Source organism: Phyllobates terribilis, unplaced genomic scaffold, assembly GCF_046119375.1.
Source record: "Phyllobates terribilis strain yellow unplaced genomic scaffold, ASM4611937v1 Scaffold_6__1_contigs__length_29720123, whole genome shotgun sequence".
Classification (NCBI taxonomy): Eukaryota; Metazoa; Chordata; class Amphibia; order Anura; family Dendrobatidae; genus Phyllobates; species Phyllobates terribilis.
In genome coordinates, this window is record NW_027362766.1 from 23,984,385 (window position 1) to 24,128,563 (window position 144,179).

The 144,179-nt window shown below is 46.3% G+C and overlaps 1 protein-coding gene across 1 annotated transcript; it reads left to right on the forward strand.

Moving 5' to 3' along the window:
- The first annotated feature begins 39,051 nt into the window (after positions 1-39,051).
- LOC141152596 (olfactory receptor 6N1-like) lies at positions 39,052-90,750 on the forward strand. Its single transcript, XM_073637150.1, has 3 exons — positions 39,052-39,169; positions 39,259-39,320; positions 89,761-90,750. Exons 1-3 carry the CDS (start codon positions 39,052-39,054, stop codon positions 90,748-90,750), a joined length of 1,170 nt encoding a protein of 389 aa, XP_073493251.1.
- The last annotated feature ends 53,429 nt before the right edge of the window (positions 90,751-144,179 follow it).

Genomic DNA, 144,179 nt, shown 5'->3' on the forward strand with positions numbered 1-144,179 from the left:
CTCAGATCAGGGACCTATGCACCCTTCTGCACAGTTTTGAAATGGCGACGAAGATGTTTAGTGCTGACGATGCCATTATCAGCATGACTATTCCGGTGATTTACATGCTGGAGCACATGTTAAACAGAATTTGGAGTCAGGTGGTGGCACAAGAGGAGGTGGAGGAAGTAGAGGAGGAGGAGTTGTATGCGGAAGGGCTAACATCTGCAAGGTCCAGACGGTCGGCAGCACCAAGGCGGCAGGCATGTGAGGGTGGGGGAGATGATTTTACCAGGGAGCATGGTAGCAGCCAAACTAGTGAGGAAGGTGCAGGAGCCCAGGAAGAAGTGGAGGACGAACTGATGGAAGACTCATCAGATGAGGGAGACCTTGATCACATTTCTGTTGTGCGAGGTTGGGGGGAGAGGACAGAGGAAGGAAGCATGATTGCTACCTCGCCACCAACACAACAGGGACTTGGTGCTCCTGGATGCGCAACACACATGAGTGCCTTCTTGCTGCACTACCTGCAACATGACCCTCGAATTGTGAGAATTAGAAATAATCCTGACTACTGGGTTGCCACACTGTTAGATCCCCGGTACAAAAGTAAATTTGCAGAAATTATTCCTGCCATAGAAAGGGATGCACGCATGCAGGAGTATCAGCAGAGACTGTTGCAGAATCTTACATGTGCTTTTCCACAAAATACCAGTGGTACACGTAGTGAATCTCACAGTTCCAACTTGCCAACCGTGGGACCGTCAAGTGTTCAGCACTCAAACCGTAACAGAACCACAGTATCTGCTGGTAACATCAATTTTGCGGAATCATTTCACCACTTTTTTAGCCCATCCTTTGCAAGGCCACAGGAGACAAGAAGTCTGACACATAGTCAACGCCTAGAGACGATGGTACAGGAGTATCTCCAAGTAAACATTGAAGCCACGACTGTGTCACTGGACCCTTGCTCTTTTTGGGCTTCCAATCTGGATAAATGGCCGGAGCTAGCCACTTACGCCTTGGAGATCTTGTCATGCCCCGCAGCCAGCGTTCTGTCTGAACGTGTGTTCAGCGCTGCTGGTGGTGTGCTGACAGATAAGCGCACGCGGCTCTCCACTGATAATGTAGACAGACTCACGTTCATAAAGATGAACAAATCATGGATCCGAAACGACTTTTCTACCCCTGTGTCATCCTGGGGAGAGTAAAAGCTTGATGATTGGTTAAAATCACCCTACCAACCGTTTTAAGCTTTCAAATTACTAATCATGTTTATCTGTATCTTGACTGGAAAATAATTTGGGCTTTGTAGCAGTGTGCAGCACTGATCCTATTAGGCCATCTATAATAAGCTTCACCAGATTTAAAATTAAAAATAATTTTTAGCTGCATCTAGCCCGGAAAATAATTTTGGGGCTCCGAGATGCGCAAGACACATAAGTGCCTTCTTGCTGCACTACCTGCAGCATGACCCTCATATTGTCAGAATTCGAAGTAATCATGACTACTGGGTTGCCACACTGTTAGATCCCCCAAACTTTTCGATCAACCTTTTCATTTTAATAAAGACCAAAAAAATGGTCATTTTTGAAATTATAAGCATTAGCAGGTTGTTAGAAACTGAAATCAAACAGTTTTCAACTCAAAACTTTATTCTAGGTGATGTTACATTTTCACATAGGACCCCTTGTTCGAAAGGAGCTTCTGAACTCTCTCGTCCATTGAATTTGTCAGGTTTTGGATGGTTTCTTCTTCAATTGTTTTGCATGAGGACAGAATACCCTCCCAGAGCTGTTGCTTAGATGTGAACTGCCTCCCGCCATCATAGACACTCCTTTTAATGATGCTCCAAAGGTTCTGAATGGGGTAGAGGTCAGGGGAGCATGGGGGTCACACCATAAGTTTGTCCCCTTTTATGCCCATATCAGCCAGAGATGCAGATGTTTTATGTGCAGCATGAGATGGTGCATTATCATGCAGAAAAATGATCTTGCTGTGAAATACACGGTTCTTCTTCTTGAACCATGGCAGGAAGTGCTGTTTGAGAAAATCCACATACATTATGGAGTTCATCTTTAGCGCCTTCAGGGATCCTAAAGGGGCCGACAATCTCTCTCCCCATGATTCCAGCCCAAAACATTACTCCACCTCCTCCTTGTTGGCGCTGTAGCCGCGTTTGCGTGGGGTGTCCATCAACCAGCCATCCTCCACTCCATTCATCTGGACCATCGAGCGCTGCACGGCACTCATCCGTGAACAAAACAGTTTTGAAATCAGTCTTCATGTAATGTTTGGCCCACTGGAGCCGTTTCTGCTTGTGTGAAGTGGATAGAGGAGGTCGACAGGATGGCATATGCACAGCTGCAAACCTCTGAAGGACCCTGCATCTTGTTGTTCGGGGGACGTTGGAGGCACAAGCAGCTTCAAAAACTTGTCTGCTGCTATGACAAGGCTTTTTTGCCGCTGCTGTTTCAACCTGAAGTAATTGCCTGTAGGAAAGAGTCCTCAATTTGCCCTTATCAGCACGCACACGTGTGTACTGTGAATCAGCTACATACTTCTTGATTGCCAAGACACTTCATCCTGATCATCGCACAATGTTGATTGTAGTCATGCCTTGACCTAAACACTCCACAATTTGTTGCTTCTCAGCAGCCGACACATCCTTTTTCTTTCCCATTTTGGCAGAAAATGTAGGCTGCTTAATAATGTGAGAGAGCCTTCTTAAGTAGTCTTGCCTTTCATTGGACACACCTGCCAAACTAATTAGCACAGGTGTCTGCAATTGCTTACAGTGATATAAAGAGCCCTGACACACATCACCATCAATGAGTTTAACTGACAAACAAACAAATTCTTCCCTTATCACTCCTAAACACTTTTTGCATAATAATTTGGAACGCGGTGTACATGTGCTTTTCCACAAAACACCAGTGGTTCACGTAGTGAATCTTACAGTTCTAACTTGCCAACCGTGGTCTGTATGGAATTGTTCAATAAAGGGCCCAAAATTAAGATAACATAGATGGGAGAGGTCTCTATGAATAGGAATTCCTAAGTATTTGATACCCTGTGAGGGCCAGGCAAAGGGAAAGTTGGACTGGATGGAATCCTATATGGATTTAGGGAGGGAGACATCGAGGGCCTCAGACTTCGCTGCATTGATTTTAAAATTTTACCATGTAACAAAGTGATCTATTTCAGCCATAACAGCAGGGATGGATATATGTGATTGAGTGATATATACTAGGACATCATCAGCAAATAGAGAGCACTTGTACTCGGTGCCTCCCACTTCAATCCACCTAATATTGGGGTTATGGCGAATTGATGAGAGCAGGTGCTCCGTCACTAGGATGTATAAGAGAGGGGACAGAGGACATCCCTGCCTTGTCCCATTGGTGATTGTGAAAGGTGATGAAAATGTTCTGACGCACCCCCTGGGCCTTGGGACACCCGGAGCCGGACCCTTTTTGGTGGATGCTGGTGGTTGTAGTCTTCGTGGCGGCGATCCGGTTCCGTGGCTCAGGGCGGTCAAACCAGTGGCGGAACTATTTATGTGGTTTTGATGTTTAAATGTCCGACTACGCCACCCGTGGATTGCGGTCAGAGTGAACCGCCGCTACAGGGCAGACCGCTAAGGCTGGTGTTGTGGGTGCAGCAGAGCGTAGCATAACTCCCCACGGGAGGAGTATAGCCTCAGGGCAGTGTATGCGGAGGATGGGGGTGATGGTGCAGGGCAGCAGCAGTAACGACACGGAGTCAGTGATGCAGTTCAGGGCCTTTACTCACAGTTCTTATTATCCAGACCACGTCTGCAGGTAACGGCTGTCCACGTCGTACTGTGCTCACCAGGTGAGGGGCTCAGACAACTCCCAGATAACTTTGGAGCGCTTCACAGGACCCCCTTTGTGTGTCCTTTGTCTGGCCTTTCTTACCAACACTTCTGTCCGGCTGCCTCGGGCCTCCTCTTGGTAAACTTGGCGCCAGTTTCCCTGACCCTATGTGGTGCCTTCCTAGCGGGTGGAGCAAGGGGCTGCGCCACATAAAATGTCAGAGCCTCCGGTTTCTAGCTGAGGGTCGTTTCCTGCCTCCACTAGTTCGGGGACCGGTCTCCCCCTTTGGCCTGACCCCTCCACGCAGGTGGATTCGGGCGTGCGGTGGCGACTCGCCCGTCCGCACCCCTGGGATCCCTTCATTCCTCGTTCCTGGAGCCTTCTCCGCTCCTCTTCCTTCCTTCTCCCTCTTGCAGGCCTGGGCCTCTGTTACTAGGCCCGCCTCCGGAGCAGAGCTCATGCAGAGCCCCTGCTCCCTGCCACTTCTGCTCAGACTTCTCTGCACTGAACTAAGATGGTGCCCACCTTTTATACTCCCTTCTCAATGCACCCAGGAACTGCTTCCTCCCTGCTCCTGCACTGCAGGGTTCCCCTTCTTCAGTGTTCCCTCCCCCCACTCCAGCCAGGGACAGGGACTGTCGTGCCCATCTCAGGGGCATATTGGTCGCCCTGCCCCACGGCAATGTGGTGTAATGCATGCAGGTGTCGGGTCCTGATCCACACTCCATCCTTATCTGAGAGTGAGATATCACACCTCTGGGTGAGGTGCAATACGTCTGTAGCAACCGAGCCCTCGGTGCTACAGTTCCATTTATCTTCAGCCTAGGTGACGTATTGTGATACAGGGCCGTGATTTTGGCTATAAAAGGGTCCCCTAGACCCCTACCCCAAGCTTTTTAAGAGAATCATATATGGCGTGCCAGGAGACTCTATGGAATGCTTTCTCAGCATCCAACGAGAGTATCTACTTACAAATTTTTAACTGCATCTAGCCCAGGAAATACTTTGTGCCGAGTAGCAGTGTCTGCTAGTCAGCGGATTATCCCGGCTGTTAAGCAAGCTACACCACCTGTAGTTTGGACACTTAATTTTTTCAAAGGAAATGCTTCGGGACCACGGGATACTTAGTGAAGAGCATCAGGAGGCACCCCAAGGCATAGGGGCTGGGACTGGCACTAGGATGCCTTGCGGTGGACAGCCGAGCTCGATCCTTATAAAAGCTTTTTAACTGCAGCAGCTTTAGTGGACGCTACTGGAGCTGGAATTACGCGGCTGCTGGCATGAGACTTGCCCTCCAATAGATCCTTGTAAATGGATTTAAAGTGTATTCATTCAAATTAGAGGCACAATTTAAATTAAAAAGCTTAGAGCTGCCTCCACCACAGGGGGGCTCTCTCGACCCACCAGCGGACAGGCACCAGTATTGGGAGAGGGGGGCTGGCCATCAGGGTTCACCGCGGCTCTGGCACAAACCCGGCGACACGGAGGTGGCACGGGCAGGAGCGGACTGGCCGTCTCGGCTTCTCACTTTTTGGATTTTAGAAGGGCATGACATGCCTATATCTGTGTCTCCCCCTCCTTTTACTCCTCCACCTCTTTTCTTTTCGCATGACTATATGTACTTGTCACTTTTCCATGTGTTAGTTGTGTCTTCTGAGCAGTTTGTCAGCTTTTGGACACCTTTGAAGGTGTTTTCTATGTGTTTCTATGTGTTTTTGTTTGCCTGCCATTGGTTTTAACGGTGTTCGAAGGTGTTCGACGAACAGTTCGACGAACAGTTCGGCGAACACACGGGTGTTCGACGAACCGAACCGAACTCGAACACTACGGGGGTGGCTCAACACTAATTATAATGCGGCCCCTTTTTTTTCCCTCTCTCCTATGTAATAACATCCGAGCCTGGTAGCTCCGAGGAGTAAGGGGAAGGATTCATGGACCAAGGAGATGAGCGCAGAGCCAAGAGTAAAGAGCAAAGAGCACGAGCAGGAGCAAGTATTTGGATGGACTTATCCCGTATGGACTCTATGGACTCTCTGGGTTTCTTTGGACTCTTTTAAGCTCTTATGGACTCGCATAGACTCATGTTTTCTCCTGGACCTGGACCCCTAGTACGTATCTCTTATTCTGCATGGGAAAGTGAAATGAACTACTCCTGGTAGGATCCCTTATTATTTTGGTTATGTTCCCCGCAAGATTCGCGGGGGGGGTGGGGGTTCTCTTTGTGTTGTTTGATGTATATGTTTTGGTAATTTATTAGGATGAATGGTTGGACTTTATGGGAATTGTTATGTATTGTTATGCATTGGTGTGGATTTTTTTTTACTTTAATAAAAAAAGAGTTCCAGCTCCAGTAGCATCCACTAAAGCTGCTGCAGTTAAAAAGCTTTTATAAGGATCGAGCTTGGCGGTCCACCGCAAGGCGTCATACCGCCAGTCCCAGCCCCTATGCCTTGGGGTGCCTCCTGATGCTCTTCACTAAGTATCCCGTGGTCCCGAAGCATTTCCTTTGAAAAAATTAAGTGTCCAAACTACAGGTGGTGTAGCTTGCTTAACAGCCGGGATAATCCGCTGACTAGCAGACACTGCTACTAGGCACAAAGTATTTCCTGGGCTAGATGCAGTTAAAAATTTGTAAGTAGATACTCTCGTTGGATGCTGAGAAAGCATTCCATAGAGTCTCCTGGCACGCCATATATGATTCTCTTAAAAAGCTTGGGGTAGGGGTCTAGGGGACCCTTTTATAGCCAAAATCACGGCCCTGTATCACAATACGTCACCTAGGCTGAAGATAAATGGAACTGTAGCACCGAGGGCTCGGTTGCTACAGACGTATTGCACCTCACCCAGAGGTGTGATATCTCACTCTCAGATAAGGATGGAGTGTGGATCAGGACCCGACACCTGCATGCATTACACCACATTGCCGTGGGGCAGGGCGACCAATATGCCCCTGAGATGGGCACGACAGTCCCTGTCCCTGGCTGGAGTGGGGGGAGGGAACACTGAGGAAGGGGAACCCTGCAGTGCACTCCCATTAGCAGAGGATATAGAATCAAAATCCCATGAAAGAGAGGGGGGGGGAGAAAATAGCTGAATGGATGATAAATCTCTGTACAGAGAAGCAAATAATCATGTAGATGGAAATGAGTCATACATATATAGGTAGGCATGAAAGAAGCCATTAAGCAAAAAATATATATGACAATATGCAAAACATATCATTTACATTTGAAATGTCTTGTATGGAAATAGGGTAACTTTTAAGATAGTAATATAATTATTATATAAGTTCCAAAATATACTCCTATAATGAAAAGTAGCCAATCAAGACAAAAAGATGTATAGGAAAATATATTAAAGATATCAAAGGCCTAAGGAGTAGATTTGGCTGCTAAATATTAGATATGAGAATAACAGTATGTCTATTCTATATATTCTTCCATATTGGTTCCTGTCATCCAAGGGTTATAAACATGATTATTGTATTAATTGATTGAAGAGATAGTCCATTCAGAAGTAATTGGTTATTTTTCAAAATTCTTCAAAGTATTCAATAGATTACATCTTCCGCTGGTCTGGTGCATAAATGAAATTCATTCGGATAATTCACACCTCCCTATGATCATGGCGTAGTGATCTAGGTCAGATGAATAAAGGGAGATGTAAAATAAGGACATAAGAAAGGTACAAAAAGGCAATAACCCGAGAGAGTGAGGGGAAGAAAACAGAAGGTGTCAGGATAAAAATAGCGCAGCACTTAAATTTACAGAAAAGACTTGAAACTGACCATATCATTCAGCCCCTTTGGGGAAACAGTGTCCAATAGCACGATCCACCGTGTCTCTTTTTGAAGCAGCCTCTTTTTAATGTTTCCTCCTCTGATCCCCATATATATATGATCAATACCCCGAACTGTTAACCCACGTGGGTTGCCTTTATGGTTTTCTAAAAAGTGCTTTGGTATTGTTTTGAGGGAGTTAGGATCAGTACAGGAGGAGGCGTTATTGATATCTCTAATATGTTCTTGTATGCGTACTTTTAAGGCTCTGGTGGTCATGCCTATATAAATTAGTCCGCAGGGACAAGTGAGATGATAGACAACTGCTTCAGTGTTACAGGTGACATGGTGGACAATGCGAAAGGACCTATCTCCATTGGAGTTGCAGAAATGTGATGCTTTTGGTAAGAATCTGCATATCGAACATCTGCCACATGATGAACTGCCCCAGGGCGGACCTTTGCTCCTAGCTAAGAACGAATTTTTGGGAGGAATATAGTGGCTATTAGTTATTAAATCACTCAGTGTGTTGGATTTCCGCCAGGCAACAGCTGGTCGGTTAGGGAGCTGACTTTTTAAATCTTTGTCAGTCAGTAATACTGACCAGTGTCTCATCAAGATTTTTCTGATATCAGACCAGTTGTTATTGAACGTCGTTATGAATCTGGGGTATGAGTTTTCTGTGAGTTCTCCAATTTTGGGTTTAGATTTTGGGACAAGAAGACTTTGTCTATCTGAGTTTTTAGCTCTAAAGTAAGCTTTATTTACATCTCGGATGTTATAACCTCTGTTCAAAAATCTTTCAGAAAGGTCTTGGGCTTGATGAACAAATTTGTCATCGCTAGAGCATATCCGACGGGCTCTAAGATATTGGCCGATGGGGATTGAACTTTTTAATTTTGGAGGATGTGAGGAGGTAAAATGTAATAAAGAGTTGGTGGAGGTCTCTTTTCGAAAAATATCTGTGCCAATCCTCCCGTCATCCATTCTAGTAATAAGTAAATCCAAGAAATCTATACGGAACTGGCTATATTTATAAGTCAGTTTGATATATAATTGGTTATTGTTAAGATGATAGAGGAAATTGTCAAGTTGTGACTTGGAGCCCTGCCATATAAATAGCACATCATCTATATAGCGAGACCAAGAGATGACTGATTCGTGGCCAGGTGTTTCAAGGACCGTGTCCCTTTCCCACAGCCCCAGGAATAGATTAGCATATGAAGGCGCACAAGACGCCCCCATTGCTGTCCCCCGGAGCTGTAGGTAGGGTCGGTCCTTGAACACGAAAAAATTATGTGTCAAAATGAACTCAAGGAGTTCCAAAATAAAATCAATAAGTGCCGGCTCAGAATTAGTCATCTCCAGGAAAAACCTGGCGGCTGTAATTCCGTCGCTATGTTGTATTGATGTGTACAGGGACTCCACGTCACATGTAACAAACCACATATCTGCTTCTAAGGTAATCCCGTCAAGTTTCCTCAAGACGTCAGTTGTATCTCTCACATATGATGGGATAGTTTCTACACACTGTTTCAAAAAGAAATCCACAAATTGGCATATGGGTTCACAAAGACCCCCCATGCCCGAGACAATGGGTCTTCCTGGTGGGCAGAGGGGGTCTTTGTGAACCTTGGGAAGTAAATAAAAAGTTGGAATCACCGGGAATTCAGGTAAAAGAGCCTCTCTCATCTTAACAGGGATGGCAGATGATTCAACTCCGTCATCTAGTAAATTGATCAATTCTCTTTTGAATGTCAAAAGGGGAATGCTATCCAATCTCTTATAGCACGTATTGTTATTGAGCTGTTTAAACGCCTCCTTTTCATAATCTTGTGAAGGCCAGATCACTACATTACCCCCCTTGTCTGCTCTTTTAATGACCACGTCTTTCATCTGCCGTAGTTCACGTATTGCTCGTCTTTGGGAGTGAGAAAGATTATCTCGTGATATTTTCTCCTCATGGCGAGAAAGGTCATTCCTCACTAGACGCACAAATATGTCGACCTGTGGGCATGCGGACAAGGGGGGGGAGGCTGTCGATCGTGGATATAAATGTTTCGGCATTAAGGCTGGTTGAGTGATTTCACTCTCCCGCGCTAGTTCTTCCAAATCTTGCAAGGCCTGCTTTTCAATGGCTGTGGAGGGCTGCATGTCTGAAGATTTGAAATATTTTTTGAATATTAATTTACGGGCAAATAACTCTAAATCTTTAATGGTGGTAAAATAATCATATTTATCTACTGGATAGAAGGAAAGCCCTTTAGAGAGTACTTCCCTTTGGGATTTAGACAGGATGTGATGAGATAGATTAATTACCTTTAGATTTTCTTTAGTTTGGCTGTTTTCGTCCTGAAGTTGTAGGGATAATGTTTTCTTTTTGTTGCTGGGGTTTGTAGATGCTGGAATGGACCAGTTAGTGTACCTTCTTCGACCCCCAAAGGTCGTTTGCCTAAAAAAGGGCCGTCACATTCTTCTTCCGAGACGGTAGAGAAGCTAGAGACGGACTGTGAGCGGGGTCTATTTCTGTTGGTCTTAAAATTCCAGCGATATACTCTATTGTTTTGGTAATCGCTTAGATCCCTCAGGTGTTTCTTTGTTTTTATTGTCTGTATATCACTTTCCCACTTTGTTAGGTCTTGTTCCAAAGATGAATCAAATACCTTGTATTCATCCACTGTGAGGGTATTTTGTATTTTCTCACGTGTTAGGTCTATCTCTTTCTCTACTGTCTCTAGATTTCTTTTATCAGTCCCTATAAGTAATTCCAATAAAGTGCGGGAGCATTTGGTGAGAGTTTCCTCCCACTTTGTGGTAAATGTCTGCTCATCAGATTCTAACGTCGGGAATAGCTGGATACGAAGTCCCCTAGGTATAATTTCTTTCTGTAAATAATTTTCTAAGGCGGCTTTATTCCACCATATTTTTATTCTTTTTTTGATTAATTCTTTAATGTTCAGTTTCAAGTCTTTAATATTACTAGTCTCTTTGTCGGTAGTTGGCCTCTCACCAAACACCGTCCCCAGTCGTGTGACAGGAGTTTTGTCACTCTTCCTAAAGTCCATGTATCCTATTAAGGAGTCTGTAATCAATAATACAGTTAAGGCATGAAATCCTATCAACCGACCAAATAATATATGGTCTGTAACCCCTACAATACTAACAACACCAACAAAAAGTTCAGTTAGGGAAAAGAAAATGAAACGGACAGGGAGAAAATCCCTGTACTATAAGTAGTTACTTCTATTATTCTATAGATATCCCGGACTGACACAAAAGGGGTTTGAATCAAAAAGTATATAAATTTTATTGCACAATATTACATTTAATTACACAATAACGATAAAAAGGTGTAAAAGTGGATGGGGAGGAGAGAGGACAGCTAAAGGAAGCAGGGTAAAGCAGAAATACCCCGTTCAGAGACTAACATCCCCAAAAGAGCAGCTTACAATGTATACCAGATTAGAATATAGGCTGTCTACTAGATAGTGTGATTATATAAAGTCCTGGCAAAAAGTCATGCCAGGTAATGTCAAATCTACCAAATGGAAGTGCAACATGGAACATATATACATAACTATAGTGGGTTATAAGTTAAGAGATGACTTTTTGATAAAGTCCATGTTATCAGATCAATGAGATTATATGGTTTCCCTTACCTTGAGTCATTGTTGGTAGATACTAGGACAGCGTGGAGTAAGGTTCTGGGGATGCCTGGCAGCCTCGACGCGCGTTTCACCCGGAAATGGCTTCGTCAGGAGGCGTGGCTAGCGTGCAGGAAAGGGACACCTTATGTATGTGATTATGCCAATCAGAGGCATTCGTATGGCGAGGCCCCACCCCCGGCGATGACGCGGGCGCGGCACGCCACACGAGGCAAACAAGGGGATAGACCATCCCCCCCGTTGCTCTTTTGGGGATGTTAGTCTCTGAACGGGGTATTTCTGCTTTACCCTGCTTCCTTTAGCTGTCCTCTCTCCTCCCCATCCACTTTTACACCTTTTTATCGTTATTGTGTAATTAAATGTAATATTGTGCAATAAAATTTATATACTTTTTGATTCAAACCCCTTTTGTGTCAGTCCGGGATTATCTATAGAATAATAGAAGTAACTACTTATAGTACAGGGATTTTCTCCCTGTCCGTTTCATTTTCTTTTCCCTAACTGAACTTTTTGTTGGTGTTGTAAGTTTTTGAAGCTGCTGGTGCCTCCAATGTCCCCCGATCAACAAGATGCAGGGTCCTTCAGAGGTTTGCAGCTGTGCATATGCCATCCTGTCGACCTCCTCTATCCACTTCACACAAGCAGAAACGGTTCAGTGGGCCAAACAATACATGAAGACTGATTTCAAAACTGTTTTGTTCACCGATGAGTGCCGTGCAACGCTCGATGGTCCAGATGGATGGAGTGGAGGATGGCTGGTTGATGGACACCCCATGCAAACACGGCTACGGCGCCAACAAGGAGGAGGTGGAGTAATGTTTTGGGCTGGAATCATGGGGAGAGAGATTGTCGGCCCCTTTAGGATCCCTGAAGGGGTAAAGATGAACTCCATAATGTATGTGGAGTTTCTCAAACAGCACTTCCTGCCATGGTTCAAGAAGAAGAACTGTGTATTCCGCAGCAAGATCATTTTCATGCATGATAATGCACGGTCTCATGCTAGACATAACACATCTGCATCTCTGACTGATATGGGCATAAAAGGGGACAAACTTATGGTGTGACCCCCATGCTCCCCTGACCTCAACCCCATTGAGAACCTCTGGAGCATCATCAAAAGGAGTGTCTATGATGGCGGGAGGCAGTTCACATCTAAGCAACAGCTCTGGGAGGGTATTCTGTCCTCATGCAAAACAATTGAAGCAGAAACCATCCAAAACCTGACAAATTCAATGGACGAGAGAGTTCAGAAGTTCCTTTCGAACAAGGGGTCCTATGTGCAAATGTAACATCACCTAGAATAAAGTTTTGAGTTGAATACTGTTTGATTTCAGTTTCTAATAACCTGCTAATGCTTATAATTTCAAAAAAGACAATTTTTTTGTTCTTTATTAAAATGAAAAGGTTGATCGAAGAGTGTGGGGGATCTAAGAGTGTGGCAACCCAGTAGTCAGGATTATTTCGAATTCTGACAATCTGAGGGTCATGTTGCAGGTAGTGCAGCAAGAAGGCACTCATGAGTCTTGCGCATCTAAGAGCCCCAAAATTATTTTCCGGGCTAGATGCAGCTAAAAATTATTATTAATTTGAAAGCTGGTGGAGCTTAGTATAGATGGCCTAATAGAATCAGTACTGCAAACTGCTACAAGGCCCAAATTATTTTCCAGCCAAGATACAGATAAACATGATTAGTAATTTTAAATCTGGTGGAGTTTAGTATAGATGGCCTAATAGAATCAGTACTGCACACTGCTACAAGGCCCAAATTATTTTCCAGCCAAGATACAGAAAACATGATTAGAAATTTTAAATCTGGTGGAGTTTAGTATAGATGGCCTAATAGAATCAGTACTGCACACTGCTACAAGGCCAAAATTATTTTCCTGCCAAGATACAGATAAACATGATTAGTAATTTGAAAGCTTAAAACGGTTGGTGAGGTGATTTTAACAAATCATCAAGCTTTTACTCTCCCCAGGATGTCACAGGGGTAGAAAAGTCCTTTCGGATCCATGATTTGTTCATCTTTATGAACGTGAGTCTGTCAACATTATCAGTGGAGAGCCACGTGCGCTTATCTGTCAGCACACCACCAGCAGCGCTGAACACACATTCAGACAGAACGCTGGCTGCGGGGCATGACAAGATCTCCAAGGCGTAAGTGGCGAGCTCCGGCCATTTATCCAGATTGGATGCCCAAAAAGAGCAAGGGTCCAGTGACACAGTCATGGCTTCAATGTTTACTTGGAGATACTCCTGTACCGTCGTCTCTAGGCGTTGACTATGTGTCAGACTTCTTGTCTCCTGTGGCCTTGCAAAGGATGGGCTAAAAAAGTGGTGAAATGATTCCGCAAAATTGATGTTACCAGCAGATACTTTCTTTCTGTTACGTTTTGAGTGCTGAACACTCGACGGTCCCACGGTTAGCAAGTTGGAACTGTGAGATTCACTACGTGCACCACTGGTGTTTTGTGGAAAAGGACATGTAAGATTCGGCAACAGTCTCTGCTGATACTCCTGCATGCGTGCATCCCTTTCTATGGCAGGAATAATTTCTGCAAATTTACTTTTGTACCGGGGAACTAAGAGTGTGGCAACCCAGTAGTCAGGATTATTTCTAATTCTCACAATTCGAGGGTCATGTTGCAGGTAGTGCAGCAAGAAGGCACTCATGTGTCTTGCGCATCCAGGAGCACCAAGTCCCTGTTGTGTTGGTGACGAGGTAACAATCATGCTTCCTTCCTCTGCCCTCTCCCCCCAACCTCGCACAACAGAAATGTGATCAAGGTCTCCCTCATCTGATGAGTCTTCCATCAGTTCGTCCTCCACTTCTTCCTGGGCTCCTGCACCTTCCTCACTAGTTTGACTGCTACCATGCGCCCTGGTAAAACCATCTCCCCCACCCTCACATGCCTGCCACCTTGGTGCTGCCGACCGTCTGGACCTTGCAGATGTTAGCCCTTCCGCATACAACTCCTCCTCCTCTACTTCCTCCACCTCCTCTTGTGCCACCACCTGACTCCGAATTCTGTTTAACATGTGCTCCAGCATGTAAATCACCGGAATAGTCATGCTGATAATGACATCGTCAGCACTAAACATCTTCGTCACCATTTCAAAACTGTGCAGAAGGGTGCATAGGTCCCTGATCTGAGACCACTCCTCCAGCGTGATTTGCCCCACCTCTGGATCTCGTTGGCCCAGGCTATACATCAGAACATATTGCACCAGGGCTTGTCGGTGCTGCCACAGTCGCTGCAACATGTGCAGAGTTGAATTCCACCGGGTAGGCACATCGCATTTTAGCCGGTGAAGTGGCAGGCCCAACGACTTCTGTAGAGATGTAAGTCTCTGAGCTGCGGGATGCGAATGGCAGAAGTGAGCACACAGCGACCGTGCCCTCTGCAGAAGGCCATCTAGTCCGGGATAGTGGGCTAAAAATTGCTGGACAACCAGGTTCAACACGTGAGCCATACAAGGCACGTGTTTGACATTGCCCCGGCGAAGGGCCGCACCCAGGTTTGCAGCATTGTTGCACACGGCCTTCCCTGGTTTCAGGTCCAGTGGAGACAACCATTCATGAAACTGGTTCTCCAGAGCTGACCACAACTTCTCAGCTGTGTGACTCACATTTCCCAGACATTTCAAAGTAAAAACCGCCTGATGACATTGAGCCCTGCTGCCTGCAAAGTAAGGAGGTGTGCAGGATCCCTTCTGCACAGTTAGAAAGCTTGTGGCATGACCAGACAGGCTTTGGGTGCAGGTGGAGGACCGAGAGGAGGTTGAGGAGGCAGAAGCAGTGGAGGAACTTCGAGATAAAGAGGATTGACGCACAACTCGTGGGGACGGCAAGACTTGGACAGCAGCCCCTTGTCCTGCTGTCACCATAGTTACCCAGTGCCCTGTCAGCAACATGTAACGCCCCTGTCCATGCCTACTCATCCAAGTGTCTGTGGTGAAATGCACCCTGTCACACTCAAAGTTTTTCAAAGAAGCGGTGATGTTGTGTGCAACATGCTGGTGGAGCGCAGGCACACCTTTCTTTGAGAAGTAGTGCCGACTGGGCATCTGGTACTGGGGCACTGCGACGGACATAAGGTCTCGAAAATCCTCTGTGTCCACGAGGCGGAAAGGCAGCATTTCTGTAGCCAAGAGCTTGCAGATGGTGAAATTCAAACTCTTAGCTTTCTCATGGCTAGGAGGAAATGGTCTTTTACTTGTCCACATCTGAGGGACCGAGGGCTGGCTGTTGTGCTTAGACGGGGTTGAGAAGGGTGTCCCTGGCAAACTGCCGGTCTGTAAGGTAGATGCAGGCGGACATGTTAGGTTGCCTTGATCCAAAGGTGGTGCTATCGATGTCGGACAACGCTGAACACCAGCTGGTGTTTCCACCTCCAAAGAAAATGATGACCTGCCAATCACGCTGGCTGTTGCGAGTAAAGAGGTGGCAGGTCTGCGTCCCAAAACAGGTGTGCCTGCTGTCCCCCCAGTCACAGAGGATGAAATGGCTGCGGATGCACAAGATGTGGCAGACGGTGGTTGGCCCGGCCGGCTAGGCCGCATTGTAGCACAGTGAGCTTCCCACTGCAACTTATGCTTCATTTCCATGTACCGGTTCATGTATGTAGTACTCAAACTATGTATTTTTTGGCCTCTACTTAGCCTTTGCTGACAAATGTTACAGATAACATGAGTTGGGTCATCCTTATTGATCTGAAAAAATGCCCAGGTTATGCAAGGCTTAGCACCCATGCGACCTGAAGAGCCACCACGACTTGTGGTCAGAGGCAGAGTTGTGTTTGAGGATGCAGTTGTTGACGTGCTTCCAGTACTACGTCTCTGTCCAGGAAGGCGCAACCTGACCTCGTCGTCACTAGCATCCTCCTCCACCTCCTCTGCTGACCTCATCGACTGGCTGACTGTGGGTTGACAGTAAGTGGGATCTCCAACCTCGTCATCATCACCCTGTGGGTTATCACACCTGTCGTCCTCAGAGCCAACCTCTTCCTGCCCTGATAAAAAACTCAAGTTGTCGCTCCAATCAGGTATTTGAGTCTCATCATCGTCTTCCTCATTGTCTCCACCAACAGGAGTTACAGTTTGGGAACGAGGGTCTACATTATGCTCAGAACCTTCTGCGTCTCGTCCTGGATCCGACTCATAAAGATTCTGGGCATCAGTGCAGATCATTTCCTCGTCTGGATTCACAGAAGCTCTGGAGCCGACCTCTGATTCCCAGGCTATAGTATGAGTAAACAGCTCTGCAGACTCAACCATCTGTTCTACCCCATACTCAGACGGGCAGCAGGAGACTTGGGAGCTGTGAGGAAGCAAGTGCGATTGGAGTGACACCTCTGAGGACTGGAGTATTTGTGATGTTGAAGTTGAGGTGGAGGAGAGCACACTTAAAGGAGCACTTGATATCCGTTGAAGCACGTGCTGTTTTTGTGCCTCATCTGGAATTTGTAGCGATTGGCGTGGCCGTAAGAAAGGGATCTTATCACATTGTCCGCTAAAAGAAGTAGACATCTTAGTTTGGCTGGAAGATGGTCTTTCTTCTGCAGATGTTACTGTTGCTTTAACACCTACCCCTCGGACTCAACATTTTTTTCCCTTCCCAACACGCCTATTCCCCTTTCCACAAGCAGCAGGCCCTTTTCCACTCATTTTGGTGGTTAACTAATTGACAACTCTGGAGTTCTTTGCACAAAAAACAATGGATGGGAACCGAGCAGAGCTGAGTGGCCAAATTGTGGTATTAGCCCAAAAGTATTGGCTGGGTTAGATGCAGTAAAACAATTTTATTACATAAACAGGTGGTGGAGGTTAGTATAGATGGACTAATAGAACAAGTCCCACACACTGCTACAAGCCCAAATATTTTTTCAGAGCTAGATGCAGATAAAAATTAATTTGAATTTGCAACCTGGTGGAGGTTAGTATAGATGGACTAATAGAACAAGTCCCACACACTGCTACAAGCCGAAATATTTTTTCAGAGCTAGATGCAGATAAAAATTATTTTTAATTTGCAACCTGGTGGAGGTTAGTATAGATGGACTAATAGAACAAGTCTCACACACTGCTACAAGCCCAAATATTTTTTCAGAGCTAGATGCAGATAAAAATTAATTTTAATTTGCAACCTGATGGAGGTTAGTAATAATAATAATAATAATAATAATAGTTTATTTTTTTTATAGCGCCAACATATTCCGCAGCACTTTACAATTTTAAGGGGGACATATACAGACAATACAGAATAAGCATATCTCATATCGAACGGAGTGAGGGCCCTGCTCGCGAGCTTACAGTCTATGAGGAAGTGGGGGAGACACAAAAGGTAAAAAGTACATATATTGTATAATGCAGCCTTGATATACTGAATAGGATAAATAATAATACATGGACTGGTCGCCAGCCAGTATGTGTGCAGTCCTGACAGAGGCTTTTATGTGCATGGTTGGTTTGAACCCGAAGTTGAAGAAGATTTTAATATGGGGGAAAGCTGGGATGGACAGAGTGTGTTTAGGTGATACGCCAGTCTAAAGAAATGTGTTTTTAGGGTTCGCTTGAAACTGTGGGTATTGGGAATTAATCGAACTGTCCTGGGTAGTGCATTCCAGAGAATTGGCGCAGCACGCGAGAAATCTTGGAGACGGGAGTGGGAAGTTCGGATTATGGAGGATTTTAGTTTCAAGTCATTTGCAGAACGGAGGGCACGTGTAGGGTGGTAGACTGAGACAAGGGAGGAGATGTAGGGGGGTACTGAAGCATGGAGCGCTTTGTGGGTAAGCGTGATAAGTTTAAAACGAACTCTATATTGGATGGGCAACCAATGCAATGACTGGCACAGGGAAGAGGCATCTGAGTAGCGGTTGGCGAGGAATATGATCCTGGCTGCTGCGTTCAGGACGGATTGGAGAGGGGAGAGTTTAGTAAGAGGGAGACCGATTAGTAGAGCGTTGCAATAGTCAAGACGAGAATGAATAAGAGCGACAGTAAGAGTTTTTGCCGAGTCAAAGGTGAGAAAAGTCCTGATTCTTGAGATGTTTTTGAGGTGTAGATGACATGAACGAGCGAGTGATTTGATGTGAGGAGTGAAAGAAAGATCTGAATCAAAAATGACCCCAAGACAGCGGGCTTGTAGCTGGGGAGTAATGGTTGAGCCACAAACGGAGATGGCAATATCGGGCACAGGTAGATTAATGGAGGGAGGAAAGACGAGGAGTTCAGTTTTTGACAGATTCAGTTTTAGGTAGAGGGAGGACATAATGTTAGACACAGCAGAAAGACAATCACTGGTCTTTTGTAGTAATGCAGGGGTGATGTCCGGAGCAGAGGTGTATAATTGGGTGTCATCAGCATAGAGATGGTACTGAAAACCGAATCTACTGATTGTTTGTCCAATAGGAGCGGTGTATAAGGAGAAAAGAAGGGGGCCTAGGACTGATCCTTGAGGAACCCCGACAGTAAGAGGAAGTAGGGAGGAGGAGGAGCCGGCAAAAGACACAGAGAAGGAGCGGTCAGAGAGATAAGAGGAGAACCAGGAGAGAACCGTGTCCTTGAGGCCAATAGTGCGGAGCATAGTGAGGAGGAGCTGATGATCCACAGTGTCGAATGCTGCAGAGAGATCCAGGAGAATCAGCAGGGAGTAGTGACCATTAGATTTAGCTGTTAGTAGATCATTAGAGACTTTAGTGAGGGCAGTTTCAGTAGAATGTAAAGAGCGGAAACCAGATTGTAAAGGGTCAAGAAGAGAGTTGTCTGAGAGATAGCGGATTAGAAAGGAGTGGACCAGGCGTTCCAGGAGTTTAGAGATAAAGGGAAGATTGGAAACAGGTCTGTAGTTGGCCGTGCAGTTCTGGTCGAGGGATGGTTTTTTAAGTAATGGTTGTATGCTGGCGTGTTTAAAAGAAGAGGGAAAGATACCAGATGAGAGGGAAAGGTTGAAAATTTTAGTTAGGTGAGAGGTGACAGCTGGAGCAAGGGACTGAAGGAGATGTGAGGGAATAGGGTCGCTGGTGCAGGTGGTAGGGCAAGAAGATGCAAGGAGCCTGATCACTTCATCTTCCGTGACTGTATAGATCGACTAATAGAACAAGTCCCACACACTGCTACAAGCCCAAATATTTTTTCAGAGCTAGATGCAGATAAAAATTATTTTGAATTTGCAACCTGGTGGAGGTTAGTATAGATGGACTAATAGAACAAGTCCCACACACTGCTACAAGCCCAAATATTTTTTCAGAGCTAGATGCAGATAAAAATTATTTTTAATTTGCAACCCGGTGGAGGTTAGTATAGATGGACAAATAGAATGATGCTATGCCCAAAAGGTTTTACTTGGCTAGGTGCAGTAAAAAAATTAGTATTCTATACACAGGTGGTGTAGCTTGCAACACAGATAGGCTACTCCACTGACTAACACACACTGCAAGAGGCCAAAAAGGATTTGCTTAGCTAGATTTAGCCAAATGCTGTGAAAAATAACTTGCACAGCACTGGCACAGACCTGCCTGGCAAAAAGTGATAGGAACTGATGTAATCTAGTCCTGAAAAGGACTCCAATTACAATTAGTCTTTACTCCCACAACCTATCTATTTAAGAGCACAGACCTCCCTGATAAAAGTCGTAGGAAATGCTGTAACCTAGTCCTTAAAAGGACTGCAATCACAACTATTCCCTACTCCCAAGCTATCTGTATATTTCATAGAAAATTGGCTTGAAATGAGCAAAGTATAGCGCACACAGCAACAGCGGTGCCGTCTAACACGCAGCTGCAGCAGTGAGAAAATGGTGGCTACGTGTTAAATGGCTGGGTCTTATAGGGCAAGGACATGTGACATACACAGCCAATGACACATGCCCTTACTTGTGTGAAAAAAAGCAGTTCGCTCCGTGTGTGCGCTGCTGATAGGCTGACAGATTGCACCTAACCACTGTAAATGCGGGAAAGAGAAAAAAAAATGGAGATCTTCATTATTTATGCAGAGATCCATCCCCTGCCCCTCCCCCCGCCCCGCTGTACACTCAAACTGCGTATTAACATTAATTTTCAGCATTACTGTGAAAAAATCCAGTTATGATTTTGGTGCACGAACAGTTATCGAACATAACCTCGAACAGCCGGATTTTTTTCAAATCGTTCGTGTTCGCCGAACGGCTCGAACACCGCCCAAAACAGCTCGAATTTGAGATTGGCGAACAGTTCGAGTCGAACACCGCTCATCTCCAATCTTCAGCACCAAAAAATAAATCCCCAGGCCCAGATGGGTTCTCATCTTTCTACTATAATACTTTTAGTTGAGTCCTCCGCCCTTATTTAGTGAGACTTTTCAATGATGGTCTAAACGGAATACTCCTTCATACTCAAATGCTCTCAGACAAAATTACCATAATTCCAAAAGAGGGAAGAGACAATGCCCTTTGCGGCAGTTATAGACCAATATCGTTGCTAATCACAGACCTTAAATTATTTGCAAAAATCCTTGCCATCCGACTAAAACCACTACTCTCAGATATGATAAATACAGACCAAGTCGGATTTGTCAACGTCAGGGACGGAAAAGATAATATTCAATGGGTTATTCAAATTATCCACTATGCTCAGACGTCATCGGTGCGTCTAGTACTATTGGGAACAGATGCAGAAAAAGCGTTTGATCACGTTGACTGGATGTATATGAGAGAAGCCTTAGCATCGTTAAATATCCCAGAACAATTCATTGGAGCATTCTTCTCAATGTACAGTGGTCCTACCGTGAAAGTTTTAGACAATGATCATCTGTCCTCCTCTATTGATATCCTCAACGGCACCAGACAGGGATGCCCACTCTCTCCGCTCTTCATAATAACCCTGGAAACCTTTTTGCAAAAAATGAGGGAGGATGAGAGAATTGCGGGTATCAGATGTGAAGGTACAGAGCATAAAGTGGCAGCTTAGGCAGATGATCTACTGGTCATGATCTCCAATCCAAAGTTCGCTTTCCCGGCGGTGCTAGAGCTATTGGACAAGTTTGGGTCACTATCTAACTTTAAAGTGAATATAAACAAATCACAAGTCCTAAATATTAATATTCTGATCTTTTTAAAGACCCAACTGGAAACTAACTCTCCGTTCGACTGGTCAATCCCTTCCATCCGATTTCTTGGGATCGAGATCTCAGCCAAACTTCAAAACCTCTTTAAATTAAATCCCCTCCTTGTTCAAAATATTTCTAATCTCACCCACACATGGAATATCCCATATATATCTTGGATGAGAAGGAAAAATCTACTCAGAAGCCTTATATGGCCTAAAATCACCTACCTAATACAAGCCATCCTTATCCATCTTCCTAAATCTCTTTTCACAGACATACAAAGATTATTCAGCTGCTTTCTTGGGCACAATCAGAAGCCCAGAATTGCTCTTCAAATTCTATTCTGCCCTCATCATAGAGGAGGCATCGACTTGCCAGACCCTCGAGTGTTCCAACATGCCGTTCACCCTCAAAGAGTCTTAGACTTGATTAGACACCCACAAGATAAATCCTGGATCGAAATAGAGGAAGAAAACCTAAAATTCCCCTTTAGACAGCTCATATTCCCTGCACCCAACAGCAGAAAACTTACTCTAACTAAAATCCCTTCACAACTACAACTTATAAAATATGGTCTCGTCCTCATATTGGACAACTCTGCTCTCCCTACCCATCTTCCCTTCTGCAAATAAGAGACCTACTCCTATCCCCCTCAGCAGCACAATTCGCTACAATCCACAACTCTGTACTCAACTCAACAACACCATTGCAAGTTATATTAGACAGGGGGTTCACCCCCTCAAGAGAAAAACCAGGCCAGCTCATGTGTACTAATTTGATCAACCCACTTCTCTTTCACACTTTCTCCTTTAAACTTAAATCAATCTTCAAAGACCCTAACCTCAACAGAGAAGTAACAGAATTTGAAACTCTTATCGCCCTAACAAACCCTCCAAAGAAGATCTTAGCGAAATTATACAAACAGTTAACCTCCTCAGACTCCCAGGAAAAGCTTTCTTTTCTATCTAAATCGGAAACAGATATAAACAGGTCTTTCTCCGCCTCCGAAATTAAAAGAATATTGTTAGCTCTAAGAATCACATCCAGATGTATTTGATTACAGGAAAATGGATATAAAGTTCTTGCTAGATGGCACATGACTCTCATAAAACTGCACAAACTTAACGGAGAGCTCAGCCCTGTCTGTTGGAGGTGCTCTAAAGAGGTGGGCATGCTTCTTCATATGTGGTGGAACTGTCAAAAAATTAGGCCCTTTTGGTCGGAGATACTCCAAGTTGTAAACAAGATTCTTAAATTACAATTGCCTGTGTCTCCAGAGGTTTGTCTATTACATCTGTTCCCAGAAGATATTCCTGAACTCTCCTGAGACAGCTTCTGGCCTCAGCTAGAATTCTGGTACCTACTATTTGAAAATTATATATTGCTCAAACTACACAACTTTGGAAAGCAAAAGTTGAACAGATATATAGACTGGAGGAAATAGCAAGTTGGGAGATGAAGAAACATAAACAGTTCTCAGAGATTTTGCTACCTTGGCGTGACCCTAAAACATAAAATATATACTTCATCATCTCAGACAAAATACTTCTAACCCGCCCACCTCATTCCCTACCCTCATTTTCCCAGTCCCATAGAACCCACCTCTCCACCACTGCGTGGTTTTCTTTTCTTTAATTCGTAATCTCTTTTAGATTACACTTTGTTGGCTCGATATTATAACACAATCTCATCTACTGAGTCTACTGTTGCCAGATCAACGTCTCTTAAGAAGTAATATATCTGGTCCTTCCACCTGTCTCGTTTTAGCTTCTATGCTTACTTCTAGATGCTGTTTGGTAGTTGGGACTTTGCCTTGTTTTTGGCAACAAACACTTGTCGTAATATCTGAAGTGTTATATTCTATTATATTCCTTTCTGTATTGTTACTTATACCAAAATGTTCAATAAAAAGATGTTTTTTTAAAAAAAAAAAAAAAAAGAAGAGGGCAGGACAGTAATATGGGCACCCATGGCACATGCACTATGGCTTCCAACTATAAGAAGGAAGAAAGGAATTTTTCCAAATCTGGCCTGGTAACTTGACACAATGTAACTTCAATCAGCAACAAACAGCTTTATCTCTCCAGGTTCAAAAGTAGTCTAATGGTATGATGTATCACAAAACACTGGGTCATGACACAGTCCAGCATCAAACTTTTAGGTGTCGTGCCACATACCCTGGTCTAAGACTAACATTTGGGCACATAAGCATAACCTACATTACATTTTAATCACACAGATATTAACTATTTGGCCCATGGCTTACTTAAGGCCAATTGTGGTGGGCCACTCTGGAGGTGACAGATGTTGCAGAAGGGCCAGCTGGGGTATGTAGTCTCACTGGCAGCAGATAATGATGTCACAGTAGCTGAAGTGGGTCGCTGGACCCCTCATCACTTCCCGCGTGTCCACAACAATTGTCATAAGTGAAAGGTGGCACTTATGGATGGTATGGGACCCCCGGGAGCACTCCAGTGGTGGTATCTGGGTGAAGGTTTTGGAGTGCCCATGATGTTTGTGCAATCTCAAGCAGCCAGACACGCAGGTGAACTTGTTAACATAACAGTTTTACTGGAGGAGGTAACGGGGTACAGTCTCTCTTAAAGGCAAAGATCACAGTATATTGTGTATATGAAAGTTATGGTTCTCTCCTCATGAGACAAGCGCGGTTATGGCCTCTCAGGGCGGCTGGAGCAGAGTCCTCTTCAGTTGCTAGTAGAGGAAATGCTATGCACAGTCCTGGAAATATTACACTGATGGAGGGACCTTCAGAGATTGGTTCTCCGTGGAAACACACTAAAGTGTGGATGTACAGTATTCACAGTTTTTAGCCCATCGTTCCTTTTCACAGGGGGTAGGTTTAAACAAAGTCGGTGGCGTGGCAGCCATGTGGATCTGGTCCTGGCTAGAAGCAAATAGAACAACCAGCGTGCAGGAGAGTCCATGTACAGCGTTATCTCTCCTGACTGGAAGAGGCTTCACTCTTTTTATGAATTAGATTATGTGAGGAAAAATGTCCCCCAGCGTAGACTGGCATTGAAAACTCTTCTGTGAGAAATAGTGTCTGTCTCCTATATCTTCCTTAGGCAGCTTGAACTGCCCACAACTGGTTTGTACCAGTGCTCAGTAAGTGTGCGAGCTCTGAGCTGGGAGGCTCCTCAAAGCTGCTTCTATGGCAGCTTGTTGTGTGGAGAATAATCACTTAACTTTCATATGCACACATTGGCCAGTAGATGGCAGGAAAGTACAATTTACAATGCATTGTATTATATCCCCTAACTCAGAACCCACAATGGAACAAATCTACTGCCACACGACAACTGTCTCATTTAGCAGCAGTAGAACGGGTACCGAGATGCCACAAACTCTCCCTCTTAAGAAAAGCCATCCTTGGTGTACAGTTACATATCTTTTTTTTTAAGGTTGAAGGAAGAAAAATGGGGAAAAAAATTCCTTCTTAACTCCACATACGGCAATCAGACTAGTTCCCTGGATCAATGCCCTATCAAGGAATCTAGTATATATAACCTGTAATATTATACTTTTCAAGAAAGGCATCCATGCCCTTCTTAAATTTTAATAGTGAATCACTCATTACAACATCATGCGGCAGAGAGCTGCATAGTCTCACTGCTCTTACAGTAAAGAATACCCGTCTGTGATTATGATTAAACCTTCTTTCCTCCAGACGTAGAAGATGCCCCCTTTTCCCCGTCTCAGGCCTCAGAGTAAAAAGATCAGTAGAAAGGTCTTTGTACTGTCCCCTCATATACTTGTACAAAGTAATAAGATCACCCCCTAAGCCTTTGTTTTTCCAAACTAAATAACCCCAAGTGTAATAACCTGTCTTGGTATTGCAGACCCCCCAGTCCTCTAATAACCTTGGTTGCTCTTCTCTGCACCCGCTCTAGTTCACCTATGTCTTTCTCATACATGAGCATCTATGCCTCTTTTAATGCATCCCATTATTTTATTTGCCTTTGCAGCAGCTGCCTGACACTGGTCACCAAACGTGAGCTTGTCATCCACCAATACACCCAGGTCTTTTTCAGTAACAGTTTTGCCCAGTGTTTTACAATTAAGCATATAATTATACATTTTATTTCCTCTGCCCAAGTGCATTACCTTACATTTATCCCCATTAAAGCTCATTTGCCATTTATCAGCCCAAGCTTCTAGTTTACATAGATCCTCCTGTAATATAAAATTGTCCTCCTCTGTATTGATTACCCTGCAGAGTTTAGTGTCATCTGCAAATATTGAAATACTACTCTGTATGCCCCCTACAAGGTCAATAATAAATATGTTAAAAAGAAGTTGGCCCAATACTGACCCCTGTGGTACCCCACTGTTAACTATGACCCAGTCTGAGTGTGTTCCATTAATAACCACCCTTTGTTTCCTATCATTGAGCCAGTTCTTAACCCACGTACATATATTTTCCCCTATCCCCATTGTTCTCATTTTATGCATCAACCTTTTGTGTGGAACCGTATCAAAAGCTTTTGAAAAGTCCATATACACAACATCCACTGCATTTCCTTGTTCCAGTCCGGAACTTGTCTCCTCATAAAAGCTGATCAGATTAGTTTAACAGGAACGGTCCCTCGTAAACCCATGTTGATATTGGGTCATGAGGTTCTTCTTCTTCAGATACTCTAGTATAGCATCTCTTAGTAAACCCTCCAGGATTTTACCCACAGTAGAGGTTAAGTTTACTGGCCTATAATTTCCAAGTTTGGCTTTTGCCCCCTTTTTGAATATTGGCACCACATTTGCAATATGCCAGTCCTGTGGTACAGACCCTGTTATTATGGAATCTTTAAAGATTAAAAATAATGGTTTATCTATGACGTTACTTAATTCCTGCAGTACTCGCGCATGTATGCCATCCAGGCCAGGGGATTTGTCAACTTTAGTGATTTTTAGACGCCGCCATACTTCCTGCTGGGTTAAGCAAGTGACATTTAATGGAGAATTTTTGTTATCACTGATCGTGTTTTCTGTCATGTGATTTTCTTGTGTAAATACTGTTGAAAAAAAATCATTTAGCATATTGGCTTTTCCCTCATCCTCATCCACCATTTCACCCAGACTATTTTTAAGGGGGCCAACACTATCATTTTTTCGTTTTTTACTATTTATGTAGTTAAAGAATATTTTGGGATTATTTTTACTTTCTCTGGCAATGAGTCTCTCTGTCTCAATTTTTGCTGCCGTGATTTGGTTTTTACAGAATTTATTTAATTTTCTATATTTATTTAATGCCTCATCACTACCTACTTGTTTTAGTTCTCTAAATGCTTTCTTATTTTCACTTATTGCGCCCCTTACAGCTCTATTTAGCCATAGTGGTTTCCTCCTATTTCTAGCATGTTTATTCCCATAGGGTATATATTGTGCACAGGTCCTATTCAGGATGTTAATAAATGTCTCCCATTTGCTTTGGGTAGCTTTATGTCTCAGGGTATCATCCCAGTTTATTGCACTAAGATCATCTCTCAACCATTAGAAATTTGCCTTCCTGAAGTTTAGTGTCCTTGTAACCCCTCTACTACACATCTTAGTAAAGGTTACATGAAAACGTATTATTTTGTGATCACTATTACCCAAGTGACCCCCAACTCATATATTTGATATGCGGACTGGCCTGTTGGTTAATATTAGGTCTAGCAGTGCCCCTCTTGTTGTTGGGTCCTGAACCAGTTGTGAAAGGTAATTGTCTCTCATAGTTGTCAAAAACCTATTTCCTTTGCTTGAACTACAGGTTTCTATTGCCCAATGTATTTCAGGGTAGTTGAAGTCCCCTATAATAATGACTTCTCCTTGAGTCGCTGCTTCATCTATTTGCTTTACGAGGATATTCTCCGCTACTTCCATTATTTTTGGAGACTTATAACAAATCCCTATCAGTAATTTATTATTTCCCCCCCTCCCCTTATCTCCACCCACAGGGACTCTACATTTTCATTAGATTCACATATATTCTCACGCAAGATGGGATTTAAGGATGATTTTACATATAAACACAACCCCCCTCTCGCTTGTTTGTATTGTCATTTCTGAACAGACTATAGCCCTGTAAATTAATTGCCCAGTCATGGCTCTCGTCCAGCCACGTCTCAAATATCCCTACCATGTCATAATTATTTTCCAACAAAATTAATTCTAATTCCTCCATTTTGTTGGTGAGGCTTCTGGCATTAGTGTGCATGCATTTTATGTATCTCTCTGTACCTCTATTCCTTCTTACTTTATTGACTGTTCTAACCCCACCCCCATTTTCTTTATTTGTGCCCAGGTCACTATCTGCACTATCTTCCCCACCGATAAAATGAATACCCTCCCTCCCAATCCCTAGTTTAAACACTCCTCCAACCTTCTAGCCATTTTCTCCCCCAGCACAGTTGGAGGGAGAAGCCTTATACAAATGACAAAGTTAGAAATACAGAGTTAAAAGTGCTAAACACAAGTGGATGGCAAAATGGAAAAATTACTAGTAAAACAAACGTAGAATGTGAGCATGAGAAATATTCAGAAACATTGTTGGAAATAGAGTCTCTAGGCATTTGATGTAAAGGTCCATACCTAAGAAAAATGCAATAGTAGATAACATGAGCATAAACAACATTCTTAGTAATAACTATAATATTGTTACATAGAAATGTGGTTAAAGAAGTCTAAGATTTCTTTGCTTTGCGACACAGGCACAGTCATTGACTTGTTATATTAGCTAGAAAAAGAACACATTATTCTGGTAAATCTGAATATGTAAATGCCAAGATGGCATATCATTCAAGAATGATATATGGTGAAGTACCTAGTCCCTGTACCGAGCAGGTAGGATACCTTTTGTAGTCCACTCAGAGCGCCTCAAAGGTACTGTCCATTGGCTGGAGATCAGTTCAGGTTCTGTGGTTTCTTCAGGTGGAAGAAAAGTATTCTCTGTTGAGGTAAGAATGAACTGAAGATAGCCAGGAAATGCAAATTATGGAGCAAAGATAAGTTCAGCGAGGCTTGGCAGTCTTTCTGATGAATCTGGAGGATTCTGTGTTCCAATCAAAGTTGACTTGGGTAGCGGTGACTCTCTCAGGAGTTCTTCCTTAAGACACAGTTTTAGGCTGTTTCTGTGTACCGTCTGGGGTTTCCAACCAATTTTGGATATCTCGTACACATCGGATGATGGAAAGGGTAGAGCCGTTATTGTGTACAGTTCAACTTCCCAAAGTGGATTCAATTTTCCAGTCCGATGGTTGTTTCAGAGCCAGTCTTGGTCGCCAATTTGTAGGAGTTTGGCATGGGAAGGTTGATTATAGTCTTCTTGCTGTCTTCTTCATGCTTTTTCCATGAGAGAATCAACAATTTCCTTGGCTTCTGCCATGCGTCTATGGTGTTCAATCACCAAGTATATTTGTAGAAAAGGATTAATGGTGTCATGTACTTGTACACCTAGAGCCAAGTCTGAAGACAACTGGCTTTGTCGGCAGATCATCAGATAAAATGAAGTATGACAAGTTGAGCAATGGGTGTTGTTATTGTAGATGTGAACAATATCTTTCAGAATCTCAAGTAACTCAGTTCCCTTGGTGTCAGAAGCAGGGCGCAGCATACCGATGATGACTTGGTTCACTCTTTCACATAGTCCATTACCTTGTGAATGAAAAGCTGTGGTACGCAGTTTCTTGCAATCTCTGTACTTGCACAGCTCGTGGAAAAGTTGAAATTCAAAGGCAGATCCACAATCAGTGAGGATGTGGTCTGGATATCCATAATGTTGGACGAACTCGGTATAGAAGTCTTCAGCTGCAGTTTTGGCTGTAAGATCTTTGACAGGAGCAATAGCGGCATGCTTTGTTTAATCGTCCACCATTGTGAGGGCATTTATACAGCCAAAGTGAGTTGGGCCCAATTTCACATGATCAAAAGCAACAATTTCTCCTGGTTTTTGTGACTTGATAGGGTGTAGGGGCGCTTTTTAATCTCGGCATTCATCTTTTGTGATATTACATGCGGGACATTCTCGGCACCAACTTTCAATGTCTCCTCTCATACCTTCTCAGTAGAACTTTCAGCGGATGGTAGCTTAAGTTTTCTGGACAACGAAATGGCCAGAACGATCATGATAGGCTTCAAGGATGACCTGTGCATCTTTCCGGGGAATGCTCTCACACAAGATCGGTCCTAGAGTGGCACCTGGTCCCCCTGCACGGCCCTTCACTGGTTCACGGAGTCGATTGAGCCGCCGTGTGACCTTGGTCAGGCCGAGTAGGTACTTAGTCACTCCTCTCTGGTCCTTCCTTGCACCGAAGCACAGAGGTTCCATCACCCGGACCCGTAACAGTTTGCACAGGCCATGGAACTCGGTGGCCCCCAGTCTCCTTCGCTCTCTGACCTGTACCAGGAGGTTTCACGTCAGAGATCACAACAGGAAACTATCCTGTCCTACCTGCGGTCTGTCAACTCTCGCCTGGACACGCTGTCCACCCCGTCTGTGTCCGTCTCTAGCCGAGCAGCACCCGCTCCGGTGGCACCTCAACCTATTGGCGCTATGGCATCTGGCTCTGGTCCTCGACTCTCTGCTCCTCCACGTTTTGGTGGTGACCCCGTCTTATGTCGGGGTTTTCTAAATCAGTGCACGCTGCACTTTGAATTCCTGGCACATCAGTTCCCCTCCGACCGGGGGAGGCATTGGCATGGCTAAACCCTCTATGGGAGAGAGGGGATCCCCTGGTGTCCGATCTTCCGGCTTTCCTCACTGCCTTCCGGAAGGTCTTCGATGAGCCCGGACGAAAAACTTCTACTGCCTCCTCACTTCTCCGACTCCGCCAAGGGAGTGTCACCGAGGGCCAGTATGCCATACATTTACGAACCCTCGCATCTGAACTTGCCTGGAACAACGAGGTCCTGGTGTCCACCTTCTGGGAGGGTCTTTCCGGACGGATCAAGGATGAGCTAGCCGGTCGTGACATCCCTTCCACCCTGGATGACCTGGTGTCATTAGCTGCCAAGATTGACGTCCGTTTTTTGGAACGAGTTAAGGAGACTACCTGGGAGAAAAGACTTCCGAGTCTCGCTTCTGTATGCCAAAGCCCAGCCTCGCAACCAGCTATTCCTCGGACACATTCCCCAGAGCCTATGCAAATTGACCAAACCAAGATGGTCAAGTCTCACCTGAAGATGTGCCCAGCTGAGGGGAGTTGCATCTACTGTGGCAGTAAAGAGCATCTGATCCGTTCCTGTCCGGTGAAGTCGGGAAACTCCAGTGTCTAGGACCGCTTGGAGAGGTCGTCCCAGGCAAGAGTAAATCCTCTCCATCCTTGACCCTATCTGTTTCTATTTCCAGTGGTGAGACCCGCTTCTTTGAGACTGCCCACCTGGAATCCGGAGTCTCATTTCACAGGCTGTTGTGGAGCTATATCAGATTCCCACCATACGTCTGGCTAAACCATTGGCGGTCGCTTCCGTGGATGGGAGACTTCTTCCAGAGACCATCTTGCTCATCACAGAGCCTGTAACCCTACAGGTGGGAATGCTGCACTCGGAGAAGATCTCCTTTCATGTGCTGTCCGGTCTCTTTCACTCCCTCTTGCTTGGTCTACCCTGGTTACAGACACATGAACCCGTCCTGAATTGGAGATCTGGTGAAGTGCTCCATTGAGGGCAGGAATGCCATGAGTCCTGCCTGGTTCCGGTTCGTCTAGCTCGACCTCCGTCTACTCTGGCTAATCTACCTGATCTGCCGGCACCCCACTGGTCCTATGCGGATGTCTTCGACAAGAAGGAGGCAGAGACTCTACCACCTCATAGGCCGTATGATTGCCCAATCGATCCGGTACCCAGTGCTTCACCTCCCCGAGGGCGTATCTACCCCTTGTCGCTGGCTGAGACCCGGGCCATGTCTGAGTACATAGAGGAGAATCTTGCTAGGGGATTCATCCAGAAATCTACCTCCCCGGCTGGAGCAGGATTCTTCTTCATTAAGAAGAAAGACGGCTCACTACGTCCATGTATCGATTACAGGGGTCTTAACCAGATTACCATCAAGAATAAGAACCCCCTGCCTCTCATCTCGGAGCTGTTTGACCGCCTTAAAGGCGTGAAGATCTTCACCAAGCTCGATCTTCGTGGGGCATACAATTTGGCCCGGATCCGCCAGGGAGACGAGTGGAAGATGGCATTCAACACCCGGGACGGTCACTATGACTATCGCATGATGCCCTTTGGTCTCTGTAATGCCCCAGCCATCTTCCAGGAGCTGGTAAACGACATCTTTCATGATCTCCTGTATTCTTGCGTGGTGGTGTACCTGGACGACATCTTGGTCTTCTCTCCGGACCTGCCCACACACCGGAGGGATGTGCGTCAGGTTTTGCTAAGGCTCCGGCAGAATCGCCTATACGCAAAATTTGAGAAATGCCTCTTCGAGCAGACCTCCCTTCCGTTCCTGGGCTATATTATCTCCAAGACTAGTCTGCGGATGGATCCCGAGAAGGTTTCTGCCATCTTAAAGTGGCCCCGACCGGAGGGGTTGAAGGCTATTCAGCGATTTCTGGGCTTTGCAAATTATTACCACCTCTTCATCCCTCATTTCTCCTCCCAGATTGCTCCCATCTCCCAGCTCCCATGGCAATTCCAGATTGTAAGAAGGTTCTACTCTGGGGCCATTCATCCAAGCTAGCTGGTCATGCTGGTCAGAGGAAGACATTTCTGCTCATCGCCCGACATTACTGGTGGCCTTCTCTGCGCAAGGATGTTGCGGAATTCGTCGCGGCTTGTTACTGCGCCCGTAACAAGGTTCCCCGGCACCTTCCATACGGCCATCTCCTTCCTCTTCCCGTGCCTTCCGCTCCATGGCAACACATAGCTATGGACTTCATCACGGATCTCCCTCTCTCTACTGGTTGTACAATCATTTGGGTGGTCACTGACCACTTCTCTAAAATGGCCCACTTCATCCCTCTGCCTGGTGTTCCGTCTGCATCTGTGCTGGCTAAGGACTTGATCCATCACATCTTCCGTCTTCATGGCCTACCCCTCCACATTGTGTCTGATTGCGGGGTTCAGTTCACTTCGCGCTTCTGGAGAGCTACGTGCAAGCTGCTGGATGTCTCCTTGGATTTTTCCTCTGCTTATTACCCTCAATCCAATGGTCAAGTGGACCGTATCAACCAGGTCCTTACCAGATTTCTCTGGCACTTCGTCAATGCTCACCATAACGATTGGGTGGAGCTCCTGCCCTGGGCCGAGTTCTCCTTTAACAACCATGAAAGTGAGTCTTCTACTAAATCCCCATTCTTTGTGGTCTACGTTCAACATTTCCGGATTCCGTTTCCCGTCTCCTCTTCAGTGGACAATCCTGCCGCCGAGTCTATTGTCAGCGAATTTTCGGCTATTTGGGAAGACCCTAGAGATCTGCACTTCTTCAGTCCTCCGAGTGGATGAAGAGACATGCAGATAAGAGACGTCTGGATCCGCCTCAATTCTGTCCGGGAGACAAGGTCTGGCTTTCCTCCAAATATGTCTGTCTCAAGATACCATCCTATAAGTTGGGTCCGCGGTTCATCGGTCCGTTCGAGGTTCTGAACCAAATCAATCCTGTGGCCTACAAGCTGAAACTCCCAGTCACCTTACAGATTCACAACTCCTTTCATATATCCCTCCTCAAACCTGTTGTCCTTAATTCCTTCTCTGACGATCCAGGTACCTCTCCAGCTCCAGTCTCAGCTGAGGACGTCTTTGAGGTAGAAAACATTTTGGCCACCAAGAGGGTAAGAGGAAAGACTTTCTTTCTTGTGGATTGGAAGGGGTTTGGCCCGGAGGAGAGGTCTTGGGAGCCCAGGGAGAACATTCTTGCCCCTCACCTTCTTAAAAAATTTCTCTCGGGCTTAAAGAAGGGGGGGCGTAAAGGGGGGGTACTGTAGCATCGGCGTCTCTGCCTCCTGTCGGGCAGAGACGCCTTTACCCTCACCGCCACGGCCCTGGTCCGGCGTCTTCTGGCTCCCGTCCTGCAGCTACTGTGGCGCGCACTGCGCGCTGCTTCCCGGGCTCTTTGCTTAGTGCGCTCCCTCCCTCTTAAAGGGGCCGTGCGCGCCGTCCTTAGAAATCCCCGGCCAATGGCCGGAGGACTTCCCCTATTTAAAGCACCTCCTCCAATATGGAGGTGCCTGTGCAAGGTTGTTGCTCCGTGTGCTAACACTTGCTTCAGCCCTCAGGTCCCGCTGCTTGTCTGTCCTGCCCGCCAGTCTGCTTGTCAGTACTGCCCGCCAGTCTGCCTGTCAGTCCTGCTCCCCAGACTGCCTGCCAGTTACATGCCATGCTCACCAGCCTACTTACCTGGAAGCACCTGTCTGTAACCTGTTGTGCCCGCCAGCCTGTCTACCTGGAAGCACCTGTCCGTTACCTGTTGTGCCCGCCAGCCTGTCTACCTGGGGCACCTGCCTCTTACCTGTTGTGCCCGCTAGGTTGTCTACCCGGACCACCCGTCAGCCTTCCTGCCATGCTCATCCGCTGTACCGGTCAGTTCCTGCCATGGGAGTCACCTGGTCTCACACAAGGTCGGTCCCAGAGTGGCACCTGGTCCCACTGTTCGGCCCCTCCCTGGTTCACGGAGTCGATTGAGCCGCCGTGCGACCTTGATCAGGCCAAGTAGGTACTTAGTCACGCCCCTCTGGTCCCTACTTGCACCGAAGCACAGAGGTTCCACCATCCAGACCTGTAACAGCTTGCCACTGCAGTATTTAACTGTGAATTTGTAGTTCGCTATGCATGAAGCCCACCGTTGTACCATGGCTCCTAGCCGGGCAGTATCTAGGTGTGCTAGAGGATTATTGTCTATGTAGACAGTAAAGGGTGTGGCAGCCAGGTAATCCTTGAATTTTTCTGTAACAACCCAGACAAGAGCAAGCAGTTCAAGCTTGAATGAACTGTAGTTGCTGTCATTCTTTTCAGTTCCTCTGAGGCTGTTGCTGGCGTAAGCGATCACACGCTCCATGTTGTCCTGGATCTGGGACAAAACAGCACCTAGCCCTCGGAGGCTAGCATCTGTATGCAAAAGGAATGGTTGAGTGTAATCAGGAGAGGCCAGGATAGGTGGTTGGGTAAGAAGGGCTTTCAGTGTTTGGAATTCTTGTTCTGACGATTTGTGCAGTCTTCTGGAATTCTTCGGTTGTAGTTTTCCTTGGGACATCCCCATAGAAACTCAATAAATGGTTCAGACACTTAAGCAAAGTGAGGAATAAAGCGTTGATAGTAGCCTGCAAATCCCAAAAAGCTTCTTTGACGGTAGTGGGGGTTCTCCAGTTTTGAACTACAGCAATTTTGTCAGGGTTAGGTTGTACCCTTTCCACGCTTACCACGTGTCCAAGGTAATTGACTCGTGGTTTTAGCAAGTGGTATTTGGAGTTTGGAGGGCTTGATTTTGAGGCCATGTTGGCTTAGTACCTTGAAGACTTCAGACAGATGATGAATGTGGTCTTCATATGTTCGGGAATAGACAATGACATCAATCATTAAGGTAAAGGATAACACTGGAAATTTTCATGGCCAAGACATCTTTCCATTAGTCATTGGAACGTAGCAGGGGAATTGCAAAGCCTGAAAAGCATAAAGTTAAATTCAAGAAGCTCCATTGATGTGGTAAAGGCAGTCTTCTCTCTGTCTTCTGGCACTATGGGAACTTGCCAGTATACGCAGGTTAAGTCAAGAGGAGAGAAGTAGGAGGCAGATCCGAGAGCAGTCAAGGATTCTTCAATTCGTGGCAAGGGATAGGCATCCTTGTGTGTGATGTTCAATTTGCGGCAATCCACGCAGAAACAGATGGAGCCATCTTTTTTTTTCACAAGGACCAAGGGCTTTGACTTTCACATATGACATCAGCCTCTTTCATGTCTTGAAGAATTTTCTTGACAGGCTGGTATTTCTCAGGTAGTATGGGACGATGTCGCTCCTTAATGGGAGGATGATCACCTGTGAGGATTTAATGCTGAATCAGAGTAGTCTTACTGAAATCCAATGGGTGCTTACTGAATGCTTGATGATGACGTTTGGCAATGTTCAGAACTCCATTGATTCTCTCTACTGGAGTAGTGCATCTCCCACATTCAGCTCAGTCCACCAGGGGTCTGAAGTAACCTTCTTACTGTCTTGGGCAGCTTCGGTAGAATATTGATTAGCTGTTACTTCACTTGAGATGATGTCTTCTGGTGAGAGCTGAGACAACTGCGCTACTGGATGAAATTTGTGAAGATTAACAGGGGCGTCACTTAAGTTAATCAGTCGAATTGGCACTCTTTCTTTGGAGACAGTTACAATGCTGCTAGCAGCTTTCACTAATGGCTGTCCTTCTAGCAGGAATGGTTCAAGGAGAGCCTGGTAATCTTGATTTTAAATACTTGGCCAGGTATGGCACCATACCATGGTTTCTGAACTAGGCTGTAGAATCACCGGTCGGGTGTCTCGGATGCGGACACAACAAATTTCACCCTTGCTATTTGCAAACTTCTGCTGAACGACAAGCACACGGATGGCATGCTGAATAGTCCGCTGATCAGAAGATGTAGCTGTAGGGAGAGAGGTATGCAAGGCAGACAACACTTCCGGAAAACAATTTCTAAGAACATTTATGCCCAGACCCATTACAGCAAAACCCTCATCCTCTACATCAAGTACAATGACACCCTGTCTTTGGGGTTTAATGTCCCCAATTCAAATAGTGGGCTCCCAGTAACCCCGGTAAAGTATGCGTTGACCATTACTGGCTATAATGTTCATCCAGACATCTGGAGGGTTATTTGATTCAATAAATAATGTTCAAGATATGCCTGCTTCTATAAAGTAGTTACCTGTGAGCTGGTGTCAACAACAGCTTCCAGAGGGACACGGTTTACCAGGACAGTTATGTGCGGGCAGGATGACATACAGCGAGGCACCCACATGGATGCTCCCTCTGAACCTTTTCTTCTTAAGCACCCGTCTCACGGTTTTGGTGACTCACCAGCGACCTCACCAGCGATGTCGCTATGTGTGACACTTTGCAACGATCAGGCCCCTGCTGTGAGGTCGCTGATCGCTGCAAAGTGTCCTGGACCATTTTTTGGTCGTTGGCCTCCCGCTGGCCAGCACACATCGCTGTGTGTGACCAGCGGGACCAACGATCTGGCTGGTAACCATGGTAAACATCGGGTTACTAGGGGCACGTGCGCACTTAGCAACCCGCTGTTTACCATGGATACCACTCTGCTACGGTGCGCGGAGGCTACCGTTCACCTTAGCAGAGTTGTATCCATGATAAACATCGGGTTACTAAGTGCGCGTATGCCCCTAGTAACCCGATGTTTATCATGGATACGACTCTGCTAAAGTGAATGGTAACCTCCCGCGCACCGTAGCAGAGTGGTATCCTTGGTAAACAGCGGGTTACTAGGGGCACACGCGCACTTAGTAACCCGATGTTTACCATAGTTACCAGCCTGCTCCTGCTTAAGCAGCAGGCTGGTAGCGGGAGCAGGACATCGTGGAACGATTCTTTCCACGATATCGCTGATCCCCTGATCGCTGGTGAGCCTGCCTGTTTGACAGCTCACCAGCGATGTATTAGCGATGCAGCAACGATCCCTGAGAGGTCGTATCGTTGTCGGGATCGCTGCTGCATCGCTTAGTGTGACGGGGCCTTTACTCTAGAGGAGCGTTCCTCGGCCTCGGGGGTGGACCATTTAACTGATAACACTGGGCCTCGGTGTGTCCATATCTGTGGCAGTGCTAACAGAAAGGTCTCTTAAGGAGGGCAGCTTTGCCTGGAGGTAGACTTCTGGGTAAAGGCTCAGGAGAGAGAGTTTTGTCCTGGGCTTGCTCCCTTGAGCGCGAAGGAAGAATAATCCGATTTTTGATCTGCTGAGAGACTTGATTCAAGTCCTCTGGCAATGTCATCCACACAGGCCTCAAGGGATGCCGTGGAGTCCACAGCAGGAATCTGCACAGCTTGTGTAGCTTGCATTGTACCTAGCGATGTCATCTGGAAAGATGGAGGGGTAGCAGGAATAGACCCAGCTAGAAGAGCAAAGGGAACATAATTTCCTTGTACACATTCATTACCGAGGATATGGTTGACTAAGATCTTGAAGTATGAAAAGGTAAAACTGGGATGTTGTGCAGCATAGTCCCGTAGGGTTTTACCTGGCTGTTGTCGTCTTGCAAAGAATCTCATCTTGACCTCAGAGATGGATGTAACCTCAAAGGCATCCTTCAGTTTTGCAAGGATTTGTTCAGGCGTTTTCTTCTCTGTTGGGGGTCAGGATCAAACTTCCCTGGAAGCAGCAACTCCCAAGCTGACCCAGCAGGATCTGCACTTGCTGTTCTGGAGAGAGGGAGTAAAACAGAAAGAGAGCGAGCAACTTGTCATGGAAGTCCCTGAAGGTGTGCGGCTCCTCCTTGTAGCGTGGCAACCAGAGTGCCCCAGGATAAAATGGGACAGAGAATGGCATGTTACACGTGATGGGCACAGAAGGGCTGCTAGCACCAGCTTGGCTGTTGTCGCTGGGTTCACTCATGATGTAGGTGCTGAGGTGACTGCTCACAATCGGAGAGTCTAAGACTAACATTTGGGCACATAAACATAACTTTCATTACATTTTAATAACACAGATATTAACTATTTGGCCCATGGCTTACTTAAGGCCAATTGTGGTGGGCCACTTCTATTGCAGCTTGTTGTGAGGAGAATAATCACTTATTGGGTTGTCCACTACTTTATATGATCCCCCAATGTATTCCCCCAGGGTTCATAAGTGCTTCTCTAAATACCTTGTGGTATCACTGGCCGCTCACAGGCATCACGTGCCCCCCGACTGCAGCCGCCTCTGTCATCCGCTGATGTTACATCAAGTTCCGGGTGCAGCAGGGGGTCTGTCTCTTCTGCATTCCACGGGGGATGCTGGGCTGTGTGCTGGGTTACCCCGAACGTCACACCCGGCATCCACCGCACGCTCTCCCTCTCCTCATTCACTGGGAAAGCACGCAATGGATGCTGGGTGTGATGCAGGGGGTAACCCCGCCCACAGCCCAGCATCCACCGCGGGGAGCACGTCACTGATATCACGCCTCACCTGACGGTCACGAGAATAGCACCGCTCACAGGCAGAAAGTACAACACAAGGTATTTACAAAAAGTCTTATGGGCTCCTGGGGGGATATATTGGGGGGTTCATATAAAGTATTGGACAACTTCTTTAACTTTCATATGCACACATTGGCCAGTAGATGGCAGGAAAGTACAATCTACAATGCAATGTATTATATCCCCTAACTCAGAACCCACAATGGAACAAATCTACTGCCACACAACTGTCTCATTTAGCAGCAGTAGAGCCAGTACCGGCATGCCACACAATGCTGTGCCTTTAGTGTCTGCAATCTTATACAGGGGCACACAAAAGGTTTTTCCTCATGTGCTTTGTCCAGATCAGGCCATATTGCAATGTTATGCTCCCTTAGCAGCACTGCTTTCAAGGAGAAGCACTGTGGAGTTCCTAGGAGTTAATAATATGGACAGATGAGAGAACACAGCAAATTAGTTTTATAGATAAAGTGCTTGATACAATTTTTAGCTCCTTCATTAAAAAGTCCTAACTCAGGCTGTCGAGTCTCAAGTGAATAATCTTCCCCTCGGGATTATTTCCTGCGACTCCCTTTCCAATTCAACTCATTATAAATGGCGCGGATCATTGTTGTATTTGATCTTAGTCCTTATTTATCCATGAACTACGAGAAGATAATGTGCTGTCACCAAACAATATTACCTACACATAAATATGGGGAACAAATCAGAGGTAAATACAATTGTTACTTTGTATCATATTTTTGTAGCTTGTGACGTGTAGATTTTGACATCATGGATTTTACCTTTTGCAATCCTAAGGATCAATTGCACTACGAAATAAAGAACAGTTAAAAACATTGTATTTTCAACATTTCCAGAAAGTGATACCTTATGTATTAAGTGTGAAGAGGGGTGCCAGAGACAACTGAAAAACGTTATGTTAGGGATTGTGACACAGTGTGAAGTGTTGGTTGCAAGCATGTGCAATGTTCTAGACAAGCTTCTAAATTCATTGCTGCTAAGAAGATGTGAATAAGAAAGGAGTTGTGACCTGCACTAAGAATGAGAACTGCTAAGAAAATAACCCAGATAGTTACAGAATGAGGAAAGGGCTACTGAGGAGACCACCAGCAAATTATCTTGAGTGTCTGCAAATTGTCATATGTATAAAGCAAATATTGCAAATGAGAATTGTCTACCTTTGTTCAAGTAAACTTGTTGCCTCTTCAGAGACTGTGAAATTATCAAGCTAATTGCCTTATGACTTCATGGTTGAGAGCAATGTTATTAAACTGACATCCGTGTACATGTGCATCCTTCTGCTAAGCCTGGGTGGGAGGATATTCTTCTCCCAAGAGTCACATCATTTACCTCTTTTATGGTGGTTTCATCATCCTAAACTAAATCTAACTCTTTAATTTCCTACTTGCATATAATAAAAATAGATGTCTATCCATATCAATAGGTGTCTGTCCATATCAATAGATGTCTGTCCATATCAATAGATGTCTATCCATAACCATAGATGTCTGTCCATATCCATAGCTGTCTATCCATATCCATAGATGTCTATCCATATCCATAGCTGTCTATCCATATCAATAGATGTCTGTCCATATCAATAGATGTATGTCCATATCAATAGATGTCTATCCATAACCATAGATGTCTATCCATATCCATAGCTGTCTATCCATATCAATAGATGTCTGTCCATATCAATAGATGTCTATCCATAACCATAGATGTCTGTCCATATCCATAGCTGTCTATCCATATCCATAGATGTCTATCCATATCCATAGCTGTCTATCCATATCAATAGATGTCTGTCCATATCAATAGATGTATGTCCATATCAATAGATGTCTATCCATAACCATAGATGTCTATCCATATCCATAGCTGTCTATCCATATCAATAGATGTCTGTCCATATCAATAGATGTATGTCCATATCAATAGATGTCTATCCATAACCATAGATGTCTATCCATATCCATAGCTGTCTATCCATATCCATAGATGTCTATCCATATCAATAGATGTCTATCCATATCAATAAGTCTCTATCCATATCAATAAGTATCTATCCATATCCATAGATGTTTATCCATATTCATAGATGTCTATCCATATCGATAAGTCTCTATCCATATCCATAGATATCTATCCATATCTATAGATGTCTGTCCATATCCATAGATGTCTATTAGAGTTGAGCGAGTATCTTCTGTCCAAGTATGCTCGGGCGAGCTCCGAGTATTTACAGCTGCTCGGTGATATGGTTGAATCGCTTCCGTGTGCATGATTTGCAACTGTTTGACAGCTTTATTATATGTGAGGAATGTGTAAGAAATAGACATTCCTCACATGTAATAAAGCTGTCAAACAGTTGCAAATCATGCACACGGGAGCGATTTAACCTTATCACCGAGCAGCTGTAAATACTCGGAGCTCGGCCCGAGCATACTCGGCGAAAGGGTTAATAGAACATACTCGCTCAACATTAATGTCTATCCATATCCATATCAATAAGTGTCTATCCATATCCATAGATGTCTATCCATATCAATAGATGTCTATCCATATGCATAGATGTCTATCCATATCAATAAGTGTCTATCCATATCCATAGATGTCTATCCATATCCATAGATGTCTATACATTTCAATAAGTGTCTATCCATATCAATAAGTGTCTATCCATGTCAATAGATGTCTATCCATGTCAATAGATGTCTATCCATATCAATAGATGTGTTACGCTCGCACCCGGACTGACTGGCGTGAGCGTGATTAGTGATCTCACTGTACCATGAACCGAGGAGTGCCTGGAGGAGCGTAACTAACTATCAACCTGGTCCGACCAAGGTCGCACGGCGGCTCAGTCGACTCCGTGAACCAGGGAGGAACCGAGCAGAGGGACCAGGTGCCACTCCAGGTCAGACCCCGGTCACAGCTGTTGACCCACACCGGGGAATGCAGGAACAGGCAGGTTAGCTGGTATGCAGCCATGTGGGTACTGGCAGGCACGGCTGGTATGACGGCAGGTGGGTACTTAGTTGGCACGGCTGATATGAAGGCAGGTGGGTACTTAGCAGGCACGGCTGGTATGCAAACAGGCGGGTGCTGACAGGCACGGCTGGAATGTAGACAGGCAGATACTGGCAGGTGTGAACGCAGGCTGGATTGGGACTAGTGCAGACTGGGATACAGGAACAGAGCCGCAGGTGCGGTGGACTAGCAGAGCAAAACCGCAGGAGCGGTGAACAAGCAGAGCGGAGCAAAACCTCAGGAGCGGTGAGCAAGCAGAGCGGAGCAAAACCGCAGGGGCGGTGAACAAGCAGAGCGGAGCAAAACCGCAGGTGCGGTGAGCAAGCAGAGTGGAGCAAAACCGCAGGTGCGGTGAACAAGCAGAGCAGAGCAAAACCGCAGGTGCGGTGAACAAGCAGAGCGGAGCAAAACCGCAGGTGCGGTGAACAAGCAGAGCGGAGCAAAACCGCAGATGCGGTGAACAAGAAGAGCAGAACAGAACCGCAGGTGTGGTAAACAAGCAGAGCAGAGCGGAACCGCTGGAGCTGTGAACAAGCAGAGCAGAACAGAACCGCAGGTACGGTAAACAAGCAGAGCAGAGCGGAACCGCCGGAGCGGTGAACAAGCAGAGCAGAACAGAACCGCAGAAGGTGAAGGCAGACAGGACAGGGCTCTGTTCACATGGAACAGACTGGAAAATACAGGAAGATGGTTAGACAACAAATAAATACGAAGGCAAGAAAAGGGGACAAGCAGAACCAGATACACACAAGGTACTTGCAATGAAGTAGCGAGTGGACACAAAACCCACAAACAGAAGTACAGAGACAACAAGTTGGAGTTAGGTGCAGGTTCAGACACTGCAGGAAAAGGGAAGGTACAGACATAGAAAGAAACAAGTAATGGGCTAGGACACTGTTCAGACAGAATCTGAACCGGGAACAAGATACAGGAACGAGTCTGGGAACTCAGCCCCCAGGGTGGCAGAAACAGACTAGAAGTCAGAGATACAGGTAGAAGCCCTGGGTACTCGGTTCCCAGGGTGGCGGAAACAGACTAGAAGTCACAGGTACAGGAAAGGGCCCTGGGTACTCAGCCCCCAGGGTGGCGGACAGACTAGAGTCAGGACAGGACCTGGCACCTCAGTTGCAAAAGACAAACTTAGTGAAAGTGTTGCTCAGGCACCTCCTACTGGGTGGAGGGGGTTTAAGTATCCAGTGACTCACAGCAATAGGCTGGGGATGCATTAGGACTGTGCACACAGTAGCTATAAGAAACAAGCAGAAAGCCGCGCTGACGCCCTAAGCAATCAGACAAGAAACATGGACAGAGCAGGTACTGGAGCAAAGAGTGCAGCATGGACTGACAGGTAAGATTGCGGTCTTGCATGGTGGGAGGTGGTGCACCATGCAAGCACGCCACCAGGGATGTTACAAGATTTCTTTCCATATCCATAGATGTCTATCCATATCAATATGTGTCTATCCATATCCATAGATGTCTGTCCATATCCATAGATGTCTATCCATATCCAGAGATGTCTATCCATATCCATAGATTCCAGTCCATATCAATGGATGTCTATTAGTGATGAGCGAGCACTAAAATGCTCGGGTACTCGTTGTTCGAGTTGAGCAAATTGGAATACTCGAGTGTTCGGTCCGAGTAACGAGCTCAATGTAAGTCTATGGGAAACGCAAGCATTTTTCCGGTGGACCCTTCCCCCCGGCGGTCTGCAGAGGGCCTAAAAATTGCCAAAATAGTTGGGAACAGTGCTCAAATGACATGTGAACAGCATGGGGACGATCCCTGGAAGCATTTCTGACTCCCTGGTCAATGTTGTCGACAATGCTGTCAGAGGTATTACGCCACTTTTACGGACTCACAATAAAATATACAAAAACAAAACCAAAATGGATTTTCCTGGGAAATATGTTAAGGAACATTCTTTCCAGGGAAATGACTTGTATATAAGGCAAAATAAATATGCTAAAACAAAAATGCTCATCCACACCTTGGGCTATGTTCACACATAGCGTTTTTGATGTGTTTTTGCACTTTTGTGACACATCATAAGACACATCCTGTTTCATTTATGATGGAGGGACTCTGAAAGTCACAAAGCCTATTTTTATAGGGCCATCAGGCGGCCCTTACTATTATTTAAAGGGCTAGCAGTCGGCCATCGCTATTGTTAGAGAGCCATCAGCCGGCTATGCTTTGTTGCTCCCATTATTAACTAGTGGTTCTCCTATACTGTTATTGCTTGTGCAGTGACTGCAAGGGCTGCCAAAAATTTGGACGCAACTCAATACCCTTTGGAAGAGACATAAAGGAGGGTCTCAGTAAAAGTAATGTTCCCATTATAAAGGAGCGGGTCTCCTATAGTCGTAATGGCCATGCTGTGACTGGAAGGGCTGCCAAAATTTAGGAATAACCCCACTAACAATTTAAAGACACATTGAGCTGGGCCACAGTAATGAAATGTTCCCAATAGAAAGGAGAGGGTCTGCTATCTAGTTATAGGGTATGCAGTGAGTACAACGGCTGCCAAAATTTAGGAAAAACCCCACTAACAATTTAAAGACACACAGAGGTGGGCCACAGTAATGACATGTTCCAATTAGAAAGGAGATGGTCTGCTATCCAGTTATAGGATATGCAGTGAGTCCAATGGCTGACAGAATTTAGGAAAAAGCCCCACTAAGAATTTAAAGACACATAGAGCTGAGCCACAGTAACGACATGTTCGCATTACAAAGGAGAAGGTCTCCTATGCAGTTATAGGATATGCAGTGAGTCCAACGGCTGCCAAAATTTAGGAAAAACCCTACTAACAATTTAAAGACACATAGAGCAGGGCCACAGTATTGACATGTTCCCACTAGACAGGAGAGGGTCTGCTATACAGTTATAGGGTATGCAGTGAATCCAACGGCTGCCAAAATTTAGGAAAGACCCCACTAACTATTTAAAGACACATAGAGCAGGGATACAGTAACGACATGTTCCCATTACAAAGGAGAGGGTCTGCTACACAGTTATAGGGTATGCAGTGAGTGCAATGGCTGCCAAAATTTAGTAAAACCCTACTAACAATTTAAAGACACATAGAGCTGAGCCACAGAAACGACATGTTCCCATTAGAAAGGAGAGGGTCTGCTACACAGTTATAGGGTATGCAGTGAGTGCAATGGCTGCCAAAATTTAGTAAAACCCCACTAACAATTTAAAGACACATAGAGCTGAGCCACAGAAACGACATGTTCCCATTAGAAAGGAGAGGGTCTGCTTTCCAGTTATAGGGTATGCAGTGAGTCCAACAGCTGCCAAAATTTGGGAAAAACCCCACGAACAATTTAAATACACATAGAGCTGGGCCACAGTAGTGACATGTTCCCATTAGAAAGGAGAGGGTCTGCTATACAGTTATAGGGTATGCAGTGAGTGTAATGGCTGCCAAAACATAGGAAAAAGCCTACTAACAATTTGAACTGAATTGAATACTGACGGACTTGTTGATGCTGGTAGTCAACAACTGCCCTCTTCTGCTCACAAATCCTTCCCAACATCTGCAATGTAGAGTTCCAATGCTGCTGAAGCACGGCAAGGGAGGCAGAAGCTGTAGCTGACTTTCTAAAATGGGCATACAGGCGGCGTACTTTGACAAGCAGATCCAGCAGATCCGGGTAGGTTTTGAGAAACCGCTGAACCATGAGGTTAAGCACAAGGGTCAGGCATGGTACATGTGAGCTCGCCTCGCCTAAAAGCCGCCACTAGGTTCCGGCCATTGTCACACATGACCATGCCTGGATGTAGGTTCAGCGGTGTCAGCCACAGATATGCCTGCTGCATTGTGCGGTTTGTCACCTAAGCATATTAGCTTCAGCACAGCCTGGCTGAGGCAGCACTGCAGTGATTCCAGCTTGTGACTGATGTGGTCATTTTGGAGATGAAGGCTGAAGAGGAGGAGGAGACTGAGGAGGATAAGGTGCAGGAGCTGTAGACTGTAAGCACAGCCCTGATTGACCTAGGGCCCGCAATCCTCGGCGTCGGGAGGATGTGTTCCGTCTCAAGGTCCGACTAGATCCTGACTTCCACTATGTTAACCCAGTGTGCCGTCAGCGAGATGTACTGTCCCTGCCCACAAGCACTTGCTCATGTGTCCGTGGTTTGGTGGACTTTCCCTGTAACTGCATTGTTGAGGGCACGTCTGATGTTGTGGGACACGTGCTCGTGTAATGCGGGAACGGCACACCAAGAGAAATAGTGGTGGCTAGTAGAGATGAGCGTTGTTCTACTCGAACTGTTCGCCAATCTCAAATTCGAGCTGTTTTGGGCGGTGTTCGAGCCGGTCGGCGAACACGAACAATTTGAGAAAAATTCGGCTGTTCGAGGTTATGTTCGATAACTGTTCGTGCACCAAAATCATAACTGGATTTTTTCTCAGTAATGATGAAAATTAATGTTAATACGCAGTTTGAGTGTACAGCGGGGCGGGGGGAGGGGCAGGGGATGGATCTCTGCAGGAACAATGAAGATCTCCATTTTTTTTTCTCTTTCCCGCATTTGCAGTGGGGAGGTGCAATCTGTCAGCCTATCAGCAGCGCACACACGGAGCGAAGTGCTTTTTTTCACACAAGCAAGGGCATGTGTGATTGGCAGTGTATGTCACATGTCCTTGCCCTATAAGACCAAGCCATTTTCCCCGTCGCCACCATTTTCTCACTGCTGCAGCTGCGTGTTAGACGGCACCGCTGTTGCTGTGTGTGCTATACCTTGTTAATTTCAAGCCAATTTTCGCACAAATATACAGATAGCTTGGGAGTAGGGAATAGTTGTGATTGCAGTCCTTTTAAGGACTAGGTTACAGCATTTCCTACGACTTTTATCAGGGAGGTCTGTGCTCTTAAATAGATAGGTTGTGGGAGTAAAGACTAATTGTAATTGGAGTCCTTTTCAGGACTAAGTTACATCAGTTCCTATCAGTTTTTGCCAGGCAGGTCTGTGCCAGTGCTGTGCAAGTTTTTTTCACAGCATTTGGCTGAATCTAGCAAAGCTAATCCTTTTTGGCCTATTGCAGAGTGTGTTAGTCAGTGGAGTAGCCTATCTGTGTTGCAAGATATACCACCTGTGTATAGAATACCAATTTTTTTACTGCACCTAGTGAAGTAAAATCTTTTGGGCATAGCATCATTCTATTAGTCCATCTATACTGACCTCCATCAGGTTGCAAACTGAATATAATTTTTTTCTGCATCTAGCTCTGAAAAAATATTTGGGCTTCTAGCGGTGTGTGGGACTTGTTCTATTAGTCCATCTATACTGACCTCCATCAGGTTGCAAATTAAAAATAATTTTTTTCTGCATCTACCTCTGAAAAAATATTTGGGCTTCTAGCAGTGTGTGGGACTTGGTCTATTAGTCCATCTATACTGACCTACATCAGGTTGCAAATTAAAAATAATTTTTTTCTGCATCTAGCTCTGAAAAAATATTTGGGCTTCTAGCGGTGTGTGGGACTTGGTCTATTAGTCCATCTATACTGACCTCCATCAGGTTGCAAATTAAAAATAATTTTTTTCTGCATCTAGCTCTGAAAAAATATTTGGGCTTCTAGCGGTGTGTGGGACTTGGTCTATTAGTCCATCTATACTGACCTCCATCAGGTTGCAAATTAAAAATATTTTTTTCTGCATCTAGCTCTGAAAAAATATTTGGGCTTCTAGCAGTGTGTGGGACTTGGTCTATTAGTCCATCTATACTGACCTCCATCAGGTTGCAAATTAAAAATAATTTTTTTCTGCATCTAGCTCTGAAAAAATATTTGGGCTTCTAGCAGTGTGTGGGACTTGGTCTATTAGTCCATCTATACTGACCTCCATCAGGTTGCAAATTAAAAATAATTTTTTTCTGCATCTAGCTCTGAAAAAATATTTGGGCTTCTAGCGGTGTGTGGGACTTGGTCTATTAGTCCATCTATACTGACCTCCATCAGGTTGCAAATTAAAAATAATTTTTTTCTGCATCTAGCTCTGAAAAAATATTTGGGCTTCTAGCAGTGTGTGGGACTTGGTCTATTAGTCCATCTATACTGACCTACATCAGGTTGCAAATTAAAAATAATTTTTTTCTGCATCTAGCTCTGAAAAAATATTTGGGCTTCTAGCGGTGTGTGGGACTTGGTCTATTAGTCCATCTATACTGACCTCCATCAGGTTGCAAATTAAAAATAATTTTTTTCTGCATCTAGCTCTGAAAAAATATTTGGGCTTCTAGCAGTGTGTGGGACTTGGTCTATTAGTCCATCTATACTGACCTCCATCAGGTTGCAAATTGAATAAAAAAAATTTCTGCATCTAGCTCTGAAAAAATATTTGGGCTTCTAGCGGTGTGTGGGACTTGGTCTATTAGTCCATCTATACTGACCTCCATCAGGTTGCAAATTAAAAATAATTTTTTTCTGCATCTAACCCAGCCAATAGTTTTGGCCTAATACCACAGTTTGGCCACTCAGCTCTGCTCGGTTACCATCCATTGTTTTTTTGTGCAAACAACTCCAGAGTTGTGAATTAGTTAACCACCAAAATGAGTGGAAAAAGGCCTGCTGCTGGTGGAAAGGGGAATAGGCGTGTTGGGAAGGGGAAAAAAGGTTGTGTCCGTGGGGTAGGTGCAGAAGAAAGACCATCTTCCAGCCAAACTAAAATGTCTACTTCTTTTAGCGGACAATGTGATAAGATCCCTTTCTTACGGCCACGCCAATCGCTACAAATTCCAGATGAGGCACAAAAACAGCAGGTGCTTCAACGGATATCAAGTGCTCCTTTAAGTGGGCTCTTCTCCACATCAACTTCAACATCACAAATACTCCAGTCCTCAAAGGTGTCACCCAAATCGCACTTGCTTCCTCACAGCTCCCAAATCTCCAGCTGCCCGTCTGAGTGTGAGGTAGAACAGATGGTTGAGTCTGCAGAGCTGTTTACTCATACTATAGCCTGGGAATCAGAGGTCGACTCCAGCGCTTCTGTGAATCCAGACGAGGAAATGATCTGCACTGATGCCCAGAATCTTTATGAGTCGGATCCAGGACCAGACGCAGGAGGTTCTGACCATAATGTAGACCCTCATTCCCAAACTGTAACTCCTGTTGGTGGAGACAATGAGGAAGACGATGATAAGACTCAAATACCTGATTGGAGCGACAACTTTAGTTTTTTGTCAGGGCAGGAACAGGTTGGCTCTGAGGACGACGGGTGTGATAACGCACAGGGTGATGATGATGAGGTCGGAGATCCCACTTACTGTCAACCCACAGTCAGCCAAGAGATGAGGTCAGCAGAGGAGGTGGAGGAAGATGCTAGTGACGACGAGGTCAGGTTGCGCCTTCCTGGACAGAGACGTAGTACTGGAAGCACGTCAACAACTGCATCCTCAAACACAACTCTGCCTCTCACCACAAGTCGTGGTGGCTCTTCAGGTCGCATGGGTGCTAAGCCTTGCATAGCCTGGGCATTTTTTCAGATCGATAAAGATGACCCAACTCGTGTTATCTGTAACATTTGTCAGCAAAAGCTAAGTAGAGGCCAAAAAATACATAGTTTGAGTACTTCATGCATGAACCGACACATGGACATGAAGCATAAGTTGCAGTGGGAAGCTCAGTGTGCTACAATGCGGCCTAGCCGGCCGGGCCAATCACCGTCTGCCATATCTTGTGCATCCGCGGCCTCTTCATCCTCTGTGACTGGGGGGACAGCAGTCACACCTGTTTTGGGGCGCAGACCTGCCACCTCTTTACCCGCAACAGCCAGCGTGATTGGCAGGTCATCATTTTCTTTGGAGGTGGTAACACCAGCTGGTGTTGAGCGCTGTCCGACATCGATAGCACCACCTTTGGATCAAGGCAACCTAACATGTCCGCCTGCATCTTCCTCACAGACCGGCAGTTTGCCGGGGACACCCTTATCAACCCCGTCTAAGCACAATAGCCAGCCCTCGGTCCCTCAGATGTGGACAAGTAAAAGACCATTTCCTCCTAGCCATGAGAAAGCTAAGAGGTTGAATTTCACCATCTGCAAGCTCTTGGCTACAGAAATGCTGCCTTTCCGCCTGGTGGACACAGAGGATTTTCGAGACCTTATGTCCGTCGCAGTGCCCCAGTACCAGATGCCCAGTCGGCACTACTTCTCAAAGAAAGGTGTGCCTGCGCTCCACCAGCATGTCGCACACAACATCACCGCTTCTTTGAGAAACTCTGTGTGTGACAGGGTGCATTTCACCACAGACACTTGGACGAGTAGGCATGGACAGGGGCGTTACATGTCGCTGACTGGGCACTGGGTAACTATGGTGACAGCAGGACAAGGGGCTGCTGTCCAAGTCTTGCCGTCTCCACGAGTTGTGCGTCAATCCTCTTTATGTCAAAGTTCCTCCACTGCTTCTGCCTCCTCAACCTCCTCTCGGTCTTCCACCTGCACCCAAAGCCTGTCTGGTCATGCCACAAGCTTTCTAACTGCGCAGAAGGGATCCTGCACACCTCCTTACTATGCTGGCAGTAGGGCTCAACGTCATCAGGCGGTTTTTACATTGAAATGTCTGGGAAATGTGAGTCACACAGCTGAGGAGTTGTGGTCAGCTCTGGAGAACCAATTTCATGAATGGTTGTCTCCACTGGACCTGAAACCAGGGAAGGCCGTGTGCGACAATGCTGCAAATCTGGGTGCGGCCCTTCGCCGGGGCAATGTCACACACGTGCCTTGTATGGCTCACGTGTTGAACCTGGTTGTCCAGCAATTTTTAGCCCACTATCCCAGACTAGATGGCCTTCTGCAGAGGGCACGGTCGCTGTGTGCTCACTTCCGCCGTTCGCATCCCGCAGCTCAGCGACTTACATCTCTACAGAAGTCGTTGGGCCTGCCACTTCACCGGCTAAAATGCGATGTGCCTACCCGGTGGAATTCAACTCTGCACATGTTGCAGCGACTGTGGCAGCACCGACAAGCCCTGGTGCAATACGTTCTGACGTATAGCCTGGGCCAACGAGATTCAGAGGTGGGGCAAATCACGCTGGAGGAGTGGTCTCAGATCAGGGACCTATGCACCCTTCTGCACAGTTTTGAAATGGCGACGAAGATGTTTAGTGCTGACGATGCCATTATCAGCATGACTATTCCGGTGATTTACATGCTGGAGCACATGTTAAACAGAATTCGGAGTCAGGTGGTGGCACAAGAGGAGGTGGAGGAAGTAGAGGAGGAGGAGTTGTATGCGGAAGGGCTAACATCTGCAAGGTCCAGACGGTCGGCAGCACCAAGGCGGCAGGCATGTGAGGGTGGGGGAGATGGTTTTACCAGGGTGCATGGTAGCAGCCAAACTAGTGAGGAAGGTGCAGGAGCCCAGGAAGAAGTGGAGGACGAACTGATGGAAGACTCATCAGATGAGGGAGACCTTGATCACATTTCTGTTGTGCGAGGTTGGGGGGAGAGGACAGAGGAAGGAAGCATGATTGTTACCTCGCCACCAACACAACAGGGACTTGGTGCTCCTGGATGCGCAACACACATGAGTGCCTTCTTGCTGCACTACCTGCAACATGACCCTCGAATTGTGAGAATTAGAAATAATCCTGACTACTGGGTTGCCACACTGTTAGATCCCCGGTACAAAAGTAAATTTGCAGAAATTATTCCTGCCATATAAAGGGATGCACGCATGCAGGAGTATCAGCAGAGACTGTTGCAGAATCTTACATGTGCTTTTCCACAAAATACCAGTGGTGCACGTAGTGAATCTCACAGTTCCAATTTGCCAACCGTGGGACCGTCAAGTGTTCAGCACTCAAACCGTAACAGAACCACAGTATCTGCTGGTAACATCAATTTTGCGGAATCATTTCACCACTTTTTTAGCCCATCCTTTGCAAGGCCACAGGAGACAAGAAGTCTGACACATAGTCAACGCCTAGAGACGATGGTACAGGAGTATCTCCAAGTAAACATTGAAGCCACGACTGTGTCACTGGACCCTTGCTCTTTTTGGGCTTCCAATCTGGATAAATGGCCGGAGCTAGCCACTTACGCCTTGGAGATCTTGTCATGCCCCGCAGCCAGCGTTCTGTCTGAACGTGTGTTTAGCGCTGCTGGTGGTGTGCTGACAGATAAGCGCACGCGGCTCTCCACTGATAATGTAGACAGACTCACGTTCATAAAGATGAACAAATCATGGATCCGAAACGACTTTTCTACCCCTGTGTCATCCTGGGGAGAGTAAAAGCTTGATGATTGGTTAAAATCACCCTACCAACCGTTTTAAGCTTTCAAATTACTAATCATGTTTATCTGTATCTTGACTGGAAAATAATTTGGGCTTTGTAGCAGTGTGCAGCACTGATCCTATTAGGCCATCTATACTAAAGCTTCACCAGATTTAAAATTAAAAATAATTTTTAGCTGCATCTAGCCCGGAAAATAATTTTGGGGCTCCGAGATGCGCAAGGCACATAAGTGCCTTCTTGCTGCACTACATGCAGCATGACCCTCATATTGTCAGAATTCGAAGTAATCATGACTACTGGGTTGCCACACTCTTAGATCCCCCAAACTTTTCGATCAACCTTTTCATTTTAATAAAGACCAAAAAAATGGTCATTTTTGAAATTATAAGCATTAGCAGGTTGTTAGAAACTGAAATCAAACAGTTTTCAACTCAAAACTTTATTCTAGGTGATGTTACATTTTCACATAGGACCCCTTGTTCGAAAGGAGCTTCTGAACTCTCTCGTTCATTGAATTTGTCAGGTTTTGGATGGTTTCTGCTTCAATTGTTTTGCATGAGGACAGAATACCCTCCCAGAGCTGTTGCTTAGATGTGAACTGCCTCCCGCCATCATAGACACTCCTTTTAATGATGCTCCAAAGGTTCTGAATGGGGTAGAGGTCAGGGGAGCATGGGGGTCACACCATAAGTTTGTCCCCTTTTATGCCCATATCAGCCAGAGATGCAGATGTTTTATGTGCAGCATGAGATGGTGCATTATCATGCAGAAAAATGATCTTGCTGTGAAATACACGGTTCTTCTTCTTGAACCATGGCAGGAAGTGCTGTTTGAGAAAATCCACATACATTATGGAGTTCATCTTTAGCGCCTTCAGGGATCCTAAAGGGGCCGACAATCTCTCTCCCCATGATTCCAGCCCAAAACATTACTCCACCTCCTCCTTGTTGGCGCTGTAGCCGTGTTTGCGTGGGGTGTCCATCAACCAGCCATCCTCCACTCGATCCATCTGGACCATCGAGCGCTGCACGGCACTCATCCGTGAAAAAAACAGTTTTGAAATCAGTCTTCATGTAATGTTTGGCCCACTGGAGCCGTTTCTGCTTGTGTGAAGTGGATAGAGGAGGTCGACAGGATGGCGCATGCACAGCTGCAAACCTCTGAAGGACCCTGCATCTTGTTGTTCGGGGGACGTTGGAGGCACAAGCAGCTTCAAAAACTTGTCTGCTGCTATGACAAGGCTTTTTTGCCGCTGCTCTTTCAACCTGACGTAATTGCCTGTAGGAAAGAGTCCTCAATTTGCCCTTATCAGCACGCACACGTGTGTACTGTGAATCAGCTACATACTTCTTGATTGCCAGGACACTTCATCCTGATCATCGCACAATGTTGATTGTAGTCATGCCTTGACCTAAACACTCCACAATTTGTTGCTTCTCAGCAGCCGACACATCCTTTTTCTTTCCCATTTTGGCAGAAAATGTAGGCTGCTTAATAATGTGAGAGAGCCTTCTTAAGTAGTCTTGCCTTTCATTGGACACACCTGCCAAGCTAATTAGCACAGGTGTCTGCAATTGCTTACAGTGATATAAAGAGCCCTGACACACATCACCATCAATGAGTTTAACTGACAAACAAACAAATTCTTCCCTTATCACTCCTAAACACTTTTTGTATAATAATTTGGAATGCAGTGTACATGTGCTTTTCCACAAAACACCAGTGGTTCACGTAGTGAATCTTACAGTTCTAACTTGCCAACCGTGGTCTGTATGGAGTTGTTCAATAAAGGGCCCAAAATTAAGATAACATAGATGGGAGAGGTCTCTATGAATAGGAATTCCTAAGTATTTGATACCCTGTGAGGGCCAGGCAAAGGGAAAGTTGGACTGGATGGAATCCTATATGGATTTGGGGAGGGAGACATCGAGGGCCTCAGACTTCGCTGCATTGATTTTAAAATTTTACCATGTAACAAAGTGATCTATTTCAGCCATAACAGCATGAATGGATATATGTGATTGAGTGATATATACTAGGACATCATCAGCAAATAGAGAGCACTTGTACTCGGTGCCTCCCACCTCAATCCACCTAATATTGGGGTTATGGCGAATTGATGAGAGCAGGTGCTCCGTCACTAGGATGTATAAGAGAGGGGACAGAGGACATCACTGCCTTGTCCCATTGGTGATTGTGAAAGGTGATGAAAATGTTCTGACGCACCCCCTGGGCCTTGGGACACCCGGAGCCGGACCCTTTTTGGTGGATGCTGGTGGTTGTAGTCTTCGTGGCGGCGACCCAGTTCCGTGGCTCAGGGCGGTCAAACCAGTGGCGGAACTATTTATGTGGTTTTGATGTTTAAATGTCCGACTACGCCACCCGTGGATTGCGGTCAGAGTGAACCGCCGCTACAGGGCAGACCACTGAGGCTGGTGTTGTGGGTGCAGCAGAGCGTAGCATAACTCCCCACGGGAGGAGTATAGCCTCAGGGCAGTGTATGCGGAGGATGGGGGTGATGGTGCAGGGCAGCAGCAGTAACGACACGGAGTCAGTGATGCAGTTCAGGGCCTTTACTCACAGTTCTTATTATCCAGACCACGTCTGCAGGTAACGGCTGCCCACGTCGTACTGTGCTCACCAGGTGAGGGGCTCAGACAACTCCCAGATGACTTTGGAGCACTTCACAGGACCCCCTTTGTGTGTCCTTTGTCTGGCCTTTCTTACCAACACTTCTGTCCGGCTGCCTCGGGCCTCCTCTTGGTAAACTTGGCGCCAGTTTCCCTGACCCTATGTGGTGCCTTCCTAGCAGGTGTAGCGAGGGGCTGCGCCACATAAAATGTCAGAGCCTCCGGTTTCTAGCTGAGGGTCGTTTCCTGCCTCCACTAGTTCGGAGACCGGTCTCCCCCTTTGGCCTGACCCCTCCACGCAGGTGGATTCGGGCGTGCGGTGGCGACTCGCCCGTCCGCACCCCTGGGATCCCTTCATTCCTCGTTCCTGGAGCCTTCTCCGCTCCTCTTCCTTCCTTCTCCCTCTTCCAGGCCTGGGCCTCTGTTACTAGGCCCGCCTCCGGAGCAGAGCTCATGCAGAGCCCCTGCTCCCTGCCACTTCTGCTCAGACTTCTCTGCACTGAACTAAGATGGTGCCCACCTTTTATACTCCCTTCTCAATGCACCCAGGAACTGTTTCCTCCCTGCTCCTGCACTACAGGGTTCCCCTTCCTCAGTGTTCCCTCCCCCCACTCCAGCCAGGGACAGGGACTGTCGTGCCCATCTCAGGGGCATATTGGTCGCCCTGCTCCACGGCAATGTGGTGTAATGCATGCAGGTGTCGGGTCCTGATCCACACTCCATCCTTACCTGAGAGTGAGATATCACACCTCTGGGTGAGGTGCAATACGTCTTTAGCAACCGAGCCCTCAGGGTGCTACAGTTCCATTTATCTTCAGCCTAGGTGACGTATTGCGATACAGGGCCGTGATTTTGGCTATAAAAGGGTCCCCTAGACCCCTACCCCAAGCTTTTTAAGAGAATCATATATGGCGTGCCAGGAGACTCTATGGAATGCTTTCTCAGCATCCAACGAGAGTATCTAATTACAAATTTTTAACTGCATCTAGCCCAGGAAATACTTTGTGCCTAGTAGCAGTGTCTGCTAGTCAGCGGATTATCCCGGCTGTTAAGCAAGCTGCACCACCTGTAGTTTAGACACTTAATTTTTTCAAAGGAAATGCTTCGGGACCATGGGATACTTAGTGAAGAGCATCAGGAGGCACCCCAAGGCATAGGGGCTGGGACTGGCAGTAGGATGCCTTGCGGTGGACAGCCGAGCTCGATCCTTATAAAAGCTTTTTAACTGCAGCAGCTTTAGTGGACGCTACTGGAGCTGGAATTACCGCGGCTGCTGGCATGAGACTTGCCCTCCAATAGATCCTTGTAAATGGATTTAAAGTGTATTCATTCAAATTAGAGAGACAATTTAAATTAAAAAGCTTAGAGCTGCCTCCACCACAGGGGGGCTCGCTCGACCCACCAGCGGACAGGCACCAGTATTGGGAGAGGGGGGCTGGCCGTCAGGGTTCACCGCGGCTCTGGCACAAACCCGGCGACACGGAGGTGGCACGGGCAGGAGCGGACTGGCCGTGTCGGCTTCTCACTTTTTGGATTTTAGAAGGGCATGACATGCCTATATCTGTGTCTCCCCCTCCTTTTACTCCTCCACCTCTTTTATTTTCGCATGACTATATGTACTTGTCACTTTTCCATGTGTTAGTTATGTCTTCTGAGCAGTTTGTCAGCTTTTGGACACCTTTGAAGGTGTTTTCTATGTGTTTCTATGTGTTTTTGTTTGCCTGCCATTGGTTTTAACGGTGTTCGAAGGTGTTCGACGAACAGTTCGACGAACAGTTCGGCGAACACACGGGTGTTCGACGAACCGAACCGAACTCGAACACTACGGGGGTGGCTCAACACTAGTGGCTAGGGACTGAGTACCGAGGGACGGCTGCCGCCATCAGGTTGTGGAAAGCTTCCATCTCTACGAGCCTAAAAGGCAACATTTTGAGCACAAGCATTCGTGAAATGTTTGAATTTAGTAGTGTTTCCTATGGGGCATTGGTTATTTGCGGTTGTGTTCCAAGCACTGAGGTATTGACTAGAGATGAGCGTTGTTCTACTCGAACTGTTCGCCAATCTCAAATTCGAGCTGTTTGGGCGGTGTTCGAGCCGGTCGGCGAACACGAACAATTTGAGAAAAATTCGGCTGTTCGAGGTTATGTTCGATAACTGTTCGTGCACCAAAATCATAACTGGATTTTTTCTCAGTAATGATGAAAATTAATGTTAATACGCAGTTTGAGTGTACAGCGGGGTGGGGGGAGGGGCAGGGGATGGATCTCTGCAGGAACAATGAAGATCTCCATTTTTTTTTCTCTTTCCCGCATTTGCAGTGGGGAGGTGCAATCTGTCAGCCTATCAGCAGCGCACACACGGAGCGAAGTGCTTTTTTTCACACAAGCAAGGGCATGTGTGATTGGCAGTGTATGTCACATGTCCTTGCCCTATAAGACCAAGCCATTTTCCCCGTCGCCACCATTTTCTCACTGCTGCAGCTGCGTGTTAGACGGCACCGCTGTTGCTGTGTGCGCTATACCTTGTTAATTTCAAGCCAATTTTCGCACAAATATACAGATAGCTTGGGAGTAGGGAATAGTTGTGATTGCAGTCCTTTTAAGGACTAGGTTACAGCATTTCCTACGACTTTTATCAGGCAGGTCTGTGCTCTTAAATAGATAGATTGTGGGAGTAAAGACTAATTGTAATTGGAGTCCTTTTCAGGACTAGGTTACATCAGTTCCTATCAGTTTTTGCCAGGCAGGTCTGTGCCAGTGCTGCGCAAGTTTTTTTCACAGCATTTGGCTGAATCTAGCAAAGCTAATCCTTTTTGGCCTATTGCAGAGTGTGTTAGTCAGTGGAGTAGCCTATCTGTGTTGCAAGATATACCACCTGTGTATAGAATACCAATTTTTTTACTGCACCTAGTGAAGTAAAATCTTTTGGGCATAGCATCATTCTATTAGTCCATCTATACTGACCTCCATCAGGTTGCAAACTGAATATAATTTTTTTCTGCATCTAGCTCTGAAAAAATATTTGGGCTTCTAGCAGTGTGTGGGACTTGGTCTATTAGTCCATCTATACTGACCTCCATCAGGTTGCAAATTAAAAATAATTTTTTTCTTCATTTAGCTCTGAAAAAATATTTGGGCTTCTAGCAGTGTGTGGGACTTGTTCTATTAGTCCTTCTATACTGACCTCCAGCAGGTTGCAAATTGGATATAATTTTTTTCTGCATCTAGCTCTGAAAAAATATTTGGGCTTCTAGCGGTGTGTGGGACTTGGTCTATTAGTCCATCTATACTGACCTCCATCAGGTTGCAAATTAAAAATAATTTTTTTCTGCATCTAGCTCTGAAAAAATATTTGGGCTTCTAGCAGTGTGTGGGACTTGGTCTATTAGTCCATCTATACTGACCTCCATCAGGTTGCAAATTAAAAATAATTTTTTTCTTCATTTATCTCTGAAAAAATATTTGGGCTTCTAGCAGCGTGTGGGACTTGTTCTATTAGTCCATCTATACTGACCTCCATCAGGTTGCAAATTAAAAATAATTTTTTTCTGCATCTAGCTCTGAAAAAATATTTGGGCTTCTAGCAGTGTGTGGGACTTGGTCTATTAGTCCATCTATACTGACCTCCATCAGGTTGCAAATTAAAAATAATTTTTTTTTCTGCATCTAGCTCTGAAAAAATATTTGGGCTTCTAGCAGTGTGTGGGACTTGGTCTATTAGTCCATCTATACTGACCTCCATCAGGTTGCAAATTGAATAAAAAAATTTTCTGCATCTAGCTCTGAAAAAATATTTGGGCTTCTAGCGGTGTGTGGGACTTGGTCTATTAGTCCATCTATACTGACCTCCATCAGGTTGCAAATTAAAAATAATTTTTTTCTGCATCTAACCCAGCCAATAGTTTTGGCCTAATACCACAGTTTGGCCACTCAGCTCTGCTCGGTTACCATCCATTGTTTTTTTGTGCAAACAACTCCAGAGTTGTGAATTAGTTAACCACCAAAATGAGTGGAAAAAGGCCTGCTGCTGGTGGAAAGGGGAATAGGCGTGTTGGGAAGGGGAAAAAAGGTTGTGTCCGTGGGGTAGGTGCAGAAGAAAGACCATCTTCCAGCCAAACTAAAATGTCTACTTCTTTTAGCGGACAATGTGATAAGATCCCTTTCTTACGGCCACCCCAATCGCTACAAATTCCAGATGAGGCACAAAAACAGCAGGTGCTTCAACGGATATCAAGTGCTCCTTTAAGTGGGCTCTCCTCCACATCAACTTCAACATCACAAATACTCCAGTCCTCAAAGGTGTCACCCAAATCGCACTTGCTTCCTCACAGCTCCCAAATCTCCAGCTGCCCGTCTGAGTATGAGGTAGAACAGATGGTTGAGTCTGCAGAGCTGTTTACTCATACTATAGCCTGGGAATCAGAGGTCGACTCCAGCGCTTCTGTGAATCCAGACGAGGAAATGATCTGCACTGATGCCCAGAATCTTTATGAGTCGGATCCAGGACCAGACGCAGAAGGTTCTGACCATAATGTAGACCCTCATTCCCAAACTGTAACTCCTGTTGGTGGAGACAATGAGGAAGACGATGATAAGACTCAAATACCTGATTGGAGCGACAACTTTAGTTTTTTGTCAGGGCAGGAACAGGTTGGCTCTGAGGACGACGGGTGTGATAACGCACAGGGTGATGATGATGAGGTCGGAGATCCCACTTACTGTCAACCCACAGTCAGCCAAGAGATGAGGTCAGCAGAGGAGGTGGAGGAAGATGCTAGTGACGACGAGGTCAGGTTGCGCCTTCCTGGACAGAGACGTAGTACTGGAAGCACGTCAACAACTGCATCCTCAAACACAACTCTGCCTCTCACCACAAGTCGTGGTGGCTCTTCAGGTCACATGGGTGCTAAGCCTTGCATAGCCTGGGCATTTTTTCAGATCGATAAAGATGACCCAACTCGTGTTATCTGTAACATTTGTCAGCAAAAGCTAAGTAGAGGCCAAAAAATACATAGTTTGAGTACTTCATGCATGAACCGGCACATGGACATGAAGCATAAGTTGCAGTGGGAAGCTCAGTGTGCTACAATGCGGTCTAGCCGGCCGGGCCAACCACCGTCTGCCATATCTTGTGCATCCGCGGCCTCTTCATCCTCTGTGACTGGGGGGACAGCAGTCACACCTGTTTTGGGGCGCAGACCTGCCACCTCTTTACCCGCAACAGCCAGCGTGATTGGCAGGTCATCATTTTCTTTGGAGGTGGTAACACCAGCTGGTCTTGAGCGCTGTCCGACATCGATAGCACCACCTTTGGATCAAGGCAACCTAACATGTCCGCCTGCATCTTCCTCACAGACCGGCAGTTTGCCGGGGACACCCTTATCAACCCCGTCTAAGCACAATAGCCAGCCCTCGGTCCCTCAGATGTGGACAAGTAAAAGACCATTTCCTCCTAGCCATGAGAAAGCTAAGAGGTTGAATTTCACCATCTGCAAGCTCTTGGCTACAGAAATGCTGCCTTTCCGCCTGGTGGACACAGAGGATTTTCGAGACCTTATGTCCGTCGCAGTGCCCCAGTACCAGATGCCCAGTCGGCACTACTTCTCAAAGAAAGGTGTGCCTGCGCTCCACCAGCATGTCGCACACAACATCACCGCTTCTTTGAGAAACTCTGTGTGTGACAGGGTGCATTTCACCACAGACACTTGGACGAGTAGGCATGGACAGGGGCGTTACATGTCGCTGACTGGGCACTGGGTAACTATGGTGACAGCAGGACAAAGGGCTGCTGTCCAAGTCTTGCCGTCCCCACGAGTTGTGCGTCAATCCTCTTTATGTCAAAGTTCCTCCACTGCTTCTGCCTCCTCAACCTCCTCTCGGTCTTCCACCTGCACCCAAAGCCTGTCTGGTCATGCCACAAGCTTTCTAACTGCGCAGAAGGGATCCTGCACACCTCCTTACTATGCTGGCAGTAGGGCTCAACGTCATCAGGCGGTTTTTACATTGAAATGTCTGGGAAATGTGAGTCACACAGCTGAGGAGTTGTGGTCAGCTCTGGAGAACCAATTTCATGAATGGTTGTCTCCACTGGACCTGAAACCAGGGAAGGCCGTGTGCGACAATGCTGCAAACCTGGGTGCGGCCCTTCGCCGGGGCAATGTCACACACGTGCCTTGTATGGCTCACGTGTTGAACCTGGTTGTCCAGCAATTTTTAGCCCACTATCCCAGACTAGATGGCCTTCTGCAGAGGGCACGGTCGCTGTGTGCTCACTTCCGCCGTTCGCATCCCGCAGCTCAGCGACTTACATCTCTACAGAAGTCGTTGGGCCTGCCACTTCACCGGCTAAAATGCGATGTGCCTACCCGGTGGAATTCAACTCTGCACATGTTGCAGCGACTGTGGCAGCACCGACAAGCCCTGGTGCAATACGTTCTGACGTATAGCCTGGGCCAACGAGATTCAGAGGTGGGGCAAATCACGCTGGAGGAGTGGTCTCAGATCAGGGACCTATGCACCCTTCTGCACAGTTTTGAAATGGCGACGAAGATGTTTAGTGCTGACGATGCCATTATCAGCATGACTATTCCGGTGATTTACATGCTGGAGCACATGTTAAACAGAATTCGGAGTCAGGTGGTGGCACAAGAGGAGGTGGAGGAAGTAGAGGAGGAGGAGTTGTATGCGGAAGGGCTAACATCTGCAAGGTCCAGACGGTCGGCAGCACCAGGGCGGCAGGCATGTGAGGGTGGGGGAGATGATTTTACCAGGGCGCATGGTAGCAGCCAAACTAGTGAGGAAGGTGCAGGAGCCCAGGAAGAAGTGGAGGACGAACTGATGGAAGACTCATCAGATGAGGGAGCCCTTGATCACATTTCTGTTGTGCGAGGTTGGGGGGAGAGGACAGAGGAAGGAAGCATGATTGTTACCTCGCCACCAACACAACAGGGACTTGGTGCTCCTGGATGCGCAACACACATGAGTGCCTTCTTGCTGCACTACCTGCAACATGACCCTCGAATTGTGAGAATTAGAAATAATCCTGACTACTGGGTTGCCACACTGTTAGATCCCCGGTACAAAAGTAAATTTGCAGAAATTATTCCTGCCATAGAAAGGGATGCACGCATGCAGGAGTATCAGCAGAGACTGTTGCAGAATCTTACATGTGCTTTTCCACAAAATACCAGTGGTGCACGTAGTGAATCTCACAGTTCCAACTTGCCAACCGTGGTCTGTATGGAATTGTTCAATAAAGGGCCCAAAATTAAGATAACATAGATGGGAGAGGTCTCTATGAATAGGAATTCCTAAGTATTTGATACCCTGTGAGGGCCAGGCAAAGGGAAAGTTGGACTGGATGGAATCCTATATGGATTTAGGGAGGGAGACATCGAGGGCCTCAGACTTCGCTGCATTGATTTTAAAATTTTACCATGTAACAAAGTGATCTATTTCAGCCATAACAGCAGGGATGGATATATGTGATTGAGTGATATATACTAGGACATCATCAGCAAATAGAGAGCACTTGTACTCGGTGCCTCCCACCTCAATCCACCTAATATTGGGGTTATGGCGAATTGATGAGAGCAGGTGCTCCGTCACTAGGATGTATAAGAGAGGGGACAGAGGACATCCCTGCCTTGTCCCATTGGTGATTGTGAAAGGTGATGAAAATGTTCTGACGCACCCCCTGGGCCTTGGGACACCCGGAGCCGGACCCTTTTTGGTGGATGCTGGTGGTTGTAGTCTTCGTGGCGGCGATCCGGTTCCGTGGCTCAGGGCGGTCAAACCAGTGGCGGAACTATTTATGTGGTTTTGATGTTTAAATGTCCGACTACGCCACCCGTGGATTGCGGTCAGAGTGAACCGCCGCTACAGGGCAGACCGCTAAGGCTGGTGTTGTGGGTGCAGCAGAGCGTAGCATAACTCCCCACGGGAGGAGTATAGCCTCAGGGCAGTGTATGCGGAGGATGGGGGTGATGGTGCAGGGCAGCAGCAGTAATGACACGGAGTCAGTGATGCAGTTCAGGGCCTTTACTCACAGTTCTTATTATCCAGACCACGTCTGCAGGTAACGGCTGCCCACGTCGTACTGTGCTCACCAGGTGAGGGGCTCAGACAACTCCCAGATAACTTTGGAGCGCTTCACAGGACCCCCTTTGTGTGTCCTTTGTCTGGCCTTTCTTACCAACACTTCTGTCCGGCTGCCTCGGGCCTCCTCTTGGTAAACTTGGCGCCAGTTTCCCTGACCCTATGTGGTGCCTTCCTAGCGGGTGGAGCAAGGGGCTGCGCCACATAAAATGTCAGAGCCTCCGGTTTCTAGCTGAGGGTCGTTTCCTGCCTCCACTAGTTCGGGGACCGGTCTCCCCCTTTGGCCTGACCCCTCCACGCAGGTGGATTCGGGCGTGCGGTGGCGACTCGCCCGTCCGCACCCCTGGGATCCCTTCATTCCTCGTTCCTGGAGCCTTCTCCGCTCCTCTTCCTTCCTTCTCCCTCTTGCAGGCCTGGGCCTCTGTTACTAGGCCCGCCTCCGGAGCAGAGCTCATGCAGAGCCCCTGCTCCCTGCCACTTCTGCTCAGACTTCTCTGCACTGAACTAAGATGGTGCCCACCTTTTATACTCCCTTCTCAATGCACCCAGGAACTGCTTCCTCCCTGCTCCTGCACTGCAGGGTTCCCCTTCCTCAGTGTTCCCTCCCCCCACTCCAGCCAGGGACAGGGACTGTCGTGCCCATCTCAGGGGCATATTGGTCGCCCTGCCCCACGGCAATGTGGTGTAATGCATGCAGGTGTCGGGTCCTGATCCACACTCCATCCTTATCTGAGAGTGAGATATCACACCTCTGGGTGAGGTGCAATACGTCTGTAGCAACCGAGCCCTCGCTGCTACAGTTCCATTTATCTTCAGCCTAGGTGACGTATTGTGATACAGGGCCGTGATTTTGGCTATAAAAGGGTCCCCTAGACCCCTACCCCAAGCTTTTTAAGAGAATCATATATGGCGTGCCAGGAGACTCTATGGAATGCTTTCTCAGCATCCAACGAGAGTATCTACTTACAAATTTTTAACTGCATCTAGCCCAGGAAATACTTTGTGCCTAGTAGCAGTGTCTGCTAGTCAGCGGATTATCCCGGCTGTTAAGCAAGCTACACCACCTGTAGTTTGGACACTTAATTTTTTCAAAGGAAATGCTTCGGGACCACGGGATACTTAGTGAAGAGCATCAGGAGGCACCCCAAGGCATAGGGGCTGGGACTGGCACTAGGATGCCTTGCGGTGGACAGCCGAGCTCGATCCTTATAAAAGCTTTTTAACTGCAGCAGCTTTAGTGGACGCTACTGGAGCTGGAATTACGCGGCTGCTGGCATGAGACTTGCCCTCCAATAGATCCTTGTAAATGGATTTAAAGTGTATTCATTCAAATTAGAGGGACAATTTAAATTAAAATGCTTAGAGCTGCCTCCACCACAGGGGGGCTCTCTCGACCCACCAGCGGACAGGCACCAGTATTGGGAGAGGGGGGCTGGCCGTCAGGGTTCACCGCGGCTCTGGCACAAACCCGGCGACACGGAGGTGGCACGGGCAGGAGCGGACTGGCCGTCTCGGCTTCTCACTTTTTGGATTTTAGAAGGGCATGACATGCCTATATCTGTGTCTCCCCCTCCTTTTACTCCTCCACCTCTTTTCTTTTCGCATGACTATATGTACTTGTCACTTTTCCATGTGTTAGTTGTGTCTTCTGAGCAGTTTGTCAGCTTTTGGACACCTTTGAAGGTGTTTTCTATGTGTTTCTATGTGTTTTTGTTTGCCTGCCATTGGTTTTAACGGTGTTCGAAGGTGTTCGACGAACAGTTCGACGAACAGTTCGGCGAACACACGGGTGTTCGACGAACCGAACCGAACTCGAACACTACGGGGGTGGCTCAACACTAGTAGGGACAACTGAATGCTGCACTGGGACAAGGATGTGGATGTGCTTGCTGATGGTGCTTGTTGAGATTGTTCAACAACAGGTGCAGGGCGGGAGGCATCTTGGCATGTGCCATGGACAGGGGATTGGCTTGCGCACACAATAGCGGAACAAGCAGTGGTGTCACCCACAGGCACTGTTGCATTCGCTGCATAGGCCAACACTATGGGAGACTCACTTCCTAATAATGGGAACATTGTTTTCAGGAGGCCCTCTGACCTCCATGTCTCTACCAAGGGGCATTGGAGTGCCTATACATTTTTGGCAACCCTTGCGTTCACTGCATAGGCAAACACTATGGGAGACCCACTTGCTAATAATGGGAACATTGTTTTCAGGAGGCCCTCTGACCGCCACGTCTCTTCCAAGGTGCTTTGGAGTGCATCCAAATTTTTGGCAACCCTTGCATTCACTGCATAGGCAAACACAATGCGAGACCCACTTCCTAATAATGGGAACATTGTTTTCAGGAGGCCCTCTGACCTCAACATCTCTTCCAAGGGGCATTGGTGTGCCTCCAAATTTTTGGCAATATTTGCATTCACTGCATGGGCAAACAAAATGGGAGACCCACTTCCTTATAATGGGAACATTGTTTTCAGGAGGCCCTCCTCTAAGTCTCTTCAAAGAGGTATTGGGGTGCGTCCAAATTTTCAAAGGGGTTTGGATGCATCCAAATTTTGGGCATCCCTGCTACTCACTGCATATGCAATAACAGTATAGGCGACCCACTTTTTAGTTATGGGAACAACAAAACATAGCTGGCTGATGGCTCTCTAAGAATAGTGAGGGCTGACTGCTGGCCCTTTAAAAATAGTAAAAGCCACCTGATGGCCCTATAAAAATTGGCATTGTGACTTTCAGAGTCCCTCCTTCATAAATGAAACACGATGTGTCTGATCATGTCTCACACACCACATGGCCAGATAAGGTTGTAAAATGTTAAAATGACATCTCCCGGTGAATGCATTTGTCATTTTTGTTTTGGTTATTTATTTTGCCTTCTATAAAAGTCATTACCCTGGAAAGGATGTTCCTTAACATATTTCCCAGGAGTATCCATTTTGGTTTCGCTTTTAAATGTTTTATTGTGAGTCCGTAAAAGTGGCGTAATACCTCTAACAACGTTGTTCACAGCAGTGACCTAGGAGTCAGAAATGCTTCCAGGGGTCTTCCCCATGCTGCTCCCATGTCATTTGAGCACTGTTCCCATTGATTTGGGCAATTTTTAGGCCTCTGCAGACCGCCGGGGGGAGCCGCCGGAAAAATGCTCGAGTTTACCATAGACTTACATTAGGCTTGTTGCTCGGGTCAAGCACCCGAGTATTCCAATTTGCTCGACTCAAGCATTGAGCACCCGAGCATTTTAGTGCTCACCCATCACTACTGTTAGTTCAGTTGGATATGTATATATATATATTGTAAGGTAACGGTATTGATCATGTTGGAGGGGCACTCACTTCACCGGGTGAATTAAAGCACACAAGCCACGTTTTCCAGTAAACTAAAGTCCAGCAGTTTATTACACGTCATAAACTGCTTATAACATCTTCCATCTGAGGGGCTCGCAGGAATGTCACACATGTAATGTCCTAGAGCCTTTCAGTGGCAGCTATGCCCGCTTGGCTTCATATACAGACTTCAGCAAGGTACAGCATCAATGTCCATATAAAGAACCATTTTTACCTTAGCAGGGTCTTAGCTGCTTCTCTCAGCTCTATTCTGCCACAGCTGTGGCTTTAAGGCTCCCCAGCAGTGGTCTCCAAGCCACGTGCCTTCCAGGGCTAATGGCGTCCCAAACACAGGGATCAGGCCTCTTGCCTCACCAGGCCTCTCTCTGTTTCCAAACCACCCGGATTTATATATCTTTCTGTGCACACAGGACCTGTAATGATGTCACAGTCATGTGATCAGTCACCTGAGAGGAGGTACATGGTCAGCCAGAACACACCCCCTGGACATTTTAGCAATGTAGCAAGGCGCTGCATTACAATATATATGTTGTGGAATACCTATTCTAACTATAAACAAGCAAATCTCTCCCTGATGCAGCAGCACCTCTCCCTACTCTGCCTGATTCCGGGGTAGACTGTGATGCGCATAGCGGCACCAGGTCTTATATAGATCTGATGAAGCTGTGCGGCCAGCCAATCACTGTAATGCCCACAACCAACATGGCTACGGCATTTCAGTGTGTGGCAGACAATCCCTGCATGTTCATTGGCTCTCTAAAGAGCGCCAAACTTGCTGGGAGGGGACCCGAGTTCCCGCCCGAGCAACCCGAAAATACTCACTGAGCGCCGAGCTTGTCGAGCACCGTGATGCTCGGGCAAGTACCGAGCAGTGGCGAGCACGTTCACTCATCACTACTGGCTGTATTTTCAGCACTGAGAGCCACAGATCAAGCTGCTGTGTTACAGCTTTCAACAACTCTGCAGCACTGGGCGGTTTGTCACCTAAGCAGTAAGCATGTTATCTTCAGCACAGCCTGGTGCCACTTGGCCAAGGCAGTTCTACGGTGCTTTCAGCTTGTGACTGATGTGGTCATTTCAGTGATGGAGGCAGAACTGGAGGAGGAGGTTCAGTAGCTGAACAATGTGATTACATTAAGGTTACATTGGCGATTCTGGTTTTTATACTAAAGAAAGATCCTACTGTGTTTTTTTTTTTTTTAACGTCTCTTCAAATGTGTATTGGAGTGCCTCCTAATTTTTGGCAGCCCTTAAAATTGTTGCATATGCAATAACAGTATAGGAGACACACTCCCTAATAACGGGAAGGACAATTTAAATAGATTCTAAATTCTAGAATATTAACTGTCTTATCTGAAATTCTTTTACGGGTGAGGTATCGCAGTATGGATAGCGTATTACACCAATCCAGACAGGTATTATTGCCTTATACTGCGTGCTGCTGTTACTGCCCAAATTTTTTTTAAATCTATTCTATTCCCTATCGATAATCGATCATTCTAGTCACATTAATGTCTTCCACAGTCCATAATTTTGTTTTTTTTATTTCTTTGGCCTTATATACAAGTCATTACCCTGGAAAGAATGTTTCTTAGCATTTTTTCCATTTTAGCTTGGTTTTGTGTATGTTTTTTTTTGTCAGTCTGAAAAAATGGCGTAATATTCTGACAACATTGTTTACAGATATGCTATTTGTCAGTGTCCAACTGAGAATATGTTTGAACCCTCAACTGTAATTCTTTAAATGGAGTGTAATATTTGACACATCAATAATTGCTGGATTATTAGGGCAGTCATATGGGATAAAGTCTGGTCGCTGTTTCAGACAGTCACCTAATAGTATGGTATTTGTCAATAGCTTCAACAGAACACAGGTGGCTGACTTTAAGGGTATGTGCCCACGATGAAGATTTGAAGCAGAAATCTCCTGAGCATTTTTGTTTCTCCTTGCCAGAAAAAACGCATGTGGTCTTTACATGCGTTTTGATGCGTTTTTACATGCATTTTTGAAGCGTTTTTAAGCATCAATGAATGATTTTTGGAGCTAAATAAAGTTGGTGGGACATTACTTAAGCCCTTGGATTACCATTAGAACTTGGGTGAGTATATTGGTTACTTTAAATGAATAACAAATTGGTCTGTTGTATTTCAAATAAAGTGTTTACACTGTGTCTATGTGTTTCTTTACTTTGTTTGGTCATGAAAAGGTCTGATTGATACCTTTACATCACCAAACAAAAGAGCTGGGTGTCAGAAAGTTCCATTCTCTAAATCTTCATTAGCATTTCTATTCACGTAATTTATGCGACTGCTATGAGCTGTTTTTTTTAGCCTGGGAATGTGCCACTAGGCAAACATTTTCCCTGGCCATAATTAACATCTCACAGCTGGTTCTTTAGCCCCTACGTCCCCCCTACCCGATCAGCACTCAGCAGCGCTTTGGACACAACATATTTATATTGCATCCAAAACGCGGTGTTCTAATGCCGAACTTTTGTTGTCGGTACATGTGAATCTTCTGCATAAAATGACACTTCAATCGGTCAAAATCTGCAGCGGAGACCAGCATGTCTGCTACAGAAATTGACATGCTGTGGGTGAGTTTAGGTATGTGGCCATGGTCAGGAGCCGCTGCAGGTTTGACGCTGCGTGTTTATACAGCATCAAACCCGCAGTGTCCAGATGTTACCGTATAGTGGATGGGATCTTTAGAAATCCCATGTCGACTATGTGTGCATCAGAGTCTGCGAATTACCTGTGAACACTGACATACGGCACGTCTTTCTGGACCGCAGCATGTCAAATTCTCTTGTGGAGTCGCTAGTCTCCGCAACAGAAATTTGACCACTAGAATGTATAGAATGCGGTAAATCCGCATGGTTCAGTGCACACATGTGGATTTACCTGCATTCAATAGAATGCAACATTTTGGATGCAGAAAAAATTTGCATCCAAAGCGGTGCTATGTCAGAATTATGGGCACAAAGCTTAAAATTTTAAAAAAAATGGCGCGGGCTCCCGCGTCATTTTTATAACCAGCAGAGGGAAAGCCGGACGCAGGGGGATGATATTAGTAGTTGCGGAAGGGGCCATTAGCCAACAATGTTCCATGGCTATTAATATCAGCCCACAGCTGTTTGCTTAGCCTTTACTGGCTAGATTACAGGGGGGCCCAGAAAAAAATCGATGTGGGGTCCCCTTATAAAATGAAGCCAGCAAAGGCTAAACTAGACAGCCGTGGGTGGATATTAATAGCTATGGAAGGGGCCATGAATACTAGCCCCCTCCATGGCTATTAATATCACCCCTCAGCAGTCCCAGAAATGTCGCATCCACAAGATGCGCCAAATCTGGCACCTAGCCTCGCTCTTCACCTAGCCTCGCTCTTCCACACTGCCCTTTAGTGGTGGCAGAGGGTAATGGGGTTGGGGTTCACGTCAGCCTTGTATTGGCGGCTGACGTGAAGCCCAGGTTAGTAATTGAGGGTGTCTATAAGATGTCCCCATTACTAACCGCGAGATAAAATGGTCGCCGCTTTTTCAATAAAAGACTAAAGTATTTTAGTGAAATAAAAAATACACGGTTCTACAATTTTTTTGTATTACACGCCTCTGCGAAACCCTCGATCTCCTGAAAAAAACATAAAAAAAACGACAATATCCCTCACCTGTCACCCGACAACGATGCAGTCCACATAGCGCAAGGGTCCCACGACTATCCTGATCATTTCTACAGCTGTGACATCAACCATCACTGATGTCACAGCTGTAGAATACAGCACTGTATACTGACAGGGGTGTAAAATCACCCCCTGTCAGTATACAGTGCTGCAGGGGGTCACTGGGGTTCATCAGTTAAAATCAGCTGATGAACCCCGGTGAGCTAGAGACCGTGGAAACCTTCTTGTAAGCATCAGCTGATCGGTCATGAGACCGATCAGCTGATTACCAGCTTAAGCAATCAGCTGATGGTCACGTCACCATCAGATGATTGCTGCCTGCACTGATCACCTGTTGGTAACGCGAGCATCAGGTGATTGCTGACGTCACCGATCAGCTGATGGTCGAGTGACCATCAGGTGATCAGTGGCGTCACCGCAGGTCTGGAAGTACACTACGGGGCGCAAGCCCGCGCCCTGCAATGTAGTTCGAGCTGCTGAAGAGGAAGCATTACCGAGGATTACACCAGGGGCCACTGGACAGGTGAGTATGTAGGTTTTTTTTTAATTTCCACTTTTTTATTCTATTTTTTACTGGTGTTGGCACGCGGGCTGGGACGAGCAGGCTGCTGCTACTCCCATCCATGCTGCTCTCGCTGTTATCAGCCAGAGCAGTGGTCTGATGAGAGTAGTAGCAGCCTCCTCTCCCGAGTCGAGTACCAGCCGCTGCGAGATTCAGGCGCGATTTTGTGCCTATTGATTTACATTGAAATGCAGAAAATCCACATGTATAGATATTATACATGCAGGTTTGCTGCGATTCAATGCAAGTCAATGGGCGCGATTTCGCAGCGAAATCGTGCCTGAATTGGTAGTGCTGCGGTTTGTGCCACAATGATAATCCGCAGCGGAAATTTCCACGTCATGTGCTCTGCACATGCGAATTATCATTGCTCTACATGGCAGACCTATTGCCAAACGGTTTTAATGCGTTTCCGCGATGAAAAAAATGCAGCGGAAGAGCATTAAAACCCCATCTTGTGAACTCAGTCTAAAAGGAGTGGAATATTTGGCACATTCCACAAAATTTCTGTACTATTACAGCAGTCATATGGATCATATGGATCCTGCTACAATCTATAAATGGAGGGCAAAATTTTCCATTTTCACTACAAATGGCTGGATTTGAACAGCAGTTATATATGATACGTCAGACAGAGAACCACGGTTATAAATAGCAGGCCTGTAGTATACTAATACTATTCTTCACAGAGACCTGGTGTGAATAACTTGACCGACACACTGCAATGAAATAAAAATAAAAGAAATGTCTAATTTTGGAACAGTCTTATAGGTGATATGTCTGACAGAGAACCACGGTTATAAATAGCAGGCCTGTAATTTACTAATACTATTCTTCACAGACACCTAGTGTGAATAGCTTGACCGACACACTGTAACAGAATGGAAAAGGAGGTCAATATTTTCCATGTTCAGTTCAAATTTCTGGATTTTTATTGCTAAAATATGGAAAAGATCTGGCTGTATTCTGCAGTGCTAACAAGCAAATGGAGCAGAAAAATGGTGTACTCTAGAATGATTTTTAAGAAAATAACCAGGATTAACATAAAATTTGAAAAAAAAAAATATGTGTTGTGGAATACCTATACTAACAGGATGTTCAGTGGACCCTCTTGTGCTGTATCATGCACTGCAGTCTGCCACATACCCTGCCTGCCTGCCTAACTCCTGCTATCACCACTGAATATATGCAGCTGGATTAGTCCTCAGAAGGACTGTTAGTTCAGTTGGATATACAGTGCCTACAAGTAGTATTCAACCCCCTGCAGATTTAGCTGGTTGACACATGCGGAATTAACTTGGCATTGTGACATTTGTACTGTAGATCAGCCTGGAAGTGGGAAATGCACTGCAGCAAATTTTTTTTTTTTTTTAAAACGTTAAAAGTTAATTCAGAGTGTCATTTATTATTCAACCCCTCAAACCACAAGAATTCTGTTTGGTCCCCCTAAAGTATTAAGAAGTAGTTCAGGCACCAAGAATAATGAGCTTCACATGTGTGGATTAAAGATCTCTTTTGCCAGCCTTTTCTGACTATTTAAGACCCTCCCCAAACTTGTGAACAGCACTCAGACATGGTCAACATGGGAAAGACAAAGGAGCATTCCAAGGCCATCAGAGACAAGATCGTGGAGGGTCACAAGGCTGGCAAGGGGTACAAAACCCTTTCCAAGGAGTTGGGCCTACCTGTCTCCACTGTTGGGAGCGTCATCCGTAAGTGGAAGGCTTATGGAACTACTGTTAGCCTTCCACGGCCTGGACAGCCTTTGAAAGTGTCCTCCCGTGCCGAGGCCAGGCTTGTCCGAAGAGTCAAGGCTAACCCAAGGACAACAAGGAAGGAGCTCCGGGAAGATCTCATGGCAGTGGGGACATTGGTTTCAGTCAATACCATAAGTAACGTACTCCACCGCAATGGTCTCCGTTCCAGACGAGCCTGTATGGTACCTTTACTTTCAAAGCGTCAGGTCAAGGCTCGTCTACAGTTTGCTCATGATCACTTGGAGGACTCTGAGACAGACTGGTTCAAGGTTCTATGGTCTGATGAGACCAAGATCGAGATCTTTGGTGCCAACCACACACGTGACGTTTGGAGACTGGATGGCACTGCATACGACCCCAAGAATACCATCCCTACAGTCAAGCATGGTGGTGGCAGCATCATGCTGTGGGGCTGTTTCTCAGCCAAGGGGCCTGGCCATCTGGTCCGCATCCATGGGAAGATGGATAGCTCGGCCTACCTGGAGATTTTGGCCAACAATTTCCGCTCCTCCATCAAGGATCTTAAGATGGGTCATAATTTCATCTTCCAACAAGACAACGACCCAAAGCACACAGCCAAGAAAACCAAGGCCTGGTTCAAGAGGGAAAAAGTCAAGGTGTTGGAGTGGCCTAGTCAGTCTCCTGACCTTAACCCAATTGAAAACTTGTGGAAGGAGCTCAAGAATAAAGTCCACATGAGACACCCAACGAACCTAGATAACTTGGAGAAGATCTGCATGGAGGAGTGGGCCAAGATAACTCCACAGACCTGTGCCGGCCTGATCAGGTCTTATAAAAGATGATTATTAGCTGTAATTGCAAACAAGGGTTATTCCACAAAATATTAAACATAGGGGTTGTATAATAATTGACCCACACTTTTATGTTTAAAATTTAATAAAATTCAACTGAGCAACATAACTTTTTGGTTTGTAAGATTTATGCTTCTGTTCATAAAACCTACTCTTGTTTGCAGTTTGAAGGCTCTAACTTATTTGCATCTTATCAAACCAGCTAAATCTGCAGGGGGTTGAATACTACTTGTAGGCACTGTATACACTGTGTGCAGAATTATTATGCAAGTTGTATTTTAGAGGATTATTTTTATTATTGATCAACAACTATGTTCTCAATCAACCCAAAAGACTCATAAATATCCAAGCTTAATATTTTTGGAAGTTGTAGTGGTTTTTTTTAAGATTTGGCTATCTTAGGAGGATATCTGTTTGTGCAGGTAACTATTACTGTGCAGAATTATTAGGCAACTTAATAAAAACCAAATATAATCCCATCTCACTTGTTTATTTTCACCAGGTAAACCAATATCAGTGCACAAAATTTAGAAATAAACATTTCTCACATGCAAAAACAAAACCCCCCAAAATTAGTGATCAATATAGCCACCTTTCTTTATGATGACACTCAACAGCCTTCCATCCATAGATTCTGTCAGTTGCTTTATCTGTTTTCGATCAACATTGCGTGCAGCAGCCACCACAACCTCCCAGACACTGTTCCGAGGGGTGTACTGTTTTCTCTCCCTGTAGATCTCACAATTTATAATGCACCACAGGTTCTCTATGGGGTTCAGATCAGGTGAACAAGGAGGCCATGTCATTATTTTTTCTTCTTTTAGACCTTTACTGGCCAGCCACGCTGTGGAGTAGTTGGATGCATGTGATGGAGCATTGTCCTGCATGAAAATCATGTTTTTCTTGAACGATACCGACTTCTTCCTGTACCACTGCTTGAAGAAGTTGTCTTCCAAAAACTGGCAGTAGGTCTGGGAGTTAAGCTTCACTCCATCCTCAACCCGAAAAGGTCCCACAAGTTCATCTTTGATGATTCCAGCCCATACCAGTACCCCACCTCCACCTTGCTGGCGTCTGAGTCGAAGTGGAGCTCTCTGCCTTTTACTGATCCAGCCTCTGGCCCATCCATCTGGCCCATCAAGAGTCACTCTCATTTCATCAGTCCATAAAACCTTTGAAAAATCAGTCTTAAGATATTTCTTGGCCCATTCTTGACGTTTTATCTTATGTTTCTTGTTCATAGGTGGTGGTTTTTCAGCCTTCCTTACCTTGGCCATGTCCCTGAGTATCGCACACCTTGTGCTTTTGATACTCCAGTAACGTTGCAGCTCTGAAATCTGGCAAAACTGGTGGCGAATGGCATCTTGGCAGCTTCACGCTTGATTTTCCTCAATTCATGGGCAGTTATTTTGCGCTTTTTTTGGCCATCACGCTTCTTGCGACCCTGTTGGCTATTTGCCAAGAAACGCTTGATTGTTCGGATATTACGCGTCAAAATTTGGAAATTTCTAGACTGCTGCATCCCTCTGCAAGACATCTCACAATTTTGGACTTTTCAGAGCCCGTCAAATATCTCTTCTGACCCATTTTGCCAAAGGAAAGGAAGTTGCCTAATAATTAAGCACACCTTATATAGGGTGTTGATGTCATTAGTCAACGCCCCTCCTCATTACAGAGATGCACATCACGAGATTTACTTAATTGGTAGTTGGTTCTCAAGCCTATGCAGCTTGGAGTAGGACAACATGTATAAAAAGTATAAAAGTGATCAAAATACGCATTTGCCTAATAATTCTGTACACAGTGTATATATATATGTTGTGGAATACCTATACTAACTATAAATAAGCAAATTTATCCCTGACACAGCAGCAGCTCTCTCTACTCTGCCTGATTCCGAGGTAGACTGTGATGAGCACATCGGCGCCCGGTCTGATATAGACCTGATGATGCTGTGCGACCAGCAAATCACTGTAATGCCCACCACCAACATGGCTATGGCATTGCAGTGCATGGCAGGCAATCTCTGCATGTTCATTGGCACTCTAAAGCATGCCAAACATGCAGGGAGGGGACCCGAGTTCCTGCCCGAGCAACCCGGAAATACTCGCTGAGCTTGTCGAGCACCGTGATGCTTAGGCGAGTACCGAGCAATGGCGAGCATGTTTGCTCATCACTAATGTCTATCCATATCAATACATGTCTGTCCATATCCATAGATGTCTATCCATATTCATAGATGTCTATCCATATCCATAGATGTCTATCCATATCAATAGATGTCTATCCATATCAATACATGTCTGTCCATCTCCATAGATGTCTATCCATATCAATGGATGTCTATCCATATCCACAGATGTCTATCCACATAAATAGATGTCTATCCATATCAACACATGTCTGTCCATATCAATAGATGTCTGTCCATATCCATAGATGTCTATCCATATCAATACATGTCTGTCCATATCCATAGATGTCTATCCATATCCATAGATGTCTATCCATATCAATAGATGTCTATCCATATCCACAGATGTCAATCCACATAAATAGATGTCTATCCATATCAACACATGTCTGTCCATATCAATAGATGTCTGTCCATATCCATAGATGTCTATCCATATCAATACATGTCTGTCCATATCCATAGATGTCTATCCATATCAATAGATGTCTATCCATATCAATAGATGTCTATCCATATACATAGATGTCTATCCATATCCATAGATGTCTATCCATATCAATAGATGTCTATTCATATCAATAGATGTCTATCCTTATCCATAGATGTCTATCCATATCAATAGATGTCTGTCCATATCCATAGATGTCTATCCATATCAATAGATGTCTGTCCATATCCATAGATGTCTGTCCATATCCATAGATGTCTATCCATATCAATACATGTCTGTCCATATCCACAGATGTCTATCCATATCCATAGATGTCTATCCATATCCATAGATGTCTGTCCATATCGATAGATGTCTATCCATATACATAGATGTCTATCCATATCCATAGATGTCTGTCCATATGAATAGATGTCTATCCATATCAATAGAGGTCTATATATATCAATAGCTGTCTATCCATATCCATAGATGTCTATCCATATCCATAGATGTCTATCAATATCAATACATGTCCGTCCATATCTATAGATGTCTATATATATCAATAGATGTCTATCCATATCCATAGATGTCTATCCATATCCATAGATGTCTGTCCATATCAATAGACGTCTCTCCATATCAATAGCTGTCTATCCATATCCATAGATGTCTATCCATATCCATAGATATCTGTCCATATGAATAGATGTCTATCCATATCAATAGATGTCTATATATATCAATAGCTGTCTATCCATATCCATAGATGTCTATCCATATCCATAGATGTCTATCCATATCAGTAGCTGTCTATCCATATTCATAGATGTCTATCCATATCCATAGATGTCTATCCATATTCATAGATGTCTATCCATATCAATAAGTCGCTATCCATGTCCATAGATGTCTATCCATATCCATAGATGTCTATCCATATCGATAGATGTCTATCCATATCCATAGATGTCTGTCCAGATGAATAGATGTCTATCCATATCAATATATATCTATATATATATCAATAGCTGTCTATCCATATCCATAGATGTCTATCCATATCAATAGCTGTCTATCCATATCCATAGATGTCTATCCATATCCATAGATGTCTATCCATATCAATACATGTCCGTCCATATCCATAGATGTCTATATATATCAATAGATGTCTATCCATATCCATAGATGTCTATCCATATCCATAGATGTCTGTCCATATCAATAGACGTCTCTCCATATCAATAGCTGTCTATCCATATCCATAGATGTCTATCCATATCCATAGATATCTGTCCATATGAATAGATGTCTATCCATATCAATAGATGTCTATATATATCAATAGCTGTCTATCCATATCCAAAGATGTCTATCAATATCCATAGATGTCTGTCCATATCCATAGATGTCTATCCATATCAGTAGCTGTCTATCCATATTCATAGATGTCTATCCATATCCATAGATGTCTATCCATATTCATAGATGTCTATCCATATCCATAGATGTCTATCCATATTCATAGATGTCTATCCATATCAATAAGTCTCTATCCATGTCCATAGATGTCTATCCATATCCATAGATGTCTATCCATATCGATAGATGTCTATCCATATCCATAGATGTCTGTCCATATGAATAGATGTCTATCCATATCAATATATATCTATATATATATCAATAGCTGTCTATCCATATCCATAGATGTCTATCCATATCAATAGCTGTCTATCCATATCCATAGAAGTCTATCCATATCCATAGATGTCTATCCATATCAATACATGTCCGTCCATATCCATAGATGTCTATATATATCAATAGATGTCTATCCATATCCATAGATGTCTATCCATATCAATAGCTGTCTATCCATATCCATAGAAGTCTATCCATATCCATAGATGTCTATCCATATCAATACATGTCCGTCCATATCCATAGATGTCTATATATATCAATAGATGTCTATCCATATCCATAGATGTCTATCCATATCCATAGATGTCTGTCCATATCAATATATGTCTATCCATATCAATAGATGTCTATCCATATCAATAGCTGTCTATCCATATCCATAAATGTCTATCCATATCAATACATGTCTGTCCATATCCATAGTTGTCTATCCATATCAATACATGTCTGTCCATATCCATAGATGTCTATCCATATCAATACATGTCTGTCCATATCCATAGATGTCTATCCATATCAATACATGTCTGTCCATATCCATAGATGTCTATCCATATCCATAGATGTCGATCCATATCCATACGTGTCTGTCCATATCCATAGATGTCTATCCATATCCATAGATGTCTGTCCATATGAATAGATGTCTATCCATATCAATAGATGTCTATATATATCAATAGCTGTCTATCCATATCCATAGATGTCTATCCATATCAAGAGATGTCTATCCATATCCATAGATGTCTATCCATATCAATAACTGTCTATCCATATCCGTAGATGTCTATCCATATCCATAGATGTCTGTCCATATCAATAGATGTCTGTCCATATCAATAGATGTCTATCCATATCAATAGCTGTCTATCCATATCCATAGATATCTATCCATATCCATAGATGTCTATCCATATCAATAGATGTCTATCCATATCAATAGCTCTCTATCCATATCCATAGATGTCTATCCATATCCATAGATGTCTGTACATATCAATAGATGTCTGTCCATATCAATAGATGTCCATCCATATCAATAGCTGTCTATCCATATCCATAGATGTCTATCCATATCCATAGATGTCTGTCCATATCAATAGATGTCTATCCATATCAATAGATGTCTATCCATATCCATAGATGTCTATCCATATCAATAGCTGTCTATCCACATTCATAGCTGTCTATCCATATCCATAGATGTCTATCCATATCCATAGATGTCTATCCATATCAATAAGTCTCTATCCATATCCATAGATGTCTATCCATATCCATAGATGTCTATCCATCTCCATAGATGTCTGTCCATATCGATAGCTGTCTATCCATATCCATAGATGTCTATCCATATCCATAGATGTCTGTCCATATTCATAGATGTCTATCCATATAAATAAGTCTCTATCCATATCCATAGATGTCTATCCATATCCATAGATGTCTATCCATATCCATAGATGTCTGTCCATATCGATAGCTGTCTATCCATATCCATAGATGTCTATCCATATCCATAGATGTCTGTCCATATTCATAGATGTCTATCCATATAAATAAGTCTCTATCCATATCCATAGATGTCTATCCATATCCATAGATGTCTATCCATATCCATAGATGTCTATCCATATCCATAGATGTCTATCCATATCCATAGATGTCTGTCCATATGAATAGATGTCTGTCCATATCAATAGATATCTATATATATCAATAGCTGTCTATCCATATCCATAGATGTCTATCCATATCCATAGATGTCTATCCATATCAATAGCTGTCTATCCATATCCATAGATGTCTATCCATATCCATAGATGTCTATCCATATCAATACATGTCCGTCCATATTCATAGATGTCTATATATATCAATAGATGTCTATCCATATCCATAGATGTCTATCCATATCCATAGATGTCTATCCATATCCATAGATGTCTGTCCATATCAATAGATGTCTGTCCATATCAATAGATGTCTATCCATATCAATAGCTGTCTATCCATATCCATAGATGTCTATCCATATCCATAGATGTCTGTCCATATCCATAGATGTCTATCCATATCAATACATGTCTGTCCATATCCATAGATGTCTGTCCATATCGATAGATGTCTATCCATAGATGTCTATCCATATCCATAGATGTCTGTCCATATCGATAGCTGTCTATCCATATCCATAGATGTCTGTCCATATTCATAGATGTCTATCCATATCAATAAGTCTCTATCCATATCCATAGATGTCTATCCATATCCATAGATGTCTGTCCATATCGATAGCTGTCTATCCATATCTATAGATGTCTATCCATATCCATAGATGTCTGTCGATTGCAATAGATGTCTATCCATATTCATAGCTGTCTATCCATATCAATAGATGTCTATCCATATCCATAGATGTCTATCCATATCCATAGATGTCTATCCATATCCATAGATGTCTATCCATATCAATAGATGTCTATCCATATCAATAGATGTCTATCCATATCCATAGATGTCTATCCATATCAATAGATGTCTATCCATATTCATAGCTGTCTATCTATATCAATAGATGTCAGTCCATATCAATACATGTCTGTCCATATCCATAGATGTCTATCCATATCCAAAGATTTCTGTCCATATTAATAGATGTCTGTCCATATCAATAGATGTCTATCCATATCCATAGATGTCTATCCATATCCATAGATGTCTATCCATATCAGTAGCTGTCTATCCATATTCATAGATGTCTATCCATATCCATAGATATCTATCCATATTCATAGATGTCTATCCATATCAATAAGTCTCTATCCATGTCCATAGATGTCTATCCATATCCCTAGATGTCTATCCATATCGATAGATGTCTATCCATATCCATAGATGTCTGTCCATATCAATAGATGTCTATCCATATCAATAGATGTCTATCCATATCAATAGCTGTCTATCCATATCCATAGATGTCTATCCATATCAATATATATCTATATATATATCAATAGCTGTCTATCCATATCCATAGATGTCTATCCATATCAATAGCTGTCTATCCATATCCATAGATGTCTATCCATATCCATAGATGTCTATCCATATCAATACATGTCCGTCCATATCCATAGATGTCTATATATATCAATAGATGTCTATCCATATCCATAGATGTCTATCCATATCCATAGATGTCTATCCATATCCATAGATGTCTGTCCATATCAATAGATGTCTATCCACATCAATAGATGTCTATCCATATCAATAGCTGTCTATCCATATCCATAGATGTCTATCCATATCAATACATGTCTGTCCATATCCATAGTTGTCTATCCATATCAATACATGTCTGTCCATATCCATAGATGTCTATCCATATCAATACATGTCTGTCCATATCCATAGATGTCTATCCATATCCATAGATGTCTATCCATATCCATACATGTCTGTCCATATCGATAGATGTCTATCCATAGATGTCTATCCATATCCATAGATGTCTGTCCATATGAATAGATGTCTATCCATATCAATAGATGTCTATATATATCAATAGCTGTCTATCCATATCCATAGATGTCTATCCGTATCAAGAGATGTCTATCCATATCCATATATGTCTATCCATATCAATAACTGTCTATCCATATCCATAGATGTCTATCCATATCCATAGATGTCTGTCCATATCAATAGATGTCTGTCCATATCAATAGATGTCTATCCATATCAATAGCTGTCTATCCATATCCATAGATATCTATCCATATCCATAGATGTCTATCCATATCAATAGATGTCTATCCATATCAATAGCTGTCTATCCATATCCATAGATGTCTATCCATATCCATAGATGTCTGTACATATCAATAGATGTCTGTCCATATCAATAGATGTCGATCCATATCAATAGCTGTCTATCCATATCCATAGATGTCTATCCATATCCATAGATGTCTGTCCATATCAATAGATGTCTATCCATATCATTAGATGTCTATCCATATCCATAGATGTCTATCCATATCAATAGCTGTCTATCCACATTCATAGCTGTCTATCCATATCCATAGATGTTTATCCATATCCATAGATGTCTATCCATATCAATAAGTCTCTATCCATATCCATAGATGTCTATCCATATCCATAGATGTCTATCCATATCCATAGATGTCTGTCCATATCGATAGCTGTCTATCCATATCCATAGATGTCTATCCATATCAATAGATGTCTGTCCATATTCATAGATGTCTATCCATATCAATAAGTCTCTATCCATATCCATAGATGTCTATCCATATCCATAGATGTCTGTCCATATCGATAGCTGTCTATCCATATCCATAGATGTCTATCCATATCCATAGATGTCTGTCCATATAAATAGATGTCTGTCCATATCAATAGATATCTATATATATCAATAGCTGTCTATCCATATCCATAGATGTCTATCCATATACATAGATGTCTATCCATATCAATAGCTGTCTATCCATATCCATAGATGTCTATCCATATCCATAGATGTCTATCCATATCAATACATGTCCGTCCATATCCATAGATGTCTATATATATCAATAGATGTCTATCCATATCCATAGATGTCTATCCATATCCATAGATGTCTATCCATATCCATAGATGTCTGTCCATATCAATAGATGTCTGTCCATATCAATAGATGTCTATCCATATCAATAGCTGTCTATCCATATCCATAGATGTCTATCCATATCCATAGATGTCTGTCCATATCCATAGATGTCTATCCATATCAATACATGTCTGTCTGTCCATATCCATAGATGGCTGTCCATATCGATAGATGTCTATCCATAGATGTCTATCCATATCCATAGATGTCTGTCCATATCGATAGCTGTCTATCCATATCCATAGATGTCTGTCCATATTCATAGATGTCTATCCATATCAATAAGTCTCTATCCATATCCATAGATGTCTATCCATATCCATAGATGTCTGTCCATATCGATAGCTGTCTATCCATATCCATAGATGTCTATCCATATCCATAGATGTCTGTCGATTGCAATAGATGTCTATCCATATTCATAGCTGTCTATCCATATCAATAGATGTCTATCCATATCCATAGATGTCTATCCATATCCATAGCTGTCTATCCATATCCATAGATGTCTATCCATATCAATAGATGTCTATCCATATCAATAGATGTCTATCCATATCCATAGATGTCTATCCATATCAATAGATGTCTATCCATATTCATAGCTGTCTATCTATATCAATAGATGTCTGTCCATATCAATACATGTCTGTCCATATCCATAGATGTCTATCCATATCCGTAGATGTCTATCCATATCAATAGATGTCTATCCATATCAATAGTTGTCTATCCATATCCATAGATGTCTATCCATATCAATAGATGTCTATCCATATCAATAGATGTCTATCCATATCAATAGCTGTCTATCCATATCCATAGATGTCTATCCATATCAATAGATGTCTATCCATATCCATAGATGTCTATCCATATCAATAGATGTCTATCCATATCAATACATGTCTATCCATAACCATAGATGTCTATCCATATCAATAGATGTCTATCCACATCCATAGATGTCTATCTATATCAATAGATGTCTATCCATATCCATAGATGTCTATCCATATCAATACATGTCCGTCCATATCCATAGATGTCTATCCATATCCATAGATGTCTATCCATAGTCATAGATGTCTATCCATAACCATAGATGTCTATCCATATCCATAGATGTCTATCCTTATTCATAGATGTCTATCCATATCAATAAGTTTCTATCCATATCCATAGATGTCTATCCATATCCATAGATGTCTATCCATATCAATAGCTGTCTATCCATATCCATAGATGTCTATCCATATCCATAGATGTCTATCCATATTAATACATGTCCGTCCATATCCATAGATGTCTGTATATATCAATAGATTTCTATCCATATCCATAGATGTCTATCCATATCCATAGATGTCTGTCCTTATCAATAGATGTCTGTCCATATCAATAGATGTCTATCCATATCAATAGCTGTCTATCCATATCCATAGATATCTATCCATATCCATAGATGTCTGTCCATATCAATAGATGTCTATCCATATCAATAGCTGTCTATCCATATCCATAGATGTCTATCCATATCCATAGATGTCTGTCCATATCAATAGCTGTCTATCCATATTCATAGATGTCTATCCATATCAATAGATGTATATCCATATCCATAGATGTCTATCCATATCAATAGATGTCTATCCATATCCATAGATGTCTATCCATATCAATAGATGTCTATCCATATCCATAGATGTCTATCCATATCCATAGATGTCTGTCCATATCGATAGATGTCTATCCATATCCATAGATGTCTATCCATATCCAAACATGTCTATCCATATCCATAGATGTCTGTCCATATCCATAGATGTCTGTCCATATCAATAGATGTCTGTCGATATCAATAGATGTCTGTCCATATCAATAGATGTCTATCCATATCAATAGATATGTATATATATATCAATAGCTGTCTATCCATATCCATAGATGTCTATCCATATCCATAGATGTCTATCCATATCCATAGATGTCTGTCCATATCGATAGATGTCTGTCGATATCAATAGATGTCTATCCATATCCATAGATGTCTATCCATATCCATAGATGTCTATCCATATCCATAGATGTCTGTCCATATCAATAGATGTCTACCCATATCAATAGCTGTCTATCCATATCCATAGATGTCTATCCATATCCATAGATGTCTGTCGATTGCAATAGATGTCTATCCATATTCATAGCTGTCTATCCATATCAATAGATGTCTATCCATATCCATAGATGTCTGTCCATATCGATAGCTGTCTATCCATATCCATAGATGTCTATCCATATCCATAGATGTCTGTCCATATTCATAGATGTCTATCCATATCAATAAGTCTCTATCCATATCCATAGATGTCTATCCATATCCATAGACGTCTATCCATATCCATAAATGTCTGTCCATATCGATAGCTGTCTATCCATATCCATAGATGTCTATCCATATCCATAGATGTCTGTCCATATGAATAGATGTCTGTCCATATCAATAGATATCTATATATATCAATAGCTGTCTATCCATATCCATAGATGTCTATCCATATCCATAGATGTCTATCCATATCAATAGCTGTCTATCCATATCCATAGATGTCTATCCATATCCATAGATGTCTATCCATATCCATAGATGTCTGTCCATATCAATAGATGTCTGTCCATATCAATAGATGTCTATCCATATCAATAGCTGTCTATCCATATCCATAGATGTCTATCCATATCCATAGATGTCTATCCATATCCATAGATGTCTATCCATATCAATAGCCGTCTATCCATATCCATAGATGTCTATCCATATCCATAGATGTCTATCCATATCCATAGATGTCTATCTATATCCATAGATGTCTGTCCATATCCATAGATGTCTATCCATATCAATACATGTCTGTCCATATCCATAGATGTCTGTCCATATCGATAGATGTCTATCCATAGATGTCTATCCATATCCATAGATGTCTGTCCATATCGATAGCTGTCTATCCATATCCATAGATGTCTGTCCATATTCATAGATGTCTATCCATATCAATAAGTCTCTATCCATATCCATAGATGTCTATCCATATCCATAGATGTCTATCCATATCCATAGATGTCTATCCATATCCATTGATGTCTGTCCATATCAATAGATGTCTGTCCATATCAATAGATGTCTATCCATATCAATAGCTGTCTATCCATATCCATAGATATCTATCCATATCCATAGATGTCTATCCATATCAATAGATGTCTATCCATATCAATAGCTGTCTATCCATATCCATAGATGTCTATCCATATCCATAGATGTCTGTACATATCAATAGATGTCTGTCCATATCAATAGATGTCCATCCATATCAATAGCTGTCTATCCATATCCATAGATGTCTATCCATATCCATAGATGTCTGTCCATATCAATAGATGTCTATCCATATCAATAGATGTCTATCCATATCCATAGATGTCTATCCATATCAATAGCTGTCAATCCACATTCATAGCTGTCTATCCATATCCATAGATGTCTATCCATATCCATAGATGTCTATCCATATCAATAAGTCTCTATCCATATCCATAGATGTCTATCCATATCCATAGATGTCTATCCATATCCATAGATGTCTGTCCATATCGATAGCTGTCTATCCATATCCATAGATGTCTATCCATATCCATAGATGTCTGTCCATATTCATAGATGTCTATCCATATCAATAAGTCTCTATCCATATCCATTGATGTCTATCCATATCCATAGATGTCTATCCATATCCATAAATGTCTGTCCATATCGATAGCTGTCTATCCATATCCATAGATGTCTATCCATATCCATAGATGTCTGTCCATATGAATAGATGTCTGTCCATATCAATAGATATCTATATATATCAATAGCTGTCTATCCATATCCATAGATGTCTATCCATATCCATAGATGTCTATCCATATCAATAGCTGTCTATCCATATCCATAGATGTCTATCCATATCCATAGATGTCTATCCATATCCATAGATGTCTGTCCATATCAATAGATGTCTGTCCATATCAAAAGATGTCTATCCATATCAATAGCTGTCTATCCATATCCATAGATGTCTATCCATATCCATAGATGTCTATCCATATCCATAGATGTCTATCCATATCAATAGCTGTCTATCCATATCCATAGATGTCTATCCATATCCATAGATGTCTATCCATATCCATAGATGTCTATCTATATCCATAGATGTCTGTCCATATCCATAGATGTCTATCCATATCAATACATGTCTGTCCATATCCATAGATGTCTGTCCATATCGATAGATGTCTATCCATAGATGTCTATCCATATCCATAGATGTCTGTCCATATCGATAGCAGTCTATCCATATCCATAGATGTCTGTCCATATTCATAGATGTCTATCCATATCAATAAGTCTCTATCCATATCCATAGATGTCTATCCATATCCATAGATGTCTGTCCATATGAATAGATGTCGATCCATATCAATAGATGTCTATATATATCAATAGCTGTCTATCCATATCCATAGATGTCTATCCATATCCATAGATGTCTGTCGATTGCAATAGATGTCTATCCATATTCATAGCTGTCTATCCATATCAATAGATGTCTATCCATATCCATAGATGTCTATCCATATCCATAGATGTCTATCCATATCCATAGCTGTCTATCCATATCCATAGATGTCTATCCATATCAATAGATGTCTATCCATATCCATAGATGTCTATCCATATCAATAGATGTCTATCCATACTCATAGCTGTCTATCTATATCAATAGATGTCTGTCCATATCAATACATGTCTGTCCATATCCATATATGTCTATCCATATCCGTAGATGTCTATCCATATCAATAGATGTCTATCCATATCCATAGATGTCTATCCATATCAATAGATGTCTATCCATATCAATAGATGTCTATATATATCAATAAATTTCTATCCATATCAATAGCTGTCTATCCATATCCATAGATGTCTATCCATATCAATACATGTCTATCCATAACCATAGATGTCTATCCATATCAATAGATGTCTATCCATATCCATACATGTCTATCGATATCAATAGATGTATATCCATATCCATAGATGTCTATCCATATCCATAGATGTCTATCCATATCAATACATGTCCGTCCATATCCATAGATGTCTATCCATATCCATAGATGTATATCGATACCAATAGATGTCTATCCATATCCATAGATGTCTATCCTTATTCATAGATGTCTATCCATATCAATAAGTTTCTATCCATATCCATAGATGTCTATCCATATCCATAGATGTCTATCCATATCCATAGATGTCTGTCCATATCGATAGATGTCTATCCATATCCATAGATGTCTGTCCATATGAATAGATGTCTATGCATATCAATAGATATCTATATATATCAATAGCTGTCTATCCATATCCATAGATGTCTATCCATATCCATAGATGTCTATCCATATCAATAGCTGTCTATCCATATCCATAGATGTCTATCCATATCCATAGATGTCTATCCATATTAATACATGTCCGTCCATATCCATAGATGTCTGTATATATCAATAGATTTCTATTCATATCCATAGATGTCTATCCATATCCATAGATGTCTATCCATATCCATAGATGTCTGTCCTTATCAATAGATGTCTGTCCATATCAATAGATGTCTATCCATATCAATAGCTGTCTATCCATATCCATAGATGTCTATCCATATCCATAGATGTCTGTCCATATCAATAGCTGTCTATCCATATTCATAGATGTCTATCCATATCAATAGATGTCTGTCCATATCCATAGATGTCTATCCATATCAATAGATGTCTATCCATATCAATAGATGTCTATCCATATCCATAGATGTCTGTCCATATCGATAGATGTCTATCCATATCCATAGATGTCTATCCATATCCATAGATGTCTATCCATATCCATAGATGTCTATCCATATCCATAGATGTCTGTCCATATCGATAGATGTCTATCCATATCCATACATGTCTATCCATATCCATAGATGTCTGTCCATATCCATAGATGTCTGTCCATATCAATAGATGTCTGTCGATATCAATAGATGTCTGTCCATATCAATAGATGTCTATCCATATCAATAGATATGTATATATATCAATAGCTGTCTATCCATATCCATAGATGTCTATCCATATCCATAGATGTCTGTCCATATCAATAGATGTCTGTCCATATCAATAGATGTCTGTCCATATCCATCGATGTCTGTCCATATCAATAGATGTCTATCCATATCAATAGATGTCTATCCATATCAATAGCTGTCTATCCATGTCCATAGATGTCTATCCATATCCATAGATGTCTGTCGATTGCAATAGATGTCTATCCATATCCATAGATGTCTATCCATATCAATAGATGTCTATCCATATCCATAGATGTCTGTCCATATCGATAGATGTCTATCCATATCCATAGATGTCTATCCATATCCATACATGTCTATCCATATCCATAGATGTCTGTCCATATCCATAGATGTCTATCCATATCAATAGATGTCTATCCATATCCATAGATGTCTATCCATATCCATAGATGTCTGTCCATATTCATAGCTGTCTATCCATATCAATAGATGTCTATCCATATCCATAGATGTCTATCCATATCCATAGATGTCTATCCATATCCATAGCTGTCTATCCATATCAATAGATGTCTATCCATATCAATAGATGTCTATCCATATCCATAGATGTCTATCCATATCCATAGATGTCTATCCATATCAATAGATGTCTATCCATATCAATAAATGTCTATCCATATCCATAGATGTCTGTTCATATCCATAGATGTCTATCCATATCCATAGATGTCTGTCCATATCAATAGATGTATATCCATATCCATAGATGTCTATCCATATCCATAGATGTCTATCCATATCAATACATGTCTATCCATAACCATAGATGTCTATCCATATCAATAGATGTCTATCCATATCCATAGATGTCTGTCCATATCAATAGATGTCTATCCTTATCCATAGATGTCTGTCCATATCAATAGATGTCTATCCATATCCATAGATGTCTGTCCATATCAATAGATGTCTATCCATATCCATAGATGTCTATCCATATCAATACATGTCTATCCATATCCATAGATGTCTGTCCATATCCATAGATGTCTATCCATATCCATAGATGTCTGTCCATATCAATAGATGTCTATCCATATCCATAGATGTCTGTCCATATCAATAGATGTCTATCCATATCCATAGATGTCTGTCCATATCAATAGATGTCTATCCATATCCATAGATGTCTGTCCATATCCATAGATGTCTAACAAGATTAGATAAAATGGAAGGATGATACAGCATATCAGGCTAATTTCTTAAAATAAAATTTAGCTTCTATTGTGCCCATTAAAACATTCCTGAACACCAATTGTCCATATGGTGCACTACGGGGATCAGGACCTTGTCCACCATATGGGCAATTGGTGTGGAGCAATATTTTAATGGGCACAATAAAAGCTAAGTTTTATTTTGAGAAATTAGCCTGATACGTTGGCTCATCCTTCCCTTTTTTCTCATCTGAGTTACTGCGGCTTCTCTGACCGGATCCCGGTGAGGCGATTTGGCTCCACACTCCGAATGGTGAGTGGACTGAGTTGTGCATTTGTTGTATCTAACAAGATTATCTTTATTTGTTCCTTTTAAAACTTCTGAACTTTTCCGGTGATCTGGGTTTTATCATAAGTCCACGTTTTGATGTACAGTAGTTTTCTGAAAGTTGTTAATATTTTATTATAATTTTATTAACATTTACAAATCTGAATTTTCTCTTGTACCACACCTTTAATGAATTCAGTGATAGAACAGAAACTTCCAAAACATCTGCAATATCAGTTAATCACTGAAGCTTTATTGTTTTACCAAGGAATTATCAAGTTGAGACAGTCCCTTTGAAAGTACTTCATTTTGTATACTTTTAATAGCTGTTTTTTGTTATTTTTACAGGGATTTGTATTTTACAGAAGCAATAAAATCAATAAGACCACAGTAACGGAATTCATTCTTCTGGCATTTTCCGATTTACAGAGTCTACAGATTTTACTTTTTGTATTTATACTCTTGGCTTATGTATCGTGTATTGTGGGGAACAGCGTCATACTTGTCTTAGTAAGGTATGAGCATTTGCTTCATACACCAATGTATTTTTTTATTGGCACCTTTGCTCTTATGGAAATAATATTTGTATCAGTCACTGTTCCAAAACTTCTAGCTACTTTAATAGAAGCTAACCGTAAGATATCATTTATTGGATGCTTTGCCCAGTTGTATACATTTGATTCTTTGGGAGTAGCAGAATGTTATCTTCTAATAGTTATGGCTTTTGATCGGGATTTAGCCATTAACAACCCTTTGCACTATTCAAGAATAATGACCCAGATTCATTGTATTGAACTTGCAGTTGCCCCATGGATTATTGGATGTTTCATCATTGCCATACCTACGATATTTACAGCTGAATTGGATTTTTGTGGACCCAATGAAGTCAACCATTTCTTCTGTGATTTTGCTCCATTGCAGAATCTAGCATGTTCTAATCCTATAATCAGCAACCTGGTCACAAGTTCAACAACTATATTTGCCAGTTTTCTTCCATTCTTGATCATTTTAGGATTATATATCCACATCATTGCCCTAATCTCAAGAATTAAAAGCACTAGAGGCAAGAAGAAAGCCTTCTCCACCTGTTCATCTCACCTCACTGTAGCCTCCTTGTTCTACAGCTCAGGCATTATTATATATGCTAGGCCTAAGGGCAGTCAACATGACAAATTTCTTGCACTTATATATATTGTCATTATCCCATTTTTAAATCCATTTATTTATACCTTAAGGAACAAGGATGTGAAAGCGGCGCTAAGAAAATCGAAATTACTAAGAGCCCTTGGTCAGATAAGGATAAACCACGTTCACTTAGTCCATTGCAGATATTCATAAAAGAAAGAAGGAACAAAAAGGAAAAGATATTAAAATGTTACAAACAATTGTTTTATGATTCCTCCTACAATCAAATCAACAGTTACATCTACAGATTAGTGGATCGACCCATGGAGGATGGACCTAGAGTCAAATTTCCTGAAATTTACAGGTCTACGTGAATTTGGAAACTATGTAAACCAATTTACAAAGATCATAAATATATACAAATAAATAAATGTCTGACGCCATTTCACAAACTGCTGAAGACTTAAGAGAGTGAACTAATGGCGTCAGGCATTGCCAAGAAACCTTCCCCATAATGCACTGCAGCTATCACAATACATGGTCTAGCCCAGCTAATAAGGGGGCCTATCACAGCCGGTATAAAATATGAGGGCCAGCCAAGGTGCGCTATTTTATGCCTGAACAATATATGGATAACAGGTCAGAGTTCATTGCTGCTCATTTCACGTAGGGTTAGAAAAATGCTTGAACCTGATTGTGATTTACTACAGCAGAGTGGAAGCACATTAAAAATGGGAGTGCTAGCCTCATCTGCAAATAACAAGCAAAAGATTTAAGTGATATAGGGAAGTGCTGGACCTGAATAGTCAGTTTGACTGTGAATTGATTGATTTGTTAAATACTGCAGTGACAGCACCTTAGCACACATTGCAAGCAAGGAGCCCTCTGTCCTAATTTTGCTATTAAATAAAATCCTAAAACCAAGGTTTTTGTGTTACAGAAAGCGTGCTTTCTGGCTTTAGAGATGGGTAAGTCCTATATTTTTGTTTTAAAAGACAAATGAAAAATCTCCATAATTCAGAAATATATACAGAACTGTCTTCCTCACGAAGTGTGCATGTTTTCAAAAAAATATATGTATTTTTTTTGTATACTTTTGTCGTCACTGAATTTTGGGTCTTCTATCCTTTGGATTACGAGCTCGGAGAGAATGAAGACACAGGACAGGATGTTTGTGTCTAAACATACTCTAAAAACTTTATTACAAAACACAGGGCTAATATACACCCTAAAGGCAGGAAACGGATTTGCCATATATGGTTCGATTATACAGTTTACCTGAACAAGCGAAAAAAGCTAGTTTCTGTATGCTTTAAAATATTTAATTAGACTTATCTAGTTAGCAAGGTCATTTCATCTTTCTGCAAGAACACATTATTGCTACACTAGAAGAAACATCTGGCCAGGGAGAATCACTTTATCTTCTCCCAAGGACACGCTATTGATACAAGAAGGAACATTCATAGCTGTTGTTTTCACCTAAAATAACTGTCAGACTTATATAGCACAGATGGGGCCTTTAAACTTGAGGGACTCCATCTTCTGCTATAACATTCCATCCTTTTGTTCCTTCATTTATCAATACGAATTTCTATGTTTTCTTTTAGTACAATGCTGAATACACATTAAAAAAAGCTTAAAAACCAAATAAACCGCAAGACACATTAGCAAAACCTGTAAAATAGCTTGTACTATACCAGCCAACCACCCACCGATACCTTTAAACCAATTTGCGGGATTTAGAAAGGAAAATCTCTGTGTGGAATTATTGGCCAAAGTATCTGAACAGTTCACTCAAAAGTTTATCTCTTCCCATGAGACCGGGACAGCGAGAAAGGGTATGCTAGTGGACGTAACAGGGGCATGTGTACATATCCAACAATTAGCAATAGTCTGGTTTTGCTCCTTTAGTCCATCGATTAGAGAAAGATGGTGTCTAATGAATCTATTGTCATCTCCATCTGTGGCGCTCAACCTAGTCCATGCACCTGTGGTTGTAAGTATGCAGGTAAGTATAAACAATGTCATCATTCTTTGTCCGCTGGTTCTCCTAGTATCTTTTTGCAATGGGACGCGTGGATCCAGGTCTCTTTTCCCTCTAGCTTAACGGCTGTACTTGTGGTCAACAGAACTTGAAAGGGTCCGTCAAACCGTGGATCTAGGCTTTTCCTCACGTGTCTTTTTTTAACCACCCAGTCTCCAGGTTGCAGCGTATGGCTGCAAGAGTCTTGATCTGGATCTGGAAGAGAACTGAAGACATTATCATGTACTTGCTTAATCTTTTTGTGTAAAGCCCTCACATAAGAACTTAGCACATGGTTGTTCATTTCTAATGCTTACGGATAGAAACACCCTAGGCTGGGTACGTTGCCAAACAATATCTCATATGGAGAGAGTCCAGTCTTTTTATTAGGCGTGTATCTTACTGAAAACAGAGCAAGCGGTAAACAGTGCGGCCATGGTTTTCCTGTCTCAGCCATGGCTTTCTGAATTTTTAATTTCAATGTCCCATTCAGTCTTTCCACTTTACCACTACTTTGTGGGTTATATGGGGTATGGAATGCTTGTTGAATTCCTAGAGCTGACATGACTTCATTCATTATTTCACCTGTGAAGTGTGTACCTCTGTCACTCTCAATTACCTCTGGTACCCCATACCTGCAGACCACCTCCGCAAGCAGTTTCTTTGCGGTTGCCGCAGCCGTGGCTTTGGCAATCGGGAAAGCCTCTGGCCATCCTGAGAACAAATCAATACAGACCAACACATATTCCCATGATCCTGACTTTGGCAGCTGAATATAATCAATTTGCAGTCTCTGGAATGGATAGAGGGGCCGGGGGGTGTGTTTGGGTGGTGTTTTAACTACTCTACCCTGATTATGTGTAGCACATATCATGCACCCTTGTACCAGGTTTTCAATACAGGTGGAGAATCCTGGTGCCACCCAATGTTTCTGCATCACACTCATCACACCCGTTTTAGATTGGTGTGTCGGCCCATGTAGTATCTGGGCAGCTGCTGGGTACAGTGCCCTTGGAAGGCATTGTCGTGTCCCTTTCCCCCATACCCCATTTGCTTCATTCAGGCATGTGACGCGCCCCCTGGACCTGTGCTGCTGCTGCTGTGCAGGGGGAATACCCGGAGCCGGATCGCTGGGGGTTGTAGTTCTCCGTGGCGGTGACCCGGTCCGTGCCCAGGGTGGTCAAACCAGTGGCAGTCTAAATGTTGTAATAAGTGTCCGACTACGCCACCCGTGGATTGCGGTCAGTGGGGACCGCCGCTGCGCTGCCGACCGCTGAGGCTGATGTTGGTTGCGCAGCCGAGTATGGGATAACTCCCCATGGGAGGAGTATTGCCTCAGGGCAGCTAATGTGAGAGATGATGGGAGTGATGGTGTGAGCGTCCCAGTACTAATGGTGCTGGTGCGGCAAGGAATCACAGAGACGTGTGGTGCAGTTCAGGGTCTTTACTGATGGTACAAGGCAGACCCTCCCGGGAGTACTGGCTAGTATAAGGGGCCTGGTCAGTCTGCGAGCCAGCAGGAGTTCCCCTGGCCAGGTGGAGTTGTAGGCCTCCCTGTTAATCTGCACTCTTCCTGGCTACCTTGCTGTCAGCGGTTACAAGTAGCCCACGTCCCTGAGTATACCGTGTGGTGCTCACCCGTATGGCTGGTGACTTGGGGCCTTCTGTTAGCCTCCGCTCCTGGATGGCAGCGCTGGTCCCTTCTCTGTGACTGAGCCTCCGGGCTTCTATGGCCAGAGGACCTGGTATCCCCTGCCGGCTGGTTTCTGCTGCTGGGTGTATATCAGTCCCCACAGCCTCGGACTCCTGTGTCCGGCTTTAGTATCTTCGTCCAGGGCGAACTCTGCTCAGCTCCAGCCCCTGGACTTCTGCTACTGCTCCTACAGAGCTCCTGTTCTTGCTTTCCCTGTGTCTGGAACTGTCTGCAGCTCCACTCTGACTCTGACTACTCTAATCCCGCCCCAGACCCAGTTTTAAAAGGGCAGATTCCTCCCCTCCCAGGTCTGGGCGGACCGTGTTGCATGTTTAGGGATCCTGACCAGAGAAACCTCCCACTTGCTCTCAGACATAATATCTCTATTACTGTGGCAACCAGACCCCTGGGGTGTCACATTCCCCCCTAGTAAATTTTAGTACTTCGGGACTAAACACATTTTTAAAGAAACATATATACAAGGTATAACAATAACAAGACAACATATTTACAAGAAGCTTTAGTCTGTAGAGGTCACGGCGTTTCCGTGACCGGGTGTCCATATCACCCAAGGTGAAGTTTTAAGGGAAGTAGGGGACCTGTCCAAAGCAAACCCCTTGCGTTGTCCTTGGGCGTGGCTGCAAGGGTAGACTAACTACTTTGGGCCGCAAGGAGGCCACGCCAGACAGGTTTTCTCTTCCGCGGCCGTCTTCACAAGAGGCACCAAGGTGCAACTATCTACAAAACTGTTCCGGTTATCCAGTGTCCATAACCTGTTAGTCCATAAAAATCTACAGGGTGACTGAGAAACATAATTAGTAACAGGCAACAAACATAAACCATAAACATTTTTCAATAAACAGTCAACTTTACAGTGCATTGGTTTAGATTCTCCAGCGAGCGGGCATCTGACCTCTAGTGACTCTAGTGGACCTACGGAGCTCCTAACTGGTTCTGCACTACAGGGTGTAGGAGGTGTTATGGGCAAGCTGGGCAGCTTTCTGCGCACTCTTTGGCTCACTAGGGGCACGGCAGGCTCACTAATAGCAGAGGGTTGATCCTCCTGTACTGCTGGTGTGGACTCTTCTGCCTCTTGGGCCGGCTGCTCTTCCAGCTCTACTGGTTCCTCTGTAGGCACTTGCGGGGCTGGCTGGAGAAAGGTGAGGACGGGTACCACGACAGCGCCGTTTACTTGTGTCCAAGATCGGGGGAAGTCTCCGAGTATGGTACTGATCATTTCTTCCCTTTCCTCTGCGGGTTGAGGGTTTTCTTGATCTTCTTCAGGGCTTTGCAGCTGCTCGGGACACTTCTTCAGGTGGTCTCTGGAGACAATGGCTGTGGTTTCTCCTCCATCCTTACTGATTACGCAGATTTTTGGGTTCTCATGGCTTGATGGCAGTACGGTGTACGGGTCCTTCTCCCACTGGTCGTCCAACTTGTGGAGCCGCCTCTTCCTCTTCAAGACCTGCTCTCCAGGTACCAGGGGAACAGCGGGAGCATACTGGTTATAAGCCTTCTCTTGCCTTTCTCTAGCTTGAGACAGACTTCGCTCGACGCTCTCCTGTACTTTCCGATACTGCTGCTGCCTTTCTGTATCCCAGTCTGCCTCTGGCGAGGTGTCCTCAGGCGTCAGGACTCCCATATCCAGGTCAATAGGCAGCTTACCAGGTCTTGCTCTCATTAGGTAAGCCGGGGTACAGTTGGTGGAACCTACAGGGATGTGGTTATACAGGTCCACCAGATCGGGCAGTTTCTCAGGCCACAGACTGCGTTCTTCCAGGGGCAATGTTTTCAGCAGATCTATCACCACCTGGTTCATCTTCTCGCAGAGTCCATTGGTTTGAGGGTGATAGGGCGTTGTTCTTATCTTCTTGCAGCCATACAGGTTGCAGAACTCCTGGAAGACTTCCGCTTCGAAGGCTGGTCCTTGGTCTGTCAACACTTGGTCCGGGTACCCTTGTGGACGGCAGAAGTGCTGCTGGAAGGCTCTAGCTGCTGTTTGAGCCGTTAAGTCCTTGACTGGGACCACCACCAGGAACCGGGAGTAATGATCTACGATTGTGAGGGCGTAGACATACCCAGATCTGCTTGGAGCCAGTTTCACATGGTCCAGGGCTACCAGTTCCAGTGGCTGTCTGGTGATGATGGGCTGCAAGGGAGTCTTCTGGCTAGCACGGTCCTTTCTTCTCAGGTGGCACGGGCCACAGTCTCTGCACCACCTCTCGATGGCTCCTCTCATGCCTACCCAGTAGAACCGTTCACGCAACAAGAACTCCAGCTTCTTCCATCCGAAATGCCCTGCTCCGTTGTGGTATGCCTCCAGAACCATAGCCGCGTCTCGTCTTGGGACCACTACTTGCCAGGTCAACTCATGTGTTCGAGAGTTAACCATTCTCCGGCACAGCTTCTCCCTGTAGAGGAACAGCTTACTTTTCTCCTTCCACAGTTGCTTGGTCTCCACCGGAGCATCTGGGTCAAGACTGGCATCGGCCTGGGTCAGCATTTCCTTCACCAAACGGACTGCGGGATCACTGTCTTGCGTCTCCGCCCAGCTGTAGTGGGGCAAGGGATTGAACGTCACGGAGCGCCTGTCCTTCACACGGTGGGAATACAGGGTAATCCCATGACGGTGGAACGCAGGGAGCTCAACTTCTTCCAGATCTTCTGGATCTTCCCCTACGTCCGGTAAGTTCGGCATTCTAGACAGGGCATCCGCGTTGGCATTTGAGCGTCCTGCCCGGTATTTGATGGTGAATTCAAAATTGGACAGGCGGGCCATCCATCTCTGTTACAGGGCACCGAGCCTTGCAGTGTCCAGGTGTGTCAACGGGTTGTTATCCGTGTACACGGTGAATTTGGAGGAGGCAAGGTAATGCTTGAAACGTTCGGTCACTGCCCACACTACTGCCAGGAACTCCAGCTTGAATGAGCTATAATTCTCAGGGTTCCTCTCCGTGGGCCGTAGCTTTCGGCTGGCGTAAGCGATTACCCATTCTTTCCCTTGCTGGATCTGGGACAGTACGGCTCCTAGCCCGATGTTGCTTGCGTCCGTGTGGAGGATAAAGGGCTGGCTGTAGTCTGGATAAGCCAGGATTTCATCCCCCGTGAGGACCATCTTCAGCTGGCAGAAGGACTCCTCTTCCAGCTTTTCCCACCTAAAGGGCGGCTTCTGGTTTTTGGCTTTTCGAGATTGACCTATCAGGAGGTCCTGCATAGGGGCTGCCATTTTGGTGAAACCGGGAATGAATCTTCGGTAGTAGCCTACCAACCCGAGGAACTGCCGCACTTCCTTTATGCTGGAGGGTCTTGGCCAGTCCTTAATCACGGTGATCTTATCAGGGTCAGGAGCCACTCCGTCAGCACTCTCCACGTGTCCCAGGTATTGCACCTTTGGTTTCAGGAGGTGACACTTGGAGGGTTTCACCTTTAGGCCGTAGTTTGCCAGAGCTTCGAACACTTCTGCCAGGTGTTTCAGGTGGTCCTCGTAGGTCTTGGAATAGACGATGACATCGTCCAGGTATAACAGGACCGTCTCAAAGTTCCGGTGTCCCAGACAGCATTCCATCAACCGTTGGAAGGTTCCTGGTGCATTGCAGAGCCCGAACGGCATGCAGTTAAATTCACTGAGACCCATCGGGGTGGTGAATGCGGTCTTCTCCCGGTCCGCCTCTGCTACAGGAACCTGCCAGTACCCGCTAGTGAGATCCAAAGTAGAGAAGAAGTTAGCAGATTTTAATGCAGCTAAGGACTCTTCTATCCTTGGTAACGGGTACGCATCTTTGTGTGTGATACGGTTGACCTTCCTGTAGTCTACACACATTCTCATAGTGTTGTCTTTCTTTTTCACTAAGACTAGTGGAGCTGCCCAGGGGCTACAGCTGTCCCTGATTACCCCAGCCTCCTTCATGTCTCTAAGCATCCCCTTGGCATGTTGATAGTGTGCCGGGGGTACAGGTCGGTATCTCTCCTTTATGGGAGGATGGTCTCCCGTGGGGATGTGGTGTTCTACCCCCTTTACTCGCCCGAAGTCTAGCGGGTGTTTACTAAACACTCTCTCGTACTCTTGAACCACCCGGTAGACTCCCTGTTTTTGGTGTGAGGGAGTGGAGTCAGTACCCAAATGCAGTTGCTGACACCAGTCCTCCATTGGTTTCTTAGAGCCGTTACCTTCCTCTGGTTGAGATGGAGGCAAGGGTTCCACGGCCTGTACAGAATTCTGGTTTATGGTGAACAATTTGGCTAGCGTGGCATACCGGGGCAGGTGTACTTCTGTCTCCCCGATATTTATGATGCGAACGGGCACCCTGCCATGGCGTACATCGACCACCCCCCGTGCTGTCAAAATGGTGGGCCTACTGTCTGAGTAGACGGGTTCTACCATTGCTTGGTAGTCTCTACCTCTTAGACCAATAGCTGCCCGGCACCAAATCATCATCTCACTTTTTGGGGGCATGGCAATAGGGAACGGGTCACACATTCTCATGCTACCTATCTCACCACCAGATAGTTCCACCTGTTGCCGCTTCATCAGTGCCCGGATCTCTTTTTGGAGCACACGCTGCTGGCCGGAACTGGCGTTCTTGTCAACCTGCTGTAAAATGAGAATCACCTCTGCAAGACAATTTTCAATCACATTAGTTCCCAAGGTTATTCTAGGGTGACTCTCATGACGGTCTATGTCCACTATTATCAGTCCTTGTGCCGCCAGTTCGACTTTACCGATCTTAATGGTCACCTCTTTGAATCCCACCTGCGGCACGGGCTGACCATTGCTGGCGATGATACTCAGGTCGTCATCTGGGTAGCGGGTTATGTCCGAGTCATTCCAGTACTGCTTGAAGAGCACGTACGGGATGGTGGTGACCTGTGATCCGGTGTCTAGTAGGGCACTCATAGGAATGCCATCCAGTACCACAGGCAAGATTGGACATCCCCCTACGTATTTATCACGCCAGTTTGATGGGCCTGATGGTCTTATGCCTGGGGGTTGGCCCTCTACCCCAGGTTGTGCCCGTTTAAATGACAGTACCTTGCCACATGTCCGGGTTGATTGCAGCGGCGGCAGATGGGTCGTCCGTCCTCGTTGTATCTGTCGCTGGGTCTTCCTCTGGCTGGTGGGGTCCTCCTCAGTCGGCGCCACGGGACGTCCTCCGGTCCGGATGCCAGCTGGATTTTTCCTGGAGAAGAGACCTGTAAAGACTGCACAGTTCTGGTTAGCGCGGCAATGCTCTTAGTCAACTCTTGGACCTGATGGTGCAGGTCTGTAGCCGGGTCACTGTTTAAAGCCTGCGCATCAGCTCCAACAGGCCCTGCAGACAAGGGCGCCGTCTCCTGGTGGTAAGTGATAGCAGGGCGCCTGTGGGTCACAGCGCCACCTGGTGCCGGTTCTCGGAGCACCCGGATGGCTCTGTCCTTGAACTGTGCAAAGTCCAGGTCAGGGTCCTGTAAGGCCATTGCCCGCAACTGGGTTCGGTGGGCATTGCACAGTAGACCCTCAATAAATTGTTCAGTCAACAGCTTATCTTCATTTCCCACGCTGTCAGGGTCTGCCTGCTTAATGGCTCTCAGGGCCTCTTGTAGGTTTAAAGCATAGTCTCTTATACTCTCATGTGCCCGCTGTTTGCACCCATAAAATCTTAGTTTTATCTCAGCTGAGGTGCGGGTGTCAAACGTGTCTTTCAGCCGGGCTAGTATCTCTCTGACAGTCCTCTTCCTCCCAGGTGGCCAGGACTTTACCTCCCTTTGGGCTGCCCCGATTAATTGGGCCACCAGGATGCTCACTTTTTGCTCTTCTGTGAGGGGGTACACCTGGAAGAGGCTATCCAGTCTTTCTCTAAAGTCATTTAGGGTATGTGACTCCCCTGAGTACTGGGGTAGCCAGGTTGCCCCCGGGATATAGGGCATGGTGAATGGCATGACTGCTGCAGCGGTTGCGCTGGCGGTGGCTGTGGCAGTGGAGCTCCCCTCGGTATCCGGCATCCTCCTCCCCCCTAGTGGACCGTGGCCTACCTTGCGATGCTCTTCTTCCGTAGGCCGCGGCTCCGCAGTCGATCGTCGGGGTTGAGGACCTGGCGTCGCGCTCCGATGACGTCAGCGTCGCTCTTCCTCCCTTCCAGGACCTTGCGCAGCGTCAGAGCGTGGGGCGGAGCTTCGGATCTCGCGCTCTTTCGGCGTCCACGCCCCTCTTCTTCTCGTGCGGCATCCCAAAGATGGCGTCCGAAGGCGGGAAGCAGCTGCGGATGGCGGGAAGAAGGCAGAAGACGGCGGGAAACGGTCCAAGATGGCGTCTGATGGGGGGAATCGGCTCCGGATGGCGGGAAACGACTCCGGACGGCGGGAAACTTCACCACAGGTAAGTATAAAAGTCTCTTTTTCAGGCACGCAGTACCCGGTGGTTGCGGGCACGAAATCCTGCCGACTACGCCAAAGTTGACGCACCCCCTGGGCCTGTGTTGCTGCTGCTGTGCAGGGGGAATACCCGGAGCCGGATCGCTGGGGGTTGTAGTTCTCCGTGGCGGTGACCCGGTCCGTGCCCAGGGTGGTCAAACCAGTGGCAGTCTAAATGTTGTAATAAGTGTCCGACTACGCCACCCGTGGATTGCGGTCAGTGGGGACCGCCGCTGCGCTGCCGACCACTGAGGCTGATGTTGGTTGCGCAGCCGAGTATGGGATAACTCCCCACGGGAGGAGTATTGCCTCAGGGCAGCTAATGTGAGAGATGATGGGAGTGATGGTGTGAGCGTCCCAGTACTAATGGTGCTGGTGCGGCAAGGAATCACAGAGACGTGTGGTGCAGTTCAGGGTCTTTACTGATGGTACAAGGCAGACCCTCCCGGGAGTACTGGCTAGTATAAGGGGCCTGGTCAGTCTGCGAGCCAGCAGGAGTTCCCCTGGCCAGGTGGAGTTGTAGGCCTCCCCGTTAATCTGCACTCTTCCTGGCTACCTTGCTGTCAGCGGTTACAAGTAGCCCACGTCCCTGAGTATACCGTGTGGTGCTCACCCGTATGGCTGGTGACTTGGGGCCTTCTGTTAGCCTCCGCTCCTGGATGGCGGCGCTGGTCCCTTCTCTGTGACTGAGCCTCCGGGCTTCTATGGCCAGAGGACCTGGTATCCCCTGCCGGCTGGTTTCTGCTGCTGGGTGTATATCAGTCTCCACAGCCACGGACTCCTGTGTCCGGCTTTAGTATCTTCGTCCAGGGCGAACTCTGCTCAGCTCCAGCCCCTGGACTTCTGCTACTGCTCCTACAGAGCTCCTGTTCTTACTTTCCCTGTGTCTGGAACTGTCTGCAGCTCCACTCTGACTCTGACTACTCTAATCCCGCCCCAGACCCAGTTTTAAAAGGGCAGATTCCTCCCCTCCCAGGTCTGGGCGGACCGTGTTGCATATTTAGGGATCCTGACCAGAGAAACCTCCCACTTGCTCTCAGACATAATATCTCTATTACTGTGGCAACCAGACCCCTGGGGTGTCACACATGCACCTTCCTTTAACCACTTATCAACCTCCTCCTTTTGAGCCTGAGCCTGCATTTGGGATAAGATGTCCTCCGACACAAAGGGGTTTTTAGGGGCACTTAACTGACGTACTGTTGACCCTTGTTGCGGCTTACAGGCTGCTGTTTCTGCCGCTGCATCTGCCATCGCGTTTCCTCTGCTTACCTGGTCGGTGCGTCTGGTATGTGCTCTTACCTTTATGACAGCTACTTGTTTGGGTAGTTGTAGCGCATCAATTAACTGCTGGACCGCATCAGCATTCTTAATGGGGTGTCCTGCTGCCGTCAGGAAACCTCTTGACTTCCATATTGGACCAAAATCATGCGATATACCGAATGCGTACCTAGAATCTGTGTAAATGTTAACAATACTACCTTCCGCTAGTTTACAGGCCTCGGTTAGGGCCCTAAGTTCAGCTTCTTGAGCCGACTGGTGTGGGAGCATTGGTTCTGCCTTGATTACTGCATTGAGGGAGACAACTGCATATCCAGTATGGAAGGTACCTGAATCGTCCTGATGACGGGATCCATCTACAAAAAATTCAAAATCTGCATTTTGTAATTCATGTTCAAATACAGTAGGTAAACCTGCCGTTTCTTGTGCCATCATTTGTACACAGTCATGAGGAACTTCCTCTCTTGGATCTTCCTTAAAAAGCACAGTACCTGACTCCTCCTTTAGATCCGAGAGAGGTAACAAAGTTGCTGGATTCAGGGTAGTACACCTCTGTAAAGAAACATTGGGAGGCATTAACAGTGCACATTGTAACCTAAGATGACGTTCTGCTGAGAGGTGAGCGGGTTGCACTTGATTCAATATAGTGTAGACATCATGAGGTGTTAGAATGGTGAGCTGGTGGTCAAGAGCAATGTCTGCGGATTTATGGAGTAATAGTCCAACAGCATGCAGAGCACGTACGCAGGATGGTGCACCTCTGGCTACCTGTAACATACCTGGCGGCATCCTTGCATAGTGGTCCATCTCCCACTGTGCAAGAGCGCGCACTTGATCTCCAGTCCAGGGTTTCTCTCTGGCTTCCCTCCATGCTGTCTGTTTACTTCTGTGTCTGCTGCTTATGGGCGGCGCCCGATCACTTCCTGCTTATTGTACCTGCTGCAGGCACACCCTTTGTGCGTCCTCAGCCTATTGCTGTCTGTCACCTGGTATTTAAACCAGCTGCCCCATTAACCCATGCCTGAGCATCTTGCCCTGTCAGTTGGCTTTTGTCTCTGACATGCCAGGTCCTGTCTATGTTACCTGTCTTGCAGTATCTGTTCCCATGTCTGTACTGTGTCCTATCTGTGTACCTTAACCTGCAGTCTGTACTCGTTCCTTGCCTGTTCGTTCTGCCTTCCTGGAGGCTGTATTTCCAGGCCAGTCTGAACACGCTCCTTGCCTGTTCGTCCCGCCTCTCTGGGGGCCGTATTCCCAGACCCGCTCCTGTATCCCGCTGCAGTGTCGGTCTCCTCCGTACACTCAGTTCCAGTCTGAACTCTCTCCTATCTTTTACCTGTTTTTTCTCTATGTTTCGTTCCTTTCCTTTTTCTGCAGAGTCTGAACTCGTACCTACTCCTGCTCGTTGTCACTGTACTTCCGTTTGTGAGTTTGTGGTCCACTCGCTACTTCTCTGCAAGTACCCTGTGGGTATCTGGTTCTGCCTTTCCCTTCTAGTCTGTTCCGTGTGAACAGAGCCCTGTTCCTTCCGCGTCTGCGGTTTTCTCTTTGCTCTGCTCTGTCCACCGCGTCTGCGGTTTTCGCTTTGCTCAGCTCTGTCCGCCGCGTCTGCGGTTTTCGCTTTGCTCAGCTCTGTCCGCCGCGTCTGCGGTTTTCGCCTTGCTCAGCTCTGTCCGCCGCGTCTGCGGTTTTCGCTTTGCTCAGCTCTGTCCGCCGCGTCTGCGGTTTTCGCTTTGCTCAGCTCTGTCCGCCGCGTTTGCGGTTTTCGCTTTGCTCAGCTCTGTCCGCCGCGTCTGCGGTTTTCGCTTTGCTCAGCTCTGTTCACCGCGTCTGCGGTTTTCGCTTTGCTCAGCTCTGTCCACCGCGTCTGCGGTTTTCGCTTTGCTCAGCTCTGTCCACCGCGTCTGCGGTTTTCGCTTTGCTCAGCTCTGTCCACCGCGTCTGCGGTTTTCGCTTTGCTCAGCTCTGTCCACCGCGTCTGCGGTTTTCGCTTTGCTCAGCTCTGTCCACCGCGTCTGCGGTTTTCGCTTTGCTCAGCTCTGTCCACCGCGTCTGCGGTTTTCGCTTTGCTCAGCTCTGTCCACCGCGTCTGCGGTTTTCGCTTTGCTCAGCTCTGTCCACCGCGTCTGCGGTTTTCGCTTTGCTCAGCTCTGTCCACCGCGTCTGCGGTTTTCGCTTTGCTCAGCTCTGTCCACCGCGTCTGCGGTTTTCGCTTTGCTCAGCTCTGTCCACCGCGTCTGCGGTTTTCGCTTTGCTCAGCTCTGTCCACCGCGTCTGCGGTTTTCGCTTTGCTCAGCTCTGTCTACCGCGTCTGCGGTTTCGAATTTTTCTCCCAGTCTGTACTGGACCATACCCAGCTTGTGCTCTAGTCTGCCTGTTCCTGTATTCCCCGGTGTGGGTCAACAGCCGTGTCCGGAGTCTGACCTGGAGTAGACCCTGGTTCCTCTGCTCGGTTCCTCCCTGGTGCACTGGCGTCGTATGCCGTCGTGCGACCTTGGTCGGATCGGGCAGATACTTAGTTACGCCCCTCCAGGCACTCTCCGGTTCATGGCACAGTGGAATCACTACATAAACACGCACACGCCAGTCAGTCCGGGCGTGTGCATAACAGCATGCTCAGGCCATGGTTCCCGTTGAGCCCCACGGCCTTCGCTCTCTGAGAAGTTTTCCAGCAAATACATGCATTAAAATAAATAAATACATTTTTTTTTTCCTTAGCTGAGTTCCAGGCAATTACGCACCCGTCCAGATGGATCTATCAGCTCTCGTTCCTGCGGATCCGCCACGTTACTATGGGGATCCAAGACAGTGTCGTGCATTTGTGGAGCAATGCATGCTACACTTTAAGGCCTACCCTCTCTATTTTCCTTCCGATTGGGCTAAAGTGGCCTTTATGATTGACTACCTAGCGGGTGATGCCTTGAAATGGGTCACCCCCCTATGGGAAGCATGGGATCCTGTCGTCCTTGACCTGCAGGCCTTCCTGGTGGCCTTTCGTATGGTCTTCGAGGACCCTAACCCTGAAGCCCCTGCTGAAGCTTCACTTCCCAATATCCCAGAGCAGCCCCGACGGGTAATGTGTGTGGGTAGCGCAATAGTCCTCCAGCCCAATGAGACTACTGCCCACCCAGAATCCTCACAGGGTGACTACGCTTTCCGGAATACTTCTCCCAACCTCAAGAGGCAGTCTAGACGTAGAGGCAAGCCGTCACGCCAGGGTCTGTCCTCCCTGAGACCTCCTGACCCCAACCTTGAAGTCCCTACTGAAGCTTCATCTCCCTGTATCCCGGAGAAGCCCCAACGGGTAATGTGCGTGGGTAGTGCACCAGTTCTCCTGCCCGAAGAGACTTCTGCCCATCCAGACTCCACACAGGAGAACTTCCTGCACCCGGCATCAGATGCTTCACCCACTTTAACCGGTGTGCATGTCCAAGGATGCTCCAAAGCTGTGGTTACCTCAGAGTCTGTGCACCTCTACTACCTGGCGGAGGACCCCCTGTTGCCTCCTGAATCCTCCGGGATACCACTCGATGACAAATGGAGAGAGACTTCTCTACACCCGGTACTCGATACTTTGTCCGCTTCGTCCTGTGAGCCTGACAATGGGTACCCCAAAGTGGTAGTTACCTCCGAGTCTCTACACCCCTCCGACCAGGCGGAGGACCTCCAGTTGTCTCCAGAACCCTTCGGGGTGCTACCTGGTAGCGAAAGGACAGAGACTCTCCTATACTCTGTACCTGATACCTCGCTCGCTTCGTCCAGTGAGTCCAACCTAGTGTACTCCGAAGCAGAGGTTACTCCCGAGTCTCTACACCCCTCCGACCAGGCGGAGGACCTCCAGTTGTGTCCTGAACCCTTCCGGGTGCTACCTGGTAGCGAATGGACAGAGACTTTCCAATACTCGGTACCTGATATCTCGGCTGCTTCATCCAGTGAGTCCAACCTAGTGTACTCTGAAGCAGAGGTTACCCATGAGTCTCTTCACCCCTCCGACCTGGCGGAGGACCTCCAGTTGTCTCCTGAGCCCTTCGGGGTGCTACCTGGTAGCGAAAGGACAGAGACTCTCCTATACTCTGTACCTGATACCTTGCTCGCTTCGTCCAGTGAGTCCCACCTAGTGTACTCCGAAGCAGAGGTTACTCCCGAGTCTCTACATCCCTCCGACCAGGCGGAGGACCTCCAGTTGTCTCTAGAACCCTTTGGGGTGCCACCTGGTGGTGAATGGACAGAGACTTTCCTATATCCTGGATCTGATACCTCGCTTGCTTCGTCCAGTGAGTCCGACCTAGTGTACTCTGAAGCAGAGGTTACCCCCGAGTCTCTGCACTCCTTCAACCCGGCGGAGGACTTCCAGTTGTCTCCTGAACCCTCTGGGGTGCTACCTGATAATAAGTGGAGAGAGACTTCCCTGTGTGCTGTTCCTGGTACTCCACCTGTTTCGTCTGTTGCTGAGGATGGCTGGATAGGAGGTAGCATCCTAGCTACCCAGATGAGACCAGTTTCTCCAGTGGACAGTGGAAGTGATCTCCTTGAAGTAAAGGATTGGCCCTCGAATTCCCTGCGGAACATTCTGGCAGGCCTGAAGAAGAGGGGGCGTAAGGGGGGGGGTACTGTAACATACCTGGCGGCATCCTTGCATAGTGGTCCATCTCCCACTGTGCAAGAGCGCGCACTTGATCTCCAGTCCAGGGTGTCTCTCTGGCTTCCCTCCATGCTGTCTGTTTGCTTCTGTGTCTGCTGCTTATGGGCGGCGCCCGATCACTTCCTGCTTTTTGTACCTGCTGCAGGCACACCCTTTGTGCGTCCTCAGCCTATTGCTGTCTGTCACCTGGTATTTAAAACAGCTGCCCCATTAACCCATGCCTGAGCATCTTGCCCTGTCAGTTGGCTTTTGTCTCTGACATGCCAGGTCCTGTCTATGTTACCTGTCTTGCAGTATCTGTTCCCATGTCTGTACTGTGTCCTATCTGTGTACCTTAACCTGCAGTCTGTACTCGTTCCTTGCCTGTTCGTTCTGCCTTCCTGGAGGCTGTATTTCCAGGCCAGTCTGAACACGCTCCTTGCCTGTTCGTCCCGCCTCTCTGGGGGCCGTATTCCCAGACCCGCTCCTGTATCCCGCTGCAGTGTCGGTCTCCTCCGTACACTCAGTTCCAGTCTGAACTCTCTCCTATCTTTTACCTGTTTTTTCTCTATGTCCGTTCCTTTCCTTTTTCTGCAGAGTCTGAACTCGTACCTACTCCTGCTCGTTGTCACTGTACTTCCGTTTGTGAGTTTGTGGTCCACTCGCTACTTCTCTGCAAGTACCCTGTGGGTATCTGGTTCTGGGTTTCCCTTCTAGTCTGTTCCGTGTGAACAGAGCCCTGTTCCTTCCGCGTCTGCGGTTTTCGCTTTGCTCTGCTCTGTCCACCGCGTCTGCGGTTTTCGCTTTGCTCAGCTCTGTCCGCCGCGTCTGCGGTTTTCGCTTTGCTCAGCTCTGTCCGCCGCGTCTGCGGTTTTCGCCTTGCTCAGCTCTGTCCGCCGCGTCTGCGGTTTTCGCTTTGCTCAGCTCTGTCCGCCGCGTCTGCGGTTTTCGCTTTGCTCAGCTCTGTCCACCGCGTCTGCGGTTTTCGCTTTGCTCAGCTCTGTCCACCGCGTCTGCGGTTTTCGCTTTGCTCAGCTCTGTCCACCGCGTCTGCGGTTTTCGCTTTGCTCAGCTCTGTCCACCGCGTCTGCGGTTTTCGCTTTGCTCAGCTCTGTCCACCGCGTCTGCGGTTTTCGCTTTGCTCAGCTCTGTTCACCGCGTCTGCGGTTTTCGCTTTGCTCAGCTCTGTCCACCGCGTCTGCGGTTTTCGCTTTGCTCAGCTCTGTCCACCGCGTCTGCGGTTTTTGCTTTGCTCAGCTCTGTCCACCGCGTCTGCGGTTTTCGCTTTGCTCAGCTCTGTCCACCGCGTCTGCGGTTTTCGCTTTGCTCAGCTCTGTCCACCGCGTCTGCGGTTTTCGCTTTTCTCAGCTCTGTCCACCGCATCTGCGGTTTTCGCTTTGCTCAGCTCTGTCCACCGCGTCTGCGGTTTTCGCTTTGCTCAGCTCTGTCCACCGCGTCTGCGGTTTTCGCTTTGCTCAGCTCTGTCCACCGCGTCTGCGGTTTTCGCTTTGCTCAGCTCTGTCCACCGTGTCTGCGGTTTTCGCTTTGCTCAGCTCTGTCCACCGCGTCTGCGGTTTTCGCTTTGCTCAGCTCTGTCTACCGCGTCTGCGGTTTCGAATTTGTCTCCCAGTCTGTACTGGACCCTACCCAGCTTGTGCTCTAGTCTGCCTGTTCCTGTATTCCCCGGTGTGGGTCAACAGCCGTGTCCGGAGTCTGACCTGGAGTAGACCCTGGTTCCTCTGCTCGGTTCCTCCCTGGTGCACTGGCGTCGTATGCCGTCGTGCGACCTTGGTCGGATCGGGCAGATACTTAGTTACGCCCCTCCAGGCACTCTCCGGTTCATGGCACAGTGGAATCACTACATAAACACGCACACGCCAGTCAGTCCGGGCGTGTGCATAACACTACCGCATCCAATCTGCCACTAAAGTAGGCAACAGGTCTCTGATTATCACCGTGTGTTTGAGTTAAAACTCCTGCTGCATGTCCAGCTTGTTCATGAAGGTACAGAATAAATGGGAGCTCATAATTAGGGGTACCCAAAGCTGGAGCGACCAAAATACGGTTCTTGAGAGAATAAAAACAGTCTATTGCCTCTGGTGTTAGTACAAAAGGTGTTGGAGTAAGACAGTCATAGAGGGGCTGCATCAAAATAGAGACGGCATGAATCCACTGTCTGCAATAGGAAACAAGTCCAAGAAAAGTTCTGAGGGCTGCAACATTAATGGGGACGGTGAATGCCTGTACTGCTTGTTTACGTGCATTTGTTAAATGACGAGCTCCTGGTGTAATGCAATGTCCCAAAAAGGTGACTGAAGATTTACAAAACTGAAGCTTATCTTTCGACGCCTTGCAGCCAGCGTGATAGAGAAACAACATAAGCGATATAGTTGCACTATGACATTGTTTCCTGGAGGGGGCACAAATGAGCAGGTCATCGACATATTGCAGAACAACGATATGTGGTTCAGACCATCCCTCCAGTATTTCCTGCAGACTTGCAGTGTACATTGTGGGTGAATTCTGGGCACCCTGTGGCAACACTGTCCATGTATATTGACTACCCTGGAATGTGAAAGCAAACAGGTACTGGCAGTCAGGATGTAATGGTACACTGAAAATGCATTTGCCAAATCAACCACTGAAAAGCAAAGAGAGTTAGAAGGTATCTGTGACAGAAGAGTATGCGGCTTGGGCACAACTGGTGTTAGAAGTTCTGTGGCTTTGTTAACCAACAGGAGGTCATGGACCATTCTATATGCGGCTGGTTGTCCTGGCACACTCTTTTTCTTTACTGGGAACAGGGGAGTGTTGCAAGGGGACTGGGTTTTGACTAGGACTCCTCTCTGTAGTAATTTTTGGACCTGCTGGGCTATGGCATTCTCCTGAGCCGAGCTAAGGGGATACTGCCTCTGTTGAGGCAAGATGGCTCCTGGTTTTAATTTCACCATTACTGGTTTAACTCTTAACCTACCAACATCTGTTTTGCCTGAGGCCCAAAAATCATGTGGTACAGCCTGCTCCAATATCGGGGGAAACTCATTTGTCTCTTCTATGCTGGCAATATCTAGTGACATAATTTTGCAAAGGGTACTTGGTTTTAAACCTGGGGTCATGGTGACAGTGCCATCGGGATGATACTCTATATGTGCTTGTAATTGGGACAACACATCATTTCCCAAAAGGTTACATTGGCCTCGGGGCGATACCATGAGCTGGCTATGTACAGTAGCTCCTTGAATTTGCAGGGGAATTCTTTTAGTGACAGGAAGCAGGACAGACGGGGAATTGAAGGGGGTGGCAATGACATGATGTGAAAAATCAGTGTCAGTGTATGGCCAATCACCTTGCGTAAGTACTGAATTGTCGGCCCCCGTATCTACTTGGAAATCGATTTCATGTCCCCCTGGTAGGTTCACCTGCACTATACAACTGGGAGTTGGGGATAAGGAGATGAGGGGGTTCATGTGCAAGCTACCCTCATCCTATGGGGGCGTTGTTTGGTCAGCTGGAGGACCCGTACTCTGAGCATTTGGATATGGGTTGGTCCTACAGTTCTTTCTAAAATGTCCTGGCTTTTTACATCCGTAACACAGTTTCTGTCCTCCTCCTTCAGTCCGTCCTCTGCCTCTGTTGTTTCTGGGGGTCGTCTCTACTATATGTATTCTGGCAGCTCTTTTTGCCTGCGCTATGTCATGTTGTGCCCCCTGAGCTATTCTAGCTAAATCCTCTGCTTTCACTGATCTCCAGTCCGGTCTACTTGCTTTTACCTTCTCTGCAATCTCTTTCTTTAGTGCATTCATGAAAGCACTTGCTAATACCCTCTCACTAGTCTTATTCCCGGGGTTGAACCCCATTTCTGACCAGGTTTTCTTTAGTGCATAGAAATAATCCTTAGGAGCTTCCTCCTTTCCCTGCACTCTATCTTCTAGTGCAACTTGCTTTTCTGCTTGCCTGTCTTGACATGCTTTTACCAACGCTGCTGCGAATAGGACTCCAGCTGCTGCATCATTAGATTCTGCATCTACGGGTCCGGTCCTATTGGCATACTGTTTTTTTGTCTCATCTATCAACCTATCATAGCGGGCTTCATCTGCCAATTTTCCCTTAATTACCCCCTGCAGATCTATTCAAGTGGCATGATATGTATCCTGTATGGTGGTGATCATTCTAGCAAAACCCATAGGGGACTGGGACGGATCTGGCAGCTGGGAGATCAGTGCCAACTGCTCTGAAGGACTCCATGGTCTATACATTAACATTGTGCGAGCTTCCTGACCTGGAACCACTGCATCCTCCCCTGCTGCTGCTGCTGCTCCCGGTGCTCCTGGCACAACTACCGTCCTCATTGGGAATTGTCTAGCTGGGTGGGGTCTCGGTCCTCCACATGCCACACAGATGTCTACTGTCAAGGGATTCTGCTGTCCACATCTGGGGCAAACCCAACATTTAGGTTCCTGGGAATTCTGGTACTGGGGTGGGGGGGACGTCGGGAGCGGACAGGGAGGAAAATCTGTCATTCCAGTTTTTGTCAGTCTGTAACGTCCGTCTCCTAATTCTTCAATCTTTCCTTCAAAATAAGCGCATGCATTCATCCATACATCTACTGTCTCCAACAGACCCTTATCTTTCAGCCATCCATGATAGGAGTTAAAGAAGGATTTCCATTTCTCTCCATTCATCTCTCCATTCTCATTCATTCCCGCTTTACACAATATTTTGTCAATTCCAATCAGTGCCTGTTTCCCTTCTCTGCGTACCACTAAGTCTTTGGCTATAATGCCTTCCTTGGCATTTTGGTTCCCCATTTTTTTTTGGTTCTCCTCACCTAGAAGAGACTACTCAGTCACTTAGACAATGGTCACTTAGACAATGGGCCACAAAGGTTTCTGAACCATTCCACTACTAGCCCCTCTAGGACTTATACGCCAACCAGAAAAACAGACCAAAAACATCAATCCCGGGACACATCCACAACACAATCATCGGGTCCATACTTTCATTCTTAAATTCTCCAAAGGATAGAAGGCAGGACTGTCAATTTATCTGAGGGATTCTACTGGTTCAAAGGGACCTGAGCCAGACAACAATCTGTTGAATTACCTGGGGAGCCGACCGCTCGGGGGTGAGGGAGTCTCTTCTATGCAGTGATATAATTAGGTAGAATATAACAGTTATTCTTACCTCAGCGCTGTATATATCACCAACAGAGAGCTTCACTCGTCCCACGTCTCGGACCGGTCGAGCACCCTTGGGTAGATTAACTCAAGGTCCCTGTTCGGGCGCCAGCTGTCGTCACTGAATTTTGGGTCTTCTATCCTATGGATTACGAGCTCGGAGAGAATGAAGACACAGGACAGGATGTTTGTGTCTAAACATACTCTAAAAACTTTATTACAAAACACAGGGCTAATATACACCCTAACAGCAGGAAACGGATTTGCCATATATGGTTCGATTATACAGTTTAGCTGAACAAGCGAAAAAAGCTAGTTTCTGTATGCTTTAAAATATTTAATTAGACTTATCTAGTTAGCAAGGTCATTTCATCTTTCTGCAAGAACACATTATTGCTACACTAGAAGAAACATCTGGCCAGGGAGAATCACTTTATCTTCTCCCAAGGACACGCTATTGATGCAAGAAGGAACATTCATAGCTGTTGTTTTCACCTAAAATAACTGTCAGACTTATATAGCATAGATGGGGCCTTTAAACTTGAGGGACTCCATCTTCTGCTATAACACTTTCTTGTTGTAATAGTCCAATATTAGACCCGTCCATGCCTTCTGAATACAGCGAACTGTTGCAGCTTGCTTTATGGATGTGAAACAAACAAGCTTTTCTACTCCTATTCTTTTTTATTAAGGCCTAGGGAAGTTTTTTTTTTATTTCATCTTTTAAAGAAAGGACACACTATAATTTTTCAGCAGCTGTTTTAATTGTCCAATTTAGCAACTGTAAACTTCAGCATTATACAGGAAGTGATTGCCTCATGTTCGTTTCCAGCCTACGTGTAGCTACTATGCTTCACAGTGTAGCATTTTTGGGTTATGTTGCATTTTTTTTCAAGAGGGGTATAATTTAAAAAATTAAATACATAAAAAAAAAACTTAAAGGTTTTGCAACTCTATTACTTGTCATATTTAAAAATTGCATGTGACACAACTATATTGATGGCTGTTACCGCAAATTACTTTATGTGAGTGCATCTGCCTATCATCATTTTTTTTAGGGTTGCCAAACTTTTATTAATGGAGAGATCATTTAAAGCCATAATATGTATATTTATATAAAAACTACAAAAAATTTTTTTCACATACACTATCTGTTTCTGCTAGTTCAGCTTAACATGCGTACGCAACAACAATACATATATAAATACAAGCTATTGAACCCGTTCTACGCACGGGTGGCGAGCATTTTTATTGGTATATGGTCTCCCATGTTGGTATGTGCTGCCCCCCTCCTGGTATTTGTACTGCCCCCACCATCCTATCCCGGTATGCGTGGCACCCCTCATCCCCAATCCCGGTATGCGTGTCACCGCTCATCCCCAATCCCGGTATGCGTGGCACCCCTCATCCCCAATCGCGGTATGCGTGGCACCCCTCATCCCCAATCCCGGTATGTGTGGCACCCCTCATCCCCAATCCCGGTATGCGTGGCACCCCTCATCCCCAATCCCGGTATGCGTGGCACCCCTCATCCCCAATCCCAGTATGCGTGGCACCCCTCATCCCCAATCCCGGTATGCGTGGCACCCCTCATCCCCTATCCCGGTATGTGTGGCACCCCTCATACCTATTCTGGTATGCGTGGCACCTTTCATCCCCAATCCTGTTATGCGTGGCACCCCTCATCCCCAATCCTGATATGTGTGGCACCCCTCATCCCCAATCCTGGTATGCGTGGCACCCCTCATCCCTATTCTGGTATGCGTGGCACCCCCCATCCCTATTCTGGTATGCATGGCACCTTTCATCCCCAATCCTGGTATGCATGGCACCCCTCATCCACAATCCCGGTATGCGTGGCACCCTTCATCCCTATTGTGGTATGCGTGGCACCTTTCATCCCCAATCCTGGTATGCGTGGCAACCCTCATCCCCAATCCTGGTATGCGTGGCTCCCCTCATCCCAAAAGCCATTGTGCGTGGCACCCCTCATTCCCAATCATGGTATGCGTGTCACCCCTCACCCCCAATCCTGGTATGCGTGTCACCTCTCATCCCCAATCCTGGTATGTGTGTCACCCCTCATCCCCAATCCTGGAATGCGAGGCACCCCTCATCCCCAATCCTGGCATGCGTGGCACCCCTCATCCCTATTCTGGTATGCGTGGCACCCCTCATCCCTATTCTGCTATGCGTGGCACCCTCCATCCCCAATCCCAGTATGCGTGGCTCCCCTCATCCCCAATTCCAGTATGCAAGGCACCCCTCATCCCCAATCCCGGTAGGCGTGTCACCCCTCATCCCCAATCCCGGTATGCGTGTCACCCCTCATCCCCAATCCTGGTATGCGTGTCACCCCTCATCCCTAATTTGGTATGCGTGGCACCCCTCAACCCCAATCCTGGTATGCGTGGCACCCCTCATCCCCAATCCTGGTATGCGTGGCACCCCTCATCCTCAATCCTGGTATGCGTGGCACCCCTCATCCCCAATCCTGGTATGCGTGGCACCCTCATCCTCAATCCTTGTATGCATCGCACCCCTCATCCCCAATCCTGGTATGCATGGCACCCCTCATCCCCAATCCTGGTATGCGTGGCACCCCTCATCCCCAATCCCGTTATGCATGGCACCCCTCATCCCCAATCCCGGTATGCGTGGCACCCCTCATCCCCAATCCCGGTATGCGTGGCACCCCTCATCCCCAATCCAGGTATGCGTGGCACCCCTCATCCCCAATCCCGGTATGCGTGGCACCCCTCATCCCCAATCCCAGTATGCGTGGCACCCCTCATCCCCAATCCCGGTTTGCGTGGCACCCCTCATCCCTATTCTGGTATGCGTGGCACCTTTCATCCCCAATCCTGGTATGCATGGCAGCCCTCATCCCCAATCCTGGTATGCGTGGCACCCCTCATCCCCAATCCCGGTATGCGTGGCACTCCTCATCCCTATTCTGGTATGCGTGGCACCCCTCATCCCTATTCTGGTATGCGTGGCACCTTTCATCCCCAATCCTGGTATGCATGGCACCCCTCATCCACAATCCCGGTATGCGTGGCACCCCTCATCCCTATTTTGGTATGCGTGGCACCTTTCATCCCCAATCCTGGTATGCGTGGCACCCCTCATCCCCAATCCTGGTATGCGTGGCTCCCCTCATCCCCAATGCCATTATGCATGGCACCCCTCATCCCCAATCCTGGTATGCGTGTCACCCCTCATCCCCAATCCTGGTATGCGTGTCACCCCTCATCCCCAATCCTGGTATGCATGTAACCCCTCATCCCCAATCCTGGAATGCGTGGCACCCCTCATCCCCAATCCTGGTATGCGTGGCACCCATCATAACTATTCTGGTATGCGTGGCACCCCTCATCCCTATTCTGCTATGCGTGGCACCCCTCATCCCCAATCCCAGTATGCGTGGCTCCCCTCATCCCCAATCCCATTATGCGTGGTACCCCTCATCCCCAATCCTGGTATGCGTGGCACCCCTCATTCCCAATCCTGGTATGCGTGGCACCCCTCATCCCCAATCCTGGTATGCATGGCACCCCTCATCCCCAATCCCGGTATGCGTGTCACCCCTCATCCCCAATCCTGGTATGCGTATCACCCCTCATCCCCAATCCCGGTATGCGTGTCACCCCTCATCCCTATTTTGGTATGCTTGGCACCCCTCATCCCCAATCCTGGTATGCGTGGCACCCCTCATCCCCAATCCCGGTATGCGTGGCACCCGTCATCCCCAATCCTGGTATGCGTTGCACCCCTCATCCCCAATCCTGGTAGGCATGGCACCCCTCATCCCCAATCCTGGTATGCATAGCACCCCTCATCCCCAATCCTGGTATGCGTGGCACCCCTCATCCCTATTCTGGTATGCATCGCACCCCTCATCCCCAATCCTGGTATGCATGGCACCCCTCATCCCCAATCCTGGTATGCTTGTCACCCCTCATCCCCAATCCCGGTATGCGTGGCACCCCTCATCCCTATTCTGGTATGCGTGGCTCCCCTCATCCCTATTCTGGTATGCATGGCTCCCCTAATCCCGGTATGCGTGGCACCCCTCACCCCCCCACTATACACACATCCCCAAAAAATAAACAGTTATACTCACCTTTCTTCTCTGTACTCCAGCGCTGCAGCGTCCTGTTCTGCCGGAGGCCGGGGGAGGAGTGTGGCGACAGAGCACCGCGCTGTCCGGCTCCAGAGCACCATGCTGTCTGGCGCCATTTTGCTGAAGACACACTGTAAATGTGTCTTCAGTAAAATGGCGCCGGATAGCGCTATGCGCACGCGCCGATCCAACGTCTCACTCCGCCCCCGGTCTCCGCTGAAGAGAGGCGCCGCGGCAACGCTCTTCCCGGTCAGGTAAATATGTAAGTATGGCGCCGGAGATCGCGTTATGCGTTCACTGCCTATGCATACCGCGATCTCCGACGCCATACACCTCCTCTTACCTGTAACGGCTGGATGCGGTCTTCTGTCTGGAGCCAGACTGCGCGTCACGCATGCGCAGTCTATCGTGGCTTCGGACAGAGACCCTCATCCCCGGTTATATTATAGATATATATATATATATATATATACATGCAGTAAATATACTATAAATATATACAGTGCTGGCCAAAAGTATTGGCACCCCTTCAATTCTGTCAGATAATACTCAGTTTCTTCCTGAAAATGATTGCAATCACAAATTCTTTGGTATTATTCTCTTCATTTAATTTGCTTGCAAGGAAAAAACACAAAAGAGAATGAAGCAAAAATCAAATCATTGATCATTTCACACAAAACTCCAAAAAAGGGCCGGACAAAAGTATTGGCACCCTCAGCCTAACACTTGGTTGTACAACCTTTAGCCAAAATAACTGCGAACAACCGCTTCCGGTAACCATCAATGAGTTTCTTACAATGCTCTGCTGGAATTGTAGACCATTCTTCTTTGACAAACTGCTCCAGGTCCCTGATATTTGAAGGGTGCCTTCTCCAAACTGCCATTTTGAGATCTCTCCACAGGTGTTCTATGGGATTCAGGTCTGGACTCATTGCTGGCCACCTTAGAAGTCTCCAGTGCTTTCTCTCAAACCATTTTATAGTGCTTTTGGAAGTGTGTTTTGGGTCATTGTCCTGCTGGAAGACCCATGACCTCTGAGGGAGACCCAGCTTTCTCACACTGGGCCCTACATTATACTGCAAAATTTGTTGGTAGTCTTCAGACTTCATAATGCCATGCACACGGTCAAGCAGTCCAGTGCCAGAGGCAGCAAAGCAACCCCAAAACATCAGGGAACCTCTGCCATGTTTGACTGTAGGGACCATGTTCTTTTCTTTGAATGCCTCTTTTTTTTTCCTGTACACTCTATGTTGATGCTTTTTCCCAAAAAGCTCTACTTGTGTCTCATCTGACCAGAGAACATTCTTCCAAAACGTTTTAGGCTTTCTCAGGTAAGTTTTGGCAAACTCCAGCCTGGCTTTTTTATGTCTCGGGGTAAGAAATGGGGTCTTCCTGGGTATCCTACCATACAGTTCCTTTTCATTCAGACACCGACGGATAGTACGGGTTGACACTGTTGTACCCTCGGACTGCAGGGCAGCTTGAACTTGTTTGGATGTTAGTCGAGGTTCTTTATCCACCATCCGCACAATCTTGCGTTGAAATCTCTAGTCAATTTTTCTTTTCCGTCCACATCTAGGGAGGTTAGCCACAGTGCCATGGGCTTTAAAATTCTTGATGACACTGCGCACGGAAGACACAGGAACATTCAGGCCTTTGGAGATGGACTTGTAGCCTTGAGATTGCTCATGCTTCCTCACAATTTGGTTTCTCAAGTCCTCAGACAGTTCTTTGGTCTTCTTTCTTTTCTCCATGCTCAATGTGGTACACACAAGGACACAGGACAGAGGTTGAGTCAACTTTAATCCATGTTAACTGGCTGCAAGTGTGATTTAGTTATTGCCAACACCTGTTAGGTGCCACAGGTAAGTTACAGTTGCTGTTAATTACACGAATTAGAGAAGCATCACATGATTTTTCAAACGGTGCCAATACTTTTGTCCACCCCCTTTTTTAGGTTTGGTGTGGAATTATATCCAATTTGGCTTTAGGACAATTCTTTTTGTGTTTTTTTCATTGAAGACAATTTAGATGAAGAGAATAATACCAAAGAATTTGTGACTGCAATCATTTTCAGGAAGAAACTGAGTATTATCTGACAGAATTGCAGGGGTGCCAATACTTTTGGCCAGCATTGTATATATATATATATATATATATATATATATATATATATATATATGTATGTATATTATCTATGTACATTTTCTAAGTAAGAATATTTCTAAACATGCTATTGACATGAAATTCTCACCAGATGTCAGTAACAACCCATTCAATTCACACAGGGAAAGAAATCATCGATAGATGTCCATAAATTAAGTTATGTGTAATAATGAGGAATGACACAGGGAAAAAGTATTAAGCACGCTTACTAAAATTTAATTAATACTTTGTACATAAGCCTTTGTTGGTGATTACAGCTACAAGACACCTCCTGTATGGAGAAACTAGTCGCATGTATTGCTCAGGTGTGATTTTGGCCCATTCTTATACAAAAACATTCTTCTAATTGTGAAGTTTCCATGGGCTCCTTCTATGAACTCTGAGCTTTAGTTCCTTCCATATATTTTCTATTGGATTCAGGTGAGATGATCGGCTCAGCCATTCTACCAGCTTTATTTTCTTTCTCTGAAATCGATTGAGAATTTCCTTGGCTGTGAGTTTGGGATCGTTGTCTTGCTGAAAACACCCTTGTTTCATCCTCATCATCCAGGTAGATGGCAGCAGATTTATTTGAAGAATGTCTTGGTACATTTGTCCATTCATCCTTCAATCATATGACGCTTGCCAGTACCATATGCTGAAAAACTGCCCCACGCCATGATTGTTCCCACCTCTAAACTTCACTGTTGGCATAGTGTTTTTGGGGTCATATACAATGCATTTTTTTGGCCTCCAAACATAGTGTATATTATGGCATCCAGAGAGTTCAATTTTGGACTCATCTGACTAAACTATATTCTCCCTGTATTTCCCAGACTTGTCTAAATGTTGCTGAGCAAACTTTGAACACACTTGAACATGCTTTTCGTTCAGCAATGGAGTCTTGCGTGGTGAGTGTACATACAGACCATGGAGGTTGAATGCATTACTTATTGTTTTGTTTGAAACAATTGTACCTGCTGATTCCAAGTTTTTCTGTAGCTCTCCACATGTAGTCCTTAGCTCATTGACAACTGTTGTGATAATTATTTTCACTCCTCTGTCTGAAATCTTGTGGGGAGCACCTGGTCATGGGCAGTTTATGGTGAAATTATGTTTAATTTCACCATAAACCATATTTTGTTATGTTTAGAAATTCTTCTGTAACCAATGCCATTAGTATGTTTGCAGCAATAAGGTTGTGAAGGTCTTGAGAAAGCTCACTGGTTTTACCCATCATGAGATGTTTCTTGTGTTGCACCTTGGAAATGAGACACCTTTAAATAGGTCATCAGTTGAATCAGCTGAAATTATTTTTTACTAAGTGGCAGAATTGCTTTCTAATTACTTATAGATTTCAACTGGTGTCATGACTTTCCATGGCTTTTTGCTCTTTCTTCATGTGTTCAATAGTTTTTCCCTGTGTCATTTCTCATTATTCCACATAACTTAATTTCTAGGGTTTGATTTCTATGCCTGTGTGGATTGGATGTGTTGTTACCGACATTTGGTTAGAATCACATGTCAATAGCACGTTTAGAAATATATTTACTTAGAAAATTGGTGATGTGTTCAATACTTATTATATATATGTATATACAGTACAGACCAAAAGTTTGGACACACCTTCTCATTTAAAGATTTTTCTGTATTTTCATGACTATGAAAATTGTACATTCACACTGAAAGCATCAAAACTTTGAATTAACACATGTGGAATTATATACTTAACAAAAAAGTGTGAAACAACTGAAAATATGTCTTATATTCTAGGTTCTTCAAAGTAGCCACCTTTTGCTTTGATGACTGCTTTGCACGCTCTTGGCATTCTCTTGATGAGCTTCAAGAGGTACTAACCGGAAATGGTTTTCACTTCACAGGTGTGCCCTGTCAGGTTTAATAAGCGGGATTTCTTGCCTTATAAATGGGGTTGGGACCATCAGTTGTGTTGTGCAGAAGTCTGGTGGATACACAGCTGATAGTCCTACTGAATAGACTGTTAGAATTTGTATTATGGCAAGAAAAAAGCAGCTAAGTAAAGAAAAACGAGTGTCCATCATTACTTTAAGAAATGAAGGTCAGTCAGTGCGAAAAATTGGGAAAACTTTGAAAGTGTCCCCAAGTGCAGTTACAAAAACCATCAAGCGCTACAAAGAAACTGGCTCACATGAGGACCGCCCCAGGAAAGGAAGACCAAGAGTCACCTCTGCTTCTGAGGATAAGTTTATCCGAGTCATCAGCCTCAGAAATTGCAGGTTAACAGCAGCTCAGATTAGAGACCAGGTCAATGCCACACAGAGTTCTAGCAGCAGACACATCTCTTCAACAACTGTTAAGAGGAGACTTTGTGCAGCAGGCCTTCATGGTAAAATAGCTGCTAGGAAACCACTGCTAAGGACAGGCAACAAGCAGAAGAGACAAGTTTTGGCTAAAGAACACAAGGTATGGACATTAGACCAGTGGAAATCTGTGCTTTGGTCTGATGAGTCCAAATTTGAGATCTTTGGTTCCAACCACCGTGTCTTTGTGCGATGTAGAAAAGGTGAATGGATGGACTCTACATGCCTGGTTCCCACCGTGAAGCATGGAGGAGGAGGTGTGATGGTGTGGGGGTGATTTGCTGGTGACACTGTTGGGGATTTATTCAAAATTGAAGGCATACTGAACCAGCATGGCTACCACAGCATCTTGCAGCGGCATGCTATTCCATCTGGTTTGCGTTTCATTGGACCACCATTTATTTTTCAACAGGACAATGACCCCAAACACACCTTCAGGCTGTGTAAGGGCTATTTGACCAAGCAGGAGAGTGATGGGGTGCTACGCCAGATGACCTGGCCTCCACAGTCACCAGACCTGAACCCAATCGAGATGGTTTGGGGTGAGTTGGACCGCAGAGTGAAGGCAAAAGGGTCAACAAGTGCTAAGCATATCTGGGAACTCCTTCAAGATTGTTGGAAGACCATTTCCGGTGACTACCTCTTGAAGCTCATCAAGTTAATGCCAATAGTGTGCAAAGCAGTCATCAAAGCAAAAGGTGACCACTTTGAAGAACCTAGAATATAAGACATATTTTCAGTTGTTTCACACTTTTTGTTAAGTATATAATTCCACATGTGTTAATTCATAGTTTTGATGCCTTCAGTGTGAATGTACAATTTTCATAGTCATGAAAATACAGAAAAATCTTTAAATGAGAAGGTGTGTCCAAACTTTTGGTCTGTGTATATATATGCTCCATGTGTCTTTAAATTCTTAGTGGTGTTTTTACTAAAATTGGTCAGCCATTGGACTCACTGCATACCCTATAACTGTATAGCAGACTCTCCTTTCTAATGGGAACATGTCGTACCTTGTTACTGTGGCCCTGCTCTGTGTGTCTTTAAATTCTTAGTGGGGTTTTTCCCAAACTTTGGCAGCCCTTGCAGTCACAGCATGGGCATTACCACTTATAGGAGACCTGCTCCTTTATAATGGGAACATTTTTTTTACTGAGACCCTCCTCTATGTCTCTCCAAGGGGTATTGGGTTGCGTCCAAACTTTTGGCAGCCCTTGCAGTCAGTGGATACGCAATAACAGTATAGGAGACCCACTTGTTAATAATGGGAACAACAAAGCATAGCCGGCTGATGGACACTCTAACAATAGCTAAGGCCAAGTGCTGGCCTTTTAAGAATAGTAAAGGCCGTCTGATGTACCTATAAAAATAGGCTTTATGACTCCATCATAAATAAAACAGGAAGTGTCTGATGATGTGTCACACACCACATTGCCAGCTAAGGTTGTAAAATGTTAAAATGACATTTCCCAGTGAATGCATTTGTCTTAAAAAAAAACAAAACAATAGGATCTTTCTTTAGTATAAAAAACAGCGTCACCAATTTAACAACAATGTAATCACATTGTTCAGCTCATGCACCTCCTCCTTCATCTCCGAAATGACCACATTAGTCACAAGCTGACAGCACTGCAGCACTGCCTTGGCCAAGCGGCAACAGGCTGTGCTGAAGATAACATGCTTAATGCTTAATTGACAAACCGTCCAGCACTGCAGAGTTGTTGAAAGCTGTAACACAGCAGCCTGATCTGTGGCTCTCATTGCTGAACATACAGCCAGGCATGGTCATGTGTGACAATGGGCGGAACCTGGTGACGGAGAAATGACAGCCGGGGTAGATACGGTTTTCCTCTATGCCAGTCCTTTCACCGAGCTAAAGAATATGGCTGTTGTGAAATACAACTCCCACTGAGAAGCTGTTTCAGATTGAAAAACATTGTGCCCACCAGAGGATTAGACTCTGAGGGCCCACCTTTCTCCCCCGCTCAAGAGCCCCATAGCAGCTGCAAAGTTAGCGCTATCATGAACTTTCCTGAGGTAGAAGTCAAGGCACACCAGAGGATTCTCTGGTGGGAGCGTCCAACCCTGCCGAGAAGCAGTCCTGGCTAAGAAAAGTGTGTGGAAAGTTTCCCGGACACACTATGGCTACTTTTTTACTAAGGTGGAAACCCACGCAAACACTGGGAGAACAAACAAAGTCCTTGCAGATGTTGTCCTTGCTGGGATTTGAACCCAGGATCCCAGCGCTGCAAGTCTTCAGTGTTAACCACTGATCCAATGTGCTGCCGTTCACCCTCTAATATCTAACAGCACCTACTGCCACTCTATCTTCAGCTCCTTTGTGAGAAACTGTATTTGGGCAGCCACTCAGTCTACCAAATAAAATTCATGAAAGGAAATTGGGTATGGCTTCGCTACTGGTACTGGGGGCACTGCTAATACCATGGTGTCGTACAATAGTTTGCTGGAAATATTCCAGGCTGGTAGGAGGCAAGCAAATTCCCCCAGAAAAGTACCAGCAGTAATGTTCAGGGACCCACGCTTGTAGAAGACAGAGACAACACCGGGAGAAATAGTGACGGCTGGGGACTGAGTATGGACACGAGGCATGAGGCATGTGGTTGTGAAAAGCTTCCACCTCCACGAGCCTAAAAGGCCACATTTCAAGTGAAAGCAGCTTTACAGGACTTCCTGTGAGAAATGACACGCATGGTAGATAGGGTTTCCCTCTATGCCAGTCCTTTCACCGAGCTAAATACAACTGTCAGCAAAAAAAAGTTGTGGACTGGTCCGTACCGTCCCTGGCCACATTCACCTGGCCACATTCACCTGTCCACGTGTTTGTGGTTAGGCGGTCCTTCCCTGTAAGCGCACTGGGGAGGGCACGGGTAATGTTGTGGGACCCGTGCTTGTGGAAGGCGGAGGCGATACCGGGAAATATAGTGGCGGCTGGGGACCGAGTATGGACACTCGGCCACCGCCGGCATGTGGTTGAGAAAAGCTTCTGCCTCCACAAGCTTAAAAGGCCATATTTCAAGTAGTGTTGAGCCACCCCCGTAGTGTTCGAGTTCGGTTCGGTTCGTCGAACACCCGTGTGTTCGCCGAACTGTTCGTCGAACTGTTCGTCGAACACCTTCGAACACCATTAAAACCAATGGCAGGCAAACAAAAACACATAGAAACACATAGAAAACACCTTCAAAGGTGTCCAAAAGCTGACAAACTGCTCAGAAGACATAACTAACACATGGAAAAGTGACAACTACATATAGTCATGCGAAAAGAAAAGAGGTGGAGGAGTAAAAGGAGGGGGAGACACAGATATAGGCATGTCATGCCCTTCTAAAATCCAAAAAGTGAGAAGCCGACACGGCCAGTCCGTTCCTGCCCGTGCCACCTCCGTTTGTGCCAGAGCCTCGGTGGACCCTGACGGCCAGCCCCCCTCTCCCAATACTGGTGCCTGTCCGCTGGTGGGTCGAGCGAGCCCCCCTGTGGTGGAGGCAGCTCTAAGCTTTTTAATTTAAATTGTCTCTCTAATTTGAATGAATACACTTTAAATCCTTTTACAAGGATCTATTGAAGGGCAAGTCTCATGCCAGCAGCCGCATAATTCCAGCTCCAGTAGCGTCCACTAAAGCTGCTGCAGTTAAAAAGCTTTTATAAGGATCGAGCTCGGCTGTCCACCGCAAGGCGTCCTACCGCCAGTCCCAGCCCCTATGCCTTGGGGTGCCTCCTGATGCTCTTCACTGAGTATCCCGTGGTCCCGAAGCATTTCCTTTGAAAAAATTAAGTGTCCAAACTACAGGTGGTGTAGCTTGCTTAACAGCCGGGATAATCCGCTGACTAGCAGACACTGGTACTAGGCACAAAGTATTTCCTGGGCTAGATGCAGTTAAAAATTTGTAATTAGATACTCTCGTTGGATGCTGAGAAAGCATTCCATAGAGTCTCCTGGCACGCCATATATTATTCTCTTAAAAAGCTTGGGGTAGGGGTCTAGGGGACCCTTTTATAGCCAAAATCACGGCCCTGTATCGCAATGCGTCAACTAGGCTGAAGATAAATGGAACTGTAGCACCCCGAGGGCTCGGTTGCTGCAGAGATATTGCACCTCCCTCAGAGGTGTGATATCTCACTGTCAGGTAAGGATGGAGTGTGGATCAGGACCCCGACACCTGCATGCATTACACCACATTGCCGTGGGGCAGGGTGACCAATATGCCCCTGAGATGGGCACCACAGTCCCTGTCCCTGGCTGGAGTGGGGGGAGGGAACACTGAGGAAGGGGAACCCTGTAGTGCAGGAGCAGGGAGGAAGCAGTTCCTGGGTGCATTGAGAAGGGAATATAAAAGGTGGGCACCATCTTAGTTCAGTGCAGAGAAGTCTGAGCAGAAGTGACAGGGAGCAGGGGCTCTGCATGAGCTTTGCTCCGGAGGCAGGCCCAGTAACAGAGGCCCAGGCCTGGAAGAGGGAGAAGGAAGGAAGAGGAGAGGAGAAGGCTCCAGGAATGAGGAACGAAGGGATCCCAGGGGTGTGGATGGGCGAGTCGCCACCGCACGCCCGAATCCACCTGCGTGGAGGGGTCAGGCCAAAGGGGGAGACCGGTCCCCGAAACTAGTGGAGGCGGGAAATGACCCTCAGCTAGAAACCGGAGGCTGTGACATTTTATGTGGCGCAGCCCCTTGCTACACCCGCCAGGAGGGCAGCACATAGGGTCAGGGAAACTGGAGCCAAGTTTACCAAGAGGAGGCCCGAGGCAGCTGGACAGAAGGGCTGGTAAGAAAGGCCAGACAAAGGACACACAAAGGGGGTCCTGTGAAGCGCTCCAAAGTTATCTGGGAGTTGTCTGAGCCCCTCACCTGGTGAGCACAGTACGACGTGGGCAGCCGTTACCTGTAGAAGTGGTCTGGATAATAAGAACTGTAAGTAAAGGCCCTGGACTGCATCACTGACTCAGTGTCGCTACTGCTGCTGCCCTGCACCATCACCCCCATCCTCCGCATACACTGCCCTGAGGCTATACTCCTCCCGTGGGGAATTATGCTACGCTCTGCTGCACCCACAACACCAGCCTCAGCGGTCTGCCCTGCAGCAGCGGTTCACTCTGACCGCAATCCACGGGAGGCGTAGTCGGACATTTAAACATCAAAACCACATAAATAGTTCCGCCACTGCTTTGTCCGCCCTGAGGCACGGAACCGGGTCGCCGCCACGAAGACTACAACCAAAAGCATCCACCAAAAAGGGTCCGGCTCCGGATGTCCCAAGGCCCAGGGGGCGCGTCAGAACATTTTCATCACCTTTCATAATCACCAATGTGACAAGGCAGGGATGTCCTCTGTCCCCTCTCTTATACATCCTAGTGACGGAGCACCTGCTCTCATCAATTCGCCATAACCCCAATATTAGGTGGATTGAGGTGGGAGGCACCGAGTACAAGTGCTCTGCATTTGCTGATGATGTCAATCACATATATCCATCAGCAGGCTGTTATGGCTGAAATAGATCACTTTGTTGCATGGTCAAATTTTAAAATCAATACAGCGAAGTCTGAGGCCCTCGATGTCTCCCTCCCCAAATCCATACAGCATTCCATCCAGTCCAACTTTCCCTTTGCCTGGCCCTCACAGGGTATCAAATTTTTAGGAATTCTTATTCATAGAAACCTCTCCCGTCTATGTTATCTTAATTTTGGGCCCTTTATTGAACAACTCCATACAGACCACGGTTGGCAAGTTACAACTGTAAGATTCACTACGTGAACCACTGGTGTTTTGTGGAAAAGCACATGTACACTGTGTTCCAAATTATTATGCAAAAAGTGTTTAGGAGTGATAAGGGAAGAATTTGTTTGTTTGTCAGTTAAACTCATTGATGGTGATGTGTGTCAGGGCTCTTTATATCACTGTAAGCAATTGCAGACACCTGTGCTAATTAGTTTGGCAGGTGTGTCCAATGAACGGCAAGACTATTTAAGAAGACTGTCCCACATTATTAAGCAGCCTACATTTTCTGCCAAACTGGGAAAGAAAAAGGATGTGTCGGCTGCTGAGAAGCAACAAATTGTGGAGTGTTTAGGTCAAGGCATGACTACAATCAACATTGTGCGATGATCAGGATGAAGTGTCTTGGCAATCAAGAAGTATGTAGCTGATTCACAGTACACATGTGTGCGTGCTGATAAGGGCAAATTGAGGACTCTTTCCTACAGGCAATTACGTCAGGTTAAAAGAGCAGCTGCAAAAAAGCCTTGTCATAGCAGCAGACAAGTTTTTGAAGCTGCTGTTGCCTCCAACGTCCCCCGATCAACAAGATGCAGGGTCCTTCAGAGGTTTGCAGCTGTGCATACGCCATCCTGTCGACCTCCTCTATCCACTTCACACAAGCAGAAACGGCTCCAGTGGGCCAAACATTACATGAAGACTGATTTCAAAGCTGTTTTGTTCAGGGATGAGTGCCGTGCAACGCTCGATGGTCAGGATGGATGGAGTGGAGGATGGCTGGTTGATGGACACCCCACGCAAACACGGCTACAGCGCCAACAAGGAGGAGGTGGAGTAATGTTTTGGACTGGAATCATGGGGAGAGAGATTGTCAGCCCCTTTAGGATCCCTGAAGGGGTAAAGATGAACTCCATAATGTATGTTGAGTTTCTCAAACAGCACTTCCTGCCATGGTCCAAGAAGAAGAACCATGTATTCCACAGCAAGATCATTTTCATGCATGATAATGCTCCGTCTCATGCTGCACATAACACATCTGCATCTCTGGCTGATATGGGCATAAAAGGGGACAAGCTTATGGTGTGACCCCCATGCTCCCCTGACCTCTACCCCATTCAGAACCTCTGGAGCATCATCAAAAGGAGTGTCTATGATGGCGGGAGGCAGTTCACATCTAAGCAACAGCTCTGGGAGGGTATTCTGTCCTCATGCAAAACAATTGAAGCAGAAACCATCCAAAACCTGACAAATTCAATGGACGAGAGAGTTCAGAAGCTCCTTTCGAACAAGGGGTCCTATGTGCAAATGTAACATCACCTAGAATAAAGTTTTGAGTTGAAAACTGTTTGATTTCAGTTTCTAATTACCTGCTAATGCTTATAATTTCAAAAATGACCATTTTTTTGGTCTTTATTAAAATGAAAAGGTTGATCGAAGAGTGTGGGGGATCTAAGAGTGTGGCAACCCAGTAGTCAGGATTACTTCATATTCTGACCATCTGAGGGTCATGTTGCAGGTAGTGCAGCAAGAAGGCTGTAGCGCCGGCGTCCCTGCCCTCTGCTAGGCAGGGACGCTGTTCCCCTCACCTCTCTGCTCCATGCCCGGCGTCCTCCTCCCGCTCTGCTGGCAGCGCGCGCTCCTTCCCGGCCACTGTGCTTAGGGCGCGCGCTCTCCCTCCCTCTTAAAGGGGCCGCGCGCGCCGTCCTAAGGAGTCACCGGCCAATGGCCGGAGGACTTCACCATATATAAGGCACCTCCTCCAAAATGGAGGTGCCCGAGCAATGTTGTTGCACTGTTCACTACTCTGCTTCAGCCCTCAGGTCCCGTTGCCAGTTACCTGCCAGATACCTGCCAGATTCCTGCCAGCTTGCTGTCTTATTTCCTGCCTGATTATCTGCTACCTGCCTGCTAGTCTGAGGTCTGACGGTCTGCCTTAGTACTCCTGTCAGTCTGTCTAAGGACCAGCCTGTCCGCTCACCTGGGAGCGCACTTCAGCCACCTGCCTGCTTGCCTGAGGTCCGACGATCTGCCTTCCAACTCCTGTCAGTCTGTCTATGGACCAGCTTGCCTGCTCACCTGGGAGCACACATCTGCTACCTGCCTGCTAGCCTACCTGGAGGCTCCGCCGTCACGTGCTGTGACCACCTGCCTGTCCAGTGACTCCTGCCCGCTCACCTGGGAGCGCTCATCTGCTGCCTGTCTGCTAGCCTACCTGGAGGCTCTGCCGTCACGTGCTGTGACCACCCGCCTGTCCAGAGACTTCTGCCCGCTCACCTGGGAGCGCTCATCTGCCGCCTGTCTGTTGGTCTTCCTGGAGGCTCCGCCGTCACATGCTGTGACCACCCGTTCATCCAGAGACTCTCGCCTGCTCACCTGGGAGCTCACGTCTATCATCAGCCGCCACAGGTCGTACCAACCCTTTACCCAGAGACTGCCCCGGTGTCACGGGTGTGTCGCCACGAAGATCGTCACGAGTACACAGCCTGACTTCTCGCAGCTGACTTGTTGGTGCTTTGTGTTTTTCGGCAGTGAGGGAGTTAATTCTCTCTCTCTCTGTGCTAGACGAGGTCCAGCCTCGCCCAGCTGCAATCAATACTGCTGTAGTGAGACTCCTTCAAATGCCTGCTGGTCTGTTTGGGAAGTGTCGGTGAAAGCTTTTCATTCTGACTAACAGAGCGGATTGTGGTATTTGGAGTTTCTGAGATAAGTGTATTTGGAATGGTTTTTCCCTTCCTCGCTTTATCATTTATTTCCTTTCCCGTTGGTGTTCCCTCTGTTGTAGTTGTGTAGTTGTTGTATGCAAGGTGGTTTTGGTTTTTCCCTTGTACTGTCTCGTTCGTCTAAGTACTGTGTGTGGGCATATTGTTACTTGTCCCCTTTTGTTGTGATCGGGGTCCTTCTCAGGACTAGATTACTTAGGTGCAGGGATCCTCAGGAGGTAGGGGTTACGCTGGCGGCCTGGACCTCTGTACCTTTAACAGTACCTCCAGGTTGAGGGATTAGTCAGGGCCCCAGCTTAGGGTCAGCTTAGGCCCCCTACCTCCAGTATACAGAGACAGCGTGACATTTTCACCGACCCACTTAGTTTTTCTCCAGCTACCATGGATCCAGTAGCCGGTCTAGCTCGGCAGTTGCAGAGTTTGTCCATGGAGCTGGCGGACGTTAGGTCCAAGGTTTTGCATCCTCAGGAGCAAGCCGGACCAGAACCTAAAGTAGCTCTCCCTGACAGGTTCACTGGGGGGCGGGACAAGTTTTTTGTTTTCCGGGAGGCATGCAAGTTGTACTTTCGGCTGCGGCCTCGGTCATCGGGGAGTGAAGAACAAAGGGTGGGAATTGTCATCTCGCTCCTACAAGGGGACCCACAATCTTGGGCGTTCTCTCTTCCCCCGGGCTCCCCGGCTCTCCAGTCAGTGGATAGGTTTTTCGCTGCTCTGGGACTCGTATATGATGACCCAGATCGGATCTCCCTTGCTGAGTCTAAGTTACGTAGGATCCAGCAGGGAGATCGTCCGGCGGAGGAATTCTGTTCGGAGTTCCGTAGGTGGGCCACGGACACCCAGTGGAATGACCCGGCTCTTAGGAGCCAGTTTTGTCAAGGTTTATCTGACAAATTACAGGATGTGTTGGCACAGTATGACTCTCCCGCGTCACTGGAAGCCGCTATGGCCCTTGCTATTCGCGTTGACAGACGGCTTCGGGAGAGGTGCGGGATAACTCTACCCCCTGTAATGACTCCACCTCCTACAAGGTCCCCTCATATGGTGGTTCCCCTGGTCAGTCCAGAGGAGCCTATGAAATTAGGAGGGACATCATTTCGGGGGAGGGGACCGGTGGTGCGCCATAAGACAGGAAGGTGTTTCTTCTGCGGGAGAGAGGGACATTTTATTGGGGGGTGTCCATCCCGTCCCTTGCAGAGTGAAGAGTCGTCGGAAAACTGTTGATCCCAGGTTGTGTGGTGGACGGCAATCTGGGAGTAGGTATTTCGTCCCTAGGTTCGTCTCAGTTTCTCGTACCGGCGGAGGCGGTGGTGGGTACGAGAACTGAGAGGATATCTGTTCTTCTGGATAGTGGGGCCGGGGCTAATCTGGTTGATGCTCGGTTTGCCCAGGTTCAAGGTATGCGATTGAGTGAGTTGGCTAAACCCATCCCCATATTCTCGATCGATGCCAGGCCTCTCGGTCAGGGAAGTTTTTTGCAAGCTGTGCATGACGTAAAACTTCAAGTGGGGGCGATACATAAAGAACTGTTGTCTTGCTACGTGTTGGAGGGTCTTCCCACTCCTATAGTGTTGGGCCTTCCTTGGTTAGCTAAGCATAACCCGGTTATTAATTGGCAAACCAGAGAGATAAGCCAATGGAGTAAATTCTGTAATAAAAACTGCATGAACACGGTCATCGGTGCGGTTACTCCTTGGGTCTTACCTCCATTTCTGGCGGACTTTGAGGATGTATTCTCGGAGAAAGGGTGTCAGGAACTACCTCCTCATCGCGAGTATGACTGTTCTGTAAAATTGCTCCCTGAGGCCAAGTTACCTAAAGCTAGGTTGTATAACCTTTCTGGTCCTGAGAGGCAGGCCATGAAGGATTATATTTCAGAAAGTCTGGCTAAGGGGCATATTAGACCTTCATCTTCACTGGTGGCTGCGGGGTTCTTCTTTGTTAAGAAGAAAGATGGAGGCCTACGCCCTTGCCTGGATTTCCGTGAACTTAATCGGATTACGGTCCGAGATCCGTATCCGCTCCCACTTATTCCCGATCTCTTTAATCAGATCGTGGGCGCCAAATGGTTCTCTAAGTTGGATCTCAGGGGGGCGTACAATCTGATTAGGATGAAGGAGGGGGATGAGTGGAAGACGGCGTTTAACACTCCGGAGGGGCATTATGAGAACCTTGTCATGCCATTCGGTCTGACTAATGCCCCGGCGGTGTTCCAACACTTTGTTAATGACATTTTTCGCCGCCTGGTGGGACAGTTTGTTGTCATATATCTGGATGATATCTTAATTTACTCGCCGGATCTGGTGTCTCATCAGGAGCACGTTAGGCAGGTGTTACAGATCTTGCGGGATAATAAACTGTATGCCAAATGGGAAAAGTGTGTGTTCGCCGTACAGGAACTCCAGTTTTTAGGCTTCCTGGTTTCAGCGTCCGGTTTTCGTATGGACCCTGGGAAAGTGCGGGCAGTTCTTGAGTGGGATCGGCCAGAGAATCTTAAGGCACTACAACGTTTCCTGGGGTTTGCTAATTATTACCGGAAGTTCATTCGTAATTTCTCGTCCATGGTTAAGCCTCTCACAGACATGACTAAAAAGGGGACGGATTTTTCTAGGTGGTCTGACAAGGCTTGTCAAGCATTCTCCTCCTTGAAAAAATGTTTTGCCTCGGCACCCATACTCATTCAACCTGATGCGTCACAGCCATTCATTGTAGAGGTAGACGCTTCCGAGGTAGGGGTGGGAGCAGTATTGTCACAGGGTTCGTCCCCTGGTAAGTGGCATCCGTGCGCCTTTTTCTCTAAAAAATTGTCGTCCGCTGAGAGGAATTACGATGTCGGCAATAGGGAACTCTTGGCCATTAAGTTAGCTTTTGAGGAGTGGCGCCATTTTTTGGAGGGGGCAGTCCATCCGGTCACCGTCATCACCGATCACAAGAACCTGCTATATCTGGAGTCCGCGAAACGTCTGAATCCCAGACAAGCTAGGTGGTCATTGTTTTTTACCAGGTTTAATTTTTTCGTTACATATCGTCCTGGGTCAAAAAATGTAAAGGCGGATGCCTTATCTCGTAGTTTCCCTGGGGCCGGGAATACGGACGACCCGATTCCTATCCTTCAGGAGGGGGTGGTGGTTTCGGCAGTATGCTCTGAGCTGGAGGAGGAGGTATTGGAGGTTCAGGGGGACGCCCCTGTTGGACCTCCGGGGAGACTGTTTGTTCCAGATCAGTTGCGACAAAAGGTGATCGAGGCACACCATAACTCAGTTTTTGCAGGACACCCGGGGAGTAAAGCAACTGTGGATCTCCTCTCGCGTCGGTTTTGGTGGCCTAACTTACATAAGGAGGTGGTAACTTTTGTCGCGTCCTGTGGGGTTTGTGCGCGCTCTAAGACCTCACAAACCCGTCCGCCTAGGGCCCTCTTACCTTTGAAGATCCCGGAGCATCCTTGGACTCATCTGTCTATGGACTTTATTACGGACCTCCCTCCGTCTTCGGGTAAAACGGTCATACTCGTTGTAGTGGACAGGTTCAGAAAGATGGCACATTTTATCGCTCTTCCGGCTCTCCCTAATGCTAAAACTCTTGTGCAGGTGTTCATTGGGGAGATTGTCAGGCTTCACGGGGTACCCTCCGAGGTGGTGTCTGATCGGGGGTCTCAGTTTGTGTCCAAGTTCTGGAAGGCGTTTTGTGCACGGCGGGGGATGCATTTGTCATTCTCATCGGCTTTTCATCATCAGACCAATGGTCAGACGGAACGTATGAACCAGAGCTTGGAGACATATCTCCGGTGTTTTGTGTCAGAGAACCAGGAGGACTGGGCTTCTTTCTTACCTCTGGCAGAGTTTGCTCTTAATAATAGGCGGAGCGAGTCCACTGGTAAGTCCCCGTTTTTTGGGGCATATGGTTTTCACCCCCAGTTTTGTACTTTCAGTAGGGGGGGCTCTTCGGGGGTTCCTGAGGAGGAACGATTTTCCTCATCACTCGCTTCAGTATGGAGAGGGGTGCTGAAGAATCTGAATACTATGGGGAACCGATACAAACGTATGGCTGATAGGAGGAGAGTGTCTGGTCCGGACCTAAGTGTGAACGATCGGGTATGGTTATCTACCAGGAATATTAAACTTAAGGTTCCCTCCTGGAAACTGGGTCCCAGGTTCATTGGGCCGTACAGAATCAGTTCTATTATTAATCCGGTGGCATTCCGTCTTGACCTCCCCCCTACGTTTAAAATTCACAACGTGTTCCACAAATCGTTGCTTAAGAGGTATGTGGCGCCGGTGGTACCGTCACCTTTACCTCCCCCTCCAGTGGTGGTCAATGGTAACTTGGAGTTCCAGGTATCGAGGGTCATCGATTCACGCTTTAATCGCCGGTCCCTTCAGTACCTGGTTCATTGGAAAGGGTATGGTCCTGAGGAGAGGATGTGGGTTCCTGCGTCGGATATTAACGCAGACCGATTAGTTCGGGCCTTCCACACGACTCACCCGGATAAACCTGGCCCTGAGGGTCCGGAGGCCCCTCGTAGAAGGGGGGGTACTGTCACGGGTGTGTCGCCACGAAGATCGTCACGAGTACACAGCCTGACTTCTCGCAGCTGACTTGTTGGTGCTTTGTGTTTTTCGGCAGTGAGGGAGTTAATTCTCTCTCTCTCTGTGCTAGACGAGGTCCAGCCTCGCCCAGCTGCAATCAATACTGCTGTAGTGAGACTCCTTCAAATGCCTGCTGGTCTGTTTGGGAAGTGTCGGTGAAAGCTTTTCATTCTGACTAACAGAGCGGATCGTGGTATTTGGAGTTTCTGAGATAAGTGTATTTGGAATGTGTTTTCCCTTCCTCGCTTTATCATTTATCTCCTTTCCCGTTGGTGTTCCCTCTGTTGTAGTTGTGTAGTTGTTGTATGCAAGGTGGTTTTGGTTTTTCCCTTGTACTGTCTCGTTTGTCTAAGTACTGTGTGTGGGCATATTGTTACTTGTCCCCTTTTGTTGTGATCGGGGTCCTTCTCAGGACTAGATTACTTAGGTGCAGGGATCCTCAGGAGGTAGGGGTTACGCTGGCGGCCTGGACCTCTGTACCTTTAACAGTACCTCCAGGTTGAGGGATTAGTCAGGGCCCCAGCTTAGGGTCAGCTTAGGCCCCCTACCTCCAGTATACAGAGACAGCGTGACACCCGGTCACTTGCCGTGACCATCTGCCCGTTCATCCAGAGACTGCCCCGGTCACTTGCCGTGACCATCTGCCCGTTCATTCAGAGACTGCCCCGGTCACTTGCCGTGACCATCTGCCCGTTCATTCAGAGACTGCCCCGGTCACTTGCCGTGACCATCTGCCCGTTCATCCAGAGACTGCCCCGGTCACTTGCCGTGACCTCCAGCCCGTTCACTCAGAGACTGTCCCGGTCACCTGCTGTGACTTCCTGCCCGTCTTCCCTGGTCGCCACTCTCTTACAAGGACCGCCCCCTTGTATAGTAGCTCAGAGGTTCCGCCTCCCAGACCCGTTACAGTTGCTCAGGCCATGGAACCCGGTGGCACCCAAGCTCCCTCGCTCTCGGACCTGTGTCATGAACTGTCCCGTTAAAGGTCCCAACAGGAGTCCATCCTGGGTCACCTGCGGAATGTCAATACTCGCCTGGACACTCTGACTGCTCCACCAGCAACCTCCGCCAGTGCCATGTCTCGCAATCCGGCAGCTCCGCTGCCCACTAATACCATGGTATCCTACCCCGGACCCCGGCTTTCTGCACCTCCTCGCTTCGGAGGCGACTCCGCCCAGGCTCGGGGCTTCATAAATCAGTGCACCCTGCACTTTGAACTATTGTCCCACCAGTTTAACTCCGACCGAGCCAAAATTGCATTCATCATGTCCCATCTCACCGGGGAGGCCCTGGCCTGGCTAAATCCTCTATGGGAGAGAGGAGACCCCCTGGTGTCCAATTTGCCTGCTTTTCTCACGGCTTTCCGGAAAGTCTTCGACGAACCCGGACGGAAGACCTCATCCGCATCATCACTGCTACGCCTCCGTCAGGGAAGTCTCACCGTGGGCCAATATGCCATACGGTTCCGTACCCTTGCCTCGGAGCTGGCCTGGGATAACGACGCTCTGGTATCCGTCTTCTGGGAGGGTCTGTCCGGCCGTATTAAAGATGAACTTGCCGGTCGGGACATCCCTACCACTCTCGATGACCTAATAACTCTTGCCACCCGGATTGACCTACGGTTCCAGGAGCGTGCCAAAGAGGTCACCCGTGAGAGGAGGTTACCACGTCTAGCTCCTACTTTTCAGAAACCCGTCACTCCCTCCGTCTCTACCCAGGTACACTCTCCTGAGCCTATGCAGGTCGACCAGACCAAGATGGTCAAAACCCGTCAGGACTTACGCCGTGCCGAGGGGAGCTGCTTCTACTGTGGCAGTAAGGAGCACCAGATCCGTACCTGCCCGGAGAGGTCGGGAAACACCTGTGTCTATGTTCGCTCAGAGAGGTCGACCTAGACAAGAATAAATCCTCTCCATCTCTGCTGTTGTCAGTCTCAATCGTCTGCGGGGAGAACCGTTATTTCGAACTAGCCCAACTTGACTCTGGAGCAGCCGGGAATCTTATTTCACAGTCCCTGGTAGAGAAATACCGCATCCCCACCAAACCTCTGGCTGTACCCTTGTCTGTTGCTGCCGTGGATGGGGGTCTCTTACCACACCCCATCCAACTCATCACCGAATCCATTACTCTGCAGGTGGGAATGCTGCATTCTGAGAGTATCTCCTTTCATGTTCTGCCTGGACTCTCCCACGCCCTCTTGCTAGGTCTACCTTGGCTCCAGAGACATGCACCCGTGCTTGACTGGCAGACCGGAGAAGTCCTTCGCTGGGGACAGGACTGCTATAAGACCTGTCTGGTTCCCGTCCATCCCGTCCGTCCTTCTCCTACCCCAGCTAATCTACCTGGACTTCCGATTCCTTATTGGTCTTATGCTGATGTCTTTAATAAAAAGGAAGCAGAGACACTACCCCCTCATAGACCATACGACTGCCCTATCGACCTGTTACCTGGTACTACTCCTCCCCGTGGGCGTATTTATCCATTATCCGCTGCTGAGACCCGGTCGATGTCCGAATATATTGAGGAGAATCTGGCCAGGGGATTCATCCGGAAATCTACCTCCCCGGCGGGAGCAGGCTTCTTTTTCGTCAAAAAGAAGGACGGCTCTCTCCGTCCCTGTATAGACTATAGAGGCCTTAACCAGATCACGGTGAAGAATAAGTACCCCCTTCCGCTCATTCCGGAGTTATTTGATCGTCTGAGGGGGGCTAGAATCTTCACCAAACTGGACCTCCGTGGGGCGTACAACCTGGTTCGTATCCGTCAGGGGGATGAATGGAAGACGGCATTCAACACCCGGGACGGCCACTATGAATATCTGGTAATGCCCTTTGGTCTCTGTAACGCTCCTTCCGTCTTTCAAGAGTTGGTCAATGACATCTTCCGGGACCTTCTCTACTCCTGCGTAGTGGTGTACCTGGACGACATCTTGGTCTTCTCTCCGGATCTCCAGACTCACCGGAGGGACGTTCGTCAGGTCCTGCTCAGGCTCAGGCAGAATCACCTCTTCGCTAAATACGAGAAGTGCCTCTTTGAGCAGACGTCGCTTCCGTTTTTGGGCTACATTATTTCTCAGACCGGCCTACGAATGGATCCAGAGAAACTGTCTGCCATCGAGAAATGGCCTCGACCGGAGGGGTTGAAGGCCATTCAGCGATTCCTGGGCTTCGCTAACTACTACCGCCTCTTCATACCACACTTCTCTTCCCGGACTGCCCCAATTTCCGCGCTCACCCGTAAGGGTACTAATCCCAAAGAGTGGCCGCCCGAAGCAGAGGAGGCCTTTCTTTCCCTAAAACAGGCCTTCTCTTCCGCCCCGGTGCTGCATCGCCCAGACGGCAACAAGCAGTTCTTCCTGGAAGTTGACGCCTCCTCCTCTGGAGCCGGAGCGGTACTTACTCAAAAATCATCTTCCGGGAGAATGGTAACTTGTGGCTTCTTCTCCAAACTCTTCTCCTCTTCTGAGCGCAACTATTCCATAGGAGACCGAGAGTTATTGGCCATCAAGCTGGCGTTGGAGGAGTGGCGTTACCTACTCGAGGGGGCTCTTCACCCGGTAATAATTTACACTGACCACAAGAACTTGGCTTACCTCCAGCATGCCCAGAGACTTAACCCGCGCCAAGCCCGGTGGTCCTTGTTTTTTGCTCGCTTTGATTTTGTTCTTCATTTTCGCCCGGCTGACAAAAACGTCAAAGCAGACGCCTTGTCCCGATCCTTTCTGGTGTCCGATCTCGAGGAAGAACCTAAACATATCATCGATCCCGCCAGAGTAATGCAGGTGGCTCCCGTGAGTTTAAATCGTCTCCCTCCCGGTAAGACATTTGTTTCAGTACCTGATCGGAAGAAGATCCTACAATGGGGCCATTCGTCTAAACTAGCTGGCCACGCCGGTCAGAAAAAGACCCTCCAGCTTATTGCCCGGCACTACTGGTGGCCTACCCTGCACAAGGACGTAATAGACTTTGTTTCTGCCTGTGTGTCCTGCGCCCGCAACAAAGTCCCGAGACACCTGCCAGCCGGTCGCCTCCTTCCGCTTCCTGTGCCTGCTGCCCCCTGGCAGCATATTGCTATGGACTTCATAACTGATCTCCCCGTCTCCGCCGGTTGTACGGTCATTTGGGTGGTCGCTGATCGCTTTTCCAAGATGGCTCACTTTATTCCCCTGCCAGCCCTCCCGTCTGCACCCGAGCTAGCTAAAGACTTTATTCGTCACATCTTTCGTCTTCATGGCCTGCCCCTCCACATCGTGTCGGATCGTGGGGTACAGTTCACCTCACGCTTCTGGAGAGCCACTTGTAAACTGCTAGACGTCACCCTGGACTTCTCTTCCGCTTACCACCCACAGTCCAATGGTCAAGTGGAGCGGATCAATCAGAACCTGACCAGTTACCTCCGGCACTTCGTTAATGCCCATCATTCAGACTGGGTGGATCTCCTACCATGGGCCGAGTTCTCTTATAACAATCACGAGAGCGAATCCTCCTCCAAATCCCCGTTTTTTGTAGTCTTCGGTCAGCATCCTCGGATTCCTTTTCCTGTCTCCACCTCTGTGGACAACCCGGCTGCGGAATCTCTCGTTAGCAAATTTTCCTCCATTTGGGAGAGTACCCGATCCGCACTCCTTCAGTCGTCCGAACGGATGAAAAGACACGCTGACAAAAAACGCCTGGATCCTCCACAATTTCGTCCTGGAGATAAAGTCTGGCTCTCATCTAAATATGTCCGACTCAAGATACCTTCTTACAAGTTAGGGCCTCGGTTCATCGGTCCTCTGGAGGTCATCAGTCAGATCAACCCGGTGGCCTATAAATTGAAACTCCCGGCCAACTTACGGATCCCTAACTCCTTCCATGTATCTCTCCTCAAACCTGTGGTACTTAACTCTTTTTCCAAGTCTACAGGTACGCCTCCTGCTCCGGTTTCTGCTGAGGACGAGTTTGAGGTAGAGAACATTCTTGCCACCAAAAGGGTAAGAGGAAAGACCTTTTTTCTAGTAGATTGGAAGGGGTTTGGTCCTGAGGGGAGAACGTGGGAGCCCCGGGAGAACATCCATGCCCCTCTTATCCTAGCTAAATTTCTATCTGGCCTAAAAAAGGGGGGGCCTAAAGGGGGGGGTACTGTAGCGCCGGCGTCCCTGCCCTCTGCTAGGCAGGGACGCTGTTCCCCTCACCTCTCTGCTCCGTGCCCGGCGTCCTCCTCCCGCTCTGCTGGCAGCGCGCGCTCCTTCCCGGCCACTGTGCTTAGGGCGCGCGCGCGCGCTCTCCCTCCCTCTTAAAGGGGCCGCGCGCGCCGTCCTAAGGAGTCCCCGGCCAATGGCCGGAGGACTTCACCATATATAAGGCACCTCCTCCAAAATGGAGGTGCCCGAGCAATGTTGTTGCACTGTTCACTACTCTGCTTCAGCCCTCAGGTCCCGTTGCCAGTTACCTGCCAGATACCTGCCAGATTCCTGCCAGCTTGCTGTCTTATTTCCTGCCTGATTATCTGCTACCTGCCTGCTAGTCTGAGGTCCGACGGTCTGCCTTACTACTCCTGTCAGTCTGTCTAAGGACCAGCCTGTCCGCTCACCTGGGAGCGCACTTCAGCCACCTGCCTGCTTGCCTGAGGTCCGACGGTCTGCCTTCCAACTCCTGTCAGTCTGTCTATGGACCAGCTTGCCTGCTCACCTGGGAGCACACATCTGCTACCTGCCTGCTAGCCTACCTGGAGGCTCCGCCGTCACGTGCTGTGACCACCTGCCTGTCCAGTGACTCCTGCCCGCTCACCTGGGAGCGCTCATCTGCTGCCTGTCTGCTAGCCTACCTGGAGGTTCTGCCGTCACGTGCTGTGACCACCCGCCTGTCCAGAGACTTCTGCCCGCTCACCTGGGAGCGCTCATCTGCCGCCTGTCTGTTGGTCTTCCTGGAGGCTCCGCCGTCACATGCTGTGACCACCCGTTCATCCAGAGACTCTCGCCTGCTCACCTGGGAGCTCACGTCTATCATCAGCCGCCACAGGTCGTACCAACCCTTTACCCAGAGACTGCCCCGGTCACTTGCCGTGACCATCTGCCCGTTCATCCAGAGACTGCCCCGGTCACTTGCCGTGACCATCTGCCCGTTCATTCAGAGACTGCCCCGGTCACTTGCCGTGACCATCTGCCCGTTCATTCAGAGACTGCCCCGGTCACTTGCCGTGACCATCTGCCCGTTCATCCAGAGACTGCCCCGGTCACTTGCCGTGACCTCCAGCCCGTTCACTCAGAGACTGTCCCGGTCACCTGCTGTGACTTCCTGCCCGTCTTCCCTGGTCGCCACCCGCTCCCTTACAAGGACCGCCCCCTTGTATAGTAGCTCAGAGGTTCCGCCTCCCAGACCCGTTACAAAGGCACTTATGTGTCTTGCGCATCTCGGAGCCCCAAAATTATTTTCCGGGCTAGATGCAGCTAAAAATTATTATTAATTTTAAATCTGGTGGAGCTTAGTATAGATGGCCTAATAGAATCAGTACTGCACATTGCTACAAAGCCCAAATTATTTTCCAGCCAAGATACAGATAAACATGATTAGTAATTTTAAATCTGGTGGAGCTTACTATAGATAGCCTAATAGAATCATTACTGCACACTGCTACAAAACCCAAATTATTTTCCAGCCAAGATACAGATAAACAAGATTAGTAATTTTAATTCTGGTGGAGCTTAGTATAGATGGCCTAATAGAAACATTACTGCACACTGCTACAAAGCTCAAATAATTTTCCAGCCAAGATACAGATAAACATGATTAGTAATTTGAAAGCTTAAAACGTTTGGTGAGGTGATTTTAACCAATCATCAAGCTTTTACTCTCCCCAGGATGACACAGGGGTAGAAAAGTCGTTTCGGATCCATGATTTGTTCATCTTTATGAACGTGAGTCCGTCTACATTATCAGTAGAGAGCCGAGTGCGCTTATCTGTCAGCACACCACCAGCAGCGCTGAACACAAGTTCAGACAGAACGCTGGCTGCGGGGCTTGACAAGATCTTCAAGGCGTAAGTGGCGAGCTCAGGCCATTTATCCAGATTGGAAGCCCAAAAAGAGCAAGGGTCCAGTGACACAGTCATGGCTTCAATGTTTACTTGGAGATACTCCTGTACCATCGTCTCTAGGTGTTGACTATGTGTCAGACTTCTTGTCTCCTGTGGCCTTGCAAAGGATGAGCTAAAAAAGTGGTGAAATGATTCCGCAAAATTGATGTTACCAGCAGATACTGTGTTTCTGTTACGGTTTGAGTGCTGAACACTCGACGGTCCCACGGTTGGCAAGTTGGAACTGTGAGATTCACTGCGTGCACCACTGGTGTTTTGTGGAAAAGTACATGTAAGATTCTGCAACAGTCTCTGCTGATACTCCTACATGCGTGCATCCCTTTCTATGGCAGGAATAATTTCTGCAAATTTACTTTTGTACCGGAGATCTAACAGTGTGGCAACCCAGTAGTCAGGATTATTTCTAATTCTCCCAATTCGAGGGTCATGTTGCAGGTAGTGCAGCAAGAAGGCATTTATGTGTCTTGCGCATCCAGGAGCACCAAGTCCCTGTTGTGTTGGTGGCGAGGTAACAATCATGCTTCCTTCCTCTGTCATCTCCCCCCAACCTCGCACAACAGAAATGTGATCAAGGTCTCCCTCATCTGATGAGTCTTCCATCAGTTCGTCCTCCACTTCTTCCTGGGCTGCTGCACCTTCCTCACTAGTTTGGCTGCTACCATGCGCCCTGGTAAAACCATCTCCCCCACCCTCACATGCCTGCCGCCTTGGTGCTGCCGACCGTCTGGACCTTGCAGATGTTAGCCCTTCCGCATACAACTCCTCCTCCTCTACTTCCTCCACCTCCTCTTGTGCCACCACCTGACTCCGAATTCTGTTTAACATGTGCTCCAGCATGTAAATCACCGGAATAGTCATGCTGATAATGGCATCGTCAGCACTAAACATCTTCGTCGCCATTTCAAAACTGTGCAGAAGGGTGCATAGGTCCCTGATCTGAGACCACTCCTCCAGCGTGATTTGCCCCACCTCTGGATCCCGTTGGCCCAGGCTATACGTCAGAACGTATTGCACCAGGGCTTGTCGGTGCTGCCACAGTCGCTGCAACATGTGCAGAGTTGAATTCCACTGGGTAGGCACATCGCATTTTAGCCGGTGAAGTGGCAGGCCCAACGACTTCTGTAGAGATGTAAGTCGCTGAGCTGCGGGATGCGAATGGCGGAAGTGAGCACACAGCGACCGTGCCCTCTGCAGAAGGCCATCTAGTCCGGGATAGTGGGCTAAAAATTGCTGGACAACCAGGTTCAACACGTGAGCCATACAAGGCACGTGTGTGACATTGCCCCGGCGAAGGGCCGCACCCAGGTTTGCAGCATTGTCGCACACGGCCTTCCCTGGTTTCAGGTCCAGTGGAGACAACCATTCATGAAATTGGTTCTCCAGAGCTGACCACAACTCCTCAGCTGTGTGACTCACATTTCCCAGACATTTCAAAGTAAAAACCGCCTGATGACGTTGAGCCCTACTGCCAGCATAGTAAGGATGTGTGCAGGATCCCTTCTGCGCAGTTAGAAAGCTTGTGGCATGACCAGACAGGCTTTGGGTGCAGGTGGAGGACCGAGAGGAGGTTGAGGAGGCAGAAGCAGAGGAGGAACTTTGACATAAAGAGGATTGACGCACAACTCGTGGCGACGGTAAGACTTGGACAGTAGCCCCTTGTCCTGCTGTCACCATAGTTACCCAGTGCCCAGTCAGCGACATGTAACGCCCCTGTCCATGCCTACTCATCCAAGTGTCTGTGGTGAAATGCACCCTGTCACACAAAGAGTTTCTCAAAGAAGCGGTGATGTTGTGTGCGACATGCTGGTGGAGCGCAGGCACACCTTTCTTTGAGAAGTAGTGCCGACTGGGCATCTGGTACTGGGGCACTGCGACGGACATGAGGTCTCGAAAATCCTCTGTGTCCACCAGGCGGAAAGGCAGCATTTCTGTAGCCAAGAGCTTGCAGATGGTGAAATTCAACCTCTTAGCTTTCTCATGGCTAGGAGGAAATGGTCTTTTACTTGTCCACATCTGAGGGACTGAGGGCTGGCTGTTGTGCTTAGACGGGGTTGATAAGGGTGTCCCCGGCAAACTGCCGGTCTGTGCGGAAGATGCAGGCAGACATGTTAGGTTGCCTTGATCCAAAGGTGGTGCTATCGATGTCGGACAGCGCTCAACACCAGCTGGTGTTACCACCTCCAAAGAAAATGATGACCTGCCAATCACGCTGGCTGTTGCGGGTAAAGAGGTGGCAGGTCTGCGTCCCAAAACAAGTGTGACTGCTGTCCCCCCAGTCACAGAGGATGAAGAGGCCGCAGATGCACAAGATGTGGCAGACGGTGGTTGGCCCGGCCGGCTAGGCCGCATTGTAGCACAGTGAGCTTCCCACTGCAACTTAAGCTTCAGGTCCATGTGCCGGTTCATGCATGAAGTACTCAAACTATGTATTTTTTGGCCTCTACTTAGCTTTTGTTGACAAATGTTACAGATAACACGAGTTGGATCATCTTTATCGATCTGAAAAAATGCCCAGACTATGCAAGGCTTAGCACCCATGCGACCTGAAGAGCCACCATGACATGTTGTCAGAGGCAGAGTTGTGTTTGAGGATGCAGTTGTTGACGTGCTTCCAGTACTACGTCTCTGTCCAGGAAGGCGCAACCTGACCTTGTCATCACTAGCATCCTCCTCCACCTCCTCTGCTGACCTCATCTCTTGGCTGACTGTGGGTTGACAGTAAGTGGGATCTCCAACCTCATCATCATCACCCTGTGTGTTATCACACCCGTCGTCCTCAGAGCCAACCTGTTCCTGCCCTGACAAAAAACTAAAGTTGTCGCTCCAATCAGGTATTTGAGTCTCATCATCGTCTTCCTCATTGTCTCCACCAACAGGAGTTACAGTTTGGTAATGAGGGTCTACATTATGGTCAGAACCTTCTGCGTCTGGTCCTGGATCCGACTCATAAAGATTCTGGGCATCAGTGCAGATCATTTCCTCGTCTGGATTCACAGAAGCGCTGGAGCCGACCTCTGATTCCCAGGCTATAGTATGAGTAAACAGCTCTGCAGACTCAACCATCTGTTCTACCTCATACTCAGACGGGCAGCTGGAGATTTGGGAGCTGTGAGGAAGCAAGTGCGATTGGGGTGACACCTCTGAGGACTGGAGTATTTGTGATGTTGAAGTCGATGTGGAGGAGAGCCCACTTAAAGGAGCACTTGATATCCGTTGAAGCACCTGCTGTTTTTGTGCCTCATCTGGAATTTGTAACGATTGGCGTGGCCGTAAGAAAGTGATCTTATCACATTGTCCGCTAAAAGAAGTAGACATTTTAGTTTGGCTGGAAGATGGTCTTTCTTCTGCACCTACCCCACGGACACAACCTTTTTTCCCCTTCCCAACACGCCTATTCCCCTTTCCACCAGCAGCAGGCCTTTTTCCACTCATTTTGGCGGTTAACTAATTCACAACTCTGGAGTTGTTTGCACAAAAAAACAATGGATGGGAACCGAGCAGAGCTGAGTGGCCAAACTGTGGTATTAGGCTATGTGCCCACGATGCAGAAATGAAGCAGAAAATTTCTGCAGCATTTCTGCATCTCCCTGGCAGAAAAAAACGCATGCAGATTGTGCATGCGTTTTTCCTGCAGAATACATGCGGATCCACATACGGATTCACATGCGTTTCCGTATGCAGATTGACAAGCGCTTTCCAGGCGATAGCATCACTTGGAAAGTGCTTGACAACTAGGTCACACTGTATAAA

What these genes read in the sequence shown, in the direction of transcription:
- LOC141152596 (XM_073637150.1), top strand. Translation starts at nt 39,052, where the DNA reads ATGGCGCGGATCATTGTTGTATTTGATCTTAGTCCTTATTTATCCATG. An exon ending in ATATGGGGAACAAATCAGAG is followed by an intron (nt 39,170 to 39,258) that starts GTAAATACAATT and finishes TGCAATCCTAAG; the next exon opens with GATCAATTGCACTACGAAAT. An exon ending in ATTTTCAACATTTCCAGAAA is followed by an intron (nt 39,321 to 89,760) that starts GTGATACCTTAT and finishes TTATTTTTACAG; the next exon opens with GGATTTGTATTTTACAGAAG.